Source organism: Silene latifolia, chromosome 7 (genome assembly GCF_048544455.1).
Source record: "Silene latifolia isolate original U9 population chromosome 7, ASM4854445v1, whole genome shotgun sequence".
NCBI classification, from domain to species: Eukaryota; Viridiplantae; Streptophyta; class Magnoliopsida; order Caryophyllales; family Caryophyllaceae; genus Silene; species Silene latifolia.
This window is the reverse complement of record NC_133532.1, coordinates 24,896,724-25,040,902: the sequence shown is the minus strand read 5'-3', so window position 1 is coordinate 25,040,902 and position 144,179 is coordinate 24,896,724. Positions and strand designations below refer to the sequence as shown.

General features: G+C 38.9%; 7 protein-coding genes and 1 non-coding gene across 13 annotated transcripts; 1 reads left to right on the top strand and 7 right to left on the bottom strand.

Annotated features, from left to right (window-relative positions):
* Positions 1-33,031: 33,031 nt before the first annotated feature.
* On the bottom strand, positions 33,032-41,315 carry LOC141590986 (ent-kaurenoic acid oxidase 1-like). Of its 2 annotated transcripts, XM_074411476.1 has the most exons (9): positions 41,029-41,315; positions 40,562-40,886; positions 39,936-40,085; positions 39,515-39,772; positions 39,099-39,183; positions 38,251-38,329; positions 37,118-37,224; positions 35,669-35,787; positions 33,032-33,483 (listed from the first exon to the last, which is right to left on the bottom strand). In XM_074411476.1, the coding sequence occupies exons 1-5, from the start codon at positions 41,265-41,267 to the stop codon at positions 39,142-39,144; spliced, it is 1,014 nt and encodes a 337-aa protein (XP_074267577.1). In that variant the 5' UTR covers positions 41,268-41,315; the 3' UTR covers positions 33,032-33,483; positions 35,669-35,787; positions 37,118-37,224; positions 38,251-38,329; positions 39,099-39,141. The 2 variants fall into 2 exon arrangements, with proteins under 2 accessions (XP_074267577.1, XP_074267578.1); XM_074411477.1 differs by lacking the exons at positions 40,562-40,886; positions 41,029-41,315 and having other exon boundaries at positions 33,032-33,260; positions 33,374-33,483; positions 39,936-40,064.
* Positions 41,316-69,172: 27,857 nt separating this feature from the next.
* Positions 69,173-70,501, bottom strand: LOC141589891 (uncharacterized). Its single transcript, XM_074410511.1, has 2 exons — positions 70,037-70,501; positions 69,173-69,928 (listed from the first exon to the last, which is right to left on the bottom strand). Exons 1-2 carry the CDS (start codon positions 70,499-70,501, stop codon positions 69,173-69,175), a joined length of 1,221 nt encoding a protein of 406 aa, XP_074266612.1.
* A 2,170-nt stretch (positions 70,502-72,671) lies between these two features.
* LOC141591991 (thioredoxin-like fold domain-containing protein MRL7, chloroplastic) lies at positions 72,672-80,322 on the top strand. 3 transcript variants are annotated; one of them, XM_074412524.1, is made up of 6 exons: positions 72,697-72,841; positions 73,532-74,520; positions 74,696-74,780; positions 75,595-75,706; positions 75,797-75,905; positions 80,304-80,322. In XM_074412524.1, the coding sequence occupies exons 2-5, from the start codon at positions 73,697-73,699 to the stop codon at positions 75,898-75,900; spliced, it is 1,125 nt and encodes a 374-aa protein (XP_074268625.1). In that variant the 5' UTR covers positions 72,697-72,841; positions 73,532-73,696; the 3' UTR covers positions 75,901-75,905; positions 80,304-80,322. The 3 variants fall into 3 exon arrangements, with proteins under 3 accessions (XP_074268623.1, XP_074268625.1, XP_074268624.1); XM_074412523.1 differs by lacking the exon at positions 80,304-80,322 and adding an exon at positions 79,825-79,894; XM_074412522.1 differs by lacking the exon at positions 80,304-80,322 and having other exon boundaries at positions 72,672-72,841; positions 75,797-76,199.
* LOC141591990 (beta-glucosidase 12-like) lies at positions 76,395-81,868 on the bottom strand. The gene is made up of 13 exons (XM_074412521.1): positions 81,563-81,868; positions 81,161-81,230; positions 81,019-81,077; positions 80,781-80,856; positions 80,455-80,532; positions 80,261-80,348; positions 78,741-78,993; positions 78,426-78,541; positions 77,790-78,007; positions 77,525-77,556; positions 77,336-77,438; positions 76,840-76,948; positions 76,395-76,734 (listed from the first exon to the last, which is right to left on the bottom strand). Exons 1-13 carry the CDS (start codon positions 81,773-81,775, stop codon positions 76,569-76,571), a joined length of 1,581 nt encoding a protein of 526 aa, XP_074268622.1. The 5' UTR covers positions 81,776-81,868; the 3' UTR covers positions 76,395-76,568.
* Positions 81,869-95,050: 13,182 nt separating this feature from the next.
* LOC141591989 (CRIB domain-containing protein RIC7-like) lies at positions 95,051-97,426 on the bottom strand. The gene is made up of 5 exons (XM_074412520.1): positions 97,148-97,426; positions 96,659-96,797; positions 96,449-96,552; positions 96,270-96,357; positions 95,051-95,731 (listed from the first exon to the last, which is right to left on the bottom strand). Exons 2-5 carry the CDS (start codon positions 96,714-96,716, stop codon positions 95,304-95,306), a joined length of 678 nt encoding a protein of 225 aa, XP_074268621.1. The 5' UTR covers positions 96,717-96,797; positions 97,148-97,426; the 3' UTR covers positions 95,051-95,303.
* Positions 97,427-110,338: 12,912 nt separating this feature from the next.
* Positions 110,339-112,754, bottom strand: LOC141590985 (glycolipid transfer protein 1-like). The gene is made up of 6 exons (XM_074411475.1): positions 112,523-112,754; positions 112,059-112,220; positions 111,310-111,365; positions 111,074-111,204; positions 110,849-110,984; positions 110,339-110,735 (listed from the first exon to the last, which is right to left on the bottom strand). Exons 2-6 carry the CDS (start codon positions 112,174-112,176, stop codon positions 110,568-110,570), a joined length of 609 nt encoding a protein of 202 aa, XP_074267576.1. The 5' UTR covers positions 112,177-112,220; positions 112,523-112,754; the 3' UTR covers positions 110,339-110,567.
* Positions 112,755-112,903: 149 nt separating this feature from the next.
* Positions 112,904-112,977, bottom strand: TRNAI-AAU (transfer RNA isoleucine (anticodon AAU)). Its single transcript has one exon. It is a non-coding gene; the product is annotated as a tRNA-Ile (tRNA).
* Positions 112,978-113,744: 767 nt separating this feature from the next.
* Positions 113,745-120,285, bottom strand: LOC141591988 (uncharacterized). Of its 3 annotated transcripts, XM_074412517.1 has the most exons (12): positions 120,072-120,285; positions 119,362-119,462; positions 118,670-118,765; positions 117,428-117,531; positions 116,444-116,649; positions 115,955-116,077; positions 115,665-115,753; positions 115,200-115,305; positions 115,029-115,126; positions 114,391-114,636; positions 114,116-114,199; positions 113,745-114,016 (listed from the first exon to the last, which is right to left on the bottom strand). In XM_074412517.1, exons 2-12 carry the CDS (start codon positions 119,458-119,460, stop codon positions 113,999-114,001), a joined length of 1,269 nt encoding a protein of 422 aa, XP_074268618.1. In that variant the 5' UTR covers positions 119,461-119,462; positions 120,072-120,285; the 3' UTR covers positions 113,745-113,998. The 3 variants fall into 3 exon arrangements, with proteins under 3 accessions (XP_074268618.1, XP_074268617.1, XP_074268619.1); XM_074412516.1 differs by lacking the exon at positions 113,745-114,016 and having other exon boundaries at positions 114,095-114,199; positions 120,072-120,262; XM_074412518.1 differs by lacking the exons at positions 113,745-114,016; positions 114,116-114,199 and having other exon boundaries at positions 114,457-114,646; positions 120,072-120,262.
* Positions 120,286-144,179: the final 23,894 nt, after the last annotated feature.

Genomic DNA, 144,179 nt, shown 5'->3' with positions numbered 1-144,179 from the left:
TTCTTTATTATCGTTCATTTGCATGCTTTCACATGTAATTAATCTAATCCCTACTTCGACCTAATGAGTGCTAAACTACGTGTTCACCGACTTAGTTAATTCTCACATGTTGGGATTAATCTATTTGTTTGTTGCATTGCATGCATATAATCGACAACATATCAAGTATAGATGATTTTCCCTAATCATTAGTAGAGGCCGCTATCGAGGCGGGCGAGATTAGGTGTTCGATCAAAAGAGCTTCCTAATACGTACCCTCACCCCTTACTTCAGATCTCTGTGAACATCTGTGTTCATTGGCATCCACGAGAGTCATTCTAGACACAGAATGCTAAGGGTAACGAGTTCTTGGTGTTCATGTCACTACTTTGTGTCTTGACATGATACGAGGTATTCAAACGGTTTCCAATTTCCCACAATAAATTGGTGGCGACTCCACAAATGCAAACGCTTGTTTTCCCAAGCGACCCCGTGGGCCCGCGTCCACATTTGGCGACTCCGCTGGGGAGTAATACACTTACGTGTTGCCAATGGTGAAATTTGAACAAGGTTAGGGAATAGTTTATACGAGACAGTTGTCGGTTTTCATTACTCGGTCTTCCTATATCATTTTATTCGGCCTTCCTAGGCCCAACCCAACCCATTCGACCAATGGTCCCGTCTTAATGGTCAAACTTCTTATCTGGGCCTAAGGATGGATAGCGATTGACGTCAACCATACCATGATGCTTACTATTGTTTGTATCAAGGGCTTTCACTACTCGAGGGAATGGACTAGGAATCAGCCTTATTCATGTTTGGTACGAGCCTGTATAAATGCTTGCATCATATGTGATCACCATTTTCTAAACGAAACCATGACGAATTTTGGAAAGTTCAAAACCTCTTTTAAAATGTAAACGTTTTCAAAAATGGCCTAAATTAGCGCAAAATAAGTCGAAACTCTGTCAGAAAATCGAGTCAAAATTTGATCCTCAAAGCCCATTTCAAAACCTCACTTCGAGTCCACTCCTACAACTACACTATAGTTGACTAGGACCAATATTTCAAAACTTTGCCTTCTTTTCAAACCTCACTTGACACAAGTGGCACACTCCCACTTCACGAGTCGAGTCTTTTCTTTGAGTAAGTGTGCTAGAATGGTCGACCATGTTTTGATTCGTCATCGATCTCTTGTCCAACAGTTTTCAAGATGCCTGACACTAGCACCACAAGCAACAGTCAACCTCAGAATGGTAATGATCAAATCCTAGCCGCGCTCGCTTGTCTCCAAGCTAGTCAAGACCAAGCGTATAATCGCCTCAATGAAATCGAAGGCCGAATTGTTGCTGTAGAAACTAGGCTACCTCCTGCAGAAAATGAAGTGCCTCATGAATTTATGAATGAATTTGTGAACGACAACCCTCCACCTTATGTGGGACAACAAGAAGCTAACCCTCCCGTAGGTCTTACTGAAGTTGAAAAGCGACTCCAATACTTGGAGGAGCAACTAATGTACCTCAAGGGAGATGATATCTACAGGGAAAATAATTGCAAGTATGAGGCCGTGAGTGCCAAATTGCCAACCAACTTCAACATGACGGATATCTCAAAATTCAAGGGACATGAAAACCCTTTGAATCATATTTGTGCTTTCAAAGATTACATGTTTATTAAAGGTATCAAACCCGAGATGTTCTTAAGGATCTTTCCTTCATCTCTCAACACCATCCCCAAGCAATAGTTCTATTCCCTAGAGCACAAGAAGATTGCCACCTGGGATGACGCCGCAATTGAGTTCGCTAAACAATATGCGGATAATGCTGAGATCCAAGTCAATATGCGCACTCTAGAGGTTCTTACCCAAAATGAGAAAGAAGGATTCACCGGCTTCCTAAGTAGGTGGAGAAAGACTAGTACCCAACTCGTCGAGCGTCCCGATGAAGCTACCCTTGTGGAAAAATTCGTGGACAATTTGAAGCCCATTTATGCAAATCACTTGAGGTACCAAAACATTAAAACCTTCAAGGATTTAACTGTGCTAGGGACAAGAATTGAAGATGACATCCGCAAAGGACTCTTGTCCAAAACGGTAGGTCGTGGATATCATGGCTGAACAAGTCGTTCCTACGGCATTACTAGCAAGACTTATGAGGTTAACCTTCTCGAATCATCAAAGAAGAATAACCCACAAAGAAAATTCACGAACATTGGTGATACCTACTCCAATGCATTGAAGCGGTTGATGAAACAGGGTAAGATCCAACCCATAGGGCCTACATCTGATCCAGAAAAGAAATCCAAGTACTGAGACGAGAATTCATACTGCGAATATCATGGAGGTAAGGGACACGATACAGAGAAATGTTACAAGTTAAAACATGTCCTTCAAGACATGATTGAAGACGGTCGCCTACCAATACCGCCTGGAGGTAAGACTAACAATACTCAGAATCCTCTTGGGAGTTCTGATGATCACAAGTGAAGAATCTATCTTAGATTGTTCACATTTCATTTCTCCAGTCGAAGATGAGATCCATGCAATAAAAGGTGAGGGGAGTTACTCTACCATTTCCCCTACCATCACCGACTTTATCGCATGGGCAAAAAGTGTGAATAGACAAGTCTCAGAACTAGAAAGTGTAGTGGCATCCCTACGTAATCCAAGAACCATGCCTAAGGAATGTGCACCACTAAACCTCTCTCAAAATTCTACAATGCAAGAAGTGATAGCCGTGGTTGATGAGCTAATCGACCAAATCATCCACTTAGAAGCCGAAATCATAAGCTTGAGAGAACTTGCCACTATCAATGGAGTATGGGCCGATGACGATGTAGACGAATACCTCACCGAACACTACCTAGTCAAAGTCAGTGAGGAGATAGTCAAGAATAGTGAAGACCAAGATATAGACCGCCTTACTCGCTCAGGGCGTCCATATCAAAATATTTCTCAGAATGGTCCCATAGCTAATGGTCCACTCGCCAACACCAACGTCGTCACACCAAATGATGGTGAGGATACATCTACCGACCATTTACTAAAACAACTACAGAAGACAAAGGCTGATTTTTTAGTCTGGCAATTAGTTTCAAACTCATTCCCTCATCGCCAAGCATTACTACAAGCCTTAGCTAAATTAAATGTGGCACATGACCCTACATCTGATGATGTAGTCAACTTGGTCTTCCAAGATTCCACTAAGCTAAGTAACCCAGTTACTTTCTCGGATGAGGACTTGCCACCTTTCGGTGCTAGTCATAACTTGGCTCTATACATTATTGTCATTTGCTTGAAGATGAATGTGCCAATGACTTTGGTAGATGATGGCTGGCGGTCAATATCATACCTGTCTGAAGAAATACCTTTTGCACCTTAAAAAGAAGGAAACTCTCAAAGGATACCTCTGAGATTAGGATACAAACCTACCAAAGCAGAAGCTCTAGAAATGCTCACACAGTTCCAAAACCGCAAGTACGTGGGAATCCAAATGCGACCCTATCTCCCTACCCTAGCTAAATGGATACTTCGTTAAAGAAGGGAGTAAAGAACGCTTTCACGGGTTTCCCGAACCTTGGCACTACATAGAAAAGCGACTAGCTGGAATCGAGATCTTTCACGATTGCTACTTCATTCCTTCGGAAACGGTTCCTACCGCCAAGACTCGTCGAGCACCTTGCTTAGACGAACAAGCTGTTAGCTTATTGTTCGGAGAGGATCGATTCGTTAGAGCCGCGCAGGACGAGATCATTACCATGATACTTCAGGATGACCACTTCAACCCTACCGCATTGATCACAGAAACCAGTTCAAATCAGCAAGAAGGATGGAGAAAGTCAATCAAATAGGCCAACAACCAAGGAAGACTCTTTAAGCTCACCACTGGAGAAGGAGAGATGTTCAATGGAGAACCAGAAGACAACGAATTCGAGTCAGAGTCGGAGTCGGAGTCAGTGTCGGAGTCTAGAGAAGTCCTTAGAGAGTCTCCTCCTGTCGTCACTCCCAATCCCCTTGTTTCTCCTAGCATAGAATCGAGTAGTAACAGTAGTTCGGGAAATGTCCCGACAGCTGTCCCTTTACCGCCACTGACTACTGAACAGATGGCTTCTTTGTTTCAACTCTTTTCAAAATTTAATATGAATAAATCAGATTCTGCTTGCTCTTTGTGTTATTCTGAATGCAATTCTGTTTACGATGATAATGAGGATGACCCAGACCCAAACTCAATCGAACTACCTCTCTATATAGCTAAAGAAATACTACAAGAGGGGGAAGGGGCACCAGTTATAGAAAACACTAAACCCATCAACGTAGGAACCGAACTAGAACCCCAAGAACTTAGGATAGGGACAACCTTGAACCCCACTGAAAGGCCAAGTTTTATAGACCTCCTACACGAATTCAAAGATATTTTCACTTGGTCCTACAAAGACATGCCAGGGATCGACAGGGATATTACCGAACACAGAATTCCTATCAAGCCAGGTTTTAAACCTGTAAAACAGAAGCTTCGTCGAATGAGGACAGAATGGGCTCTTAAAATCAAAGAAGAAGTCGACAAGCAATTCAAAGCCGGGTTCATCAAAGTTTCCGAGGATTCTGACTGGGTAGCCAACATAGTACCCGTACCCAAAAAGGATGGGAGAATCCGTGTTTGTGTTGATTTTAGAGACTTGAACAAAGCGAGTCCCAAAGACGACTTTCCCCTACCACATATCGACATATTGGTAGACAATACAGCAGATCACGCGTTGTTATCATTCATGGATGGGTATGCAGGCTATAATCAGATCAAAATGGTCATAGAAGACATGCATAAGACCGCCTTTGTTACCCAATGGGGCACCTATTGCTACACAGTTATGCCATTTGGGTTAATCAATGCTGGAGCTACATATCAACGCACCGCAACTACACTCCTACATGATATGATGCATAAAGAAGTCGAGGTGTATGTAGACGACATGATCGTCAAGTCCAAAGATATAGAGGGGCACATTGCTAATCTTTGCAAGTTCTTCTCAAGACTACGAAAATACAACATGAAACTCAACCCTCAGAAATGTGCATTTGGGGTGACGTCAGGCAAGCTTCTGGGATATGTAGTCAGTCAACGAGGGATAGAAATTGACCCTTCCAAAATCAAAGCCCTAATCGAAATGCCACAACCACAGACAGAAAAAGAGGTTAGAGGATTTTTGGGCAAGGTGTAGTACATAAGTCGATTCATATCGAAGCTCACCATGATCTGTGAACCCATTTTCAAAAAGCCAAAGAAAACAGATCACACCATGTGGGATGACGACTGTCAAAAGGCGTTCGACAAAATCAAGGAGATACTAGCCAAAACACCAGTGCTCATGCCTCCCCAACGAGATCATCCTCTTGGTTTATATCTCACAGTGACCGAAACAGCCATGGGGGCTATGCTAGCTCAAATCTTTGGGAAAGAAGAAAAAGCTATCTACTACCTTAGTAAGAAGCTCTTGGAGTACGAGTGCAAATACACACCCCTCGAAAAGACATGCCTCATTCTTGTGTGGGCAACAAAGAAGTTACGTCATTACATGCTTAGCTATTCCGTCAAAGTATACTCCAAAATGGATCCTTTCAACTACCTCTTCGAAAAACCCGTTCTTAATGGACGTTTAGCAAGGTGGACCTTGATGCTCTCAGAGTTCGATCTTAAATATGTACCTCTGAAAGTTATAAAAAGACGCGCCGTCGCCGAGTTTTTCCGCAGAAAATCCCATCAATGATGCACAATAAATAAACACATGGTCGTTTCCAGACGAGGATATACTCCAAACCGATGTAGAATCCTGGGACCTTTACTTTGATGGGGCATCAAAACCTAAGAGTATTTGGAATAAGAGTGTTGCCCATTTCTCCAAAAGGTGAGCATACACCAATCTCTGTCAAACTCGACTTCGAGGTGACAAATAACGCAGAAGAATATGAAGCTTGCCTCATTGGGCTACAAGCGGCAGTAGGCTTAGGCATCAAGAATCTTCGGGTACATGGAGATTCATCCTTTATCATCAACCAAGTTACAGGGTCTTGGAAAATTCGAAGTGAAAGTCTAGAACCCTATCAGGCCAGAATAGACCAAGTTGCCCAATTTTTCGATCAAGTGACTTATCTACACCTACCTCGAGAAGAGAATCAATTTGCAGATGCTCTTGAAAAAGTTGTATCTTTGATCAATATGCAAGATAATATGGTAGAAATGCCTTTATGCATTGAACGACGGTCAGAACCGGCTTATATGCACCAAATTACAGATGAAGAGGAAAACCCAGGGGAGCCTTGGTTCCAAGCAATTCTGAACTTCAAGCTCAATGACACCTATCCACCAGATATGGATAAGAGAGGACAACGGGCTATACGCTTACTAGCCTCCCAATACGTCCTCATGCAAGGAGAATTGTATAAAAGAACACCTCTTGGTGTAGTCTTGCGTTGTCTTGATCATTCACAGGCACAGAAAGTGATGGCAGAAGTCCATGATGGAGAATGTGGCCCTCACATGAGTGGACCAATGATGGCAAAGAAAATCACGCGTTTGGGATATTATTGGACCACAATGGAATCCGATTGCATCAAATATGTCAGACATTGCCAAAACTGCCAAATCTTTGGGAATGTACAACATGTCCCTATTTCACTACTCTACACCATGACCTCTCCTTGGCCCTTTTCCGCTTGGGGAATCGACATCATCGGGAAGATTACCCCAGCCGGAACAGGAGTTCACTGTTTCATTTTGGTAGCAATCGATTATTTCACCAAATGGGTAGAAGCGGCTTCTTACACTAGTCTCACGGCCAAGAATGTGGCAAGGTTCATACAAACCAATATCATCTGTCGATATGGTTGCCCACATGAGATCAGCAGTGACAATGAATCACATTTCCAGGCTGAGACCGATCAATTGCTAGCCAAGTACAAGATCAAACACCACCATTCCTCGCTATATAGACCACAAACTAATGGCGCGGTAGAGGCAGCCAACAAGAACGTTGTCACAATCCTCAAGATAATGATTGACAATTATCGAGATTGGCCACGTAAGATACCATTTGCCTTGTGGGGATATCGCACATCTGTTACGACACCCACAGGGGCCACTCCTTTCTATTTGACTTACGGCATCGAAGCTGTGCAACCAGTTGAGCTAGAGATTCCATCCTTGCGTATTTTACTTGAAAGTCAAATCCCAGAAGCTGATTGGAAGAGAGATAGATATGAAGAACTCATCCTCTTCGATGAACGAAGGTTGCGCGCATTACACAATGTGCAAATATATCAAGCACGTATCAAACGAGCCTTCAACAAAATGGTTAGGCCTAGAAATAACAAAGAAGGAGACTTAGCCCTCAAATCAGTTAGAGCTCTCTTACCTGTTGATCCACGAGGAAAGTTCAAACCCAACTGGGCCGGACCATTCTTGGTCAAGTCCATACTCCCGGGGGGTGCGGTTAGAATCACAGACCTAGATGGGAATGAATTTGCCAACCCGACTAACCTTGACCAACTGAAACGATATTATGCCTAGAATAGGACAAAAATGCGCCTCGCGTAATACCACGTGTCGCTCATGTGGCACGAAACAAAAACGGCCCCTTGGCCTGCTGAAAAAGCTTATGTCACTTTGCTCTTGCATCTTTGACAATTTGTCATCCTCATATCATCAAATAAATTGAATTGTGCTTTAGGAGTAAGTAAAGCTCATGCTTATTTTCTAGTTCATTACAAGCTCTTGCTTAGAACAATTATTCTTTTACATTTAATGGAACTACGCGCAAGGGTTTGATTTCATTTTTAAAATGAATACGTAGGCAATTCTTCACGGGATACAACCCATTATTTTAAATGTAAATAGAAGGACATTTGCATGTGCATTTTGAATTCGACAAGAATAATAAAAGAAAATCACTTTGGTTTCATAACTAATAAATCTTTTATTCATTTTTCTTCCATAAATAATAATAGTACGCCACATAATAAATTGGCTAGATTCTAAAAACCCTACCATTTCATTACAAATAATAATAATACTAAATAATACTACGACTTAGGCTATTTTTCCATTTTTCCCTTGCCTTTGTCATGCTTGTCATATTTCTTATCTCGACCACGAGTCGGGCGCTCCTGCGCTATCTCAGACCTAATCACCAACGGTATCTCTCGCGGTCTCGACTTACCATTTCGATCAACCACTATTTAGACAGCAGGAGAAGTCTTCGGTTTCTTCAACGGATGAACAACTAGGAATCCGGCTTCCTCCTCTCCCTCAGTCAAATACTTCTCCTTCTCTTCGCTACATCCCGGATCTTGTAGTCAACAGGCTCGCGCTTCCTTAACTTCTCACGCTCCTCAGGAGTAGTAGCCTTCCTCCACTGCAAATAGGAATCCGACACCCATAGTGAACTAACTGAAGAGTTTAGGAACCACATGTTTCTCTGAGCCCATTTGAGAGCCCACTCTCTATGACTCTCGGAGGTAAGTGCCACTGCGGTCTGAGGAACAATATCGAGCTTAGGAATCCTCTGTTTTAAGCCAACGTGCCTCATCAGTCTCTCTGGGAAGATGCATATCATGAATTCCAATCCAGGAATGCGCACCGATCGAGTAGGATCCAAGGACGATACTCCAGTAACTGACTTAAGATGCCACCATGGCACAATCCATCTGATCAAGGGACCATCCTCATTTCTCAGCTTGTTCTCCCAATAGTTGCAAACCCGAGAGAAGTCAACCATATACACCCTGGTCCTCATCGCAATCGAACGAGCATGGTACACAGGGACATTAACTGGGGGCTCGATCAGCCGCAGACGCTCCATGAGCCATAACTACCAAGACAGGAGTTAATATCCAATCAAAAAGTCCAACCGAAAAAAAAAGAGGTTGCATTTTTTTTATCTGCAGAATGATGGGACTTCCTAAATAAGGAAGCTCACGGTTGGCTTTCCTGTTATCCAATCCCAGTATAATCTCTCCTAGACATAGACGAGCTGGGCTCCTGCGCAGCTCCATTTTCTCAACCAAGCTCAGATAACGAGGGTCACCCCTCGTCTCTTTATCAACATGCCCTTGGAGGACATAACCATGAAGAAGGCAAAACCCGAATACCCTATGCCTCGCAACATAAGAAATGGAAGGGTCAGCTCTGTTTATGAATCGGTCAATAAAATCGAGCATACGGACTCCCTTCGAGGTCACAAGACGGTCGACATCCGCCTTAGTTAGTCCATGCAAGTCTCTAAACTTGTTCTTATACCCTTGAGAGCTAGTAGGTATAACATGCATGTTTTCAGGGTCTCATCCACCAATGGCAGCAATTTCTTCAGGGAAAGGACAGATATCACCTCATGGGAAGGCAAACACGTGGTAATTAGGGTCCCAGTACTCGAGACAAGCATCCAAGAACGGTTTCACAACCTTCACCAATTTCAAGCTCAAAATCGACCCCAAGTTGAAAGCACCCATATCATGCTTCTCCATGTTTGTGAATTCGTTTGTCCATTCTTTGAGACGGATTTCTAAAGCATCCATGTTGTATGAATTTTATATGTAATTAGAAGAGTTGTGTAATAGACGAAAGAAAGACGGAAGAGAATTGTGTGAATAAAGACTCCATCGACGTCTATATTTATACTAAAAGCTGTTTCCTAAAATCTGTCAGAACAGACACACTGGGGGAAATGGCGCAGCACTTGCTGCGCCTCTTCCTCAGCAGGTTTCTGTGATTTTCCGCGATTGGATCTTTCCTAATTCCGCAGAGTATAAGTTCCTATTCGTATGGGTTATTATTTTTGGTAGTTCCGTCGAATTACCATATTCCGAGTTTCCTAATCTTGTGGGCATGCTTTTCAAGGCGAAATCGACATTTTCGTCAAACAAGCACACTTACCCATTTCTTTTTTATTTTTCTTTTGGGGGAATCATTTCACTCCTATTTCCCATTTTGTTTCAAACTTTCCCATTTCTTTTTTAGTTTTTTTAGGGGGTAGCCCCCCTACCGTCTGGTCATTTCCGGCAAATTTTTTTTGCATTTTCGAGTCATCTCTTTGTGTTGTGCTAGTTAGGCCATATGTACAAATACTTGTTTTCCATGTGCAATTTCTATGTAGATTTCGGCAGCATGACGGCGTAAACCGTCATCTACAAAACCTGTTCAAAGCTAACCTGCAGGTACAAACAACACAACCCAACAACAAAGGCACTCAGGCCGTCGTATATACACCAAACTCCAAAATAAAAAGTCATATGTACATCAAACTGGGGACTCGAGCCCGAAACAAAGTCCACAAAGTCCAAAATAAAAGTCCTAAAATGTACAAAATGTATGTGGTACAACACAAGGCAACAAAAAAACAAAAACAACTACTATTGGTCGCCACCTAGCTCAGTTAACTCTCGCCTCGAGAGCAGCAATCTCGGCATCGCGGACCTCCAACTCCCTCAACAGGCGAGCCGTCTCCTCCTGGGACCATGCTAGCTCACGCTCCAAGTCGCGCTCCCTCTGCAAGTGACAAACAAATGGCTCATGTCAATCATTTCAAATGCAAAGAAAGAAGAAAACTAAAAAATGAAGCAAACAAAAGGTTCATACCTGACGTCCTCGACCACCAGCAAGTGCCTCGATGGCGGTAGCCCATAGCCGGTTGGCTACCCTCCATAAAGCCACAAACCGAGATGGCGCCACCTACATTTCAACAAAGATTCTCAACAAATGGACAAAATGGACAAATGTATTCTTATACAAAAGCTAACTGAATTGAGGAACTTACCCTCCGAATCAGATGCTGCCACTCGTCCAGGCCAGCATCTGTCACTGCCTCGCCAAAGTCGCGAAGCTCGGAGATCGTCGTCATCCCCGCCGCGTTAGTGTACTAGAGGGTCTCGGGGTACGCTGGGGGCTCGATGCCCAACCGCCTCAACCTCCTGCAAAATCCAAAAGGTTTATTTTATAGATGATCATTCATCATTTTTTTGAATTAACTCGGAAAGAAAAGTAAGCACTTACCACGACCGGCGAGTACGCCAACCTCCGGTAGAGGAATGCAGAGTAGTCCTCACCAGGAAGAAGGAGAGCGTCATCACCGACGTCTGCCAAGTCAGCCTCCCTCTCAGCATCGGAAGGCTCCCTAAACATCGTCTGAGGAGGCTGGATGGAAACCGTGAAGACGTCTCGAGAGCACTGGCGAGTCAAACGCTCACCAAAGTACCACACTGGACCCATCGACGTCCTCAGCAGCAATCGGCTCGAGCTCCTAGGTCGAAGGACCTCAGCCACAAAAGGAGGGATGTCACCGTAGTCTGCCCAAGGCCTGGGCACCCACTAAGATAAGCAAACAAGAGGTTATTCTTATAAGCGTTTCTAAAAGAAAGTGCTGAGTAAGCAAATAAAGGAAAGTGATACTCACGCCACTCAGCTGCAGGGCGTTCACATCCCGTCGACAGACATTGTGAGAAGAGCTCTGGCTCTTCCTACAACACATCACCCAATCCTTCACAACGGGATAAGCTCTCGCCCCCGGCTCCATCCTCTTGGGCGCGAAGCTCGGAAAGTAGGAGTACACCCACGCCTGCAAAACAAGATAGTTAATGGCGATCTTGCACGATTCGATAAAGAAAAGAAATGATCTTTCATGATAGAAGATGAAGGTTCATACCTCCAATAGCAGTCCAGGGCCGACAGTGGCAGGAGAAGTCCCCTTCTCGACCAGCTCAGGACGAACCATGGCCCTCATGTAGCGAGTGAGGACCGCAAAGCCAGGAGTGACCCAGTCCCAACGACCTAGGTCACTCAAGTCGGAAAGGAAAGGAAGAAGCTTCGTCGATAGCCTCTCCCCCTAGTCTCCAAGGTAGAGTGAAGACAAGAACCACAAAAGCCACAGACGAGCTCTCTGCTCCGCAGTGCAAGGAGGAGGAGCCTCCTCCCTCTCGTCAATCATCACCATCGTCGAGGTCTTGCCAGCAAAATAATCCCTGACGTAGGATTTCGGTACTAACCCAGGAACCGCAGCAGCTTTCGCCGATAGGTTCCAACCGATCAAACTCATGGCCTCAGCCGAGTCAACTCTCATGGCCATCGACGGCTACACCACAGCCTCTGCTCCACACGGCAAACCATAAATCATGCCGTAGTCGTCCAAGGTGACCCCGACCTCGCCGAAAGGCATATAAAAGGTCGAGGTCGTGTCCCAGAACCGATCAAGAATGGCTCGAATCAGGCTAAGGTTAGCCCGAATCTTCCTCCCCTTGATCTCCCTCCATGCTCCCACCAAGGCTCCAAAGGCTCCCTGCTCGATGATGGTCCGCTCCTCCGCCAACAGTCTCCCGTAAGCCTCCATCATCGTCGTGTAGCCAAAAAAGGACCTGATGTTCCCAGCCTCCTATTTTAATTTAATGTAAAGCTATCTTTAGCTCGAATGAAGAGAAAAAAGGGAATGATAAATGAATGACAAAAGAAGGAAGGTAAGAGAATGATGTATTCGAGATTTACCAAGCTCTTCACCGTCCTGTAGGACAGGTTACTTTCCGCAGCCCAGATGAGATGTCGGCTATCCCAACTCTCAGCCCACTCGGGTGCTCCTCTCAGCTGACGACCGCCTCGTCCGACGTTGGCCCGCCTTGGGACCTCCTCCTCGACGGCCTCCTTCTCGGCGACCTCCTCCTCGGTCGCCATCGCAGCAAAAGCCTCCTCAAACGCCTCCTCAAGCGTAAGAGAATGGTCGAAACCGGTATCCACGTCCATGGGACCCCTCCCTGACATAGAAGCCTCGTCACCTGCAAAATTAGAGTAAATTAGGCCGCGTCAAGTGACGGCGAGCCTTAGTTAAAGGATTTTCGAGATTTCCAAGCCCCAAAATCGCTCTTTTCTCGCCATATTTGGCAATTTATCCCAAAACCCGACCGCTCATGTGGTAATATTGGTCAAGTCAAGTCTAAGTTCAAGCCTAGTCGTGGGTTTGAGTCGAAATTTCGACAGCATTTCGTTATTACGACGATTATGCCCTAGAAAAGTGTCTTGAAAAAGCCATCACAAATCAAAATTTCAATATGGTAGGAATTTTAACCATCACTCAAGGATTCCAAATATCAAGTTTCGTCGCAAATGGGCAATCCTAAGGCTATTTTTGAAGCAGTTTACGATTTAGCTGTGAAACCTTCACAATTTCACTCAAATGCTCAATACTCAATGAAAATTCGAAAGGAACACATGGTTATGATCCTTATACTGCCAATTATCCATTTCTAAAGTCAATTTTACAAGGCAAGATTATTTGGGGGGAAATCCCCAAATTTTCGACAATTTGGGTCGAAAACCCTAATTTTGTCGGCTCAAATTACACAAATACGGAAGTTTAATGCAAAGATAAGACACGTACCTCTATTAGTCATGGCAAATGCAAGCTTTTGATCAAATTTTGACGAAAAATGGTTGGAATTTGAGAGATTTTTGAGGATTTTTGTTTTGCGGAAATGAATAGAACACGGCCTCTGTCGAGTTTTTACTCGGACAGAGACAAACCCAGGAAAGGACGCACCAGGTGCTGCGCCTCTTCCAATAGTCGCAGCTCTTGCTGCGCCTCTTCCTCGGCTTCCCTCCAAATCAACTTTAAAAAGCTCGTTACCAGTTCGTTATTTGTGGGGCCATCTTTGGTGCGCCTCATCCTCAATACCATATATCGTATATTTGGTCCATTTGATGTTTATTCTTCATCCAGACCGTATCTTCAAGCAGACTGTGAATTGTCACAGTACTTTATCAAGAGTTCGCTTGCAACAACGAGCGGATTCCTATGACGGTGTTTTGACACACCTCAGTTATCTTCCCCAGCGAGAGTACATGATAGCCGATTGTTCCTCTCGAGACATGGATTTCAACTTCAACTTCAACTTCAACCTCAACCTCAAAGTTCGTCGACATGATTCTTCAGTAACCTTCAGAGTACCTGTGATACCTCCTGCCTTCAGACTTCAAAGAGTTTTTGCCGAACCATCTTCAGTCCCGTTTCGTCAAGAAATCTCAGGTATGGTCTTTTCTTATGGCTGGCGAATCTTCTTACGTAGTCTAATGGATTTTAAACGACCCTCCCCGAAAGTCGACAGACTCTAAAATGTTACCGACAACGAGTCCTTGGCTCAGACCCCTTGAGCCGCCTCGCGTCGCCATAGTCGTTGGGCTGTAATCTTCGATTGACCTGATAGATATACTTTGACTTTCGCCTTATCCAAGCCTCAGTCAAAGTGGGGGCTCTGTAGATACCTTGCTTCTGCACCTCCCGCAAGCTACCCGGTGATGATTGGGCCGCATGTTTGGTACACGGAACGATTTATGACAATTCGTAAGTTTATCATCAAGTGATAGCTCAAATACTTGTGTCTACCCCTTGGTCGTCATCTACGCACCGTTACAGTCGTTTTGACAGTAATTAGAGTACATTTAGAGTCCGGGTCAAAAAACCGTCTTCATTTTCTAATAACCGTTTAAAATGCCGAGTCAGAATATTCTGGAATGTTCCGAATATTTCTATTCCATATTTTAATCTTTTTAATCTTTTGGTAAAGTATTTTCCGGAATTATACTTTAAATAATAAGGAAATTGAGATCAACCGCAATTCCATAATAGAAACGCGGAAAATCTTTGTTCCGCATGAGGAAACCCTTGGGGAAAGGACGCAGCACCTGCAGCACCTCTTCCAAGAGCCGTAGTGGTTTCTCCGCCTCTTCCCCAGCTCCTTTCTGCGTATTTTGAGATCTTTTCGAGATTTACTTCCAAATTTTTACCGAAACCCTAATTCCTCCGTGTGATTAGTATAAATAGGGACCTTCGTTCCTCATATTTCTCACGTGAGTGTCCGCCATTCTCTTCTCCCTTTGCATTCTAAAACCGTGCTCTTTTCTTATTGGCCCCTACGTGCTTGAACTTTCGACCACGTAAGCTCGGATCCTTCTGAGTACCAGCCTCGTTTTGCATGACCGGCCAATTTGACCAACTCCACTCAATCAACTTAATCAATTTAGTTTAATTTCCTCTTACGAGGGCACTTTCGTCGTACATTCGAATCGAGCAAACGCTAAACGTTAACTTAGTTAATCTCGTTTCGTCAAACATGTAAGTTTGAGGGTGTAAATCCCATCTTTTATTAGTGTACTTTATTTTTGTATTAATCATTGTAAGGTTTACGTCGAAAGCATGTTCAAAACCGATTTATAAACCTTTTATTCAAACCTTTTTTATGGATTAACTGGAGATTGATGTCGAGAAGGAACGCAGCAACTGTTGCGCCTCTTCGAAGGGCCGCAGCATCTGTTGCGCCCCTTCCTGAGGCTGCCGCAGTTCCTGCTTTCCTTCTTCTTCCTTCGTCTTTTGTCAATGCGTTTATTTTACTTCGTCTTTTCTTGTTTGTTTCTTATTTTGTTCGTATACTAAATTTAATACATATTCATGAATAATTCATCATTCTTAATTCCCGACTTAGATCTCAAGTAATCAATATTTGCGGGTTTTCTTCATTAAATCAAATTCGGGTTTTAGAGACTCCATTCATCCATATCTAGTCTCTGAAATTCGACCTTTGTATATTTTTCATCTGTTTATCGTCATCACTATCATTAGTTTGTCATTAATAAACCTAATTAATGTTTTAATAAACTTAATTCGTCATTAGTTTTGTAATTAATATTTAATTCGTCCTAATTTGAGTCCTTTTATCGCTTTTATGACCCATTCATATGTAAATAATCTGTTAAATCTTTTTTACTTGAGCCGAATGTCAATAATTGATCATTAATTCACCAACGAACATTAACGATATGCAATTCCGGCTTCACAGCCAGAACTCACCTCAGGAACAGACGCAGTAACCACTGCAACTCTTCCAAGGGACGCAGCTCTGCTGCGCCTGTTCCGGGTTGAGTTCTGCCTCTGAACTTCCGTTGTTGGTTTGACCTAGTTTATTAGTTTACGTATTAATTAACTATTAATTGTATTATCACCCCTAATCTGTTTATTTTCTAACCTAATTTATTTTCCTTTCTTTTTCTTAAATTATCCGTTTTAAATATATTTTCGACGTAGATCAATCATCAAACCCATGTAATTATTGTAATTTTAAATTATTGTATTTTGTTTTATTCTTTATTATCGTTCATTTTCATGCTATCACATGTAATTAATCTAATCCCTACTTCGACCTAATGAGTGCTAAACTACGTGTTCACCGACTTAGTTAATTCTCACATGTTAGGATTAATCTATTTGTTTGTTGCATTGCATGCATATAATCGACAACATATCAAGTATAGATGATTTTCCCTAATCATTAGTAGAGGCCGCTATCGAGGCGGGCGGGATAGGTATTCGATCAAAAGAGATTCCTAATACGTACCCTCACCCCTTACTCCAGATCTCTGTGAACATCCGTGTTCATTGGCATCCACGAGAGTCATTCTAAACATAGAATGCTAAGGGTAACGAGTTCTTGGTGTTCATGTCACTACTTTGTGTCTTGACATGACACGAGGTATTCGAACGGTTTCCAATTTCCCACAATAAGTTGGTGGCGACTCCACAAATGCAAACTATTGTTTTCCCAAGCAAGCCCGTTGGCCTGCGTCCACACCAACCCCGAATGGATCACCACAGTTTTCAAAATATTTAAACGGGGTCAGTTACTACATAAACGATATAAGACAAAACAACAGACAATTACACAATCACAATCACCGTCACATCACCAATCATCTGACTACACACTAAGGTGTGTAGCCCTGCCAAAATATCTATCGCAACAGATATTCCACACCCCCAGTGGGGTACCGCAGCCGTTCCCACCTAAGCTCCGCTCATCTCCAACGAGCGAATAACCCATGTTCCTTAATGTGCACATCCCCCTTGTGACGGGAACCACAAGGGGGAAATCAAGGGCGTAAAGCCACTCCCGCAAGTGACTCCACTTAGCCGATGGTGCACCTCGCGAACCACAAACAAACAACAACCAATCACAATACCAATGTAAACATTGCCAAAAAAACCAAATACGATATAATGAACATGCCAATCAATCAACAGCCATCTTATAACATTTACACAATAACTGAGTAGGGAAACGCTACCTGAAAGGAAATCACCAATTATCAAACATAAGGAGCAGATCAAATGCCTTCTTCTACGAAATCACCTCCTATAATCAAATAGTCATATAATTACAATCTATAATGATCAACAATCCTAATAACCCCCAAATCATCAAATTAGGGTTTAAACAATAGTAATGAATTGATATAAAAACAATACAAGGATCTTACCCACAATACGACGATCTCAACGGTATAAAGAACTCCGAAATCCGACAACCCTAGCCCTTTTATTTGATAGCAATGCGAGAAGAGAAACTGACGTTGTTTTTTTTCATTTGTAAAAAGTTTAGAAATAAGAGTAAAAGGTAAAAGAACTGACGAATTCACTTTATATAACTTTTCACGCGTTGTTATCAGATCCGGCTGAAAACTCATATAACCCGACATACTCGATCGAGTAACTAAGGTACTCAATCGAGTACTGCCTACTCGATCGAGTTGCCCTTACTCGATCGAGTACCCATCATGCAGAACATACTCCTGAATGCAAAACTAACTTACTTAACAGAGTAAGCTCTACTCGATAGAGTACCCAACAACTCATAAATCTGAGGTATTACAGTCTTCCCTCCTTAAAAATGAACTTCATCCCCGAAGTTCAAACCCATACTGAAACACGAACTTGCTAACTTAACTATAGCATAACGACACAACTAAAACTTAAAAACAAAACTCAAACATAAATCATTATGACTCAAAACAAACACTAACTTTACCAAAACTGACATAAAATCGTACCAAAACCTTATTCGATCATCTTCTACCCCCTAAAAGAAACATGGTTACGTCTCCGTAATCACACATACCAGATCAAAAAGAGATGGGTAGCATTCCTTCATAGCTTCCTCCGCCTCCCAAGTTGCTTCCTCAACGTTGTGATTGGACCATAAAACCTTTAGCAACACTGTTTTCCCAGTTCTAGTCTTGCAAACCTTGCGATTTAGGATCTCTTTTGGCACTTCAAGGTAAGGCAAGGATTCATCCAACTCAATGTTCTCAACCTCTAGCACATGTGAAGGGTCACTCACATACTTCCGTAGTTGAGACACATGAAACTTATTATGTACACGATCCAAAGCTGGTGGCAAAGCTAACCGATAAGCAACCTATCCCACACGATCCAAAATCTCATAATGGCCAATGAACTTTTGGTTTAGCTTCCCCTTCTTACCAAATCGAATCACCCCACGCATAGGTGACACTTTCAAAAGAACCTTGTCCCCAACTTGGAACTCAATGTCCCATGTAAGTCCGCATAACACTTTTGTCGATCTTATGCTGCTTTTATCTTTTGCCGAATCAACTTCACATGTTCAACCATATCCTGTACCATCTTTGGACCTAAAACCACTGCCTCAACGCTATCATCCTAGCAAATCGGACTCCTGCATCCCATCCCATACAAAGCCTCAAACGGAGCCATCCTAATACTCGTATGGTAGCTATTGTTATAAGAAAACTCTATCAGATCCTACCTATCTTCCCAGCTACCACCAAACTCCATCACACAATCCCGTAACATGTCTTCCAAGGTCTTGATTATCCTCTATGTCTGCCCATCTGTCGCAGAATGAAATGCAATACTCATCTTCAAGGTAGTCCCTATCAATTTCTGCAACTCTTGCCAAAACCGAGAAATAAACCTCGTACCTCGATCTGACACGATGTCCTTTGGCACTCCATGTAACCTCACTACATTCTTCTTGTAGCCATTTGCCAATTGCACCTTACTGTACGTATCTTTCGTGGGAATAAAATGAGTTGGCTTGGTCAAACAATCAACGATCACCCATATCATGTTATTACCTTGCTGGCACCTTGGTAGCCCCACAATGAAATCAATGGAGATAGATTTCCATTTCCACTCAGGTACCTCAAGACACTGAATCTTACCTTGCGGTCTTCGTTGTTCCCCCTTGACTCTCTGGCAAGTCAAACATCTAGCCACAAACTTAGATGTCTCCCTCTTCATCCCAGGCCACCAAAACGTGTTCTTAAGATCCCTATAAAGCTTGTCACCACCTAGATGCACTGAATACGTGTGAAAGAAGCCTCTGTAATGATTATCTTTTTCAACACCTCATCCTTAGGTACACACCATCTCCCATCAAACCGAACACTCCCATTAGAATGAATAGAGAACCGAGAGACTGTCCCCTTCTTTACATCAGCTTTCCACTCCTGAATCTTCGGATCAAGAGTCTGTTTCCCGCGAATATCATCATAAAGATCCAGTTGAACTGTCAAATCACCTCAAGCATCCCCCTTCTGGATCACATGTATCCCCATCTTGATTACTTCATCTTTTAGCCTCATCAGTGACATAGCTGTACATAGAGAATGCACACTATTCCTACTCAACGCATCGGCCACCACATTACCCTTCCCTTCAAGGTATATAATATCAATGTCATAATCGCCTATGAGCTCCATCCACCTCCTTTGTCTCATGTTCAACTCTTTCTGAGTAAAGATGTACTTTAGACTCTTCTGATCAGAAAACAGTTTAAAGGTCGCCCCATATAGATAATGTCTCCATATCTTGAGATCAAACACAACTGCACCCAACTCAAAATCATGCGTCGGATAGTTCTTCTCATAAGACTTCAATTGCCTAGAAGCATAGGCAATGACTTTCCCGTTTTGCATCAACACACAACCAAACCCGTTCTTCGAAGCATCTGTATACCCCTCGAAACTATCACTCCCTTCAGGTAAAGCTAAGACTGTAGTTGTGGTCAAACGCTCCTTCAATGTTTGAAACGCCATCTCACAACTTTCATCCCAACGAAACCTCTTCTCTTTCCTCGTCAAAGTTGTCATAGGTCTGGCAATCTTTGAAAATTCTTTCACGAAGCGTCGATAGTACCCTGCCAAACTAAAAAAACTCCTGATCTTGGCCACATTCTTTGGTGCCTCCCAGTTAGACACCGCCTCAATCGTGAAAGGATCCAAAGCTACATCCTCTTTAGAGATCACATGGCCTAGAAAAGCCACTTTCTCTAACCAGAACTCACACTTAGACAACTTAACATAAAATTGGTTATCACGGAGAGTTTGCAACACCAATCGTAAATGCTCCTCGTGCTTTTCCTTAGTCTTGGAATAGACTAAGATGTCATCTATAAACACCAATACAAACTGATCCAAGTACTTGCTGAAACCCGGTTCATCAGATCCATTAACACTACTGTCGCATTAGTTAACCCAAACGGCATCATCACATACTCATAGTGACCATACCTCGATCGAAAAGCTGTCTTTGGTATATCTTCATCCCGAATCCTCACCTGATGGTACCTGGACCTTATATCAATCTTCGAAAAGACACCTGCTCCACTCAATTGGTAAAAAAGATCATCTATTCTTGGCAAAGGATACCTGTTCTTCACTGTGATACGGTTCAGCTCCCATTAGTCTATGCATAACCTTTAACTCTCGTCTTTCTTCTTCACAAACAATACTGGTGCACCCCAGGACGATACACTAGTTCTAATGTATCCCTTGTCCACCAAATCATTCAACTGTTTCTTCAGCTCCTCTAATTCTTTAGGATCCATACGGTACGGGACCTTAGAGATCGATCTCGTCCCTACTTTCAACTCCACACTGAAATTGATCTCTCTCTTCGGTGGTAAACCCGGTATCTCATCTGGAAAAACATTTGGAAACGATCTCTTCTAGTGAGTTAGTGACACGGCTGTCGCAACCCTATCAAAAATAAAACCAACAGGCTCTAACTAATGCAGTAGAGGTAAGTCGAGTATCGTATCCACACGGAGGCGGTCATTATCTACTCGTTATTCAGTCTGTCTATGGTCACAGAACGAGGGGTTTGAGTTGTTTAAACTAAACTAATAAAAAAAAATTAAATAGCAAGGAATGACATAAGAGATTAATCAAATAGGGAGAAATATGTCAGGATGTCAGTTCACCATGATATTACACAATTCAGATAAAGGTAGGTCAATCAGTCTGATGTGAGAAGGGTAAAGGAAAGGTCCTCTCGGTCGGCTATCCGCCCTACAATACTACTAACTTATCTTTCACCCTCATTAGTGTAGTATATTGTCCATAACAAGTCTATTCATTCCAATCTCTTGATCTAGGTCTAAATTTAACCGGATTAATTGATTTAGTTGCATGCATTCAACCTAACAATTACAGTTATATTGCTATCAAACAATTCTCACAATAAAACCTCCTAACCAATTAAAGCATCATCGATTTACTATCATGACTCCCCTAATCCTACCATTAAGGGATTAGCTACGCATAATAACTAATAAAACAATAACGAAAAATAAAGTAACAATAGACATGGTGAGAGATATGGAAATGAAGGAGCAATTACCACAATAATAAGCATCGTGTAGACCAATCAGAGGAAGGCAACAATCATCAAGTATGTAAAATCAATCAATCAATAGCTACTAAATTATGCAAAAACATGAGATGAATCAAATCAAATGAATAGAATCTTACCGTTTTATTAACCTTGACCGTAACACAATATCAAGGTCATAAGTCGGATTCCTTCAAAGTGTTGTAGATGCTGATCCCTGGTTTTACGGGAAGAGGGTATGTTATCAATATGCATAGAAACCGTCGAATAAATTGAGGGGAAGATAAAGAGTAAAAATATACTTTGAAGAGTAATAATATACAAATTATGTGAGACAATTGAATTGCATATTAATGTTTGGAGCGTTTCTTTAGAGATGAAGATGATGAGTACTCAATTAAGGTTGCCGTCTAAATTGACTTCCCGCAGCTTGTGGACACGGGGGCCCACGGGGGCGCTTGGGAAACAAGCGTTTGCATTTGTGGAGTCGCCACCAATTTATTGTGGAAAATTGGAAACCGTTCGAATACTTCGCGTCATGTCAAGACACAAAGTAATGACATAGACACTAAGAACTCGTTACCTTTAGCATTCTATGTCTAGAATGACTCTCGTGGATGCCAATGAACACGGATGTTAACAGAGATCTGGAGTAAGGGGTGAGGGTACGTATTAGGAAGCTCTTTTGATCGAACACCTAATCCCGCCCGCCTCGATAGCGGCCTCTACTAGTGATTAGGGAAATTATCTATACTCGATATGCTGTCGATTATATGCATACAATGCAACAAACCATAAATTAATCCTAGTGATGCGTGCATTTTATATAGGCTTTTTGCATCATATTTGCACGCATCTCTATGCATTTTGTGTAGTGTTTAGCTACAAATGTCCCCCGAATTGTCTACTTTGGTTTCTCTTGTCTTATTTGCAGGAATGAACCAAAGAGAAGCGGAATCGAGTTTAAAACATGTCCCTATGCATGAATTCAGGAGATGAGTTGAGTCGGAGCTTGGAGGCTACTATTTTGAGATGCGTAAAGAAGTAAGATAGCTAGGCGGGCAAAGGAAGAACTTCGAATTGCTAGTGCCTAATTTGAAGAGACATATCTCTAGTTCTATAACATATTTTCAAGTTATTCAAATTGGGGATGAACGCTTGTCCTCTTACCTTTCCAACGCCACCAGAAACACTCTGTTTGCCCAAGTAACGAAGAAATGGCAGCCGTTTGAAGTTCAGTGCGCGAAGCAGGAATTGTGCGCTGGAAAGTACTCGATCGAGTACAATCTTGTTCGATCGAGTCCTTTTTCTACTCCATCGAATGGCTTATTTTTGATAGTGTTCGATCGAGTACCTACATTACTTGATCGAGAGGTTTTAGATTATATTTGTTCGATCGAGTGATATAAAGTTGTTCGATCGATTGACTAGCTTATATACTCGGGATTTTTATCCCGTGTTAGGTTTATTTTATGTTAATAATCACTTCCCTATATAAAGGAAGTCGGGGATTAGGTTAAAAAAATCTCATATACATCTTATCATACTGTTTTTACTCTTAATCTCTGCTGGTACTTGTTCTTTTGCCGGATTCTAAACTTCTGTAACCTTTCTTCTCTCTCTTTTATATTAATTCTCTTTTTCTTATTTCTTCATTATGTTTGTTCTTGCTTCATCTTTATCTTTTGCTTTATTCATTATTATGTTTAGCTAATTCTCCTGCTAGGATTTAGGGAATTCAATGAGTTGATGATAGTTACTAATTAGGTTTGCAGATCTGTTGCTAAAATCATGTCTTTGTTGTTAATCACTGCAATTAACTGTAATTAGCTGCTTGGGTCGACGCATTTAGCTAATTGAATTGGTAAGCCTTGACCTAGACCAGAAAGTTGGAATGGGTAAGACCTGCAGTGAACATTAGGATGCTTTAGTGAGGGAAGAACCTAAGCTAATAGTGTTTTAGGGTGAATTGAGACCGGAAGGAGATATTCGTTACCCCTTAGACCGATACAAGCGACCGATTTGTGACCTTAGCTGCAATTATCTGACATTCATTGATGACCCGACAATCCTAGTTCTCTTTCTTTATTGTTAATCCATTTATTTTTATCGCTCAATTTCTCTTGCCACCTCTCTTAGTTTAGAAATCATACTCAAACCACCGTTACTCTTAGACTAATTTAAAACAGATAAATCTCATTTTTGCCTCCCTGTGGAGATCGACCCTACTTACCGCTAGCTTCTGTTAGTAGTACTTAGGTATTTATTTTTGGTACCTGACGACGGTATCAAATTTTGGCGTCGTTTCCGGGGAGGCAACGTAGTTTTATCCGTTTTTATTTAGCCTATTTCTTGTCTCAAGGAACCTCGGTTCCTTGAGACCATTCTCATGTCTCTCGTTCTTGACTTTCCGCAGAGAGAGAACAAAAGTTTTGATTCTTATATAGACAGGTGGGAGGAGTGGCTCGAACCAAGACGAGGAATACTTTCGGGACTCCAAATATGCATGTCTATCATCCGAGGAATTAATGCCCCTACGCGAGCATACCTCGAGGCTAATGGTAAGTGGGATTTCGAAGGAATCCCCGTAAAAGAGGTACTAGAATTTTTTGAATGGTTTGCTACTGAAACTCTTAAACCCAATTTATCTCTTCATGTTGACTCAGATGCGGGGGTGGGTAAGACCTTGGAAATCGTTTTAGGAAATACTGACGGAGAAATAGAGGAGACCATTAGGGTGGTTGATAATCCTTTTTATAAGGATAATTTAGAACCCCTCTATGATTCTTGCACAGATAGTGAGGAAGAATGGGAAGGTCTCTTTGAAAACTTCCCTACTGACGAGTCTAGCCATAAGGAGAGTGAGGAGAAAAGTCTTGACAGTCTTGGTGTTAAATGGGATAGTTATGACGATATTATGGATGAACCTATTATTGAGGACCCAGTTGACCCAATTGACTTTACTGTCCCTTGCATTTGGGATGAATACCCACCTTCTCCTTTAGCAAACCAGATTCCTCCACTTCACAATACAAACCCGTCAGTGCATCTAGATTATACTCGCGTTATTTTTGAGTCAAATGCTCATGAGCTCTCTTATTTTCCACTCGCGGTTAATTTGAGCTTTTATATTCCGCCCGTAGCTGGAGGGCAGAATTATTTTGTGGATAAATTTGGGAGCTGTCATAGGAAATTCGTTAGGCTTAAACAGATGCACATTTCAATTTCCTATATTATTATTATATTATGGTGCTACTTACAGTTTTATGTAGCACATGCACAGATTTATGATCTTATACTAAGAGCTTTGAGTTGCTTTGATTGTGACCAACTGGAGCGGATTGATGAAGAAAAGAAGGTCGAGCTGGGACCTGCCTGAAACTAACGCTACCCGGGAGGCAACCCGGAGTTTAAATTTTTAGCTATTTTATATTTCAGTTTTGTGTATGTAATAAATGGTTTTTGCAACCATATACTCTGAACGATCTAGGCTTGGCTTTTGGTCGTATTTGTAGTTGCTATTTGCGTCTTTGCAGGTGTTTCCTTAACGCCTAAGAGTTGCGCAATAAGGAGTTCTCGATCCAGCAATCTTCTACCTGATCGAGTGACTTACTCCCTTGATCGAATGCTTTCCATCTTCAATCAAGCATCCACAGACACGAACATTTTGATCGAGCATTTCCCTTTTCTCGATCGAGCACTTCCACAGCCCATTTCACTCGATCGAGTAATCCACTCTCTCGATCGAGTTGGCTTGCTTTGATTCGCTTCCTGTGACGTTGTTCTGGGGCTATTAGTGACTTCCCATGTTGCTGGCTGGTTTGGGGAGGTCCCTACTTTGCGTATTCTTTTGAGTTTTCCGCATCTTCACTCTCTCCTATTCAGTTTGCATTTCTTTTCCCTATTTTTGAGTACAATGAGGGCATTGTACGGTTTGGTTTGGGGAGGTTATGCATCCATATCTGTGTCTCCATTTATGTTCTTATTGCATTTCTGTCATCACATTTAATTTCTGTATGCATTGTTGTTTATTTTTTTTTTTAAATTCAAAAATCCCATAAAAAATAGAAATTTCGAAAAATTCAAAAATATTTCACGTTTCCTTTTGCATATAGGTCGAGTCGGAACAGTGGATTTCAATGATGAAATTGCACTATTATTTGTCTTTTTGCTTAAGCCATGCATAAACTAAATTACCTTTAGCATTGTCTTATCGCATATCTACGAGTTAATGTTAAAATTCAGCTGAACAAATAGACTTGACTTGAAATTTTGGCAACCTACTTATAACTTCTAAGATTTAGAGCCTTATAAATTGGTGTCATTTGTAGCCAGTTTCATGTAGGAATTGAGAGTAATATACTCCTTGCATAACATGTTCACTAATTTGTATGAAATTCAATTGCTGTTTGCCTACATACATTCTGGTTAGTGGTTGGTGTCACATGCAGGGAGGTGCTTACATTCCCCTTTTTCTTTCATTTTTACCCATTAAACTCCACATTTAGCCAAATTTGTCTTTTGACCCTTAACTACATCCAAAATTTAGCCTGCCTTGTCAAGCTAGTTTAGTGTATGTTTTTGCAGTATATAATTTATCGTGCCGAATTTGGTTTGTATTGTTTTGTTTTGGAGTTGGTAAAAGAGAAAGAAAGAAGGAGGATGTGTTGAGAAAAAAAAAAGAATTTGAAAAAAAAAACAGAAAAAGAAAAGAAAAAAGCCGTAAAAAAAGGAAGAAAGAAAAAGAATGAAAAAATGATGAAAAAGAGTTTATATTGATGAGACGGTTTTACTCCTTTGCTTTATCACTATTTTTTGAGGAGTTGTGGTTTTGGTTAGTGAGTTTTTGTGCCAAATGAAGGGCACATGTTCTTAATTCTATAATTGAGTAAGAATCAGATGTTGATTAGTATGGTTTCGTTAGGTAGCTAGCTTGACTATTACCTTACATATCCCATAAATGTTTTGCCTTTTCTTACCAATTGCCTCACTTTACCATATTTTTGTAAGCCCTCGGCTGTAACAGACATTGATTGGTTAGAATGTATGTGTGGTGATTAGAATTGTCTATCGTTTTAGTTGCATGCATGTTTATGTGGGTCGTAGTTTAGTTGAGCGACTATTTTTCTTTTTCTCTTACATTCATATGTTTACCCTTTGCTTCATGAGAGAAGAGTGACCTGTGAGAGTCCATAATTAAAGGTCTTGCAAGGTCGATGGTTTAGCTTTATTATAAACATCCTACAACTCGTTTGCATTTGACATTTTTGCTATAAGTGTTAGTTTGCTGCATTAAATTGGTTTAAGTGGACAATTTGTAGCTAGCTCTGAGCTTTCTTTTTCCGTTCCATTAGTTTGCATTTAGTTTGCTTAGGGACAAGCAAATGTTTGGTCTGGGAAAGTTAAACATGTGAGAATTAACTAAGTCGGTGAACATGTAATTTAGCACTCATTAATGTCGAATTAGGGTTTAAGATTGATTACATGTGAAAACAAGCAAACAAACGATACAAAATGATAAAGTACAATAATTACAATGGTTTAATGATTTACGTCAAAAATACATTTAAGACGGATAATTTGAGAAAAGAAAAGGAAAATAATTAGGTTAGAAAACGGACAGATTAAGAGGTGATATTAGGGTTACTAGTCGATTAATACGAAAACTAACAAGCTAGGTCAAAGCAAGAACGGAAGTTCAGAGACAGAACTCACCCCGGAACAGGCGCAGCAATGTTGCGTCCCTTGGAAGAGGCGCAGTGGTCACTGCGTCTGTTCTTGAGGTCAGTTCTGGCTGTGAAGCCGGGACTGCATGTTGTTAATGTTCGTTGGTGATTTAATGATCGATTATTGATATTTAACTTGAGTAGAAGTGATTTAACATATTATTTACATGTGAATTGGTCATAAAAGCGATAAAGAATGAACTAAAATGGACTAGAACTAATAAGAGGTTAATATAACTAATTGATACAAATTAATACAAATTAGTTAGGTTTATTTAGATTGAACTATTAAGAAATGTGTGATAAACAGATGAAAATATATACCAAAGGTCGAATCCCAGAGACTTGATATGAACAAATCGAATCTCCAAAACCCGAATTTGATTTTAATGACGAAAACCCGCAAATATTGATTATAACGGATTTAAGTCGAATTTGAAGATGATAAACTATTATGAATTATGTATTATAATTATTAGGTGAATGGAACATAAAGAAAATAAGAGAAGACAGAACAATAGAGACGAATTAACAAAGAACAAAAGAAGAAGAAGAAAGGCAGAAACTGCGGCAGCCTCAGGAAGAGGCACAGCACCTGAGGCGCAGCAAATGCTGCGACCCTTCGAAGAGGCGCAACAGTTGCTGCAATTCTTCTCGACGTCTGTCTTCTGTTAATCCGTAAAAATAGGTTTGACAAAGGGTTTTATAAATCGGTTTTAAACATGTTCTTGACGTAAACCTTACATTAATTGATACAATAATAAAATACAATAATGAAAAATAGGATTTACACCCTCAGACATACATGTTTGACGAAACGAGATTAATTAAGTTAACGATTAGTGATTGCTCGACTCGAATGTATGATGAAAGTACCCTCGTTAGAAGATTTAAATTAAATTGATTTGATTAATTGAAGTGGAATTGATCAAATTGGTCGGTCATGCAACGAGACTGGTACTCAGAAGGATGCGAGCTTACGTGGTCGATTGATCAAGCACGTAGACATCAATAACCTTAGAGCACGGTCTTAGAATGCAAAGGGATCAGAGAAGGGCGGACACTTGCGTGAGAAATATGAGGAACGAAGGTCCCTATTTATACTAATCACACGGAGGAATTATGGTATGATTGAAACTTTGGAAACAAATCTCAAAAAGATCAGAAAATACGCAGAAAAGGGATGGGGAAGAGGCGCAGCGGCCATTGTGACTCTTGGAAGAGGCGCAGCAGGTGCTGCGTCCTTTCCCCAGAGGTTTCCTCCTGCGGAAGAAAGATTTCCGCGTTTCTGTTATGGAATTGCGGTAGATCTCAATTTCTTTATCGTTTAAAATAAGATTTTGGGATATATTTTGCCAAAACATGAAAATATTAAAATTATGGAATAGAAATACCCGGAATATTCCAGAACATTCCGACTCGGCATTTTAAACGGTTTATTAGAAAATGAAGACGGTTTTTGACCCGGACTCCAAATGAACTCTAATTACAGTCAAAACGACCGTAATGGCGCGTAAATGACGACCAAGGGGTAGACACAAGTATTTGAGCTATCACTTGACGATAAATGATGCGTGTCATTTATATGATGTTTTACACCTCATTTTACACGCATTTCAGAGCTCAAATGTGTAGTTTAGACTATTATTTTTCCCATTTCGTCTACTTTCGTATTTTTATGTAATATTGCAGATTTATGTGGAAATGAGTAGATATTGAGCTAAATCCGTCCCTGAGTACTTAGCATAGCATTTGACATGAAGGGAAAGCTTGAGGAATTAAACTTGGCGCGTATTTTGAAGCCTAAAAGATGGAGTTGCGGAGAATTCAGAGGCATATTTCCAGCTACAGTGGTCTATAGACTGACCTACGTGGTCTATAGACTTTTAGAATGCTGAACAGAAGTCTGCAGGAAAGAGGGGCAGTCGATCGACTGGTCCCAGTGGTCGATCGACCACCCCACGATCTGACGGAAACTAGAAGACGTGACAAAGCCCATTATAATTAGGTTATGAGGATTAGGTTACGTGATAATTCCTTTATAATATGATTCAACTCCTCTGTATTGATTATCTAGTTCTTATCATACATATCTTTAGTTTACATACAATCAAATACATTAGCTATTCGTAGTTTAGAATTCTCAATAAAGCTCGTACCTTACTTTCGGATTCATCGTTTGTTCCTTTGCTTCGGTAATTCTAGTCCTTTAATTTCAGTATTGTTTTATTCGTTTCGTTAGTATTAGTTCTTGCTAGATAGAATCCAAAGCCCTAGTTACAGTTTTATGCAAATTTATTCATTTAATTATTTCAATTATGCAATCCATTATGCTTATTATCAAATTAGTTCTCGCTATTTACGTAAATATGTCTAGCTAAACACCCCGTGCTAAGATGTAGGGGATCTATAGCGTAGATGGCGTAGAATAGGTGACCCCGAATTAGGGCATGGTCGATCGACTGGCTTAACTAGTCGATCGACTATGCCGTGTGGTCGGTCGACTGAGGTAGTTGGTCGATCGACCAGACCCGTGTCTGATTAGCATCGTTTGATTCGTTAAGTGCAATATTTAACAATGAGACCGAGATGAGACTTGTTAGATGCTTAGTTTTGACCAACCCGTAGATCGAGAGATGGGGAAGAGCATTAATTAATGAATTAAGACGACTAAATTGCTGAGATCGAGAGATAATGTAATTTAGGCTTTAGGAATCACTAATCGGGGCGAGAGCTAGCATTAGTGAGACTTAGGGGCTAGTAGCATAGGCCGAAAGGAGCTACTAGTTAACTTGGACCGAGAGGACATGTTATACCCATCCTACACGACTATATTTCGGACTTACCTAGGATTATATGCCATCGCAGCTATAGTGAACCGACCGTCTTAGCATTTCTTTTATCATTGTTTACATCCTTTATTACTTTTATTTGCTTATTTAGTTTATGTTATTAGATTTAGATTTAATTCATATCAAAACCCCCCTCAAACTGTTACCTTTAGACTAAAATTAAAAGCAACTATTATCTCCCTACCTCCCTGCGGATCGACCCGTACTATCACTAGCTATAGTAGTAGTTCGGAAATTATAAATATTATTTTTGATACTCACTTCGACAGGTATCAATAAACTTACAAACTGTCATAAATCGTTCCGTGTACCAAACATGTGGCCCAATCATCACCGAGTGGTTTACGGGAGGTGTAGAAATGAGATATCTACAAGCTGCTTGAAATTCCAATACCTAGAAGCTATACGTGATGGCTAGGAGTAGGATGTATTTTAGACGTTGACACGTGGCATTCAAGTTTACCCTTTTTATATTATTTTATAGATTTGTTGCTAATTATTTATTCATTCCTATCAAATCGTCCATATTTATTCACACTTTTATTCATAAAAAAAAACCCTATTGTGCTCCCAAAACTGTGTGGAATCCTTCATCCATCACCATCTAATCATCATTACTTTTGTACTCATATTCATCTCCTTTCATCCTAATTCTACGGGTAATTAATTGCTCTTATCGATCTAGTATTAGTTTTCATTTTATATTAATTATCATGTGGTTTATTCATATAATCGATATGTTTTTGTAGGGTCCAAGAGGATTCATTTGAAGACTAGTATCTTATTGATTCAGATCCAGAATAAGGTAACTTCGACATTACTCGATATCGCAAGATGTATTTGTTATAGTTGCATGTATTAGGAAATCTGGGGATAATTATGAAAATTATATTTATGGCCTACATATTATATTTTAGGAATGTCGTGAATTTTTGTGAATTTTATTTTGGTCAAAAAGTATTTATTTCGGGTTTTATAGTGTTGATACGGTTTTTGTGATTATAGTGATGCTGAACTGTTTTAATTGGATTTAAAATACTAATTGAAATGATTAATTCAAAAAAAAAATTAGTATGTGCCAGAGACATGGAGTATTAAGCTGTGTGTAAAATTTTAGGTCCTGAAACCTTCATTTCTGAAGTTGGTTATAAAATGAAAGTTAAAGATAAGAGCTACATGAAACAATAAAAATTGGCCTTGTATCATTTAGATTTTTCTATATTTAATTATGAGTTTTACAGTACTGTTGTTCTATTTTATAAACTGTTTTAAGACTCCGTCTCATTAAGGCCTAAATAATTATATCTTTACTAAAGTATTTTGACTCAATTGTTGGTTTTAGATTTTTAATACAGTGATTAATCAAATTATAATCCTTGAATTTATTTTATACTTTTGGAAGTGAAGTTTAAGCTTCCTGTTTTGAAGATATAAAAGTGTAGTTCACTTACAAACCTTTGAAATAATATACTTTGGATAATATACTATCTTTAAGAATATTTTTAAGTTTGGAATAATTAAAGGAAGGGCAAATGAATAATGAATTAAGGCATACGGGTTCTTATACAGCTATATGATTGGGTACCCTAGTGGGAGGTACAGATTGTCGTAAAGTCATGTACATGTACTTAGACTGGGACTATGGACTGCGTAGTAAGACGATTCTTGTTATAGTTTGTTGTCTAGTGAGTGGATTTGGAGTTGGTCATCTCTGCATGACAATGGGTTCCCGAAACTAGTGTAAGATGCTGCGATGTCAAGGAGTATAGCTAAAGTTACTTTCTGGCCTGAACTATGTTATTTCCATTCTGTCATTTGAAGAATTTTGCTTTAAAGCATGCCGCACGTTTATTCTAAGCGTGAGTTTAGCAACTTATTTTAGTTACATAAGTTTGATATTTCAATCTATTTTTGACATACTATTGCTTCTGTAACATTTATATCATGTGATATGGCAGAGTGAACGTCGAGTTACTCCCCGCTGATTAGGGGGTGTGATGTTAATAACATGGCAGGTATTTGATTTGTTTTGACTGGGGGTATCAGTGTGAGCTAGCGAGTAATTTGCAGATCTTGCTCTATTTTTCTAGTTTCTTTTATGGATTTAGTTTGAACACTTTTGAGAAATTTTATTTTCGCCCTTTTTATAAAAGTGGCAACTGTTTAGACTAAACCATTTGATTTTACTCTTGAGAATTTCCATATTCTCGATTTAATAATGTTAGAATTTTCTTTATCATTGTGTTTATTTAATCTCATGTCAACAATAATTCGCCATTGTTTTGCACTAGATTTCATAGGGGATTACACCAAAAAAGCAGCTTGTTGCACCTTTCATGTTCTAAAAGCTAGCTATGTTATTCTACAACTTTCGTTCTCCAATATTGTTGAGGCGAAGTCCTTGGTTATACTTCGATTCTTTGCCATATTATTTAGTAGTAGTATATTGAAGAAACATGTCTATATTTTGTTAGTAATATTTAGAGTGTTGAGAAGATCATCTCAATTAAAACCGTAAAGTGATGATTGAGGTCTAATCAATATTTAATATCCTAATATACTCCCTCACTCAAAAGTCCTTTGGGCTTGAAGAGTGGTTAGTGCACAAGCTCCTTATACCATGTCTTGAAATTCCACTTCACGCTGTCTTTGATAACATGTTGAGATGACCATCGCAACCAAAACCCTAAGGTGATGGTTGAGATCGAATCAATATTTAATAACCTAATAGAGAGAATGATAGAAATGTTTTATATTGAATGTGTGTATCTTACAGTAAGAATCTTTAAAACTTTGATACGATACCCATTACTAAAGCTTGGGAATTCCACATTTGACATAGTTACTGGTATAACGACGGTACAAATAAAAAAATATATTTCTTAATTGGATCTCATTAATACAGCTTGGGAGTTAATCATAGAAATTTTCAAAAATCTCTACATAAATTTCACAGGGGAGAAATTAAAATAATGCAAAAGATAAGAATATTTTTCATAATGTTTAAATCATCTTTACAATAGTGTAAATGAGTTTATTTTTAAAATTTACCTACTAGAAACATAAGTGAAAGGGTACAATATTTGGTAAAAAACAATACATTGTTTTGTCCAAAGCAAACTAATTTAGTCTTAATGCGGCGAAATGGAGATCCCCTGCGTGCAGTTGGTAATTTAGGAACATCGTGAAGAAGTAGCTTCATGGCATGTCATCATAGGCACGTATACATACATGCATGCAACACAAATTAAATATGGATATATACATAATAGTAAATTAATATATAATAAAGAGAAGATATTGATATACTTCGTGCTTATTATCAGCTTTAGATCTTGCTAAAGGAAACTTCAACACCGTCGGTTGGTACAGGATGTGAAAGATATATTATTGGCATGTCCGGATTAGTTAATTCCCACCTGTTTATTTAGACAATAATATATCAAAACCTTATTTATAAACAAAAAAATCTCAAAGTTATTCTAGGTGTAACAATTTTTTTTTGCAAAATGTTAGAAAATAAGAACATATCTATATTACTGTTACAGCTACGTAACTAATAAGAATATTTACTTCACATAATCATGATCTAAACAATATAAAATGTATTAACTAATTATACATTTTCAGTTTTGTTTGATAAGAAACATTTCTTTTATGAGCTAATGTGTGTTAACTGTTGATTGTTCCTTTAATAGTATCGTTTGATGACATGATATGTCGCCTTTTAAATGATGGTCAAGCATAAAGATAAAAATGATGTTAGGAATGGTGTGTATGTCATGTACCTAGTATTGTTGCGTGATGGTGGATGAACATGTCTGATAGTGGGATTGTCACATGGTGAACGTGATAGTGGTGCATGACTGGAGAAGTCTTATCAAAGGAGATATTTGTAATCTTATACGAGTATATTTTTAATAATTTCGATACATGATAAGTTTTGAATGAGTATTTAACAAACTCTTTTATCTTAGTAAGTAGACTATACAACAAGTTGTATTGGCTGTACATAAAAGAATCTAAGCTTTATAATGAATTATTTGAACTTAGACTTATACATTACGAGTTTTTTTGAAAGAATCTGAGCTTCATTATAAAATATTGCTTTTAAAAAATTGTAATGAAATTCAAGAATAGTATATATAAGCTCAATTAGATTTTAATTTTGACATCAAGAATTTTAAATATAAATTAAAATTTATAAAAGCTCGAAAAAAATAAACATAAGCTCGGTTAGATTTGTTATGGTTGTACAATACTCTTATATAACAAGTTGTATAGTAGAATTTGGGCTTTTATATTATGTACTATTTGATGCATTTGATTTACCTAAAATTTTCTCAAGAAATATTCTATCAACCGGTTCATTCATTTGAAAATTGAAGGGTTACAAAATTGAATTATTGTTAGGAATGGTGTATATATGTGTGAGATTTTATTCTCCATGACATGATTATAAGAGACGTGGATTAGGCATTTTCTCTTAATCAACTTGAAGATAATAAAGCACATCTTCTTTGCATTGTTAACATAAGTTATTTTAGTGTATATTGTCCATATTAGTTTGGATTATTCAAATCGGATAGGATCAGAAGGTGGCAAAACTTTCCTCATTAGTTTTAACACTACTTATCATTATCATAAACTTTTCATGAGCATCATACCAGTCTGATTTTTTTTTTTGCTAAGCATTTAAAAAAAAATCTAACAAGTCGATTTTCATTCCTTTAATTTAGTATAATTGTAAGTCTTTTATCCATTTTGCATTTATTAGAGAATATATTGTTTGAAGTGTTGTATAAGTTAGCATGATAGTAGAGTTATTGTCACGTCCTTTTGTTAATTATATTGGTGCTTTTATTTAGTTAGGAGAATGAGTTACATAAAATAATTTGAATTTAGGAATGAAATCAGTCCTTGAATTTGAGGTTGAACCTCAAAAATATGGTAAATAGGATTACACCACCTGTTGTACAAAAGTATTGTACAACCATTGCAAATCTAATTGAGTTTATGTGTATTTCTTTTAGTCTATGAAAGTTTTTAATTTATATATTAATATTTTTACACTAAAACTAAACCTAATTGAGTTTATATGTATTATTTTTAAGTTTCATTATAATTATCATATAATGTTTTGAGATCCCTAGTTTTACGAGAGGAATTTGTCCTTTGGCTTCTATTAGATTTGTTGTTTTCGATTATGCCTATTATTAGAAAATATATTATCATATAGGAAAGATATTAGTATGGGTATCATAATAATATTCTATAGAATATTAGGAATATTCTTGGATACCCATAATAATATCTTTCCTATATGATAATATATTCTCTAATACCTATCTCTTGTAAGTGCCGTTTGGCGATTTATTAATGAATTGATGGTTCCAAATTTTTTTCCGGCTTGTATCATAAGTTTTTACGTACCATTATCTCTTATTTTTATTGTTTAAGTTTGTCTTGAAATTAGAGTGTATGCAACATATGTAGATGACATTTATCAAAATATAATTAAGAACCAGCGTAACTTTATAAAATCGATAAAACAAAACTAAAATCTATTTTTTATGTCATGATCAAATGAGCGGAAAATGTTACCTATATCCAAGAGCCAAGTGATGGAGAAAAAGAATAGTAATGAGACGAGCCATCGTACTTCCGGGACAAGCTCTTACTCCTCCTCCGAAAGGGAGGTATGTTCCATGTTTTGGAAGAGACTGCCAAGTACAATTTATAGTATTTTTACAATTAAATAATACTCTTTATTTTTTTATATATATAACCACTATAAATTTTGGAGAAAATTAATTTTAATCCTTAAAAGTTATAGTTTACAGGTAAATACTATCACATTAAAGTAAGAATATAGATATCGTAAATTCCTTTTTTTTATTATAAAATTAAAGTTAAAAATTTGTATTTAAAACAATAACTTACTCTATTTGTCCCGGTCGTTCTTTATCTATCTTTACTTTGGCACAAAATTAAGAAAGATGGAGAAATTATAGTAGTCATTAAAACATTTTTTAAAAATAAATGTAAACAAATATCTATAATAGAACAAATAGATCAAAAATTATAACAAAGAGAGTATAATAAAGCATTAAACAAATTTATTAAAAACATTGGAAAAATGAACGTTAACATTATTATAGTCTCATTAGAATACGTCCAGTCGTTTATCACTAAGTGTTTATTATCGAATCACCATTTTTGTAATGGAAAATAATAGACTTATAAACCATATTATGAGAGTAAAATTGTAAAAAACTAATATATATATATATATATATATATATATATATATATATATATATAGAATTAGGATCACATGAATCCACCCTATCTTTTTGAGTCCGTGAGTCCATGATATAATATCACACGTTATATTAAAAAATATCACAGCTTACAATATCACACGTTATACTAAACAATATCACACTATCACAGCTGGGAAAAAAACTTTTTCAAAAAAAAAAAATTGAAAAAAATATCGTGATATTGTTTTGTAATACAATATCACACGTTATGCTAAACAATATCACACGTTATACTAAACAATACCACAGATTTCACGAAAAAAAATTTGTTAAAAAAAATTATCGAAAAAAAAATTTTGAAAAAAAAAAATTCGTGATATTGTTTTGTAATACAATATCACAAGTTATGCTAAACAATATCACACGTTATACTAAACAATATCACAGCTTACACGAAAAAAAAAATTTGTTAAAAAAAATTTTCGAAAAAAAAATTCGAAAAAAAAATTGAAAAAAAAAATTTCGAAAAAAAAAATCGAAAAAAATTTTTTATTTTGAAAAAAAAATAATTTTGAAAAAAAAATATTTCGTGATATTATTTTGTATAGTGCGTGATATTGTTTTATGGACTTATGGACTCAAATATTTAGGTGGACTCACCGATCCCACCTCTATATATATATATATATATATATATATATATATATATATATATATATATATATATATATATATATATATATATATATATATATATATAACTATTTGATGAGTAAGAGTGACGTACATCCCATCTGGCTGGATTGAAAGTCAAAGGTTCTTCAAAATTTGATGGATCGATGTGAAGCTGCCTTAGCCACACTAGTACATTCCACCCTTTTGGTATCAAATAACCTACACATATTGATCAATTTTTTTTTAGCCATTTCTTTAGTACTACCATTTTTTTGAAAATATCTTTTGCATTAGTTGCTCTATCCTCGTCAATTATTTAACTTTATTTCTTTTTTTAAAAAGAATTTCTTTTTATATAAAATAAAAAAAATGAGTACAAAATGAAATCGCAATAACAAAGGCGTAATTAAGTATGATGTATTGAACTTCATCTCCTAAACATAAGACTTTCTTCATTGTGTCACTACGTCAAGACTACCTTAATAAGTAGTAATTTTTTTATATGTTTTTTTTAATTGGTATGTTTGCCTCTAATAGAAATAAAATTTCATTTCAGTTTTGGAACGAAAAATTCCTGTACAAGCAAATTCAGAGAACATTGGGCATATACTTTGAGTGAGTTTAGATTTTTTTTTTTCATTTCTTTTCTTTCCATTATCTTCAGTTTTCTTTCATATATAACTATTTTAAATTACTCCTTATTATTTATTTCTAAACACATTAATATTAAAAATAATTAATACCGTGGCTTAAACTTTTTATATCGTGGTGTTAGGGGAGCGTCAACTCCCAAGTAATATGAGTTCACTCTTAAAACCCTCCCTTAGAAGTCAGAATCACTTATTTGTTTGTAAAGTTCATTCACTTAGTTAAATTTTGACTTCAAGATGGTCCTACGTTATTTCTCAGGAATATGACCAAATCCATAACGCAATAGATCTTCATGATATTGCTTAACAAAGCAAGTTGATAAAATTTTATGGAAAAAGACCCTAAATGAACAAAACTTAAAAGGTAACAATAATTTGTAAATAGCAACTTTATCAAGTGTTATATCTAGTAAAAAGTAACGTTATGGAAAATTAAAACTCACATATTACAAATGAAATATATTTAATATTTTAGGTTTGACATATAAACTTAGCTTGAGTATTGAGCTTTAGCTATAATCTACTTATTGTATTTTTTTATATGTGGTTGAAGTGTGGCACGTTGCCATATTTTAGCTAAATATTATGGACGTACCTTCAAATTTGATGTCTTCAGTAGCTTTCTTGATTATAAAGCCGGAAAGGCTAGCTATTCTAATAGTTTCATCCACAACCTGCATGCAAATTGTTACATTATTTTTTTTTATATAAAGTTTTATTTCCCTACAATCAAGGAACTAATTATTCAGATCTAATTAAGTGAGAGTAAATATATATAAATCCCTACTCCGCAACTCTTAAGTTAACATAAAATATTTGTTGGTAATTTAGGTAAGCTAGAAACTACTCCTTTATTCGGACATCTGATCTCTTGAACTTTAGTTTTTGCCACGGAAATAAAAAAGGAACAATGAGTCGAACTCTGCTATTGTGGATGAATAAGAAGTTATTCTAAAAGTGAGTGAATAATAAATTTACTTATGTATGCAAAACATTATCAAAACAGAAAGGTCAACAATTAATTAAAACACCCGTAAGAAAACAAATGATTAAACAAATGATAGGAGTGTGTATGAGTTAGATAAGTATAATTTATGTTTTAATGAATATATTTCATTTGATTTATTCCTTATCAGTAAAAAAAATGTCAATGAAACCTATGGCCAAAATGTAGGGAATGTGATCATTACAAATTCTCATACTAAAGTACGAAGAATTGATTTAAGAAGTTAAAATATGTCCTCAATTAATTATAAGTCTCACATTCATATTTTGTCGTTGGTAATTTGAATGAGATTATAATATCATGGTTTGAAGGCAAAAACATTGCAATTTGGATCCAAATATTAAGAATTACCGGTACCTAAAATAGAAAAAAAAAAAACCATAGATATATAACAATTACAAAATAACAATGGCAAGGATAGCTTGTATATTACGCACCTTGTTTGTGTATTTCAGCCCCAGGAAATCTTTGTATGTCAATTCAAAGACCATTTTTCTCCCTAGCCATTTCCATATTCTCTTCCTATATTTTGACATTTAATATCATCAATATCACAATATGAATATATTATTAAATGTCGATGGTCTAGGTTTTGAACTAATTAATGAATATAGAAATACAATAATTCTAAGAGTCTTATATGCAATAATCATCCACATCATAGTTTAAGAAAATTATTAAAAACAGGTTCAGAATGCCATAGGTTTTTAGGTAAATTAGAAAGTGTTTTATCACAATACTTATAAAGAAGCTAATACGAGTATTTGTGTTGTTTATAATGCAAATAATAAGCAATTTTAAACTTTATACCAATGCAAGTAATAAGAAATTATTAAGTAAATGTATAAATTACCCGGAGTTTTTGAAGAACATGGGGATTCTTGGCTAGATAATACATGGCCCAAGTAACAGGATATGCAATACCAATATAAGCTATGGCAATGTTACTCAAAATATTATCTACCACCTCCTCATCGCTTAAATGTCTCCCTTCTTTATCCTTACTTTGCATCAATCTATCCATCATATCACTTTTTGCACCAATATTCTTACCCTCCTTTTTCTTCTTCATCAATTGCAACGTCAGTTTCTCGGTAAGCTTCTTTCGACACTATATTTAACAAAGCAATGACCGTTAGTTTTAGTGTAATAATAAAGGCGGAGAAATCATAAACAGTTTGGTCGGAGTATTTACTACTCTTATATTTTTCTAGTAATTACTCCATCAATCCTATTTATGTCGCAATATTTTAATAATATTTGCGGAAAGAAACCTGGAGGGCATGACGAAAAGGCATTCCAGGAAAGTTCCATGGCTGGGCTCTGACTCCTTCATTCACGGCTGAGAATAACTTATCAAGAGCATCTATCTCGGAACCTAATTCCAAACCACCCATGTACCTTCCCATAAACTCCAGCGCTACCTATTTAATTTCATTCATGTACAAGGGCAAATTAAAACGCCGCCATGTCAACTTATAAATTATGTTCTATAATTATATACGGAGTATAATTTGATAGAGGAACCACGTTCGTTGTAGTGTCGTCATTAAGAAAGCATCTATTTTATTCGTATATGATTAAGACCGTAACTCTAACTCTCTAAATATACACACAATTTAAAAGATGAATCTTGCGTGCACATAATAATTATGTCCTGATCAATTCTCCTCACCCTCTTCTTATTTGGTGTCTCAAACATTTCTTTACCTTTTCATTTTAAGTATGTATAAGTTTTCAATATTTCACACGTACCAATTAGAAGTATTTCTTTAAGCAAGTCATTTCTCATAAGTCATATAATTGATTCTTGTGATTAAAACAAATTAAACATAAAGAATTGTTCAAGAGGAATGAAGAGAGCGAGAGTGTTATACGAGACATTAATTACTTAGCTTACCCTTTTTACTTGATAGAAGGTATTCATTCGGCCCATTTGAAACCATGATTGAAAAGCATCTACGATACAAGGCTGTAATTGTCTCGCAACTCGAGTAAGGGTGTCACGGTGGTTGAACTCACTTGTGAGGAGCCCCTTGATGTGTTGATGACGTGATCCATGAATAGTTATTACTGAATGAATTCCTAATACTTCACTTGAGGGCCAACCTTGTTTAAATCCCGTTGTTGCTGTTAATATGCTTTTGCAAAGTGATGGTGCGCATGCTATTATGGCTGGAGATCCGTACAAAAACGTTGTGTATGCCCCTACATTCTTCCCATACCTGTATTTGTCAAAGTGATGATGAGCATGCTATTATTGGGTAAATTTCAAACATAAATTGTATACTCTCTCATTTACTGGAATTATACTTTAATTAGATATATGTGAGTAATATTTTACAAGAGTAGTATATAGCAACTTACTTCTGCATCTTGTTCGTGATATAACGGTCGGGACGAAGGCGGAAATTAAAGTACCATGCAAAAGAGAAGTAATCCCCAAAGATAGGGATCCCCAAGTGACCTGGTGGTAATTTAGCATTCAATAACTTGCACCTAGCCCTAACCGAGGTTCCATACCAAATCTCATTCCACCTCCAAAAGAGAAATGCTATAAGTGGCCAGACCAATGCATGAATCACGTACACCATATTAATCTCCATTTATTTTATTATTATTTATTCGTTGCTAATTGCTCTTAATTTGCCTTCTCATGAAAGTTTTATATACACATATATATATATGCTCATTGATACACATGCATACAAAATATAGTACGTAGCCTCAATACGTCATCTTAATTAGGTCCTGCCCAAAAAATTAGATAAACGCACATTTTTTTTGTCATTCATTCATGGTTATAAGCTTAACTGCCCAAAATCTCCCGCACTCAATCAAAACCAATACACGTAACTTTAAAACATGGATGAAAGCATTTGAATCCCATAATTAGAGGTGGCAATCGGGTCAGTTGGGTCGGGTTTGGCTCGAGTCACATCGGGTCGGGTCATATCGGGTCAGCATACCCTTTCGGGTCGAGTCGGGTTCGAGTTTGGGTCGTTATCAGATCGGTCATTATCCGGTCCGGTAACATAATCGCATTACTATAATTTTTTACCATTGAATTTACTTTTTAACCTATTATTTGGTTTAACAAAATATCACTTTCATTTTGATCAAAATTATGCTTAATAATTGTCGGGTCATCAATTTAATCGGGTCAGCATCGGATCGGGTCAATATCGGGTCGGGTTTGGGTCGGGTTCGGGTCATTGATAATTGGGTCGTGTTGGGTTAGGGGTCGTCATCGGGCCGGGTCGCAATTTTTCGGGTCCTACCGGGTCGGGTCGGGTCAGGCTTGCCCGCTCTACCCATAATGCATGGGCCATTAAGGTATATAGCTGAAATTTGAACCCGTACTTTGCTAAGTTTTTGTTGAACAGATTATATTTAATTTTATGAGTTTGTTTTAATTCTTCAAATTAATACTTCGTATTTGGTTAATTAATATTCCCTCCAATCCATTAATCTTACTGATGATGGATTTTAATCGTTTTTTCGTTGTCGTTGTCGTTGTCGTTGTCGTTGTGGTTTCGATTGTCGCTGATATTATATGGGTTTCGATCATTATTCATTACCAGCGCCTTTGCCGAACAAGAGGTCCACTTATGCTAATATCAATAGAAAATAGAAAGAAATAATGGAAACAGTTTGACGTGTTGAACAAAACAACATCCATTTTTAGGGCATTATTGATATTTTATTACCATGCATGATATTTCCAACTACTTGCGGAAATCTGCAGAAATCATCTAGCTAGATTTTAGAGGATGAAAGGTGCAACAACCTGCTTGTAGCTCTAATCCCTAAAGATCGTCCAATGAAAACGCTATTGTATAAGATCATCCTACAAGAAAAGCTTACACTGCCAATACAGGATCGAGAAAAAGTTTTACGTTCCAAGGAGTCCGGGATAGGTACTGGGATGGTTCGAGAAATGCATATCTGACATGTAATAGCATAGCATTTAACGCCGGAACTTAGAAATAGCTCAACTCGTAAAGAATCACAAACGGTTCAAGCGTATTCTATCATGGCACTTGTTTAAAATACACACTATTAAAAGAGTATCAAGTAACATACTCCGTATATGGCATATTACCTTCGATTTATTCAACAAATTCCGGAACATTATAGTGACTGGGAGGGAGTATGTTGTAGCCAGGAGTCGAACCTGGAATCTCTAAACTCGAGGATTTGCCAATGTGCTACTACAACTTTGTTGTTTAATATAAGGAAATATTGTCTTATAACCTAACATGAAACACGCAATTATAGAAGGCCCTACAAAAGTATTTAATACACGACAATCAATATAATTATTTCATTTTAATAATTTAATATTTTTAATTGATAATATGCATATTTAAATATGAAAGCATTCATTATCAGGCCCGTCTAGCCCATAGCGCACTATGTGCATTTCCAAGACTGGCCTCAAAAATTTTTACCCAATTCTTAAAGAATCCATATAATTGAAAAAAAAAAAAAAAAAAAAAAAAAGTCAAACAAAAGTCACGGTATCTTGTGACTATCCAAATTTCCAATCCTCTCTTTATGATCTTCTTCAATCTATACTATATAATTAAAAGGTTAGACAAAAGCAATTAATTTTATTCCATATGTCACTAGCAATTAATTTAATTCCACATAAGATTAGTAATCAATTTACATTCTATACATTTTAATTATTTATTTAATTTATTTATTAACTACCAAGCCAACAAAAAAAAGAGCAGAAAAAGGAGTAGCAAAGAAATGGAAAAACAAAAAAAATGACAAAAAAAAAAACAGTAGTTTATTATTCACATTACACCCAGCCTCATCCAATTTCACTTCCAATTCCACCGACACTAAAATATCAACTTTACTCCCTTACTATTATCTATCTATACAATTTACTTAAAAGACTACATAAACCATTTAATTTTATTTCACATGGCATTTCAATCCACATGACAGATTTTTAATCGATTAATCCATAAAATATTATATTATTATTAATTATAATTAAAAGGGTAAAGTTAAACAAACGCCACCTAAAATATCTTTAAAATCTATTTAAAAGGGTATCTAAATTTATAAAGTGTGTTAAATTGTCATCTAGTGAGGATCGAACCCATGACCTCTTGGCTTGTGTACCCTCACTATTACCACTATGACACATTCAACTTGTGACATAACAAATTAATGTGACATGGCAAATTAAAAGTGACGTGACAAATTAAATGTGACATAACAAATTAAAATTAACTCAACTATTTCTAAGTATATTTAAATTATTCCCTTTAAAAATGAAACCATTCATCTACCAATTTATGTGTTAACTCTTGATGACATTAACTTGGAGTGATAAGTACATGTTCATAAATTACACTAAATGTATGTACCAAAAAAAAAAAAAAAAATTACACTAAATGTATATAATTGAAGAAGTTATTTGGTAATCACTCCCATGTTTTGGGTTTCTAATCCCAACAATCCATCTTTATATATATATATATATACATCATCTAACACTCTACACAACCATCAACTATATTATGTGTATGGATTTTCAATCACTTCTTTTAAATGGTATTATGTATCCACAAGTCATAAATCTTTATATTGATCCAATAATTTTTCTTTTTAGCCACCATATTCGACGAGAAGCTCGTAATCCCTCACCCATCTCTAAATTCTACGCTAACATTAGGTGAATGAGCTTTAACCTTAATTTTTGTCTTTTGTCTCTTTTAATTGTAATTTTTATTATTAATACATTGTATTTGTAATGGTTATAGCATTTTTCAAAGGTTATGTAATTGAAATTTTAGGAGACAATGATATTTAAGTATGACAATCTAAAGAACATATCAATTACGTGGGGTTTGCGATGGGTGGCAAGTACCCGAAGTACTTCATATTTTGAAGTATATGGCTAAAGGTGAAAATTTTTGGAGAGATGACATACAATTTTGTATAATATTGTTTTAATATATAAAGTATTATGCCTTAATGATGTAATTGTTGTACGAGTTTCTCCTTTGGAATTCTTAGTTTCGCAATTTATTATTTTATTAGCAACAATATTACGGGTGGTGTGAAATGTTAGTTTTGTCATAACAATTCTAATCGTGTGTGTTACGTTATTTCCTGAATTGTTGATACAATTTTAATATCTAATAATTAGCGAGGGTTCTCATTGACAATATTATAGTTTTGTGTAACAATTAAACTGTTGTACAAAAGATTAACGGACTTTATACAACCCTAAGAAGTTTTAACTTAAAACATGAAAATCGTAAGTTGAGTTGATCGTAGTATGTTATGATATTAAATCACTCAAAACATTACGGTAGAAACAAAACATCCCGTGAATTTCACGGGCCACAAAACTAGTTCCTTCCTCAAATAGGGAGTAATTAATTCTCTTGCCAAAAAAATTGAAATTGCCTTTTTAATTTTCCCTAATTTATCATTACTTTTATAATCCTTAAATATTATTCCAAATCAATTCCTCACAAATTATTTCAAATTCACAGTTAGAGTGATTGGAATCAAACTTTGCAATATTAGTCGGTTTCAATTGTCTATAAAAATCCGACATTTACAATCGAATTAGGTAATATTTCTTCTTAATTTTAATTAATTGTTCTCTTATGAGTGATAATGTCTTATTTTTCTTTCATATTATTGTCTTATGGTTCAATTATTTGCTTTAAGAATTCTCATTATTGTTCTGTAGCTATTGGAGGAATTACAAAGAGTCAAAGATTAGAGGACTTTCTTTTATCGGTTTTTAATTCACGTAGCGTCGCGACAACAGTACTGAAATTCGCTTAAAAAACTAAAATCCTTAAATACTTGTAGTTTGTATTGATATTTTATGGAAAAGTTATTTGATTTTGTAAATTTATCTCATATTTTTTTTTGTAAATTTATCTCATATTTTTTTTTTTGAAATTCGCTTAAAAAACTAAAATTCGCTTACGGCCCTGTTCATTATATTCTATATAATAAGATACTCCCTCCTATTCTTCTTTTTCTTCCCCTTTGGATGGGGCACAATATTTAAGGAAGAGAATAAAATATGAATTGTGAATTGGGTGGGGTTTGGTGATAGGAGAGAGGAATGAATAAAATAAGGAATTGTGAGTTGGGTGGGGTTTGGTGATAGGAGAGAGAAATGAATAATTATGAATTAAATAAGGAATTGTGAGTTGGGTGGGGTTTGGTGATAGGAGAGAGGAATGAATAAAATAAGATTAAAAGTTTCCAAAAAAGGAAAGGGGAAGAAAACCTGAATAATCCGTTTTAGGAAATAGGGAAGAAAATAGAGAATAGGAGGGAGTATAAGATATGAGGTTATTAAAATAAAATCAAAAGTTTCATATTTTATAATGTTAAGTTTGGGCTTTTATTTTTTTGGAATCTCTCGATAAAGGACTATCTAACGGTATTAAAAGAGAGTTAATTTTTGTAAATACACGTATCCGTCGAGATACTCGTATTTGGTGGTGACTCCAATTATCTTAATTTGATTCTAAAATCTTACATTGAGTCGAAGCATCGAAGTAAAGAGCCACATAAATGTAAGATTTTACCTAGTACGTATCAGCCTTGATACCTCGGGTCCAGGGGTGGATTCGGGATCCAAATGTTCGGTGGGCTAGAAAATTCATTGATAGTTTTTTCTTTCTAAAATGATAGAAGATTTGGAGTTGGTAATCACACGCGTTTTACCCTAAACTGCTACATTTTAGCGTATTTTCCGTGATATTTGAATCAAGAATAATTTTAAATTATGAATTATGAGATTTTAGAGACGTTATACTACGAATTACTTTAGTATTTGTGTCAATAAATAAGTTTATATCCGGTCCGTCCATGTCAATTGTTTACCTTTGGTTTTGCCATAAAGAGAAGAGAGTCAGCTATTAGATGACAAGTGCACCAAGTTTAGTGTGAAAGATCAAATTGCTCATCAAAGACATTTCTAAAAAAGAAAGAAGGACAATTGACTAAGACACCTCAAAATAGAATAGGTAAACAATTGATCGGGACGGAGGGAACATAAAACTATTTCGAAATATTTCACCGATGAACCATTAAAGATATATTGTCTCGAGATTGTATTCTATGTAAGTATGTATCACTTTTTCGTGATATTTGAGTCAAGTCATATAAGTATATTTTAGGTAAAAAGGTCTCGACAAAGTATAAATATACACTCCAAAATAATTTTTTATTTGGTAAATAGACAAGTATGGGGTATTGGGGTAGACAGCTTTGTATAAAACGTATAAAAGCCTATAGGCCACGTAAAAATAAGATAGTGGACAAGGATACAAACAAACAAAGTTTACAAAATGTCTCCGTTGGGTTTCGAACTCACGGACAAAAGGTAAGTGCTCAAGTATTCTACCACTAGGCCAAGTGTAGTTTCATAATCTCCCAGTCAGTGATACCAGCGGCAGCACGGTCAAGATCAGTCAGCCACTCACGGGTTGCGTCAGTCAGTGAAAAAGGAAATAGCACTTCTTTTATCTTGTCTTGTGTCACTCCCTTAGTAGCGGGAATAGTAGAGCAGTAGTCAGTAAAGACTTCCATATGCTTTCGCGGATCTTCACCCACTACACCTCGATACAGGTTCCGTTCTACCAGATTTATATAAGACAGACGAATATCAAAACTGTTACCGTCATCCGTCGCGAGCTGGAAACCTTTGGGAATCGAGGCAGCCGTGGGCTCTGAGTAACGCTATGTTAGGCATCTTTGCTGGTCTGATAGCAGAAATGAGATTGTCTTCTTTAAAAGACGGGTTTTCTGCGAAAAGAAAATGTTGTTATCTCGGGTTCAAAAGTACTCAAGTCTTCCTTTCGAATCTTTCTTTGCAGACGAAGTCTATGCCGAAGAGATCTCTCTGGCTCGGGATCAACTGGGACTAATTCCGACCTGTTTGACCTGGGCATACACAACACTGAAAGAAATAAGTGAGAACTGTCTCAAGGAATAAAAATTCCCTAAGACGGATAGAAATAAACGAAACAAAAAAACAGATAGGGCTATTGTCTCCCCGGCAACGGCGCCAAAATTTGATACTGTCGTTCGTGTACCAAAAATAAACCTAAATAAAACTAACAAAGTAGCTAGTGATAAGCAGGGCCGATCTCCACAGGGAGGCAAGATATCTGTCTAAGGTCCGTCTATTTGAGTCACAAAATGGGGAGTTTTGATTTTGATTTCTAAACTACTAAAAGATTAAGAAAAAGAGAAATTAAGCAAGAGCAATAAAGGTAGAAAATGTGATAAAGATGATCAAATAAGAGAAAGTATGCCATGATTTCGGTTCACCATGGTAGTCTATCGACTCAGCTGCAAATAGCCTAGACAATCTAAGAGAAATTTGTTTCATGGTCTTAAGCTTGATGCTCCATATCTTACTGACGAGTGGAGTGATACGGTGGTCCTCTTTGAAATCTCGGATGCGCATTTTGATAAGATTTATCCTACTTTATCTTTGATCTTTCAAGCTAATATCTTATCAATTGCGTATATATGCTTTTGTATTGCCCATGCACAGGTATATGATTTACTTCTAAGGGCATTGACGTGCTTTTTAGAGGACGATGGATGATCCATTAGAAAAAAAAACTACTTTGTTTTTGTTTTATTTCAATTTTTACGCAATTTCATGTTTTATTAGAATTAGGAATAAAATACTAAACTTGACGATGTTTGTTTTGTGATTTATAGGTGAACAATGAAGAAAAGGAGGCTTAAAGGAGAAAATTCACGCTTTCCCATGCATGCAACCCCGTTCGGGGTCGTGACTTTCAACAACCGGAGAAGCTGAAAGAAATGCGGAAAAGGTCAAAATATGGGTAGGCCCCGATCGGGGACGCAGTTTTTTCCGAAAAAAAAAAAATTGCCCAATCACTTGCAAACATAATTCTTTCATCCAACTTTCAATTTTTGGCCTTTTCTTGAATTATTGATGAATGGAATAGTCCCTCGTATACATGTTAGCTTGGGGGAGGATAGCATGTCTAGTAAGTGTTCTTTCCTTTGCATTTTAGTTTATTTCTCGCAACCCATTAAATATGACCTCTTGTCCTTCTTTTTTATGTGTTTTGAGCCATTTTTATGGTTTAATTGAGTAATTTCATTGTTGGCACATTGAGGACAATGTTGTGTTTAGCTTGGGGGGAGATTGCATTCGCATATTAGTTAGTTTGCATTTAGTTAGTGTAGATTTAGTGAGAATTTTTGAAAAATTTGTGTGAATTTTTGCTTCTAATTCTTTGCTTGTCCTACTATGCCCTCTTGCATATCCTAATGATTGCTTAAGCTAATGATTTATTCTTATTTGATGGATTTTGTATACATGGGGATGTCTTGACATAGTAGGTGGGAGATGGAAAATGAACCGAATAGGCTTGATCTTGACTATTGGCAAGCTACAAATTAGTAAGGTAGAGCCTCCTTAGACCGACGCATCCATATCCGGTCTCTCTTAGGTGAGTGTAGGTGTCTCCTTATGATGTGTGTTTCATCAAAATGCACAAGTATGGTCTTCATTTCATCTCTTTATAAGCATGCATTCATATGTTGTTAGCATTTTGGAGCCATTCACATGATTAAATTTGCCTTTTTGAACCCTTCACAAAATTGATCCCTAGCTACATATAAAATTGCCTAACTTGTTGAGCTAGTAGCTTTGATTAGTTGTGTTTGGGTGCCATTTGGGATTTGTTTTATTTTGAAACATCATTGTGAGCTTGGTCTTAATGCTCTTGAAGAAGAAATGAGAAAAAGAGGAAAAAATGAAACAAAAAAATGGAAAATAATAAAAAATGATGAAAATAAAGAAAACAAAAAAATGATGAGAAAAAAGGAAAATGAAAAAAAGAAGCATGAAATGAAAATAAAGAAGTGCGATTTGAATTGGAAAAAAGAAGAAGTTAATGTAAGAAATTCTCATATTTTATTATCATCTTTTGGAGAATTTTCTTATGGTTTGCATTACAATATTGGGTTAGTTTCGGGATTGAGCATCCTTACATTTTGGACAGTTGCTAGCTTAACTTAAGCTCCACATTTCCATAATTCATTTGTTCCCCTTTCTACCCATGTCTTTTATCCTTCTTCTTACCCATTTGGCTTCTTTATCATGCTTGCATTTGAATGTTTTGGCTTGTAGTTTTGAAATGATTACCATATTAGATTGCGGGCACATTCTCATAAATCGAGGATAAGTGAGTGTTTTCACACAAAAATGTCCTTTCACAAACAAATGAGTTTGAGTGCATCGTGAGAGTCCATTAGTCAAAAGATCATGCAAGAGCTTAAAGGTTCATTCAAAGTCTTTCGTGCTACGCCGTCATGTAAATCTCATCCATGTTTTTGCATTATTCCTTATGCCCATGTTGTCTCGGGTTTTGAATCGTTTTGCTTAGCTTGTTTTAGGATATTGCAATTGATGGGGTATGCTTTCTTGCTTGGGGACAAGCAAGAGTTTAGCTTGGGGGAGTTTGATAAGTCCATTTTATATAGACTTTATCTCCTTCATTTAGCTCTAATATATTTGACATTATGCACTAACCCTAGTGATTTTGAGCTAATATTGTATTTCTAGTTGCATTTGCATGTTCTATCATATTTTGTAGGTACTTAAGCTTTAAGGAGCTTAATTTCACATATTTACAAGCACTAGGATACAAAGCTAAGTTGAAGAGAAGAATGGACCAACAATGAAGTAAAGCATGGACTTGCATGATGAGCAAACGTGGTGGATTAATTTGAGAAATGCACAACACAAGTCAAGAAATGTTAAGCCCATTTAATAAGTCCACACAACCTCAACATGGGATGCTCAACTTTGGATGCTAAATTGTGTGAATAACCAAAGGCTTAAAGATGGGATTAATGGCTTACATGAGATTCTATAGGCAATTACTCAAGCAATTAAGAAAAAATATTTGGGGTTGACCCCTTGTATTTGCTCTAAGTTTCACCCTCATTTCCTATATAAAGGGTGTAGACTTCACCAATTGACACACCATCTTTCTACACACTTTTACATATAAATTCTCTCTAAATTTAGTAGTTAGTTTAGGTTAGCTCTTAGTTTAGTTTAGTTTAGATTTACTTTATGTTATTTACATTTGCTATTTACATTTCAAGTTATAAAACAATTTACATTTACAAGTTATTTATATTACAAGTATTGTTCTTCCATTTCCATTTCCATTTCCAATTGCAAGGTAATTTCTTATTCATATTTTCATTATGTTTTCATTTATCATTAGTTTAATTTACATTTCCACCATGTTAGAGTAGTTTCTTTTGTCTAGGGAAAAAGGGAGCCATGCATAAAAAGTATTTGTAAAATGTTAAATTAGGTTGATATAATATTGTCTAATTGTTTCTATCACATGTTTGCACCTTAATGTTTAATCTTTGTTTAAAGGCCTTATTCATTGATTAAGTTTGTTCATTCGTTCTAAAGTCGAGAGGCACGGAATTGAATTAGACTAAGCATGTGTAGTAGGACGACCTAGTCATGGACGAGAGTTTCTCTAGGACCCGGTCTATGGTTGACACTAATATCGTAAGGTGGGTGTCTCTAAGCCTAAACAATTAATGATTTATCAACTCCTATGTTTAATTTGAGCATTTACATAATTTGCATGTGTGACCCGACCTCCCTAGATTATTTCTTTATCATTATTGTTTTCTTCCATAATCCAACCACCCAATCAATCAATCGATAATCTACCAAGGTAAAATTCAATCCATAACAACTAAATTATAAACTCTCGTCTCCTTTGGGTTCGACCCCTAAGTACTACATTAACTAAATACCTAGGGTATAAATATTATCTTTGCATAGATGTGCGATAGCCTATCAAAAGCCCGCATAGAATAGCAAATCACTCGATCGAGTGATTTAAGACCATGCGATCGAGATCTTCTCCAGCATTTCTTCTCGATCGAGTAAATAGAGCTCTCGATCGAGGAACTCTCCAAATCAGCAGTTTGATCGAGCATATAAAGTTACTCGATCGACTTATCGTGTCAGCCAAACCACTCGATCGAACCATAAATCTTCTCGATCGAACCATAAATCTTCTCGATCGAGTGCTTTTCTTCAAAGTCAGCCTCTTACTCGTCTTTGATCGCTTTCTTGACCATCCTTCATGCACTCCAAGGCATATCACTTGCTCTAACATTTCCGTCTCCTCATTATGCATGCTAAATAGGACGAATAGAGCACAGTTCCACCACTTTCAGGTTCATTTCTGCAAATTAGACAAAACAAACCAAAGTAGCCAATTCGGGGCATATTGCAATACATAACAGTATAAAAATGCATAGAAATACGTGCAATAAAAGACTAAAAAGACTATATAAATTGCACGTATCAAAATGCAAGCAAAAAGGACGATAAAAGGCTTAATTCCGCTACTTTCGGGTCCATTCCTGTAAATAAAGCAAAACAAACCAAAGTAGAATATTCGGGGCATTTCGTAGCATAAAACCACGAGAATCGCATAGAAATACGTGCCTAAAAGGCTTATAAAGACTATATAAAATGCACGTATCAAACATAGTAGTAAATATTTCCATAACTTTAAAAAAGTAAAGTTTTTTGGTTTGATTTGAAATTGACAAGATTTCTTTTTAAAGTCAATTAAATTAAATTGTTATAGTGTGCATTATGTATGATAATATAATATTTTAATTACATATGATGATTTAATATTTTAAATGACACATGACAGAGTATTAGGTTAATGACACATGGCATAGGCTACTAGTTTTAGCTTAACTAGTATTGGTGCCCGGTTTCGCCCGGGCTACCTCTATTTAACATTAATATTTGTTTTCATTAAATAAAATTACTTAAAGTTGCATAACCCATACATTTATCATTAATATATTTTTCTATGACATATCCTAAAATTACGATGAAATAAATTTTGAGAAAAGTTCACTACTCCCGCTATTAATATTTTACTCTTAGTAATGAAACAATAGTAATAACATTTCACTACTTGCCCGTAATCATTGTTACTTTCACTACTCCCGCCGTAATTATTGCTACTGTCACTACTGTCGCATTAATATTGATAATTTATCTACTCCCGCCGTAATTATTGTCCTTTCACTATTGCCGCATTAATATTGATTATTTCACTACTCCCTTTGTTGTTTCTACCACTTTCACTAATCTCGCTGATAATATTGTTACTTTTTACTATCATATAATTGTATCCAATTTTACTACAAGTCTTTTCTTTACTGACGAAATTTACTTTTACTACTTAGTATGCAATCTTAAGAGGATTATATATTTATATAAATATATTATTACATATATGCATTAAAGCAAATCGAAAGAATTATGCAATATTATATATCATGGAATCTAACTTGAATTATTTATAACCTACTTATTATATTTTTGTATGTTAAATAATTAACATCTCTATACATCTAATAAACTATAAAGTTTAATAAAATTGCATAGACTTTAAATTAATATATAATTTTATGATGATAATAATTAATACCATAAGTGTGCATGCTTAACTAATTAATTATTTTATTTTAAGGAAATTGATCATTTTCTAATCTTCTATAAATATTTAGGAAACTTATCAAGCATCTTCTTTCTTTTAGTCTCCTTGAAATTGACCATCTTAATTAAATATTTTATTTTAAGGAAATTGACCATCTTAATTAATTATTTTATTTTAAGGAATTTGACCATGATTTAGTCTCTTAAAAATGTTTAGGAAAATTACCAAGCTTCTATATAATTTAATTTTAACCCAAAATATATAATATTTGCACTGAGATCCCTTAATCGGGTCCATCGCATGGTGCTATTGATTTAAAACTATACAGTATAATTTATTTTTATAACTTTCTTTAATTACATTGAAGTCTCTTGGTTTCTGGAATTAATATATAGTATTGATATAATATATAATGTTATTAAAAAAAATTGTACAACTATATTAACTATTTTAATTAAGTTGACCCCTCCCATGTTTGGTTTTTTCATTCGCAAGAGTCAGAAATTGGCAAATCTTCGGAAATAATGAGATAATATAAGATTGTAGTAGGATAATAAGATAATATAACTATTTTTCTTCTAAAATAAAATATAACTATTTTTCTTCTAAAATAACATAATAAGATTGTGTTTGTCTTCTAAAATAACATAATAAGATAATGGATTAATTAACAGGAATAATCCAAACTATGGGGTGCCTTCCTATATTAATCCACACTTTGATTTAACCTACTATAATCCTCACAATAACACTCTCTTTCCCATATCACACTTAGTCATTTTTTTGACCTGTTGAAACCGGTCACTCTTAATTTCCTATTAAACCCCCCTTTTTCTTCGATACTCTCTCTCTCTCTCTCTCTCTCTCTCTCTCTCTCTCTCTCTCTCTCTCTCCCTTTATTCTTCTACCTTTTTTTCGATACTAAGCTCTTCATCCCTCTTTCTATCTCTATAAAAGCAATGAAGAAGAAGTTATCATATGCAAGTTCAAGTAATTCAAAAGTGAATGATGGTTTTTTTGCAAGCATAATTTAAGGGCAGTGTTGAAGACGATTAAGAATGGTTCACATGTAGGCAGGAATTTTTATGGGTGTCCTCTTTGGCCAGTAAGAAATTTAATTTGTTTGTATTTAATTTTAGTAATTAAATTGATTTTGAATTGATTTTGAAGATCTTAGTTTCCCTCATCATGTAGGATAATGATTGTGGGCTATTTCAATTTGAGGATGATTACTTATTTGGGAAAACTTCTGGCGCAAGAGGATTTGAATCTGACGATTTGGAGAAGATGATTTTGAAAGAGAAAGTGAAGAAGTTGGAGGATAAGAAGGAGAATTTGAAGAAGCTTGTAGTGGAATCAAGGAATGAAGTTAGGAAACAAAGTAAAGGGGAGAAGATTGTTTTGATTGTGTTAACTGTTTCATGGATTTTTTTTTTGCAATTTGTCTTTGTGTCAGTAGGATATGAACTAAGTAATGCTATTTCAGTTAGTAGAATTAAGGATTGAAGTTCAATATAATAGCTAGAATTAAGGATTGAAGTTCAATGTAATAGCTTTTGAGGTTGTAATGAAAAGTTTGACATTGATTTGAAAATAATGCCATTGTTCACTGACATTCATTACAAGCGAAAACCGTAAGTTTGCAAATACCTCATAAACGACATGCCAAAAGCCAACATACTGCCATAACTGCTAGAAGTTTTCTTAGCATTCTTAGCATACTGCCATAACTGACAGGCTAAAACCTAACATATTGCCATAACTAGAAGTGTTCTTAGCATACTAACTTTTATACATAACTACAACCAACTCTTTAGGGCTTGTTGATGGATGCTTGAGTGGGCTGACTTGAACGTGAAGTTGGAGCTTCCTGTATCATTCTTGGTCCCCTCCTATTTCCTGGTGGGTTAGTGAAGGCATTTCCCTGGCCATCTATTAGGACTCCAACACCTTAGAGTGCCTGAAAGGAAAACAATATAATTATGTTACAGATAGCAATCCTTATTGTTAAAGCAAAAGAAAGACAAAGAGATTTGAGCATCAATGTTACTTGTCCTCTGCCACCTTTGTTCCCTCTCCCACCACCTCTACCACCTCCTCTTCCTTCCCTACTTGTTCTTATACTTCTTCCACCCCTCCCCAATCTTGTTGGCTGAGCAGTTGCCCCATGGTGAGATGTTGAAGCAGTGTTCATCAGAACATCTGACCTGGCAGTGGCAGTCACAGTACTCCTAGGTATATCCCTACCTCTTTTTGGTGGTGGTGGCAGTACCTTGTCCTTATCTGGGCATTTTCTTTTGTTATGGGATTTGGACTTGCAAACAGAACAAGTGTGGACATGGGCCACGACTTGGTCTGCGGATTTGGGCCACCTACCGGTCCGTAGTCACGGGCCACCTGCACGCCAAGCCAAATTGAGGACATGCAGTAGTCTAGAAAGCCACGCTCGGTGGCGTTGAAATAGTTTCGACCGAATCGCTTTAGATCGGTCAGTTTCGTCTCAGTAAAGGTCTCGAAACGATTAGAGATGTTCGGAGTCGCCACCAAGCATTTGTGGGATGCCTGGAACCCGTTCGAAATCCACTTTATACCTATGTCAATCAAGGTAAAAAGCGGTGTATGACATAGGTACTAAAGATAAGGACTCGTCCCCCTTTTAGCATTCTATGCCTAAAATGACTCTCGTACGCCCTGGATAAGGCCATCCACTATCCAAAGGTTCTGAGTAAGGGGTGAGGGTACGTATTAGGAAGCCCTTTAATCGGACACCCAATCCCGCCCGCGTTAGCGGCCTCTACTGATCGATCGTGGTTGTTTAAGTGCAAAAGTTGATAAAACGGCGTAAATGCATGAATGCACATCCAAAGTTTAACCTAACATGTGAGAGCTTTCCTAAGTCGGTTTTTAATCCAAATATCAAGCATAAAATGTCAAGTTGGATTTAGATTTATTTGCATGTGAAAACGGAAATTAAACATCCATTTACCAAGTTCGGGTTACGATGCTTAACACGATCCATTTATTGAAAAATGGTGTCAAATGACAAAGTGTAAAAACGTGATCTTGTCAATCTGATCCGTCATGTATTCGGAGTAACCGTAATCGGGATCGTCCTAGACAAGTGCTAAAAACGAGGCAGAACAGTGCCAGGCAGCCCCATAGGGGCGCGAGCCTATTGGCGAGGGAAGGGGATCTGCCCAGGTTTTGAAAGATGGAAATAGGCGGCCTCTTAGGGCGCGAGCCATGAGCCGACCCAAGGGGGCGTCTCCTAGTTCTTGAAAAGGTTAATTAAAACCGTATTTGTGATTAAATAATTTGCAAGTATTGTTTGCATGACTCGGAATAATTACTATTATGTTAGTAATATTCGTTGTCGGATTTGCAAGTTTGAAAAGCATAATAAAATGTATAAAAGGAAAATGTTTTGATTTGAACTAATTATGTTAAGTTCAATTCTTTTGTAATTAGTCAAGTTTGTCATCGTACTCGGATTAAACCGACATGGTATAAAGAACCAAGGATGATTATGAATTATGACTAATATATTTACAAATGTAAACAAATGAGAAAAATGGTAACTAAAAGAAAAGGGTGTAAAAATACCCATTAAAATGTAATTAACCAATAATATCACCGAGTCACGGAATAAACCGTCATGGTATAAAGAACCAAGGATGATTTTTGTAATGGTCAAAATATGTTTAACATAAAAATGAATTAAAATGGTAAATAAAAGAAAATGATTTCTTTTAAAATGTAATTAACCAATTAATATCACCGAGACACGGATTAAACCGTCATGGTATAAAGAACCAAGGGTGATTATGATTTATGGTTAAAAAGTTTATCATAAAAATGACTTGAAACATGTGAAACGGTAAAAACCGATTACAAATAAAAAATGAAATAAAGAGGAAAGACGAGAACAATCACGGATGAGTCTGACCCGAGACCCACAAGAGGCGCGAGCCACTTTGCATAGCATAGGGCTTTTGTCTCAGTCCAAAACTCGGTTTTGGCTCGTCTAACCTATATTTGAATCGTGTTATGCATTGTTCATGCTTATAGACTCATAAAAACAGTAAAGACATGAAATAAAGTGAGTTGTTTACACCCTCAAACTTACGTGTATTGATGTTTGCAAACTAGACGACTTTAGAGATAGTTTTCTCGTTGTGACTAATCGCGATCAAAGAAGTTTAAAAAGGTGCCTTAAAAAAGGATTTTGTTTTGAAAATGAGTTGAAAATATGTTAATTAAAACATGTTGATTGATTAGTTGAGTTGGTCGAATGGGTCGGTCGAATGCACGGCGACGGTACCAAACAATATGTGTAAGGCTTGTGTTTACGCTCGGTAGGTCGTAAACACGTGTCGATTTTGTTACTTAGGAAGTCGGGTCTAGAAGTTTAAGAGAGAGGTGAAGGGGCGGACGCTCGCGTAAAGATTGTGTTGTGTGATGGTGGGTATTTATAGAGAAATGTGTTGAGGTAGGTCGGTTAAGTTTGCTTAGAGGCTAAGCAGACACCCCATTGAGGCGCGAGCTACCTCGTGATGCAATGGGGTGTACTGTCCCTTTCGCAAATTTGGATTTAGCATTTGTTCTAACCAATGTTTTGTTGGTTGTGATTTGTGGTCTTTGATAGTTGCTTAGCCGTGTAAGCTTCCTCTTGGGTGATATTTGGGGTAAGTATTTTGTGTCTTTGACTCGGGTTAGACCCGTGTGAGTCGGGATTTGAATTTCGAGTCGGATTTTGGCTCGGTGTCGGTTTAGACTCTAAATAGGGTCATTTTAATGGAAATGACATGATGAAGACATTCATGGCATTATTTTTGGCATTCGAGATTTGGGTTGACTCAGGTTGACTCGAGTTACGGGTTTTTGAGTCGGTTTTGGATTCGAAGACGGTTTTAACTCTAAATAGGGTTATTTTAATGCAAATGAAGTTAGAAAACTTTTGAAATCATTTTTCATATCCGAGTAGTGCATTAAACCGTCTCATATATAGCCAATCCACGCACGCATATCAAAAACACGTTATAGTCCGATCATCATCGAGTGGTTTTTTGGAAGGTGCAGAGCCCCACTTTGACTGAGGGTTGGACAGGGCGAAAGTCAAAGTATGATCTCCAGGTCAATCGAAGATTACAACCTGCAGACCATTGCGACGTTGAGGCGACTCAAAAGGGTTTGAGCCAAGGACCTGCCGTCGGGAAGGGCAACGTCGAGGCGACTCGGGGATTCGAGTCATGGACCTGCCGTCGGGAACAGTTTAGAGTCTGTCGACTTTCGCTTCGGTTCGTTTAAAGTCCATTAGACCACGTATAAAGGCTCGCCAGCCATAAGAAGGAATCATACCTGAGGCATCTTCGGGATATGTCCTTGCGCGTTTGCGGACAAAGACTCGCCAGCTGTGATAAGGAGTCGTACCTGAGGCATCTTCGGGATACGTCCTTGAGTTGTATCTTGTTTGCGGACAAAGGCTCGCCAGCTTGTGAAAAGGAGTCGTACCCGAGGCATCTTCGGGATACGTCCTTGAGTTGTATCTTGTTTGCGGACGAAGGCTCGCCGGCTTGATGCGAATGTGAAGGGGCTCGCCCTCCGCGGTGCATTGTAAGGCTCGCCAGCCATAGGAAGGAGTCATACCTAAGGCATCTTCAAGATATGTCCTTGGATTGCTTCTTGTGTGCGTGCAAAGGCTCGCCAGCTATGTTGAAGGTGTGTTTTGAGGCTCGTCAGCCATGTTGAATGGGATGCGTTGGCTCGCCAGCCATGTAATCGATGGGGCTAAAGCCCTTGGACTTGATAGGTCGTCGTTTGTTGGGAAGAATCCAGTACTCAGTTGGAGTGCGTTTGTCTTCTCAAGATTACCTGCATGGTTAGTGACCACACAAATTCGCAGTCGTATAGACAAGCATGTAGCATGCCAGCACATAAGCATGTGAGCAGTTAGCATATAAGCAACTAGCATGTAAGCATATAAGCACATAAGCATGTGAGCAGTTAGCATATAAGCAACTAGCATGTAATATCTCACGCGAGGGGAGATAGATGTTTTGAATGTTGTGAAGCTTAAAGGTGAGTCTTGTTACTCGTAGATCTGTGATTTGACAGATTGGAGACACGTGACTGTTGCGATATAGACGCACACGGACGCATACTGACAGACTGACAAACAGACGATCATAAACGTGATACAAATTCAGTATCGACACGACACGGGGGTGACTCTGACAGACTTTGCACATGTAAGTGCAACTCCTAGCCAAGAAAGGGTGACAACGAGTATCAAATCCCTGGAGTAGAAGGTTTGCTCGGCTGGGGAACATGAATTGATTATCTTCTCCAGACATCTTTTCCCCCGTTTGCTTGTTTAAGATCCCTTCTCGAGAAATGATGATTCGGAGAGCGGAACCAAGACCTTATCATCGTCCGGACCGAACACTAGGCTTAAGGTGGTTTTAATTTAGACTATAGTTGAGACTCAAAAGATTTTTGAGGATAAAAGACAGGTGGCATCTTGAAAGAGAAGCCCCCAGAGTGAAAAGGTGGGAATTTGACAAAGTAAGGAATGGGCGACGTCTTAAGGAAGAAGCCCCCAGTAAAGAGATATAAGATTAAATTTTGCAGTTGGATGGGCTACTTTTGAGGATTGACGTTGATGGTTGAGATTGAAAGGGGTATGCAGTTATGAAAGGGGTGTGCGGTTGTGTCCTTGTAATAGGACTGCCTACGTATTCGCGTGTTTGCGAAATCAAACCAGATCGTAGTTCTGAGTGTGTATGTGTGTGCCTAAGCGAGATGTTAGGACCTTTAAGTGATTTTGAGGTGTATGGTTGTGTCCTTGAAGGACTGCCTACGTATTCACGTGATGTGAAATCAAACCAGATCGTAGTTCTTAGCTGTGTGTGCCTAAGCGAGATGTTAGGACCTTAAAGCGTGGAGGTCACGACGGTAAACTCCGTTTGGTGACTCGAAAAATTGATTTGAGAGAATTCCCCTCGATCATGAATCGAAGAGGTCTAATTTGTAAAAATGTTCCTTATCATGTGAGCACACTAAAAAGTGGACCCTAAAGGTAGATTGGGTACGCCCCATTCTCGGTAGCAAAGCATTCGAGGACTCTGTATCTGGGTCAGGGTGAAAATGGCTTCGACATTAGGGAATGTGGAGCTTCGTAATAATAGGTTTGTTTGACAGATAAAAATCTGGAGTTGAGGGTCACGACGCTGAATTCCGTTTGGTGACTCGAAAGTTGATTGGAGAGAAATACCTCTTGATCATGAATCGAAAAGGCATGGCTTGAAAAATGTTTCTTGTTGTGTGAGCACACTAAAAAGTGGACCCTAAGAAAGCAATGTTTTTTTGAAGACTCTGAAGCTGAGTCAAGGTGAAAATGGCTTCGGCATTTTGAAATGTGAAGCTTGGTAATAAAAGGTTTGTCTGACAGATAAAAATCCGGAGTTTGCATTTTGTGGTGTTTAGGCCGGTGGGTTACGGCTTGTAATGTGGTGCGGAATGGGGTCTCAAGCTTGATGTGGCCTGAGCACGAAATGGTTGGTAAATAATGTGGGATCAGTTTCCCATGTCTGGACCTTAAAGGTTAAGGTGTGATATTACGAGCTTGAGGGAAGTCCTCAGAAGCCTAGATAGTTCTCCTTATAACAGTTCTAGAAGGACTTAAGGGTCAAGCAGTGTTGGTTATGATCTTGAGGGAAATGCCCAGGATCCGAGATAGGTCTCCTTGTAACAGTCTCTACAAGGACTTAGGGATTAAGCACTGTTGGGTTTGTTGTTAGTTGACGAGTCTTGAGCTCTTGTTTTAGCTCTTTGACATTAGGTTTTGGTATTTTTGTGTTTTGTACTTGATGATCCCGGAGTTTGGAGGGAAGAAACATTGGTCATGGGCTTTGGACTTGTTGGTCCTAGACTTGGTGTTTTGGGACTGACTTGTCCAGGATTTTGTGTGTTGGATGCTTTCTTTGGATTTTGGCCTTTTTGAGAAAAGGGTTTCAATCTTGTTTTGTTTTGATTTTGGCTTGGGTCTTGGCCTTGATGTTGGGTGAGTAGCCTTTGGCTTTGGTTTTTTTTCCTTTGAGCGAATTGATTTCGGCTCTGGCTTTTGCTTTGGCCTTGAACTTTGGCTTTGGGGTGAATGGATATTGGCTTGGGACTTTGACTTTGGCCTTTCGCTTTGACTTTGGGTGAATGGCTATTAGCTTGGGCCTTTGATTTTGGCCTTTCGCTTTGGCATTGGGTGAATGGCTATTGGCTTGGGCCTTGGATTTTGGCCTTGAGTGAATGGATGTTGGCTTGGACCTTTGATTTTGGCCTTTCGCTTTGGCTTCGGGTGAATGGCTATTGGCTTGGGCCTTTGATTTTGGCCTTTCACTTTCGCTTTGGGTGAATGGCTATTGGCTTGGGCCTTTGATTTTGGCCTTTCGCTTTGGGTATTGGTTTTTTGCCGTCCTTCGTTCGAGGAAGGTAGAGGTGCACACGGGGATGTACCCGTTGGTGAGAGGTTGCAACTTGGTGATGGGATGTTTTTTTTTGTGAGGAATGGGCTTGCCTTCCGTCATTGATTATGAACAAGGAGATGTTCTTTTTTTTCATCTAGGTTCGTCGTAGAATCCCTTTGATAAAAGCTCGTTCTAAATTGGGTGTTGATGAAAGGTTTCTATTGCCAAACATGGAATAGATAAAGAGAATGGACACGGAGTTTCGAGTCCTTTGCTTACTCGGTACGGAACGTCACTCGAGTGTACTCACATTGAATTGGAACATACCGTTTGTTTTAAATCAATTCTCAAATCAATTCTCGTTGTCAACGGGAAATGGTAAAGGGGAGAATATATGATAGTTGGAAATTGTGCTTTTATTTAGATAAATAAGATGTTAGCACAGACTCGATGAATATATGTGACTCATGGGGACAGCCCCCGGTTTGTCACTTAGGAATAAAAGGACAGACGCTAGGATAGATATGAGAAAGCCTAAGACTCGGACTCGGACTCAGACTCAATCGTAAATACGGACTCCTAATCATCACTTTTCCCCTCGAAGGTGTCCTTCACAGCATCCAGCGGCTTGAATGTATGGTCTTGAGCGTTGACCCACTTGAGCACTTCACTCTCGTTGTTTGGGACGTCGGAAGGATAAGATCCTAGAAGGTTGTCCTGTTTTTGAGGAGTCTGACGCCCAAGGGGACCATTCTTTTCCAGTAAATAATCCAGGGTTGATAGAGACAACCTGCCACAATCGAGCATGTTTTGGATGATATGTTTGAGCTTCCAGCACATCTCTATGTCGTGCCCGTTACCCCTATGGAATGGGCAATATTGGGAATGGTCCCAAAAGCGGCCTCTTTTCTTGGGTGCAAGATATGGAGTGGGGCCAATCGGTTGGATTAGTCCTTCAGAGACGAGCACTCTAAAAGCAATGGCATAAGGCATGCCCAAGTCTGAAAATTGTCTTTGCGGGTGTGTGGCTCTTTCTGGCGAAGGCTCCACATATTTTACTTCGGTAATGCGGAAGGTTTTATTTTCGGGAGGGGTCGCAGATGTTGAGCCTCCTTTAATGATTTCATCGATGCGAGAAATTTTTGTTGATAGATCCTCGACGCTTTTGATGTTACAACCCTTCAAACGGGATGCATAATTTGGGTGAAGGCAGTTAATGACATGTTTAACTAAAGCCTCGTCTCCATAGGGTGGTGTTGGGCCTACTTTTCTCCTTTTTATCAAATGATTGGTAGAATACTCATCTTCTCGATCACCCAAATCGATGAATTTCCTATAAGGCCGCCCAGTTTCTTTGTCTGGAGGGGTTAGGAGTAAGGAGGAAAACCTGTCATCCTCAATTCCATCTTGTATGACGTGTTTGAGCTCGTAGCACGCTTCAGTTTTATGCCCCTTGCCTCTGTGATATCGACAATATGCGTAGCCATTCCAAAATTGGGTTATGTTTTCTGGTTTTGGATCCGGAGTGGGACCAATAGGTTGCAGTAATCCTTCTGAAGAAAGTATCCCCAGAGCGGTGCCATATGTCATTCCCAAATCTGTGAATTCCCTTTGATGTTTTCCCCTGATTCCAACATTGGTGTTTTTTGGGATGTCTTTGTGAGTTTTGTTTTTGTCAATCCTAGGCGGAAGTAGGATTTGGTTGTTGTCAATGGGAAGTTTTGGGGATGTTGTTTGATATTTTGAAGGGTATTTTGGTGAGGCAATTTCATGTTCTTTGTTGGTGGGTTTTTGGGTGTGGGAACCATCAGACGGTTCCTCATTTTCCGCATTTGTTTGTTGGGGAATTGAGTGTTCGTCTTCTCCTTGGTGGTCAGGTCTGTTTTCGGCATTACCATTCCTTTTCCCCAAATTAGCTACCTGAGCGTTCAAATCATTGATAGCCACTTGCAGCTTTGAGAATATGTTGTTGATGGAGACGGAGATCATAGGTATACCGCTTTGTAGTTCGTCTTCACCAATTGCACGAACTTTCTCATCGTAGGGAGGGACGAGATGAGAGCAACCCAAGGAAAGTTCCTGATTGTGTTCGATATGGTTTTCTGGAGGGTTGTTTCTGTTGTTGGCAAGTAGTCGGCTTTCAAGGAGCTTAACTCTTTGCTCAATATCAGAAGAGGGAAGATTCCCGGTTATCATTTTGTCCTCAACTTGGGAGATACGAGTGCTCAAGTCTTCCACGGTAGCTAGGAGTCGAAGGACCATGTTGTTGGTTTCAGCAGAAGTCATGGTGGATGCAGATTGATCAACTTCTTGAGTTCCTGGTTGACGACTGATGGCACCCAAGGGATTCCTATATGACATAACGATAGGCGTTATAACTTGTCTTGGCAAGGTATTGCACAAACAAAGGCAAGTGCGACACCTATGTATGAAAGGCAGTTATGTTGTGAAGACGCGACGATGTCACTAGGTTATGAGTTCATTAAAGATCGTGAATGACCTCTTGTATTTGAACTCTTGGTGCAAGACGTTGAACTTTGACTCGAGTGTCGACTTTGGCATAGTAATGCCTAGACAGACGACTTCTGACTCAGTTTGGATGTGCGTCACTGGCGTGACGCCATTGGACCAGACATGTACACAAACTTGACCTTTGACCCGTAATGTAGGGGAAAGATGGGTTTAATACCCGAGAGGTTTTGACTCTCCTAACGCCATAATTGGAGATGTCTTGACAATTAGGCGACACGACCTAGACCAAAAGGTAGGTACTAACTTTGGCGGAGATTGAACGTTATCTAGACGACTCGACTTGAGATCGACTGGACTCTAATCGACTCGAGGCTGAATCGGAAAGGTGGACTGAAATTTTCGAAAATAGAAATTTTCAAAAAGATTCATTTGTCACTTTATGGACGGCTTCCAAAGACTAGGGATCTTTAGAAGATCGGCCAATTGAAAGGGTTGTCTTAAGTTTGTTTTCAGAAGACGGTTTGAGTTGAGATTGCGGCGGCTCTGAAAACAATATGCTGTTTCCAAAGACGTTTTTTTGAAATTCCGAATCACGGATTTGAAAGTCGAGAATAGAAGAATTTGGAATTGTCATCACAATGGCCATGAAAACGGTTAAATTTTTTCAAAGGATTTGAAATTGGATTTGAAATCTGAAAATGGTTAAATTTGTTTTCCAATGGTTTGATTTTGAATTGAAATTTGATAACGGTTAGATTTGTTTCCAAATGATTTAAAATTGGGTTGAAAATTTGAAAACGGTTAAATTTGTTTTCAAAGATTGAATTTTGATTTGAAATCTGAAAATGGTCAAATTTGCTTTCAAATGGTTTGATTTTGAATTTGAAATTTGAAAACGGTCAGATTTGTTTTCAAATGATTTGATTTTGAATCGAATTTTGAAAACGGTTAGATTTGTTTTCAAATGATTTGATTTTTGATTGGAATTTGAAAGCGGTTAAATTGGCCTTCAAATGATTTGATTTTTGATTGGAATTTGAAAACGGTTAAATTCGTTTTCAAATGATCTGATTTTGAATTGGAAATTGAAAACGGTTAAATTCGCTTTCAAATGATCTGATTTTGGATTGGAATTTGAAAACAGTTAAATTCGCTTTCAAATGATTTGATTTTTGATTTGGCATTTGAAAACAGTTTAATTTGTTTTCAAATGATTTGATTTTGAATTGGAATTTGTGAGGATTGAATTCGTCATTACGACGGGTTAGAAAACCGTTTTTGTTTGAAAATTGATTTTGAATTTTGAAAATTCGAGGGTAGAATTCGTCATTACGACGGCGTAAAAAGTGATTTGAAACGGTTGTGAAAAACCAAGATTTGAAATCGTCATTATGACGGCATAAAAAGGTGCACAACGGTCGGTGAAAGACCGAGGTTTGAAATGGCCATTATGACGACGTAAAAGTGTATTTTGAAAATGGTTGTAGAAAACCGAGCTAGAAAATCGTCATTACGACGGCCTAGAAAGGCGTGTTGAAATGGTTATAAAAACCGGGTTTGAAAATCGTCATTACGACGGCCTAGAAAGGCGTGCAACGGTCGGCGGAAGACCGATGTTTGAAACGGCCATTATAACGGCGCAAAAAGGGTGTTTTTGAAAGTTTAAAAATGATACGGAAGGACTTATGATCACATAACACATAAGCACTCACAGTTCATTATATTATGCATAATGCTGACACGGGTTTTGGCTTAAAAGGGTGGGTTACACACCAAGCAATCAAACCCCGATTTTTGAGAGGGATACCAATCCAAACAAAATATGTAAGGAGGGTGTCCTAGCCTCGTGCTCGAAGGTGATGAAAGCTCTTTGACGAAACAGAAATGTGTAACGTCAATAGCGTGCTTGACTCAATCGGGATTCGAAACGCAGGGATGAGAAAACTCACGCCGACGGGACAAACCAATTGGTCGATAAAGGTTAAGTTATGGGCCCGGGCAAGGAACCCGACTTATGACCGTAATATCAATTAATGCACTTTAACCACGACCTCGTTCGAGTTTCACCTCTAAGGATCACAAAGACACAAGTGTCCTAGTTTTCCCCAGCGGAGTCGCCAATCTGTGGACATACGCCACATCCCGGTCTGTGGTTTTGGGCCACCTACCGGTCCGTAGTCACGGGCCACCTGCACGCCAAGCCAAATTGAGGACATGGAGCGGTCTAGAAAGCCACGCTCGGTGGCGTTGAAATGCTTTCGACCGGATTGCTTTAGATCGGTCGGTTTCGTCTCGGTAAAGATCTCGAAACGATTAGAGATGTTCGGAGTCGCCACCAAGCATTTGTGGGATGCCTGGAACCCATTCGAAATCCACTTTATACCTATGTCAATCAAGGCAAAAAGCGGTGTATGACATAGGTACTAAAGATAAGGACTCGTCCCCCTTTTAGCATTCTATGCCTAAAATGACTCTCGTACGCCCTGGATAAGGCCATCCACTATCCAAAGGTTCTGAGTAAGGGGTGAGGGTACGTATTGGGAAGCCCTTTAATCGGACACCCAATCACGCCCGCGTTAGCGGCCTCTACTAATCGATCGTGGTTGTTTAAGTGCAAAAGTTGATAAAACGGCGTAAATGCATGAATGCACATCCAAAAGTTTAACCTAACATGTGAGAGCTTTCCTAATTCGGTTTGTTAATCCAAATATCAAGCATAAGATGTCAAGTTGGATTTAGATTTATTTACATGTGAAAACGGAAATTAAACATCCATTTACCAAGTTCGGGTTACGATGCTTAACACGATCCATTTATTGAAAAAGGGTGTCAAATGACAAAGTGTAAAAACGTGAGCTTGTCAATCTGATCCGTCATGTATTCGGAGTAACCGTAATCGGGATCGTCCTAGACAAGTGCTAAAAACGAGGCAGAACAGTGTCAGGCAGCCCCATAGGGGCGCGAGCCTATTGGCGAGGGAAGGGGCTCTGCCCAGGTTTTGAAAGATGGAAATAGGCGGCCTCTTGGGGCGCGAGCCATGAGCCGACCCAAGAAGGCGTCTCCTAGTTCTTGAAAAGGTTAATTAAAACCGTATTTGTGATTAAATAATTTGCAAGTATTGTTTGCATGACTCGGAATAATTACTATTATGTTAGTAATATTCGTTGTCGGATTTGCAAGTTTGAAAAGCAAAATAAAATGTATAAAAGGAAAATGTTTTGATTTGAACTAATTATGTTAAGTTCAATTCTTTTGTAATTAGTCAAGTTTGTCATCGTACTCGGATTAAACCGACATGGTATAAAGAACCAAGGATGATTATGAATTATGACTAATATATTTACAAATGTAAACAAATGAGAAAAATGGTAACTAAAAGAAAAGGGTGTTAAAATACCCATTAAAATGTAATTAACCAATAATATCATCGAGTCACGGAATAAACCGTCATGATATAAAGAACCAAGGATGATTTTTGTAATGGTCAAAATATGTTTAACATAAAAATGAATTAAAATGGTAAATAAAAGAAAATGATTTCTTTTAAAATGTAATTAACCAATTAATATCACCGAGACACGGATTAAACCGTCATGGTATAAAGAACCAAGGGTGATTATGATTTATGGTTAAAAAGTTTATCATAAAAATGACTTGAAACATGTGAAACGGTAAAAACCGATTACAAATAAAAAATGAAATAAAGAGGAAAGACGAGAACAATCACGGATGAGTCTGACCCGAGACCCACAAGAGGCGCGAGCCACTTTGCATAGCAAAGGGCTTCTGTCTCGGTCCAAAACTCGGTTTTGGCTCGTCTAACCTATATTTGAATCGTGTTATGCATTGTTCATGCTTATAGACTCATAAAAATAGTAAAGACATGAAATAAAGTGAGTTGTTTACACCCTCAAACTTACGTGTATTGATGTTTGCAAACTAGACGACTTTAGAGACGGTTTTCTCGTTGTGACTAATCGCGATCAAAGAAGTTTAGAAAGGTGCCTTAAAAAAGGATTTTGTTTTGAAAATGAGTTGAAAATATGTTAATTAAAACATGTTGATTGATTAGTTGAGTTGGTCGAATGGGTCGGTCGAATGCACAGCGACGGTACCAAACAATATGTGTAAGGCTTGTGTTTACGATCGGTAGGTCGTAAACACGTGTCGATTTTGTGACTTAGGAAGTCGGGTCTAGAAGTTTAAGAGAGAGGTGAAGGGGCGGACGCTCGCGTAAAGATTGTGTTGTGTGATGGTGGATATTTATAGATAAATGTGGGGAGGTAGGTCGGTTAAGTTTGCTTAGAGGCTAGGCAGACACCCCATTGAGGCGCGAGCTACCTCGTGATGCAATGGGGTGTACTGTCCCTTTCGCAAATTTGGATTTTGCATTTGTTCTAACCAATATTTTGTTGGTTGTGATTTGTGGTCTTTGATAGTTGCTTAGCCATGTAAGCTTCCTCTTGGGTGATATTTGGGGTAGGTATTTTGTGTCTTTGACTCGGGTTTGACCCGTGTGAGTCGGGATTTGAATTTCGAGTCGGTTTTTGGCTCGGTGTCGGTTTAGACTCTAAATAGGGTCATTTTAATGGAAATGACATGATGAAGACATTCATGGCATTATTTTTGGCATTCGAGATTTGGGTTGACTCAGGTTGACTCGAGTTGCGGGTTTCTGAGTCGGTTTTGGATCCGAAGACGGTTTTAACTCTAAATAGGGTTATTTTAATGCAAATGAAGTTAGAAAACTTTTGAAATCATTTTTCATATCCGAGTAGTGCATTAAACCGTCTCATATATAGCCAATCCACGCACGCATATCAAAAACACGTTATAGTCCGATCATCATCGGGTGGTTTTTTGAAGGTGCAGATACTGGGTATCTACAACAAGTCATCTCAATCCCATGCTTAGTCAACCTCCCACTTTTTTTTGGATCCTCATGAGGATCCCTTCTTCTCTTCTTCCTTGGCCCGCCAGGGCCAACTTTGATGGGAGGGGGATTTAAAGGTAGGTCAATCTTTGGCCAATATTTTTGACCTGGACAAGGGGCAATGCCGCAATGGGCTCACTATAAGCTTTAAGATATGCATCTTTTTTGTACAGGTCAATCACATAGTCTTCTGGCTGACCATGGATGTCAAAAATGGCTGCAGCAACATGATTACATGGGATCCCAGTCAAGTCCCATTTTTTACAAGTGCAGGTTCTCTTCTCTAAGTTCACACTTACCTCATCTATGCCAATTTTCACTTGGAAAACAGTAGCTGATGATGGTAACACATAATAATCTACAGATTTCTCTTTCTCCTCTTCTAGTTTTTGCTGAACTCTTGGACATACAGTGATGGCTTTCCTCTCCATTTCAGCTTTCTTAACTGCTAATCTTTTCATCATGGCTGACCTTATGTCTTCAAGCATATAGATCAAATGCTTAGACCTAGCTTCTATGATGTAAGCGTTGAATGTTTCAGCCATATTACTAACAATGACATCACACTTGGTTGTGGTATCCACAAAAGCCCTACAGAACAAAGATGGATCACAAGCAACAAAAGCATCTGCTGCTTTAGGATCAACCTCCCTCAACTCATCCAAAGCCAAGTTGTAGTCAGACATATTGTATGCTTTGGCACAACTCCAAAACAATAGCTTCATTTCATCACCTTTATAGGATTTGTGCCACTTGGCAAATATGTGCCTAGCAAAAATCCTATGTTCAGCCTTTGGAAATTCCTGAGCAACCATGGTAACTATGCTCTACACATGATGAAACATATTTTATAATCAGCAATGTTAAATGAAACAGAAATTAACATTAGAGAACATGATACATAATGGTTCAATAGTTAGAGGATATGGTCTTACCTTATGCTGATCTGAAATGATAGTCCAACCTTCACCATTTGCCTCTCCTAGGGTGTTCTTCAATTGTTGAAAGAACCACTCGTAGCTATCATTGTTTTCTCCTTCTACTATAGCCCAGACAAGAGGATACATTTGTTCATTTGCATCTCTTCCAGTGGCAGCTATCAATTGCCCTCCCAAGAAAGTTTTCAGGAAGCAGGCATCCACACACAACACCTTCCTACAACCCCTTACCCAACCTTGCTTCAATGCATCAAAGCATACAAAAAACCTATGAAAAACTGGATTTTTACCTGGAATTGTAGACAAGATAAACACACTGTTTGGCTCTTCATCTCTGAGAGCCTGAATATAACTCCCAAGTTTGCTGTAATGCTCTTTCATAGAGCCATGTAACATCTTATGAGCAAAGTACTTAACCTTATATGCAAACCCTTTTTTGATGATGATTTTACAAGCTCTCATCACTATCTCAATTATTTCAGAAGCTAGCCAATGTGGCCTAGCTTTGAAAACTTCAAGAAACTGCTTAGCTAATCAACTTGACTTCAATTGCCTATTTCTTTCCATATTTTTATGACAAGTGTGGTGAGGATCAACAGATTTCACAAGTATATATACAAGCACTTGCATTATCCCAACTTCCATATAATTTGAAGGGACAACCAGGGATACACTTAACTCCTAGCCTTTGACCCCTTGCCTTATGACTCTTATTAAAAGTTAGATTTCTACCCTGAGCTATAGCATACCTTGTAACACATTCCCTGAAAACCTCCCTATTTGGAAATCTAGTGCCAATAGACCATCTAAGTTTACTGAAATCAGATTTCTCATCAACTACAGGAACACAAGACTTTTTCCTCTTACCTGGAACAGGTTCATCATCACGTTCATTAGGAGTATGGATTTCATCTCCACTGTTGTCATAATCACTCACCCTCCCTTCATTTTCAGCAGCTTTATTTGTAACAGTGACATTCTTCTCTTGACTGGCCAAAGCTATAGATGATGCTTCCAACTGAATTTGCTTTGCAATTCTCAAAGCATTAGCATTCCACTTTTTAACCTTTTCCCTTGCTAGGACCACCTCCTCATCTAAGTTCCCATCCGATAACACTTCATTCTCAATTAAATTCTCAACAACCTCATTGAACTCATCAAATTCATTCACCTCACCATATTCATTCGCCTCGTCAGATTCATTAAACTCATCATCACTTACAGCATCATCCTTATCACTGTTACTTTCATCATCTGTGAAATCATCATCTTCATTACCAGGCTCATATCCAGGGTCATCACTCTCACTCAAGTCATCCCACTCAAAGTCTTCAATGAGATTAATCCCAGCTTGATCTGCTTCTTCCTCATAAGTATCAAAGAAATATGTTATTCTAAGATCATTGAAATCATATGAGGTTTCACCATAATATAAACATCTGGTTTGTTTGGTTGGATTAGCTAGATTTGGAACTTCAGGAGTGTTTTTAGGAGTGTGTTTAGTAGATTTTTTAGGAAGAAGTTCAGTTTGTGTAGTGTGAGAGAGGGCATTATCTTTTTGAGAGCATCTTTTTATAGATTCTTTTAGGGTTTCAGAAGTTGGAATTGAATATTGTGGTCCTTTTTTGTCCTTTACAGTATTCTTCCTCTTAGGGGTCAACTTTTGGCGGGGACATTTGACCACAGTTGTTGTAGTGTGAGAGGGAGCAGAATCATTCATTAGGTTCATTAACTGAGGAAGGTCCTTGTCAACAACAATGTAACACTCAACCATCCTACTACTTACCGCCTCTTTACAAATCACTCCTGCATCCTTATCATCCTCAGCTTTTTGCAACCCAACCCCAGGTTTCATGTAAAATATACCATCAATATTTCTCCTAAACCCATCACACTTTTCAGCCTCCTCAAGAAGGCTAAACTAACATAACTCGTCTGGGTCAACACTCACTGTCCTAAACTGCCTACCAGTATACCCAAAACCCTTTTCAGTTTTCTTAAAAGTACCACCATAAAACAACTTCAAAATAACATATTGCCGTTGATTAACCTAAATTAACATGAAAAATGAATCTATCAATGACCATAAACAATCAATCAATTAATTGGATAATATGAAATTACAACTAAATCAATGAAATTAAAGCTAAATAAACACAAATTATTGCTCTCAGTAATCAAATTAAGCAGATACAAAAATACAACAAATTAATTATGTTTTCATGAGATAATATACTTACAGTTGTCATCTATGAGATCCAGATTATGTTGTAGATGGCAAATAACGTTCTACTGCAGCGATTGAAAGATTGGTGACGAAGATCGCATGAAATTAGGTTAAGAAAGGGGATGAGTGTTAGAGAAGATTGTTGATGAGATTTTGTGACGAAATAAGAAAATGAAGAGTCAAAGGTGAAGGTTAACAAAGGTTACCTGTTTAACAGGTAGCCTGATGACTAAGTGTGATATGGGAAAGAGGGTGTTATTGTGAGGATTATAGTAGGTTAATCAAAGTGTGGATTAATATAGGAAGGCATTCCATAGTTTGGATTATTCCTGTTAATTAATCCTAAGATATAACTATTTTTCTTCTAAAATAATATAACTATTTCTTTTTCTAAAATAACATAATAAGATAATATAACTATTTTTCTTCTAAAATAAAATAAAAAAGTTGTAGTAGGACATTGATAAATCTTCGGAGATTTCAGGTTCAACTTCTATCTATAACAATCCATTTGTGAGAAGAAGAAGATTGTGTTTTGCGAAGAAACAGCACACGCCATTTGTTCAATTCAAAAGGTTTGTTCAATTCCTTATTTATAACCCTTTTAATTTGTTCTTCTTATCAAATTTATCATAAAATTGTACGGAGTATACGATGAACAATTTGCACTTGGGTTTCATCCATTTAGGATAATTCATGTGTTATTTTTCAATGGACGCAAACTGTTCGACGAAATGTCCAACTGAGTTTTTATCTACTTATGTCTTCCCATGTTCCAGTCAATTGTTTATGTTTATATTTTATCTTATTATGTGACTCTAATTTAATTAATAGTAAACAAATTCTTGAGACGGAGGGAGTTATTGTTTCTATACGATACTCCATAGTCGATACGCTCTTAAAGTGTCTGTTGAAGAAAATGCCATGTCATATCATACGCTCAAAACCGTTCGTTGTTCGTTTGAAGTTGAGAGATTACGGTAACCCATCTTAGTAGTTAGTACTCTTTATATTTAGTAAACAAAATCTCGTGCTGCTAATCTGCTATGCTATTACATGTCAAATATGCATTTTTCGGGCTGCCCGAGTACCTGTCCAGTCCTCTACTCTGTGGAACATAGCTTAGTAAAACTTTCGACCAGTTATGTAATTGCGTTTTCCTTGTCTGCGCTTTTCTTTTAGGACGATTTTAAAGTGTAATCCAGTTATGTAATTGCGTTTTCCTTTTGAATTTTCATTCGTTTTACCCTTTATTTATGCTGCAGGCTGGCGTTCGAGAGAAAATTAGGGAGGTAGTAGGCTTCTAGTCGAAGGATTTGACCTACAAGCAGCTTGTTGCACCTTTCGCGCTCTAAAATCTCTATGATTCTGCAGATTCCTTATACTTCGATCCTTTGCCATATTGTTTAATAATATATCACTGAAGGAACATGTCTATCTTTATGTCTAATGTTGTTCCTCGAGATTGTCTTTCTTTTTCTGCTACAAATTCCATCAGTCAAACTCCTCGGCCATATTTCTCTTTACTTCCCGGAATCCCTTTATCTACTGTAAATAGTTACAGTGCATGGGCTCGTTCATGTTTTCCCACGTCAACTTTTATTGCTTGGAAGGGCATCCGACATGTTCAGCACTGTGTGGCGGCAGCACACAACTCTGATGCAGACGGGGAGTCTGATTCCAAGTCCAAACCCAAAACACAAGGAAAAGGAAAATCAAAGAAAAACAACTCTCCTCAAACTGAGACTAATAATGTTGCAGAAAAACAACCAACAACGATCCCAAGAAAGCCAAGACGTGGACGTAGGAGTGAAGCTGTTGCTGTCGAGGATTTTGTACGTGGCTCACTTGAAAAGACTTTTGCTTCTATCCGAGAGAAGAACCCTGATGTCTTTGCAAGGAAAGAGCAACTTTTTAAGAAAGTGAGGGAAAAGGCTGAAGATGACGATAGTGATGATGAAGATGATGACGATGATGATGATGATTATGATGATAATCAAACTAAGAAGCAGATGGTAGTTGAAGATGATGATCCCGATTGGCCATTAGACGCCGATGTGGGATGGGGTATCAGGGCATCAGATTATTTTGAGAAGAATGCTATCAAAAATGTGGTTGGAGATGATGGTCTTGAAATTGACTGGGAAGGTGAATTGGACAATAGCTGGATACGGGAAATCAACAGCCTTGAGTGGGAAACCTTTGCTTTTCATCCAAGCCCATTGATTGTTCTAGTCTTCGAAAGATACAACAGGTATTTGCAGACAATTTTCTTGTTACACGTTTGTTGTTGGAGATATCTCTATTCTGTTGTTTGATCATGTATTTTGTGTATGAAGCGTGAGCTACTTACTGTTTTTTCTTTGAAGTTACAACTTTGAGAATATTTCGAAGTAACACCTCAAAATAACCACTGTTTAATATTGCAGGCCAGCTGATAACTGGAAGCTTTTGAAGGAGCTAGAGAAGGCTTTCCTGGTTTATTGGAATGCTAAGGATCGACTCCCCCCTCGTGTATGCTCCCTGATTATTTTGTTTTGCATACCTATATAATCATTAGCCTTCTAATTCACTTCTGATGTACGATAGAGACTATTTAAGTGGTCGGGTCAACAATTATCCTGTATCTCACACTGCACTCACTAAAAACTTAGGCTATTTTATCACCTTTTAATTCACTCAGTAATAGCTGATGACTGCTTTAGTATAAAATGTAACCAGTGTCATATTTATTTTACCCTGGGAAAATTGGACTAACTGTAATATATGAGTGTCTTCCCAATTGTCTTAGACAAGCAAATAGTTGGACCCATCATGGTTCCTAGTTTGTGATGCACACAATAAGGTGGATAAAGTTATATCTTGTGTTTTGATATCATGTGGCCGCTTTCTAAGTGCTAATTGAATTGAGCTAGATAAACTCCGAAGTTAATAGTGAAATTGATTTTCAGCTTATGCAGGACTGCCACTATTAAACCAAGCTATAGGCTCCTTTCAGATCACATCTTTAGTTGATCTGTTTCAATTTTGCTATTGGAGTGATTACTATTGTTATTCGGACTCTTCATATTAACTACATGCCTATATCCGGCTTTCAATATTTGCACACGTCTATGACATTAGGACACTTCATTTTCAATGAAGAACATTTGGAGCCGTTATAAAACAGTCGATTTGACACTTGGACAGGCTCACATAGTCACATGTTAGATACTTTCAGTCAAGTCTAACTTAAATGGCCGATTAGTGAGTAGGATTACTACTTTGCAGAGAAATAGAAACATTTGATTAAATGAAAACTACATGACCATGGAATTCCTTGAAACAGGCTGTTAAATTGGACATCAAGATAGAGAGAGATTTAGCTTATGCTCTTAAAGTCAAACAATGTCCGCAGTTATTATTTCTAAGCGGACAGAGGATTCTGTACCGTGAAAAGGGTAAGACTTGGATTCCTTTTTTTAAAACTTTTTTTTGTAATCTCTAGGATTTCACTGAACTTGATTTGCTGATGTAACTGACGTCTGCAGAGCTCAGAACAGCAGATGAATTGGTCCAAATGATTGCATATTTCTACTACAGAGCCAAGAAGCCTTCGTGGATTGATGACACCGCTCTTACACGCAAAAGTTAATGCAGGTTTATCTTAAACTAACACCATATATGTTAAATTAGTTGTACCTTGTAAGTGTTGCAGTGAATGCTAGATGAAATCTGAGTAAGACACACTCAGTGACTTACTGTAATACTGTGTGGCTTATACTAAATCCAGAAAGAGCGAACGCGGGATGGGGGGTGGGGTTGTTAAATTATCATGTATGTTTGCATTATGTACTCTTAGTGTCTTACTCATGTGGTAGACAACACTGGTCGAGATTTGCACTGATCAAAAGCTACTTCACGTAAATGAAGCATGTATATTTTGGTGAGCCATTTTCCGATGTGCATCCTCAACGAGGATTATATGGTTAGTAACGATTGTAGTTTTATCCTTAGACTTATTTTCTAGCCTTTTTATTTGCAGTTTTGGGTTTTGAAACACATTGAACTCAACTAAAAATCTAAAATATTAATCTTTCAACTCAACTAAAGAAATCTGAAATTAAATAAATCGTTTGAACTGGCGTATTTAGCATGTACCTGTATTAAAAATGTGCAAAGACAGACAGTACAAGATAATTAAATACTAGTGCATAAAATGTCACCATATCCTTACTCCTTGGTATTCCAAGAATAGTTTAGAGTAATAAGAGTACTGCATTTCAATGGTTGTATAATGTATATGAACATACATGTAATCCTTTAGGTGTTAAGGAAATTCTTGAACCACTTTGCTGAACTCTTCGGGTATCTTTGCCCGTCTCTGTAGTCAACATAATAGATGCCAAATCGAACTGTGTAACCCGAGTTCCACTCGAAATTATCCAACAACGACCAAGCAAAGTATCCTTTCATATTAACGCCATCCCTACACTCAGCAGTTTATTTACTGAGTTATGGTAAAGGTCTAAAGAGCAGCACAATGCTTAAAGGGTAAAGCTCAATTAAATGAACTCAACAAGCTCCAACTTACTTAATAGCATGTTGGATGAAAGATAGATGGCTATGGTAGTAATCTATCCTCGTGCTATCAACCAATGCTTCCTCTACTGGTAGTCCGGGAACGTTGAACTCGTCGATTCCTGTAGTATAGAAGAATTATTGAAGTTTTATTAGTTACATTATATAAAAAGGGATTAATAGGGGATGCAACTCATTGTTTCGTGAAGGATAACTAAGAGAACACAAATAAAATAAAATAAAATAAAATAAAGTTAAGCATAAGCATAAAAAACATTGGTCCAATTCTTCATATACATTATACTCTAGCCTATGACTGGATAAAGTTGTGTCTGATACAGACAACCTAAAAACAAAGATAATTTACAGAAAATCTGTACCGAAATCTGCATCAATCTACGTCGACTGAAGTGCATTTTCTCGTCGACTAAAGTACTATTTCACAGTATAAGAAGCAGAACAAATATTTGCACCATTCAACCTCTTATCATCTAACCCAAGCTACATACCATTTTCTGTGATATAAATGGATGGGTTATTGTACTTTGCTTTTATATAAAGTAGGAGATCATGAATTCCTCTTGGATAAACATAAAGCCAATCCGAAGCTGCCTGCAGAGAGTAAGTAGTAGGTTATCGTAAAATATACCCCTCAATTCTTAGATTTACATGAAATGGGCTAGAGTTCATGGACAAACCCTTGGACCAATCGGAATCCCTTCCCGCACAACTGTACATGAAAACAATATCGAGTCATACATTACTTATACTTGATTAGAAGTATTTGACCACTAGCACACATCCACGTGTTGGACTCGGCTATTTTATCAAAATTTCTCATGTATTTAGTGTCGAAGTGTCATTTCCATGTCAGATTAGACACGGATAGGACACAGCACCATTGTCCTAAAATAATTTGGGATCGGCAAATAAAGAGACATGAGTGAATTGCGATGAACTTACATGTGAGGTTGACCAGGGAATCAGTTTTATAGCTGGGAGGCACATTTTTATTATTAGGAGCATATGCTGCATATGTGCTTGTGTAATAGTTTACGCCTAGGAAATCATAAGATCCTTTTAGCAAAGCAGACTGATTTCTTGTGAACTTTGGTAAGCGGCTTCCTACTAAAGAGCGCATTGTGTGAGGGTAGTCTCCGTGTGTTACTGGGTCCATGTACCTGTTATATTGGAATGAATGTATAACATATTCTCAAGATGTAGAATTATGTTTTTCTTTTGGCAGAAACCATAAGGTCAATGTATGATTATTATAGGTTTCGAGCCAAAATTTGCTTCATTTGGAATAAGAAGCTATGCAAATAGGTATTTAAGTCACTATCCTCCCCTTTTACTCCAAACCTAAGAATAGGAAAACAATGAACAAAATTCTATCTAGACTGGTGAAGACGTACTAAAGTAAACGTTCTGACGCCTAACAATATGTCTATCCGGTAAGGCTCATGTAAGACGTTTAACAATGTCAATGAGATACCGATTGTCCAACAATTATCATTTTCTTCATAAATTTATAAGTAAATTACTTTAACCATAAAATTACTTTTCAACAGTCTTAATAACAAAAAAAATATACCATACCAGCCGAACATGAAATCTAGAGCTCTAAGTGCTGAGTTGCGGTTATGCTTTGCTTGAGAATATGGAATGAACCAATTTGAATTCAGAACAATGCCAATTACACCTTTCTGGGATTCCTGTATCCAAGTATAAAAAAGGCCAGCAGGAAGCAAACGTCAACTTACTTAACCAGTAACATCATTAAGACGTGTTTGGGTTCAAAACCTGTCAGCATGAAAAATGCCTATATGATGCCCTTTATTATACACAAAGATAGGGCAGCATGAAAAAAAAAAGAGGGATATATGAGATTACGAGAGCATCGATGACATGAACCTGATAATTGTGTCTATAGACTTGGACTGCAGCTGCATGAGAAAGAAGCTGGTAATGGCCTGTCAAGTAAGGTTGTGTGCCATAGTCTACTTTGCAGGCATCTGGTTTGGACATGGAACATTGGCTGGATGAAAATACGGCGACTCTTAAGTTGCCTGTACTGTAACTCCATGGTTCATTTAGTGTCATCCAATGCTTCACCTTGTCTCCATATTCTCTAAAGCAAAGGTCTGCATAGTCCTTAAAGTCGTCCCTATCCAATTCCAAATTTCTATTACATTGATGAATACGAGCAAGAGTTTTATATGAGACGGTCTCACGTGTAAGATCAACTCAAACCCTTGTGTCCTTTGTATAATTACAAGGTTAATCAGTTGGTCTGACATGTAAGACCGTGTTTTATGCCTTTATGGTACAGTTTTTCCTTTTTGTTTCTATAATTTTTTTTTTTTTTTTTTTTTTTTTTTTTGTGTGTTTTTATAATGTGACATTGAGATATTTGTCAATTGGTTTACTCAATTCGATGATCCCTAAGACCCTAATGAGTTGAAACTAAGTTAGTTTCCGTGCATTATGCGTGTGAAGTTTAATATTTTAATGAAATTATTTTTATAATATTGGTACCTTACAATTATTTACATTTCTCATCATTGTATTTTGCTTTGATAAATAAAAGTTAGAACTGAAAATTAGTTAAGAGCAGACTAATGAGTTGAAATATATTTTAATGAAAATATAATATGATCAATAAAAGATTTAGCGATTTATATTTTTCTATCAATTTTATTTTATTTTAGTTAAAATATTATAGTTTAGAGTTTAATGAAAATAATATTATTTGATGAAAATGTTACTTTTAATGAAAATATAATAGATAAATTAAATTGTAAATTGTTAGTTCCTTATTTAGTGAATGAACATAATTATCATTAGTTTCCTTTTTTGAGAAGATGCTTTTTGGCGGGAAAATGATAGAGATCACTTATTCTTTTAGTAGATAGGGGATTGGTGGTCTTGTATATCGGATCGAATTATGAATTTATGTTTTGGGGTTTGTTTACATATTCGTGTTTCGTGTATTTAGAGATGGAAGTGGGCACGCAGGCTGTTGGGTTGGCATGCCTCAGCACAAAGCACGACCCATTTTAGCACGACACAGGATTGGCACGGCTAGTACGGTACGACCTGACACGCCATTGGCGGTGAGCCATGCCGGAGCTGAATTTTAAGAAAGAAGACCGTACCTAGCCCAGGCACGACACGCTTAGGCTCGCCCAAAATATAAAGAAATAAGACAGAAGGAGAGGAATTGGTCGGGCACGCCGAAACACGATCGTGCCTGAGCCGCCATTTCCATTTTACCGGCATGAGACAAAGCCCACCTTTCCGTGCCTGAGCTGTGCCATTTTACGAAGCACGGCTGTCACGGCCCACTTTCATCTCTACGCGTACTACTCATTTAGGCAACCTTGCTCTTATATGAAATTACTCCTTAATCTTCACCATGTGATTTGACTTACACAATAAGTGGGCTAAGAAATCCACCATATTCATCTTGTAAAGGTTGAGGAAGATCCCAATGGAAAAGAGTGATGAATGGTTGTATGCCTGCATGATGCATGACAGAAAAATGTGAATATATTGCAGATACATACATATATCAAGTAGATTGAAGAAAGGCAAAAACAGACAGGATTTGTAATAAGAAATTTACCATTTGCCAAGAGTTCATCAATAAGATTGTGGTAGTACATTATTCCTTTGTTGTTCACACCCTTGCTCACTTTCCCATCTAAATGTAAACAAGAAACAAACATTTTAATGCCGAACAACATTACTCCTTTGCCTCAAACCCGCCAATGGAGGGATAAAAGAGGTCGGATGGGAGCAATGTAACCATAGTCCTAACAACGTGCTCAAATAGCATCTTTTAAATGACCCATAACAAAATTACGCTGAGAATTTCATCAAATGACTCTTATCGCGCAACAAAAATCAAGAAGGGGGAGTGCAATGAAATGTAAGGGTACATGCACATACAAGGCAATATTCTTGACCATGAAATGGAGAATCTGTAAGCATCTAGTCCCATTTCCTTCAAGATCTTCACATCATCCTACAACATGATTGACAATTTTCAAGCAACATAAAGATAATTAGTGTAGAAGACCGTCATTTTTCGTAACAGACAAATAACCGGGACGGAGGGAATATAAACCACATGATTCCATTGTAAAATAAACATTTTAGGAGAATAGTTAATCAAGCATGAAAGAACCTTGTAACGATGGTATGAATCATCTGCCACATCTCCATTGTTCCCGTCTGCTATATTACCTGCTCACAAATTGAATCCAGAACTAAACAAATACGGATAAATATCAATGGTTTGAATCCGAAAAAATCAAACATAAACTTACCTGGGAATTTATGAGTGTAAGTATCCCATATGTTTGCTCCTTTCCCATCTTCACTTGCTCCCCCTTCAAACTATGCCCCCCATTAAAGGGAACAAAATAAAAATCAAAACTTCCTAAACAATCCCAAAACACATATTACTCGAAAACAAGACCGTCTTAGCCATATACTCATTGACTCGCAAAATGAAATGGACCGGTCTCACTTAACATGACCATATATATTTTGATTCTTAAAACAATATTTTGAGTATCAATGGACCGGTCTCGTTTAAGTATCATGTTTTGATTCTCGTATGAGATAGTCTCATTTATTCATAGCGCAAAATGTAATACTTGGTAACAATTAACCAAGGAGGAGCATTCGCATTCTCGAGACTTGAATCTGATGAAAAATGAAGTTACCTGATAAGCAGAAGAAGCAGAGCCAAAAATAAAATCAGGAAAACTGCTACGATTTAAGAAACTAATGCCATAATCGGGACCAATTGTATCGTTATTGCCGTTGGAAATTTTAACAGTATTATTGATATTACTGTAAATAGCAGATGCAGTGAAAATTTGAAGTGTGAAAAAGATTAGTAATATGAGAAAGCGCGCCATTTTTTGAAGTTGCATTTTCTTGAAGTATGACTGTATGAATGTTGAGATTATTGAGTTGGTTTAAATTAACTGTTTAACTATCAAAATGTGATTGTACTGTAAACAATTAAACAGCATTTAAATAGAAGATTAGAAGGTCCAGGTTTGTGTTTGATGATTCATTGTTAACCTACTACAGTACTACATTGTCATGCTTTTATGCTCACTTGCCCACCACCTCCCCCTCATTTTTTTTTTTTCAAATAGTTAGGCTTCCGTGAGTCGGTTTTATGCTAAAATCGTGTAAAACGGACTAACGTATTGGTTTAAAAGAAAAACAAACTCGTAAAAAACGGTTACAAAAAAATCCATTTTACACAAATTCTTTAAACAAGAATTCTCTACATGGAAATATTAAACGTGAATAACACACTAATCACAGTCATTCCTCAAAAGGGTTTCGTTTAAAATTGATGATGCAAATGTAGTTGTAATAAATCATAAATAGAACAAAATACACCTAACATCAAGTTCAAAATGGAAATCTACTCCAACAAGAATACTTCGTAATAATCTTGTTATGCTGACGCATTTGCTGCATTCGTGTTGCACTGACTCGAATAACATTCTACCAAAGATATTGCAGCAGTGACGAGTTTGGACCGATGCTTTGCCTCTACTACTGGCCGCTAATGCTGTAGCGATGGATTAACAATCAATGAATTAGTACCTCGTTGGGTTTCTTTTTGTTCCGGGTGTAATTTCGGAGCAGTGTTTTGTGACCACGTAAGCTTGTGGAAAGATGTCGTTGCTTGTCTTTTCCTTTCACTCTTTCCTGTTTAAGATGAACAAACTGAGGGCTCGGCTTGGTACCAAGCGTACTCACTCCGACGCTCAAGTCAGTAAACTTAAAGAGATAAGTTGTATGTTACTTGGCAAAGTATATTGTAGAGAGATAAGGGAGTATACCAATTTATGAGATGTTTAGGTTATATTTCGGATCCTTTTCTTAATGAGAGAAGTGGAGTATTTATAGACTTTCACCTTTTGTCACGTAGTGGCCAAGTGGCAGAGCATGTGGAAAGACTGTTCTACCCTCGGCCGAGGGACCCATGGCAGGCCGGCTGGCCTGGTTGATTCCATGCCGAGGGGACTGGATGTGAGTACGCGGATATGCCTCCCGGCTGGCTAGTTGCCTAGCCGAGACCCAGTGACAGCCGACAGTCGCGTCGGTTAGGGTTGTCTAATACGTTGACTTGTCATCTTTTGGCTTTGACCTTGCTCGCATGTTGACTCGGTCGGCGGGTGCAGAATATGCCCCATCAATTTGCCCCAGCGTAGTCTATGCCGTGGTATGGACCTTCGATGAGTGTTGAGCGTATTCTGCGCAAGTTGAACTTCTTTCCCGGCTTCTTCTTCCTCGGCTTGGGTCTGTTCAGGCCGTACCATATCCCCCCTCCACATGGATGTGTAATGGACATCAAATGTGGAAAAGAAAATGGCGCTGGCCGAGACCAAGGTTGAGCGCCGTGTGCTTTTGATTGCCCCCGGCCGGTGCTGCCAAGCTTGGTTGATCAGCTGGCCGTTGGCAAGTAGATACCAGGAAGCGTGTCAAAGAAGAGTAGTTACTGTGTGTCGATTGACATTCCGTGGCTGCATGCTTGACACGTGGCTTGGCATTGATTGGTGGACGTTTCATGGGCTTTGCTCTGATTGGTCCGCTTCATGGGCTTTGCTCTATAAATAGAGCAGTGTGCCCCGTAATTTTCCGCATAACTTTCATTTTCTCAAAAAATTTCTTCTCTCTAGTTTTTCGAAGAGTTTCTTTCTTTCTCTAATTTCTCGAAGCGTTACTCGGTGTAACATTTTCTTCCAAGGTAAACAAACAAATTTTTTCCAACTCTTTACTTGTTGATTAATTGTTGTCACCATGTCTTCTGCTGATGCTCAACCCAGTACCTCTGCGCCGGGGGGCGAACCATCGCATCCTTATGAAGAGGAGCCACTGGTTGTCACCCCGATAGGGTTTGGGGGTCCTAAGTCGCCTTCTCCTGAGATTGATCCAAAATTTTTGGAGGGTTTTGGTGATGATGATGATGATGATGATGAGGCGACTCAATCTGATTCGGAGAGGCCGCATCTCTTGGATCACGGCGACGCCTGTTCGATCAGTCCTGATCGTGCTTGGACGAATAAGTTCGCTAGTTGTTCCGGTCCTGATCTTTTTGAAGACCATTACTCCTTCGGCAGGGGGTATAAAATTGTTATCCCTGAGGATGGTCGCGGTCTGTTGCCCTCCCCGAGGGTCAGACGGCGTGTACATCGACACCTGGAGTATGGGCTCCGGTTTCCTCTTAATGTACACGTTGCTGCCATAATTAAAGCTATGAACGTCGCCGTGGCACAACTGCATCCGTTGGCCATCAGGACGATTATCTGCTTCGTGTGGCTTTGTCTTTTTAAGGGGGAGGCCCCAACGGTTAACCTGTTCCGCCGGCTTCATCATCTTCGGCAGTCTACGCTCGGTGGCACGGGGTGGTACAGCATACAGACCGAGGCGGGTTATGTTACCGTTTCGAAGCTGACATCTTGCAAGGACTGGAAGGGGCGGTGGGTATACGTCGAGGTTCCGGAGGACTATCCGCTGCCCCGGTCCTTCCAAAGCCGCGTCAATTTGCGGTGCGAGAGTAAGGGGGAGCATGATAGATATGTCTCCCGTAGTAAGATTAAGATGGACGCCCAGAAGGTCTATCTTAATGAGGATGAAAAGCGGGCAATGAGGTCAAGTTTGAGGTCGAGAAGGATGGCACGCCGAAGGGATGGATGCCCCGACGCGATCATTCTTCGGATGAGCCGTCTTACTGCCGCGTCGGCCTCATACCGCCCCTCGGCCCAGGGTGAGTGGGGTCGGTATGAGGCCCATCTTTGCTTTTTATGTTTCGTATTTGAGCCTTGGTTTATTTCTTTGCTTAACTCCCGCTTCGTTTCTTTTGCGACCGATTTGGCCCGGAACTGCCTGTTTCCGTCCTCAAGAGGTTGGGACTTGACGAGAACGGGAGAGTTGTTGAGTTGCATCCTAAGGCCGCGCCACGTGATCGCAGACCGGCCCCTCACGATCTTATGGAGCAGCAGTTGAAGGCACTAGATGTGACGGCGGCTCAAGCGCAGATTGCTGGTAACGTGCCGCGCCGGAGACCAAAGACAATGTCTACGGCGGCAACGGCGTCAACTCCAGCTCAATCTTCAATCCCCGCAGTCCAAAAGGAGACGGTGGTCGTGGATGTTGAAGAGGAGGTCACCGTTGTGGAGGCTCCTCCTTCTTCGAATAAGAGAAAAGAGGCAATGCCTGCCGCCGCTGCTGTTACCGAGGCCCGGAAAGAAAAGGGGCCAGTCGGCCCTCTGTCTAAGAAGGCCAGGACCGGTACGGATCTAACCCGGGGCTCGGAATTAGCGGGCTCTTTAGGCATTCCTGATGACAAAGCTCTCGATATGTCAATGAATGTTGACATGGATGCTTTGTCCGAATTTTTTGTAGATCAACCGCCGCCGCCGTCGGTCCCACTCGAACGGCAATTGGAGAAGCGGCTTTGTGCGACGGGCAATCAAAATGTCACCGTCGACTCCTCATCCCCCGAAGGTTTCCCGCTCGGCTTGTGGCGGAGGGCGCAAGGTTGTCCAAGAGGTCGGCGAAGTGGATCGAACTAGCCGGCGCTCACATTACGAGCAAGAAAAGCTCATGGTCGAGGCGGCTCCTGCGCTCGAACGGCTTAGGCTTGAGCTTGTCGCTTCTAAGAAGGAGGCCGAGAAGGCGAAGAAGGACTTCGTCGCCACCATGGAGAACTTCCTCACTCAAATAAAGCTTAAGGAGGAAGCGAGAAGCGGGTCCCGGCCGAGAGAGCCAAGGTTGAGGTCACGTTGGGCGATGCCGCTAAGTCATGGGGGAGGAGAAAGAGAAGCTTCGGGCGGTTATGATGCCATGGTTGAGCGAGAGGAAAATGGAAGTCCCCGCATCCGACCGAGGCGAAGGAGCACAGAACACAAAGGCTATCCTTGCTCGTAGGGAGAAGGACATTGAGACGCTCCAAACCGTCATCATCCTCGATGTGTGCCCGATCGGGACCAGTCAAGATGCCACCAGGGATGTAATTAAAGAGCTCTTTCCTGAAGGCTCCTTCCCGTGGCAAGATTTTAACCGTCTTCTTGATGAGAAGGCGGCTGCTGCGGAGGCAAAGGCCGCGGAGAAGGCAAAGGCGGCGAAGGCCGCTGAGGAAGCTAAGGCCAAGGCGGCCCATGCTGAAAAGGTGAAGGCGGTCAGGGAGGAAGCTGAGAGGGCAAAGGCAGGTGAAGCTGCCAAGTCGGCTTCTGGGCCGCCCACTGATGGTGATGCTTGCTCACTCGCCGCCGGGTGGCGAGCGTAAACAAGCATAGGGAGACGGGCGGTCGTCACCGATTCACCCGCCCTTCGATACGCCTTCACTGTTCGGGGCCAACTATTGAGCCTTTTCTCCCTGCCATCCTTTTGGCGCTTCAAGTCTTATGTCTGTAACCTTTTGTTGTAATTTTTGTTTTTGTTAAACTTTTGGTAGGTTGTGTTTAAGCTATCCCTATGGGGACGGCCGTCGACTTTGTTTTGCCTCATCCTGTAAACATTTTTCAATAAAGTTTGTTTATTTTGCCTCCATTAAGTTGTCTTCTTACGTTTCAACATATTGAGTGCTTTTTCGTTTTACTTTCGGCTTGGCGAGGCGCTTAGAAGGCGCATCTCAATTGTACTTAAACGTTTAAACATGTTGGCATGTCGACCGCTTCCTCCACCACCCCCGGTCTTAGCCGAGGCGGTCCGATTTGCGCTTCCCAACCACCGTTGTGAACATGTTAGCGTATCGGTCGTTATGTCCCCGTCGGCCCCGGCTTTGGCCGAGGTAAAACGAGGTTACGGCTCGACAGCGTCAGATCTGTAGACATATTGATCGCTTCCTCTGCCGGGCCTTCGGTTGGCCGAGGCGGCTAGATTTGCATCTCAACTGTACTTATACGTTCCTATTAGCGTATCGGTTGTTGTGTCCCCGTCACTCCCGGTTTTGGCCGAGGCAATCGAGGTTACGGCTCGACAGCGTTCGTATCAGAGACATATTGATCGCTTCCTCCGCCCGGCCTTCGGTTGGCCGAGGCGGCTAGATTTGCGTCTCAACTGTACTTATACGTTCCTAAGCATGTTGGTCGCTTTCGCGAGTATCAACCGCATTTGGCGTGATCGCCTTTGGCTTTGGCCGTGGCGTCCATTCTGGCATGACTATGGAGGGGACAAGTATTTTGATGGAAAACTTGGATTATTCTTCATAAGGTATAATCATGCGTTGGGGTGTCCACAACGGTCTCGGACACCTCCGCCGCTATACAAAATATTTCCTTAAGTTGTCCGTGTTCCAGTGGCTCATCAAAGGAACACCCTCCATGTCTGTCACCGCAGATGTCCCCGCCTCATTTCTTCAACCACCTTGTAGGGTCCTTCCCAGTTGGCCGTCATTTTTCCATGGACGTTTCCTTTGTTTGTGGCGGCCGACTTTCTTAGGACTAGATCTCCTACTCTTAAGTCCCTTTTGTGGACCCTACGGTTGTATGCTCTTCTCATTCGGTTTTGATAAACTGCCAAGTTGAGCCGTGCCGTGTCTCGACTTTCTTCGACCAGTGTCTAGGAGGCTCTCGTGCCTTCCTCATTTTCGACGGGTCAAAAGTTTGCGTTACGAATGCCGGCACCGCCGCTTCAATCGCGGACGGCCTCGGACCCATAGACTAGGTGGAATGGACTGTACCCCGTTGCTTCTTTCTCCGTGGTTCTAAGGGATCACAGGACGCGGGTAGTTTATCACCCACCTTCCCTTTAGATCTTCAACCTTCTTTTTCACCCGTTCGGATTGTTTTATTAGTTGCTTCCGCCGCCTTGCTCTTAGGGTGGCAGACGGAGGAGTATGCAAATTTGATACCGAGCTCCTCCAACCAATTCATCACCATGTCACTCCAAAACTCTCGGCCGTGGTCAAATACCATGACTTGGGGTAGCCCAAAACGAGTTATGACGTTCTCCCAAATCACTTTTCTTACGGCCGTGGTCTTGGCAGTCACCGCGACCTCGACCCATTTGGTGAAGTAGTCAACGGCGACAATTAGGTACTTTCTTCCTCCGGAGGCCGTCGAAAATGGCCCTAGTAAATCCATCCCCCACTCGTGCAAAAGGAAGGGGACTAAGCACCTTTGCGGGTCTCGGGAAGGAGCATGTATCACCGGAGCATGCATCTGACAATTTTTGCACTTCTTGGTCTTTGCTCTGGAATCCTCAAGCATGGTAGGCCAGAAGTAGCCGGCTCGGAAAGCTTTGTGGGCTAGCGTTCTTGCCCCCATTTGATGTCCACGGATGCCTTCGTGAATCTCTCGAAGATAGCTCCGCGTCGGCTGGGCCGACACATTTCAAGAGTGGCCTTATTACGGACCTTCCGTATAATTCTCCTTCGAATCATCGAGTACCTTGCGGCGATCCTTCTTATCTTCTCGAGAGACTCATGGTCCTCCCAAGAACTCATTTGTCGGTTGTATTTCATTATCGGAGTCATCCACGTCGTCTCGGCTTCGATGTCGCCCACCATGCCGACGGTCTCGGTGATGCTTTTAGCATTCCCGATATCCACCAAAGACGGTTCGACCGACATTCTTGATACTTGAACTCAAGTTTTGAGAGAGCGTCGGCTCGGTTGTTCTCGGACTGGAATGCACTCGTATCGAAAAGATTTCAATTTTGAGGTGTCAGCTTTTACCCTCTCCAGATACCTTATCATCCCATCGTCTCGAGTCTCATACTCTCCTCTGATTTGATTAGCCACTAAGAGTGAATCTGTCTTCAACACAACATGCTCCGCCCCGGCAGCTCTAGCTAACTCGACTCCAGTTATCACCGCCTCATATTCGGATTCGTTATTTGAGGCCGAGAAGGTAAACTTCATGGCGTACTCAAACTCGTCCCCGTTAGGGTGATGATAAGGATGCTTGGCTCTGAGCTGTTCGCCGTGGAGGACCCGTCGGTATATACTTCCCACACACCGGGATTTGATTCTTCTTGATAAGTGCACTCGGCCAGGAAGTCTGCAAGTGCTTGCCCCTTTATCGAGGGCCTCGGTTTGTACTGAATGCCGAAGTCGGAGAGCTCCACTGCCCATTTGATAAGTCTGCCTGATTTTTCGAATTTTTCTAAGGCTTTCTCCAATGGCTGGTCGGTTAAGACCGTCACGGGATGTGCGTCGAAGTAGGGTTTTAACTTCCTTGTGGCAACGACGACGGCGAGGGTCGCTTTTCAATCGCTGGGTAATTCCTTTCGGCGTCCGGCAGTGTATGGTCGATAAAGTAAATCGGGTATTGCTTTGCTTGTTTTCTTCCCGACGATTACGACCGACCGTGGCCGAGGTAATCGCTAAGTATAGATATAGCGTCTCCCCAAAGATCGGCCTGGACAGGGTCGGCAGTGTCAGAAGGTGAGCTTTCAGTTGTCTGAAAGCTGTGCTCTGTTGCTCCCCCCAGGCGAAGTTTTTATTCCCTTTCAGCACTTAAAAGAACGGTGTGCTCTTGTCGGCCGATCGAGAGATGAAGCGGGCAAGAGCCGCCATTCTCCCGGTCAGCGTCATAACCTCTTTTCGATTCCTCGGCTCCGTAGGTCCAAAGATTGCTTGGACTTTCTCCGATTGGCATCAATTCCCCCGCACCGACAAGTACGCCGAGGAACTTGCCGGCCCGGACACCGAAGTTGTATTTCTTTGGGTTGAGCTTCATTCTATATTTCCTTAGTTAACAAAATGTCTCGCTCAAGTCGGCCAAGTGCTCGCTGTCAGACTTGCTTTTTACAATAGCATCGTCGACGTAAGCCTCGATGTTTCGCCCTTTTTGATCTTGAAACACTTTGTCCACCAGCCTAGTGTAAGTTGCGCCAAATATTTTTTTCAAACCGAGCGGCATCATTTTATACATGTATGTGCCGTGTATGGTGATGAATGCGCACTTAGGCATGTCTTCGTCGGCCATGAATACCTGATGGTACCCTGAGAAGGCGTCTAGCAGGCTCAGCATAGTGTAGCCTGCCGTTGCGTCAATTAAACTATCTATTCGAGGCAAAGGATAGCAATCTTTAGGGCACGCTTTATTAAGATTTGTAAAATCAACACACATCCTCCACGCCCCTGATGACTTCCTCACCATTACAACATTTTCTAGCCACTCAAGATAAGTACAAGGCATGATAAAGCCCGCCTCTAATAGTTTATCTACTTCGGCTTTGATGGCCTCATCCTTCTCGGCCGAGGAGTTCCTCATCTTCTGCTTGACAGGGCGAGCGGTGGAGAGTACGTTCAGCTTGTGAACGATCACCTCCCGGCTCACGCCTGGCATCTCGGGCCGCCGAGTATGCGAAGACATCTTTGTTCTTCCTCGGCAGTCCAGGAGATCGGCTGGAATTTTGGCTCCCGTGTCGGCACCGATAGTTACGGTGCGCCCTGGGTCAATTTCCACTTCCTCGGTCTGGGCTCCTTCGACCATGCCGACATTGGTATCCATCCGTTCGCCCTCCTGCTGTAAGGATGGGCTCTTCCCCTTCTCTGACTTCTTCGCCACTTTGAGGGATTGCATGTTGCACCCTCTGGCAGATACTTGGATGTTGACGATTTCATCTCTCTCGTCCTTTGAGACGAGCTTTTGTGCTTCCCCCCGGTCCGAGACATACATCAATGTCAGGGCCCGGATGGACATCACAGCATCGGCCTCGCTCAAAGTGACCCGACCTATAAGAACATTGTAGGCAGACGAACCGTCGATCACCACAAACTCAGATAGAACATTTTTAGCCGCATCGGCTTGGCCGAACATCACCGGCAGTCTGATTGACCCAAGGGGTACCAGGCCGGCCCCATAGAAGCTGTACAGCGGGTTAGTGCAGGGGCTCAGGTCTTCAATCTTCAGACCGAGATTGAGAAAGCACTCCCTGAACATGATGTTCGTGTAGGCGCCTGTATCAATTAGGCACCTCTTGACCAAGTGGTTGGCTATGTCCAAGTGGACTACCAGTGGGTCGCTGTGCGGGGCAACGACTCCTTCGTAGTCCTTCTTTCCGATGGTTATATCGGGGACGGTGGAAGCGGGGATCGCTGTGGTGGGCACAAAGTTGATGGCTTGATAAAGCTCATTTAGGTGCCGTTTGTGCCCATTAGCTGACCCACCGTTCTCGTTTCCTCCGATGACAACCTGGATCACTCCCATCCTTTGGAATACTGATTTTTTGTTCGCCCCGTCGGAGCTTGTTTCTGGGCCTCCAGCTATATACTTGCTGAGGGCCCCCTTTCGGATCAGCTCCTCGATGGCGTTCCTCAGATGCCGACAGTTGTCGGTCTTATGGCCGGGTTGGCCGTGGTAGTCGCAGAACTGGCTAAGGTCGCCGTCCCCCCTCGCCTTGGGGGGCCTAGCCCATTTCTGCCCTTCGTTCTTGCTTAGGGCAAAGACTTCGGCCGGTGATTTGACCAGGGGGGTGAGACCGTTGTACCGCTTCGGGGTGTATGGTCTCGAACTCCCCCCGGCGCCCGCCGAGTTCTGTTTCCTATTAAATCTCTCAGGCCGTGACCTATTAATGTCACGGCGTCCTTCGTCTACGTTGTCCGGCGGCTCCTCCTTTCTCGGGTGCCCACTTCACCGTGGCCTACCCGGTGTCTTGTGATAGTCCTCCACCTTTATGGCTCGGTCGGCCATCTTTCTCGCGAGTCTAGGTTGAGGTCCTCGCACTTGATGAGCTCATTTTTGAACTCGCCTTTCGGCAGCCTTTCATCGGTCGAAGGCCGACAGCGATTCGGTGTTCGGCTCACGAATCTGCCGAACCTTAGCGTCGAATCTCTTTACGTAGCTCCGAGGGACTCGTCCTCCCCGTCGGATAGTCAGGAGATCTGATGTCTCCACGGCCCTTCGCTTGTTGCAAGCGTACTGGGCTATGAAATTGTCTCTTAGGTCGGCATAACAGTACACCGAGCCATTAGGTAGCCCCTTGTACCAACTCTGAGCCATCCCATGCAGGGTCGTTGGGAAGACTCGGCACCACACCTCATCGGGTTGCTCCCACGCCGACATGTACGACTCGAAAGCCTCGGCATGGTCGGTCGGGTCGCTATCCCCTTTGTATGATATGGGCGGCAGCTTCAGTTTGGTCGGCACCGGGACTTCGAGGACAAAGGCATTGAGGGGCTGTCTGACCACGTGCCGAATGACACGCGGCGATCGGCTCCTCGTAACCCTAGTCCGGCTTCTCTCCCCGTGGCGGGAAGGGCTTCTTGTTGTCCGACTTTGGAGAGTCGGCCTTCTTTCTTCATTTCTTCGGGGGTGGCCTCGTTGTTGCCGCGGCGACGCTGTCCTCCCGCGAGTGGGGGAAGGACTTTGGTCTGCCACTGGCACCACGGGCACCGCCGGCGTCCTTGCATGCCCAGCTCCTTGTAGACCTGGCAAAATCAACCCGACCCGATTGACCCGACCCGAAAAGGATGACCCGAGACCCGAAATCGACCCGAATTGTTGAACCCGAATGACACCCGAAGCCCGAAGTGACCCGACCCGACCCGAAAATGACCCGAGCTTTCATGGACCCGTAACAGACCCGACCCGAAATGACCAATCCGAAACCACTCAACCCGAAAATGACCCGACAAAATATAACTTTAATTGACCCTAATACACTTGAAATGCCTCTCTTCTCTTAATCTTTGACCCGAAAATGGCCTGACCCGAATTAACCCGACCCGCTTGACCCGAAACACACCCGACCAACAAACCCGAAATAGACCAGAACCAAATAAATCGACCCGATCCGAACTAACCCGAAAATTTGAGAAACCCAAAATGTCCCGACCCAAACTGGCCCGACCCGAATCCGACCCGGTTGACCCGTTTGCCAGGTCTAGCTCCTTGTAATACTCCGGTCAATTTGGTCGGAGTCACTTTGTGGGCCCTGGTCACCAGTGGAGGTGCTGCCGCCCCTGTCGCCGTGACAGGGGTAACCGGCGTACCCCCCATCAGGTCCAGGAATAGCTTCAGTTTGGCTGCATCGACCACATGTCCCATGATAGTGACTTGGCCGGTCGGCAACGGTGTTTCTGGCTCTCTTGGCATCCCGTACTTCACCGGCTCAATCACTCGGCCGGTGGGGGACTGCCCGATCTCAGAATTAGGGAATGTCTCATCCCGGTAGAATTCAGTTTCAACACCACAAGTTCTGGCTGTTTTGACATCTTCTTAGCTCTTTGAATGGTTTTTTTTTTTTTTTTGTAAGGTAGGTGACTAGCTTTTAGTATCTAATCCCCACAGACGGCGCCAATTGTTCCGGGTGTAATTTCGGAGCAGTGTTTTGTGACCACGTAAGCTTGTGGAAAGATGTCGTTGCTTGTCTCTTCCTTTCACTCTTTCCTGTTTAAGATGAACAAACTGAGGGCTCGGCTTGGTACCGAGCGTACTCACTCCGACGCTCAAGTCAGTAAACTGAAAGAGATAAGTTGTATGTTACTTGGCAAAGTATATTGTAGAGAGATAAGGGAGTTTATACCAATTTGTGAGATGTTTAGGTTATATTTCGGATCCTTTTCTTAATGAGAGAAGTGGAGTATTTATAGACTTTCACCTTTTGTCACGTAGTGGCCAAGTGGCCAAGTGGCCAAGTGGCAGAGCAGGTGGAAAGACTGTTCTACCCTCGGCCGAGGGACCCATGGCAGGCCGGCTGGCTTGGTTGACTCCATGCCGAGGGGACTGGATGTGAGTACGCGGATATGCCTCCCGGCTGGCTAGTTGCCTAGCCGAGACCCAAGTGACAAGCCGACAGGCTGCATCGGTTAGGCTGTCTAATACGTTGACTTGTTGTCTTTTGGCTTTGACCTTGCTCAGTATGTTGACTCGGTCAGCGGGTGCAGAATATGCCCCATCACTTTTTTTTTTTAAAAAAAAGGAAAATATTACATAACTGCGAACCAGTCGACGTTTTGACATGTTTTTATTATATATTTATTTCTGTTATTTTTGTGTAAATATGATACTGTGAAGTACATTTTGGAAACAAATATAATTACTTGGCTGCTTTATTGGCAGCAAAGAGCAAAAATGTTGCAGAATTTCGGACACGCGAAATACAAGAGAAAGGCCAAGATATTCTGGAGTAGTTTGTACCATTTATTGTCCCACAAGATAAACTATATGTATCTCGGTCATTTGTTTACATTTGCTTTTAACATAAAGATCAAAAAAGGAGGAGAACCATTTGTAACAATTGCTATTGGATGTCAAATGAATCAAAATCTACAAGGATGATCAAAGTACTTACATCAAAAGCATTCTCGAAATAGAAAGGTAAATAAATGACTAAGACACCTAGTAGTAGAAAGCGTTAACAAGTTCCCGAGACGGAGGGAGTAACTATTAATAGGTGTTTGGAAAATCTTTGTTGCATCCTTAATAAATCCAAGTTAATTAACTTCCCAATTTTGATATAGGTATCAATCACAAATTTTTATTCAAGACCGGTATATATGTGTTGAGTTTAAGACGGGTCAAGTAATTAGATTAAAACAAAAGCAGAATGCATAGGAAAAAACAACAGATTTGTCGTATATACACGAATGGGATGATATTTAACCCGCTTTAATGTTAAGATGGATAAGGGTGACTAACTGTTGATCAATTAATGTATTAGAGAATAGAGATGATGCTATTTAACTACGAACATAAAACTAAGCAAAGTTGTGCGGAGTATGTTTTCCTTGTAAACGTTACATCATATGATCAAGGTTTATCTACTGTTTTAGATGCTTATAGTTCTACGGAGCACAAATTCTCATTTAAGACTATATAATCCATCTTAAGTTTAACACGGGTTAAGTATCATACCACTTGTGTAAATATAAGACAAATATATTATTATTTTTCTCTATGCATTCTTATATACACAAGTGTTATTTATGTATTTGACTCGTCTTAAATTTAACACGGATAGTACCATTTTAAAGGAGACTTACCGTCTACAGAGTACATCACAAGTTGGATAGGAAAATGAGTTAGCGCCATCGGATAACGCCCAACCTCAATGCCACCCTCTCACATGTAATAAGTGAGAACCCCATAATAATTGTGGAATAGTACATGCTCTATAATTCAATTTGAAACTCAAATTCAGCTATGTAGCTAGTACTCAATTATTCACTACTAGAACAGACACCGTTCACTTACAGTTAAAATAAACATAACAAGAAGCCAGGATTAAAAAGACATGTTCCTTCCGAAAATTCAACATTGAATTGGATAAATCATACTACGAAAATAAATCCAAATACAGTAAACAAAAAGAAGCCGCAAATTCCTCACTAAGACGCTGATTTTGTTGGCTTTGCTAATCATCTATTAATTACTGACCATGACCTTCATTAACAATCAATCATACATTTGATTGGCATTCAATTTTTTGCTAGTGAGGAACTAAGCTCCGATCCCTCCCCTCGAAAAATGTCGTGTTTGTTCATTCTTCCTTCACCTCGTCTTCCTTTAGAGACGTCAAGGCCGAACTTGGAGCTCCATCATCAATATACTTAGTAATAGACCCGTCATCTGATTTATGTCTAGACCCATGTCTCGAACCTTTCTCTTTTGACTTAGAAGTGGATGATCGAACTGACCCATCCTCGCTATCCTTGGACTTTTTTCTTCGAGATTTTTTAGGTATGTTGGGAAGACTTTGGGAAGACGATTCCCCTCCTCGAGGGCTATTGGTACTTTGATCCTTTTGTTTGGAACGTCTCCTTGATGACCTTGTCTTTTGAGTCGGACTTCCAAGTGGGGAGTCTGTTGATCCTATGCTGTCGACTGATGGTTGTCGTCTTGATGACTTTGGTAAGGATGGTAAGTCTCGGCCTGGAGAGTCTCTTACGCTTTTCTTGGTCGTCGAGTCTGTTATAACAAACCATGGATGATCCAAATAATAGATTACGACAAAAACTTGTGTAAGACGATTTAACTTTAAAAAGCTTGAATCTCTTTGTGCCTTTTTGATTGTTAACTCTCTTACAACAAACAAATGTAATCAAGACAAAATTCCATTTGGAAATTACGTGATGGGATTCAAAATTTAGGGAAAACCCGAAAGGATCAAAATTGGAAAGTCGTCTCAAAATCTTAAAAATTCGTCATGGCCCTATTTGGCATAACTTGTTAATGATGTTTGGTAATCAACCGTTTCAGATTAACAAATTGTTTATTTTTTTATGTAAAATGACTAACATGGACTTGGATTAATTATTGGCAACCGTGATAAAATGTCAATTTAAATATTCTCTAATCTACTGATAGAATATGCTGGTAGGAGCAGCATCCTAACGTAAAACAATCTTATTTAAAACCCGTCATATGATCCCAATTAGAAATGGCATTTATCTAACGAGTAACGAATTTGCATGATTGATCGAGTGAGAGATAGAGAAACACGAACCTTGTGAACCCCAATCGGCCTCTTCGACATTCCTATTGGTGTCTCCATTAGATGAAGCATTTCCTGGAGTTGATTTGAAATCATCCATCTATCAACCAGAAAATATAAATGTTCAATTAATATTGCATTATTTAGACATATAAAATAACAATATCGAAATTCAGTATCACCCAACGTACCCAGCTTGGAGAAGTTACGGATGGACCGTCCCATCCAATATGAGCTACATGCTTTACATCTGTAGGAAACCCTATTTGTATCTCCTTCTCTTCCTCCCCCTCCTCTAGGAACAATAACATAACAATCGTAATTAATTTTACGTACTATTCGAATTTGATTATCTTTTGATAATTAATTAACAATATTACAATGACATTTGTGAGACGTACCAAAAATCTGAGAAATGTATCTAAGCCCCTTCAATAGGCCCTTCATGTTTTTGCTCATAACCTAAATATACTTATATATTCGATTATAGTTTTGTTTGTTTGATGATCTACTCGGTCTTCAATCGCCCACATTCATAACCTAAATTCCAAATGAAGCAAAATTTCATTAACCAGAGAAATTTAAGCTATAATAATTAGTTAACTTGATCGAGTCACATGTATCATAGGCCAGTCTCAATTATAAAACCGCCTCACAATGAAAAATATGATTTTGTCACGATTTTAACCTAGATCATGAAATACAGTCTTTCATGACTTTGATTGCTGAACTAGCTGACATCTGTCATTAATAAAAATATTCATGACATGCAATTTCCGTTGTTTGAGTAGGCTTTTAAACTGTGTTAGCTGAACTAGCTGACATCTGCCATTAATAAAAATATTCACGACTCGAGCTTAATAATAACATAATTCGAAAATAATGCAAACCTTAATGGAAGATGTGAGCATATATCAACCATGATCATGTAACATAGCAATTAATAAAAGGAGGCTTGTTAAAATGAGAGGGCCTATGTTTGGTTCTTGAACAACACTAATTTGGAGGAGGTTGTAGAGAATTAACGAGAAAGGGATTATCGTATCGTAATTAACTTTTTATTAAGCCGAGACGAGGTTAATTAGTTTTAAGCAAAATGGCAATTATTTTGAACAAAAAAAAAATAAAAAGAAAGAGAATTAACGGAGGCCGAAGCTTTCGTTAATTAGATGGGCAAGGCTAATGTGTTCTTGCTAATAAACCCTTAATGGAGGCCATTCAATGGTCGTAATTTTAGCATTGTTTTGAAAATACACACATTTTTTTGACGATCTATTTTAAGGCCACTTTTACCAAGTCGTTGATTGATTTAGATAGTTTAATATTACCCTCTTAATTTGCATAATTTGTGGATAATTTATAGCCAATAATCACATTTTTTAAGAGTTAGTAATACGATAAAATAGAATCGCTTGATTTTCTTATTTTATTCCTAAATTAAAAAAAAATACATAACTTGTAACAAGACTCCATAATTAATGTTTTATACCTAATATTCCGTGTTTATAATTTACGTTGTTTGGTAACATTGGCTAAAAAGTAGCTGAAATTGAAAAGATAGCTAAAACCAGAAAATGTACTTGAAAATTAGAAACTAATAAGGTAGCATTGTTAATTTTGTTTTAAAAAAATATCGTTATTATATACCGATTATTATTTATATCTACTAAAGCTGTAATATAAACGTGAAGGAATGACATTGATAATATAGTAAGATAAGATATGTGTTGTTATAAATAACTTATGTATATGTTAAATTTAAAAAATTTCAAAAAAAAAAAAAAAAACTAACCAAAATTTAAAATGTTTAAATAGTATGAAGCAGAGATAAATCTTAGTTAAACGGTAAGAAAAAAAATATAAATAAATTATTCGTAAGTGAATTTGTCATAAATAAAATGTTTGGATACTAGCTAAAGATATATCTGATTTTTGTATTAAATGACCTAAAAGTACATAATAGGTATTAAATATTGTAAAATAAATGCATAAAAAAGATAAATAAAATAAATAAATATGGTTTTTGATATACCTAACTAGTTTTGTGACCCGTGAAAATCACGGGTTTGACTTTTTTTTGTTGTTTTGTTTTCGGTGTATTGCTCGTGAAAATGTTTTTTGGCTTTTTCTGTACTTTCTTTTTTACTTGGAGATATATTATAGTTAGGGTATTTTGAAATTTTGTGATATGAGTCAAAAGTATGTAATGAGGAATGACACCAAAACTCCTAAATCTGTATGATGGTTTGATTTGTCTTAATGACAACCCTTAAGTTAGTATTCCATTTTAATATTAAACTTACTTAAGCGGAACAAAAATACTTGGTATATTTGAAATAAAAGTTAAAAAGAATAAAATATTAATTGTTTACACCTCGACATTTCACGTTTAGATCCTTGGTAAGTAACTCTGAAAATAAACAAAAATAAATTAGAATCCAATTAAATAGAGTGTAAAAGACTAAACAAAAGTATGCAAATAATAAATTATAGGTGAATGGAAGTCCCCCGCCTTTTTGTGGTCTTATTTATAATCTTGGATTATATGACTTTTACTGATATATCTCTTGAGTTATCGGTTATAATTGATCTAAATAAACCCTCCTAGTGCTAATGATAATGAGAGTTATTGAAATTAAACTTTAATGAATTATAATGAGTTGATGTAAACATCATTTTAATGAGTTAATTTAACCAATTTTTATTTTTTGTCTTTTTAGTTGCCAAGATCATTAACGATAATGGAGTAATGAAAAATTTAATGCATATTTCTTAGAGAGTTTTTTAAGGTTCTTACATAGTAATTTATTTAACCAATTTTTATTTTTTGTCTTTAAAGTTACCAAAATCATTACTCATGTACTTATGAAAATTTTAGTGCATATTTATCTTTATTTTGTCTTTTTAGTTACCAAGATCATTAGTCATAGTTATGAAAAATTTAGTGCATATTTATATTAGAAAATTTATAAAGATTCTTAAATGATCACTTAGTTAGAGTAAGATGATGTCACTTGATACTTAAGGAATTACTCAAAATAGCATTTTTATGTTATTGTATAGATAATAATAATAATAATAATAATAATAATAATAGTAATAGTAATAGTAATAGTAATAGTAATAGTAATAGTAATAGTAATAGTAATAGTAATAGTAATAGTAATAGTAATAGTAATAGTAATAGTAATAGTAATAGTAATAGTAATAATAAAAATAGTAATAGTAATAGTAATAATAAGGATAAAAATTTATGAATGAATGGATTATAAAAATGTCACGTGAATTAAAATTAAATGATTTAGGTAACCTTTTGATTGTATATTCGTTTTGTTACTCGTGCAATGCATGGGATAAACATACATTTTCTTACTAAAATTTACACGTGCTTCTTAATACTCAAAAGTGAATAATAATATTTAATTAAACTAAATGTACAGCAAATTATTGCACAAATCAAGATATATTAGTATAGTAGTACAAGACAATAATTACACATTGTGTTTGAAACATAAATAGTTTGATCTACGAAATTAAATATGAGAAAGTGAAAAAAAATTACCCTAATATGAACAAAATAGTTATCCAAAATCTATTATACAAACTTTACAACTCATTGTCATTTGACATAAAGTACATTTTTTTGTCTTTATCTACTAATAAAATGATACATCAATAATTTATTAGTTTATACCTTAAGTTTTATCTTTAGTTTTCACTTTAGTCTTGTGCCTTTTGATTATCTTCTTTCTTCAAACTACTTGCATAAGACTCTACCATATCTACATTCACGTGCCTTTGATGATGTTGTAGAGTTGATACACATGTTTTATTGATCAAAGAGAAAACATCAACATGACGAACATTTAACAAAAGAATCAAAATATTCTCACATGTAGGCCATTTAAATTAACCCAGATGAAAAGTATAAATTCCAATATAAAGCAAACGATTCATAAGAACGAATAACATAAAAAATTAAAATACTTAATCATACTACAAAACAACAACAATAACAATTTCATATAAGTGATGTAATTCATTTTTATATACCATACATTCATACTCACCATAATCAAATATAATATTCAACCATGAAATATAGTATGTAATTTGAAAATTTATGATCAATGGATATTAAATGGAGGATTAGTGAATGAAAACTATTAGTTTTATACCCATTATACAACCATTACTTTTAAACTTTTCATTTTACTTTTCATTTATTTCGTGAGTTATGAGTATTATTAAATAAGATTATACAACCATTGATTCTCATTTTTCATATTCTTTTTCATTTATTTTGTGAGTTATGAGTATTAATAAATAAGATTAACCTAATTCTAGCCATGCACCCTACACATTCTTGTAAAGAACAAATTGTGCATGCATTGGCCTTCCCTTCCCCTCCTACCCGGTTCTACCTAGAAAAGAACAAGGAGTTCTTTTGCTTATTTTAATTATTATTCACAATATGTATTGGTGTGTAATAATTTTATTCATTCACTTCATTATATAATTTTTAGAGAGATAAAAATTACATTCTTCCTCACCTCTTCTCCTACCCGGTTTTAGGAGCAAAACCAAACAATTTTTTGGTTCAATTTTTCACTAGATTAATATTATACTAGCTCAAATAATATTAATTAGATTAAGAGTTAGCTTTGGGTATTATTCCTAAGGAAAGATCCTACACTTGGATCTTGTTCTTCCATTAAAGGAAAGCTCAAGAACAAAAGAAAAAGGAGATTTCTTTTGTGCCCTCTTTGAACCGAAATTTCAATGTAAGGATATGATTTCTTCTCTATTTTATTATATTGTTTGCATGCATAAAATCCGTATTTAATTTTATGAAAAATTAATTTCGACATATATGAGTATGTTAGAGTGTATATAGATCTTCATTTCCTTCAGGTTGGTCGGTTAAGACCGTCACGGGATGTGCGTCGAAGTAAGGTTTCAGTTTCCTTGCGGCAACGACGACAGCAAAGGCTGCCTTTTCAATCAGCGGGTAATTTCTTTCGGCGGGCAACAATGTATGGCTGACAAAGTAGATTGGGTGTTGCTGTTTGTCTTCTTCTCTGATGATCACGATCGCGACCGTGGCCGAGGTAATCGCTATGTATAGATATAGCGTCTCCCCAAAGATCGGCACAGACGGGGTTGGGAGAGTTTGAAGAGGAGCTTTCAGTTGCCTGAAAGCTGTGCTCTGTTCCTCCCCCCAGCTGAAGTCTTTATTTCCCTTCAACACTTTGAAGAATGGGGTACTCTTGTCGGCTGACCGGGAGATGAAACGGGCGAGAGCCGCCATCCTCCCGGTCAACATCATAACCTCTTTTCGATTCCTCGGCTCCGGCAGGTCCAGTATTGCTTGGACTTTTTCTGGATTGGCATCAATTCCCCTGGCGCTGACAAGCACGCCGAGGAACTTACCTGACCGGACACCGAAGTTGCATTTCATTGGGTTAAGTTTCATCTTGTATTTCCTTAGTGAACAAAATGTCTCGTGTAAATCGGCTAAGTGCTCGCTGTCAGACTTGCTTTTTACAATAGCATCGTCGACGTAAGCCTCAATGTTTCGCCCTTTTTTATTTTGGAACACTTTGTCCACCAGTCTTGTGTAAGTTGCGCCGGCGTTTTTCAAACCGAACGGCATCATTTTATACATGTATGTGCCGTTGCCGATGATGAATGTGCACTTAGGCATGTCTTCTTCGGCCATGAATACCTGATGATACCCTGAGAAGGCGTCCAGCAGGCTCAGCATAGTGTAGCCTGCCGTGGCGTCAATTAAACTATCTATTCGAGGCAAGGGATAGCAATCTTTGGGGCACGCTTTATTAAGATTGGTAAAATCTACACACATCCTCCACGCCCCCGATGATTTCTTCACCATTACAACATTAGCTAACCACTCAGGATAAGTACAAGGCATGATAAAGCCCGCCGCTAGTAATTTATCTACCTCGGCTTTGATGGCCTCATCCTTCTCGGCTGAGGAGTTCCTCATCTTCTGCTTGACAGGGCGAGCGGTGGAGAGTACGTTCAGCTTGTGAACAATTACCTCCCGGCTCACGCCTGGCATCTCGGCTGCTGAGTAAGCGAAGACGTCTTTACTCTTCCTCAGCAGGTCTAGGAGAGCGGCCCTGAATTTTGGCTCCAGGTTGACACCGAAACGATTCACGGTGCGCCCGGGTCAATTTCCACTTCTTCGGTCTCCGCTCCTTCGACCATGCCGACAGTGGCATCCATGAGGTCGCCCTCCTGTTGTAAGGATGGGCTTTTCCCCTTCTTCGACTTCTTCGCCACTTTGAGGGATTGCATGTTGCACCCTCCGCGGATATTTGGACGTTGACTACTTCGTCTTTTTCGTCCTTTGAGACGAGTTTATGCGCTTCCCCCCGGTCCGAGACATACATCAGTGTCAGGGCCCGGATGGACATTACTGCATCGGCCTCGCTCAGAGTGACTCGGCCTATGAGAACGTTGTAGGCGGACGAGCCGTCAATGACCACGAACTCAAATAGGACATTCTTAGCCGCATTCCCCTCGCCGAACATCACCGGCAGTCTGATTGACCCCAGGGGTACCAGGCCGGCCCCGGAAAAACTGTACAATGAATTGGTGCAGGGGCTCAAGTCCTCAATCTTCAGACCGAGATTGAAAAAGCACTCCCTGAACATAATGTTCGTGTAGGCGCCTGTGTCAATCAGGCACCTCTTGACCAGGTGGTTGGCTATGTCCAAGTGGACTACAAGTGGGTCGCTGTGCGGGGCGATGACTCCCTCGTAGTCCTTCTTCCCAATAGTCATATCGGGGATGTTGGAAGCGGGGATCGCTGTTTTGGGCATAAAGTTGATGGCCTGATATAGCTCGTTCAGGTGCCGTTTGTGCCCATGAGCGGACCCACCGTTCTCGTTGCCCCCGATGACAACATGGATTACTCCTATCCGTTCAAAGACGGATTTTTTATTTGAGCCGCCGGTATTAGTCTTTTGGCCTCCGGCAACATATTTGCTGAGGCTCCCCTTCCGGATCAGCTCTTCAATGACATTCTTCAGATGCCGGCAGTTGTCAGTTAAGTGACCGGTGTGGCCGTGGTACTCACAGTACTGGCTCGTGTCACCGTCCCCCCTCGCCTTGGGAGGCCTTTCCCACTTCTGACCCTCGTTCTTGCTCAGGGAGAAGACCTCGGCAGCAGATACGACCAGGGGGGTGTGACCATTGTACCGCTTTTGGTAGTACGATCCCGAACTCCCCTCGGCGCCCGCCGAGTTCTGTTTCCTGGCGGACGTTGTCAGACCGTGACTTATTATTGTCACGGCGTCCTTCATCCGGGTTGTCCTCCCGGCGGCTTTTACTCTCTGAGTGCCCGGCCTCGCTGGGGCCTACCCAGGTTTTGTGATAGTCCTCCACCTTTATGGCTTGGTCGGCCATCTTCCTGGCGGAGTCTAGGTTCAGGCCTCCGCACTTGATGAGCTCGTTTTTTAAGTCTCCTCTCGGGAGGCCTTTCATCAGTGCAAAGGCCGCCAGTTCGCTGTTCAGCTCACGAATCTGCTGAACCTTGGCGTCGAACCTCTTCACATAACTTCGGAGAGACTCGCCTCCCTCCTGTTTGATAGCCAGGAGATCCGATGTCTCGACAGCCCTTCTCTTATTGCAAGAATACTGGGCCAAAAATATGTCCCTTAGGTCGCCATAACAGTATATCGTCCCATTGGGTAGCCCCTTGTACCAACTTTGTGCCATCCCATGCAGGGTCGTTGGGAAGACTCGGCACCAAACCTCATCAGGCTGCTCCCATACCGACATGTAAGACTCGAAAGCCTCGGCATGGTCGGTTGGGTCGCTTTCTCCTTTGTATGATATGGGCGGCAACTTTAGCTTAGTCGGCACCGGGACCTCTATGACATAGGGGTTGAGGGGCTATCTGACCACGTGTCGAATGACACGCGGCGATCGGCTCCTCGCATCCTTAGTCCGGCTCCTCTCCCCGTGGTGGGAAGGGCTTCTTCTCCGACTCTGGTGAGTCGGGCTTCTTCTCCGACTCTGGTGAGTCGGACTTCTTCTCCAACTCTGGTGAGTCGGACTTCTTTCACTCCTCTAGGGCAGGGCTCGTCGGTGTTGCGGCGACACTGTCCTCCCGCGAGTGCGGGAAGGACTCAGGTCTACCACTGGCACTCTGGGCTCCCCTGGCGTCTTGACATGGTCAGCTTCCTCCAATGCTCCGTTCAAGTTTCTCGAGTCACTTTTTGGACCCCGGTCTCCTGGGGGTGCCGCCGCTCTTGTCGTTGTGACAAGATGAGTCGGCGTGCTACCCAAGAGGTCCAGGAGTAGCTTCGGTTAGCTGCATCCACCACATGTCCCATGATAGTGACTTGGTCGGCGGGCAGCGGTGTATCTTGTTCCTTTGGCATCCCGTTCGTCGTATCGGTGATACGGCGGTGGGGATCGCCCGATTTCGTAGTTGTGGAATGTGTCATCTTGGTAGAATTCAGTTTCCACAAGCACCATCTCTGGTTGTTTCGACATCTTCTTAGCTTGTTGGGTGGGTTTTGTTTTGTTTGGGAATGAATGTGACTAGCTTCTAGTATCTTTCCCCACAGACGGCGCCAATTGTTCCGGGTGTAATTTCAGAGCAGTATTGTTTACCACGCAAGCTTGGTGAATGGATGTCTTTCCTTGCCTTGACTCTTCCTCTCGGTCTCTCCTGAAACAATGAACGAACTGAGGGCTCGGCTTTGCACCGAGCGTACTCACTCCGACGCTCAAGTCAGTGAACTTAAATGGATTAAGTTGTGTGTTACTTGACAAAGTATATTGTAGAGAGATAAAGGAGTTTATACCAGATGAATAGTGAGTTTTAGGTTAGATTATGGATCCTTTTCTCGTTGAGAGAAGTGGAGTATTTATAGACTTTCACCTTTTGTCACGTAGTGGTCAAGTGGCCAAGTGGCTAGCATGTGGAAAGACTGTTCTACCCTCGGCCGAGGGACGCATGGCAGGCCGGCTGACTCCATGCCGAGGGGTCTTGAATATGAGTACGCGGATATGTCTCCCGGCTGGCGGTTGCCCAGCCGAGACCCAAAGTGACCGGCCGACAGGCTGCGTCGGTTAGGCGGTCTAACATGTTGACTTGCTGTCTCTTGATCTTTGACCTTGCTCAATATGTTGACTCGGTCAGCGGGTGCAGAATATGCCTCATCAAATAATAATATAATATTTTATGGATTAATAAAATTAAATGGTTTATGTAGTCTTTTAAGTAAATTGTATATATATATATATATATATATATATATATATATATATATATATATATATATATATATATATATATATATATATATATATATATATATATATATATATATATATATATATATATATATATATATAGAGTCAAGTTCAAATGAGTCCACCTAATAAATATTTGAGTCCCTAAGTCCTAATCTAAGCCATTGATCTTCTAAGATTGATGGTTGAGATGTTAAATTTTTAAGATGAAAACTTTAATGTTTTATAAATGAAACTTTAATCTATAAGTGTAACTTTAATCTTTCATAAATGAAACTTTAATATTTAAAGTTATTTTATAAAAAAAAAAATTAATTTATGTTATAAAAATTAATTTTAAATATATAAAATTGATTTTTGAGTGTAATTTTAGTGTTTTCGAGTGAAACTTTAATGCTAAAAATTGAAATTTTAATTTTGTTAGACAATTTCTAATATAAAAATTTGAATTTATTTAATTTTACTAATTTATAAATGTAACTTTAATGTTTTCCGAATGAAACTTTAATAATAAAAATTGAAATTTTATTTTTTTTTAGATAATTTCTAATATAAGATTTTGAATTTATTTAATTTTACAAGTTTATAAATGCAACTTTAATGTTTTACGAGTGAAACTTTAACGGTAAAAATTGAAATTTTAATATTTTTAGACAATTTTAATATAAAAATTTGAATTTATTTAATTTTACTGATTTATAAATTTAACTTTAATGTTTTACGAGTAAAACTTTAATGCTAAAAATTAAAATTTTAATTTTTTTAGACAACTTGTAATATAAAAATTTGAATTTATTTAATTTTAATGATTTATAAATTTTATGTTTTATGTTATTTAAGTCCGAGTATAATTAGTCCATATCAGTAACTTTCTTCCATATAAGCATAACTTTAGCCCATTGACAGTGAAACTTTAATGCTTTGGCTTGTGAATCTTTATTGCTTGCGAGTCATTTTATATAGTCAATCTGCCGCCACCACCAACAACACTAACCACTGCCGCTGCCAACCAATAAAGACAACCTCCTTTAACTCCCACCTGAACCACCACTACCACGCCGGCCACCAGCGCTCACCCACACACGACCCACCACCACCATCATCACGGTCCACCTATGACCAACATCAACAGCCCAAAAAAAAATAAGCAAATCAGAAAAAAAAAAAAAAATACACAACTTCACAGCATCTGCAACAACTCCCACCACCGTCCCATTACACGACCCACCACCACCCATTAAATTTGACTTCACAAAAGAAAAAACAATACAGATCTGAAAAAACAAGTAAGCCAACGCCGACAACACCACCATCGACGACCAAAAACAAGCCAAACGCCGCCATCCCTGATTTCACAAAAAAAAACAAAAAAAAAGCAAATATGAAAAAACGAGTACAACCCACGACTCCTCCATTCATCGACTCGCCTGATGCGAAAGGGAGAAGATGAAACAACAAACATCAAACACTTTTTTTCAGATCTGAAAAACAAAAGCAAAAGGGAGAAGAAGGAGCGGAGTTGGTGGTGCGTGGTGGCCAGTGGAGGAGGCGTTGTTATTGATGGGGTGGCGGCAACAAGTGAGGTGAGAGGCGTGGTGAAGGGCTGTTGCAGTGGTTGTTGTCGAAGGTGTGTGCGGTGTGTGTTGTTGTCTGTGGTGGGGGCTGCCGGTGGTGGTGGTGGTGGTTGTAGTTGGCGGCGGCGGAGTTAGAGAGAGATGAGAGGGAAAGAGTATGAAGAGAGAGAAGTGAGAGATTGGTGAGGAAGTGAAATGAGAGGATGGAAGAGATTAGGGTTTTTCTTGTCTTTTATATCTCAGCCTTTTATTTTGCTCTAATCCTAACCATTCATTTTTTCAGATCTAAGGGCTGAGAATTGGACTTATGGACTCATCTAAGAAAGGTGGACTTAGTTGAACCTAATTCTATATATATATATATATATATATATATATATATATATATATATATATATATATATATATATATATATATATAGATATATATATAGATCATAGAGGTTGGGTGAAATGTGAATAATAAACTACTCTTTTTTTGTCATTTTTTTGCTACTCCTTTGTCTCCTCATCTTTTTGGCTTGTTAATTAGTAATAAATTAAATAGATAATTAAAATGTATAGAAAGTAAATTGATTGCTAAGCTTATGTGGAATTAAATTAATTGCTAGTGACATGTGGAATTAAATTTATTGCTTTTGCCTAACCTTTTAATTATATAGTATAGATTTTTTATGTTTAAGACCTTATTTTTCTCCTTAATCATTTAATATAAATATATTACTCCCTCCATTCCATTTTTATTATCCCCTTTTTTAATTTAGTATGATAAATTAGTAATTAATAAACTACCACTAATATCCCTAAGTTTTTAACTATCATTCACCCTATCAACATTATATTATCCCTCTTGTTCTTAATTAAAGGAATAGGGTAGTAATTTTATGCTATTTATTAAATCATTCTCAAAAAGGAAAGTAGGATAATAAAAGTGGGACGAAGGAAGTACACTAAACTAACCGCTTCTTCATCTTCTCCGACCAATCTTAACACAGTTAATGTATTATACAACTGGTTGTATATACAACTTATTCAATGTAATTGAGCTTTGTTATAAAGTTATTGAGTTCTACTAACAAAATTACCGAGCTATTTAACAAAGTTATTGAGCTTAACAGAATAATTTTTAAGCTCAATAACTTTGTAAAATAGCTCAATAACTTGTAAAATAGCTCAACAACTATGTGTAAGAGTTCAATAACTTTAAGGCGGTTATACAATCCTACTATACAACTGGTTGTAGGATAGTATTTGTGATCTTAACAACCCCCTTTCTATACCTATCTCAACCATCTACTCATCTCTCTTCTCCTCCCTCTCTCCCTCCATAACCACCTTCCATCTCTCCCAACCAAAGTCTCTCCTTCTTTCCCGACTCAACCATCTCTACTCTCTCTATGGCCTCCTCCTATACAGACATATCATATTCTAATTTTATCCACTCTAGATGACCACTTTTGCAATAGGAGTTAACCAAACTAACTCAATTCTATCCGATTTTGGTCCTTCTGCTAATACAAGGTCTAGAACCTCTACAAGCCCCTACGTCAAGAAACCAATGCCTAATCTGAGTACTTTTGAGTCGTTAGAGCAACTTTGTCTGGATCTTTGGAGCCAAATCCCAAAGATTAAAAAGTTAGTTTAAGGAATAACATCGTTGCTCATAAAAGGAAGCCTGTTTAGAGAGTCTAGAATGCCACTTTCATCTTTCCTCTTTTGGCCAAGCAAGCTCAAGGAGACTTATTAGAAGCCTTTTTGGTCTCTTTCTACTTCAGTTGGGGTTTAGATTATGACAGCTAACAAGTCCAACCTTTCATAAATAATCCAAGAGCTTGGCAAATAAGGCATGATGTTTTATGCTTTATGCTTTTCAGTTTTAGGCTTGTTGTTATTCCAGTTTGTGTAAGATATTATAAATGTTTATTTGTACTCTTTTATGAGCCATTTGTGGCCCTTAGATGTTACTTATACGCACAAGGTGTAAATTCTTAGTCTATATAAACCAAGGAGCAAGAAGTTGTAACACAGATTATGTTGAATGAAAATTGAAACCTTTATTTCTCTAAACCCTACTCTTGGTTATGTGCTTGAGTAAACCTTCTTTTATTTACTAAGTGGTGGAGGTTTCAGCAGTTGTCCTTTGCTGTATGTTGGGATAGCCTCTAATCTTAAGTCATTGGTTGTGTGCTTTGGCTAAGATATATATCCTGGTTACATTGTTTAATTCTTGTTCAAACACATTCCTTTGCATTGTTAACCTGTTTTTGCTATAAACATATCAAGCTTTGTATTTTAGGCCAATTTTCTCATCCTCTACATGTTAAAAAAGCCAAGCTGCTACTTGACTTCAATAAATTACTAAATAACGTCGACAATATGTAATGAATTTCCTAATTTACCTCTCATCCCAACCCAAACATTTCAATCAAACTATCGACAAACAATTTAATAGACAAATCAAAACTAACAACTAATATCGAATAACAAACAATTTAAGAACCTTAGATTTGATTCACGAATCCAAAAACATTAAACTCATCGACGGAAAACGAATAGTTTTTTCTAAAATCAAAACAATGAATTACTAAGTGAATGATTATTAAACTTATCGACATAAAATGAATTTATTTTAAAAAAGAAATCAAACGTCGAATTACTAATCATGTCAATGTAACTAATAGACTTAAAACGAAATCAAAGTCAAACGAATCGATATTAAGTAACGGTCAACTTTAAACGGTCATAACTTAAGTTATAGACATGATATTAAAGTAATTGCAAGTGGAGGTGATCTCTTATCCTCTTACCCTTCTAACGGTAGGTCATACGCCCCCTACAGACAAGAAACAAGGGAGATACGGCCGTTTTACAAAAATGCGACGGTGTAGGAAAACTTTCAACATGGAAGTATGGAACGTACATACACATCCAGACCTAGATTTGAACGTGAATAGTCCATCCATGTCCGAGCTTAGAGTTGGACGTGAATGGTTGTCATAACTCGTAAGTAAGAGATTATTTGCCAAACTCTACAGGAGTTGTTATTTGTGTATACCCATATAAGAAGCCCAGTCACGGATTCAAGCAAGCAAGTTAAAGACTCTTTATAAACATATGAAATCTCGGGAATTTTGCTTACCAAGAACTTATGATTATCTTCACGTCCAACTCAGAATTTTGCTTACCAAGAACTTAGCAAGCAATGGAATAAACCTTAAAGAGTAAATTTTCCATAAATATTCAGATGTTAACAATTTACAAATTTTGCAATGTTGCAAATGAAAGGTAATTGACTCGGTAACTCGACCATCTATTGCAAAGATGTTCACAGAATATGTACACGGTACACAAGGTAAGTTATATGCAGGATACATCAGTTATCTTTGGAAATACTGATTGAATTTGTAACTGAAAGTAGTGCCGAGCAACTATCTTCGCTTCAAGGAGCTTTGAAGTCATCAACTCCGACACTTACCAAGAACTTATGATTATCTTCAAGCACTGGTGCAAACATTTTGCATAATTTATCAATCTCAGCATTTACTTCGCTACTCATGCCTACCCACTCCATAAATTTCTTTCTTTCTGGTACTAGCTTAATAAGCACCTGCTTTTTTTAAAAGAAAAACATTGATCCCATTAGTCATATTAACTGGGCTTAAAACTGACCCGTCCCGTTTGACAGGTCTACTTCAGGGTATAATTAGCGCGATTACATACCTTGAACGTAGAGATAGCAATCCAACCATGCCATTTCTTAAGGGTTTTCTTGTAAGAATCTTTACAAGCCTGTGACATTGACCATTCAGGATGCTCTAACAAGTTGCTGAAAAAATGAACCATAAAATCCATAGCCCTGAAACATTGTAATATGATTAGATAAAGGATTAGAGACGGATTATCGACCATTTAATTATTTACATAATATAAATGGTAATAATAAACCTGTTCAACCAGACAAATCCATTTGTACAGCTTGATGTACTCCTAGCTACTTTACTTTGAACCTCCTCTCTTGTTATGGTGTATAATTCACTGTATTTTGACGGGTTTGAAGCAAATTTCGACTCCAATTTCTGAGAAAAAAAAAAGAGAAAAACAAATATGTTATCTATTGTAAAACTCCACCAAGACAAAACAGACTATATCAAGATTCATTAGTGCAAATTGATGATACTTACCAAAATGTGATGCGCAATATCAGCCTTTATGCATGACATCGACGGGCCGAAATGGTCTGAAACATATATCTATTGTAAGACTCCATGAATAGAAATGTAGAGTTAAAGAACAGAAATCAAAACTTGAACTGAGCACAAGTTTTATACACCTTAGATAGACAAAGGCAAAGTTCGAGCTAGATAATGAAGAAAGCAAAATCGTTTATAAGTCGAGTTAACATGTTAATTGATCTCAAATCATATTTAGCCAAAGACTTGTGTTGTTCTTGTTTTGCAACATCTTGCATCATCTACCCTTAACAATTTTCCAAACACCAAATCAAACATTAATTAAGACCTAAGTGATACTCCTATCATATGTAGAGTCGGCAAACAATGACACGATACGAAAATACGACACAAACCTGATTAAAACTAGTCTACCAAATATTTATGTCATTTCACACAATGTCAGCTAATTTCAGTATAATCAACCATTTTTTAACGATGTCGAATTTTCAGCTAACTTTTCAGCTGTCTTTTCATGTACCAAACAAATCATCTAATCATTTGTTTAATTTTAATTGAAATACGCCTCTTAAAAAATAAAAAGCAAAAATATAAATGAATGACACGAAAGGAGTAATTTTTAAAAATGTGGTTTCGAACAAAATCATTGATTATTGGTTTGAATAGTTAAAAGAGTAATAGTAGTATAATACTAGTATTTATTTGTGAAGATTGGTAGTTGAGGAGCATATACGGTATACCTATAAGAGGCAAGAGAAGTTTGCACAAATCTAAGAAAGACTTGGTGAGAATATTCCCCTCTTCAGATTTAATATGCTTTACTGCATCCAATGCATCACTAAACACGTTTCCTTCCATTCTTCCACTTCACTTCATCCAATTCTCTAACAATTAACCTGAATCTAATATACATATTTCAGACTTGCGGTTGATTGTGTGTGTAAATTAAAATTAACAATTAACCTGAATTAAAGTCATCAGGGCACAACAAATAATGCAATAAAGAAAACTCGAAAATTTTATCTACAAATTTCGATATATGAAATTGGTGGAGGGTATATAATCATAAGCCTTGAAGCAAATGCGTGCTTAAACATTAGAAGAATGAGCAGTAAGTATTGAACAATAATCATATTAAACCGGAAAAGCGACTAAAAAACAAATTTGTAACAAACACCACAATCAAGAAATCAAAGAAAAATACCTCAATACTCCCTATATCTTAGATTACCTAAAATGGTTTCGACTGAAATGGTTTCGAGTCGAAATGGTTATTTTGAAGAGTAGATAATAATCATGTAGAGATGAAATATGGATAGATGATAAGTGTGTAGAATAAAAAAAATATGCACGTAATATGTTTACGTGTTATTGAGAAGCCAAAAACAAGTGAGATAGTGATGATGTTAATAATAAGGAGAAGAACAAGTTGAATTACCTGAAGTTGAAAGAAATATACGTAAATACAGAGACAAAAGAGAGAAGGAATTCTGAAAGATAGTTAGGGTGTTATCAACGGCTTTTTCGTCATGCATTTTTATACTGAAACGATGTCGTTTTCATACGGTAGTTGACTTAAAAAAAGTGGCCTATGCAGGTCTCGAACCTGCGACCTTCGCGTTATTAGCACGACGCTCTAACCAACTGAGCTAATAGGCCTGTTGATCTTTTGTTTTGGAAATGTTTATAAGTACTCCCTCCTATTCTCTATAATCTTCCACATTTCTTAAAACGATAAATTTACTAATATCTTCCACTTTTCTTATTTGTCAACCATTTGTGGCTATAATAATTTTTGACCCCACATTCTCTCTCCCACATTCATTTTCATCCACATATTACCATCCCACTAAATTTTTGTCTAAAACTAATGTGGAAGATTATAAGGAATAAGAGGTCGTACCTTTTTCCGTGGAATGTACACACATTTTATAGGTCAAGGAGAGAGCGGTATAGAAGATAAATCCGACGACATTGTAGGAGATGATTGTTTAGCCAAATATTTATGTGATATCAGCTTGTTTAGCCTGATATTAATTTTTCGTCTATCTTTCACGATGATTTTTCGTTTAAATGACGTAGTCGCTAATGTAAAGATCAAAATTAGTAAGGAACAAAAAATACGTAAATAAAAAATGGTGTTGAATAAGCTATAACTCGTGATCTACATTTCAGACTCGTATCATCAAATTATCAAAACTATTCTTTTGCTGCACTTTGAACAAGAAATTTCCTCTTACACACGCTTTCCTCTTACACACGCTTCTGCGTATCCAAGAAGCGGAAGTTTTTTTTAAACAGCGGACTTTGTTTTTAACAAGAAGCATTTTATCAAGGCTAAAAAGCCATAGAGCTGTGGAGGAAAAAAAGGGGGGAAAGAAAAAGCCTAGGATTTATGATATCAAAGCGTCTTGCTTGTGACTATATTTTATGTTCAGATGAAAAATGGAGCCTGTATTTCCCTTGATTATCAGTTGGTAATATCCTTACATACAAATTTAATCATCAAAATTTTCAGAACAAATTTTGTCTTCCTTCCATTGATGGATTCCCTACGAATTTCCGTACCAGGCAGCACAGTCTAGTACTGTTTCTGCAACAAGGCTTGATAACAGAAAGACATGCTTCACAGTGAATCGAGGACTTATTGTCCCGGCAAACTGGAGACATAAATTTGCACTTATGAAGACTGCTGAGCCTGGAAAGAAACCGAATAACAGTGCCATACGATTAATGATTCGTCGAAATATAATTTACTGAATTGACAAAGAGAGAATCAGACAAGGATGAAACTCACCCTTTTAAGAAACTTTTTCTGAATTTCCAATGCTTCTTTACACGCTTTTTTAGCATCTATACTCCCAGTTACATCACCCAGAATCTGTAGGAACACAGGAGACCAAATTTGTAACATTCAGGGAAATTGAACTATCAAAACTTATAATGTTAATTTCCGTGTAAGAATGCCTTGCGTAAATCACAGTAAATCTAAAACAGTAAAACCTCATGAATATAGGTGAGAATAATGTAGCAAAGTTTTTCTTAAACAGAACACTGAGGGAGGAAAATAACCTCGACAACGTCATCTAGACCTTTGGCTTCCTTTAAGATTCGCTTGTGCTTGTTTTCAAGGAGGCTTGCAGCAAGGAATACTGCTAATGCACTTTGATAGTCTTTACACCCAGTTCTTACATTGTACCTTTCAAATTTCCCATAGCGTTTCAGCATCTTCTCATTCAAGTTCGCAGTGGTTGCATCAGCAGCACTCGTCTCGTATAACAAGAAAGTGTTGGGGTTGTACTCCATGGCCCACATTAACTGGAATGGACTTTAAAATTGAAGTTAAACTCCACGGTAGATTATTTAACGAGTACATTTACTAAAACGATCAACCAAGATTAGATCGGTGAAGATCCCACAGTTGGCGATCTCAGCAAACAGCTCGTGTTTGAGCAAAGAAATAACGAATGACATTGGTCTGATAATCTATAAACTGGCACACTTGTAGACATATTAAATCAAACCCTAAAAAAAACGTTGCTCGAACACTTCATTTTAACCTTAAATACCCATGTTAGATTCTGGACACTCGGACCCAATAGCCAATATCAAGGATTCTTTTCGAATATAGTCCAGATAGCCAGGCACATACCACGTCCAATACCCGATCGACATAGCTAAAAAGTTATTGAATCACAATATTTTCTTACCTCCCAAAGATACAAAGCATCAACAAATGAGAACTCTCTTCGAAAAAGCACCATCAGCATGCGAAAGGCAAACAAATACTCCCCTGCATCTAATTCCTCTGCCAAAAATAGCGCAATACAGTCAGGTTCACCCAACAATTATCCCCCTCTTTGAATATAGAACCAACCTACCAAGGTGCTCATGTAATTTAGGGTCGACGACTTTGATTATTGCTGAAAGTGTACTTAGGCGAGCTTGCACCCCTATTGAAGTTGCACTTGTCTTGAAATTGTCCCTCTACCATGTCCATGCATGATCAAAGAACATGTAAGAGAGTCAGCTAAAAGTCACAAGGGGTGTCCATGTAACATAAGCTATTTAGCCATCATAGAATACCCCACAAACATATTCAGATTCCAAATGATAGGCCAAGGCATAAATTAGTTTGTTATTCCATTGAGCAGTTTCAGCACATTGAAGTGTTTACGCTGCATAAAACTAATTGTCTGACTAAATATGAAATATAGAAAAAATTCTAGACAACTCAATGGCAGAATGTCCATCTTAGACCCCACTTCTTTTCAAACAATGGGAAGAAAGACTACAGCAGGTATACAGTTCACTACATACGGAGTACTTGGTTTCAGGTTTCTTACCAATCTACGCATAGCACGCTCAAAACACCAATAGGCATCTGCTTCATTTTCAAGAAGTATAACCATTGGAGAACAAATGTCATTCATCCCTGTCCACAAGTTGAAGTAACAAGTTCAGATTCCATAATCCTACATCAAACTGAACAACAGATTGGTTGAAATTCTTACGTCACATTCAAACCAAGTTGGATTCTGTTTATAAATATTCACACAATAATGCGCTACTCTCGGTGTCTCTCATTCTATAACAGCTAACTTGGGGAACTTGTGTTGAGGAAAACAACAAGTACCTTGAACATAACTGATATCACTATCCAACCAAGCATATACAGCAAGAATATTCCAGAGTTTTGCCTGGTTAATTTCATTTTGATAAAAGACAAGCGCCTGATCTGTTCGTACAACATCCAAACCTGCAACAGGCAAAATCAATCAGCAAAGCAGCATAACAGAAAGACTAGCTCGTGACGTGAAGACCATACAAAAATGTTTTTAGAAAGAAGAGACAAGGGGAAGCTCTTCCTCGACTCTCACAATTGCACAGATTCAAGTTAACAATAGATGTAAATCTATGTAACTATGCCAAAAGTATCTTACAAGTCCTGCGTTGCTTCGGCTCAGTTATGGATGTTGGATACGGTACATATCCCGGCGTCGGACTTGTCACGACTTAAATTTCGTGACAAGCATCATGAACACATACAAACTACTACTTCTGAATCTCATGATTATGTAACAAACAAAACAAAACAAAAAACTTCCAGAAAAGTTACACATACCTATTTGAGGCAAAACCTGCTTCCACTGAATCACTTTCTTCTGTAAAGCAGGATCAAGAGAATCAGGGAATCCTGCACCATTAGCACCCTCGGCATTTTCTATTGGTTGGCCTTCATCAGTTATAATGGGTGTTGTGAGAAACTTTCCACTACCAATAGTGGGTACCATCTTCTGACATTCCGCTTTCCATTCATCATACTGCTCTCTAAGTCCAATATAATATACCAGATCTTGTCAATATACACAGATACAAATGTTTGCACAACCACATGTTCACTCTAATGCAACAATACTATACACAATGACAAATTCTTAGAATATCACACTATTTCAAGCATTGTTTTTTCCCTATATTAAGGAATACTCATATTAGGAAGCACAACAGATATAACAAAACCCTCCAACCTCCAATTGCGAGACTAATCCATTATTCCATCAAATAACCCTGCATATATACCCATTAACCCATTTACTCTAACTTTTAATTATTATATGGGTTAATCTCATGATTAATATCTCTATGAGCCCATCTCATATGAGACCAGGTGTGAGTGTCCACCCTCAAAATAATCATAGTGAATTTGGTAAATAGATCTATAAGGGAAAGTACTGTCGGAAAGACCAGATAATCTGCTATGACACCGACAATGTTAAAAAAAGGACTAACAATATCAAGATTACTATCCCTATATTATTGAGCAAAAACAAAAACGGTGATTTAGATATAGCGAAGTTTCCCAAATGATTTAAAATTGTTAAGAGAAAGCATTAGTAATCTTTGCTCCATGACATGGTAAAGTTTAAAATGCAAGGTTTGTTTGAACCTATTTTATCTCACGATTCTCACCATCAAAACCCCTTATGCTGTAATGAATGCAAAGCGCTCCTATTCCAGAAAGCCAAATGTAAGTTGATTTTTTAAGTTATAGGATCTCTTCGCCACTGCATAAATAATAATTGCATAATTGCACATTTTCCAATACCTGCGCCGTTGCCTGAGCAGACTGCGGTCATCGAACGTGCTATTTGGATCATAACAGCCCAGCAAAAATTCCCACACAGCACCTCGGACTGAGGGGTGAACGCCCTAACAGAGATACAAAATTGAATGGTATAAGTATAACCCAACATCTAGGTGAAAATTATGGGAATTTGTTAAAAATAAAATATATCCCCTCCATCCCAAAATAATATTCTCATTCAGAGTCTTCAAGACGTCACTTTGACACTATTTTTCTCCAGTTATATACGGAGTACTTTTTTTGCTTAGAAGAGATTTTTGTGAAAGACCATTTTTATGATGAATACAAATATTTTATGATCATGTACTCGTAATAATTTTTCACAGAATAAGTATTTGTAAATAGAACAGCAAGTTCGCATATAATGTAACTTGCTAGATGCGTACAGTTCATTTTGATAAGGCTATTGAAACAGGGAGAGAATAAGGAAACGAAAGGCCACCATAAGTTAGCTGTTGGCAATGAAAAGTCGTTCCAATATGTACTAATAAACAATATGGTAACATTTTGAAAGAAAATGGAAGGATTCAAAACGAAGAAGAACGGATTTAGATCTCCTGTTGTTTAGCAAGGTGAAAAATGTCAGAAGTTGCAGAATATTGTCACAAGCTAGACCCGTTGCATAATTTAGTTTCAAAAGTCATTGCCAAGCAAAGGGAGTTTATATCGTCAAAAGGGAATGCTATGACTTTCTAGTCTTACGTCTTTTGGATGCTCTGTCTTAACATTTTAAGTGAAACAATTAACTCGGAAACAAATATTTAGTCCATATTAGATTCAAAATAGGACAAATTCCAATAATCCTGGTTGCTCCTAATATCTGCATCCAGTATGTTCCCCCATAATAACACTCTATCATATCTTTCTATTAGTATGGGATAACTACACAATTATTCGAAAGGCCACAAGACAAGACCCAAGTCCCAAGTGCCTTTCATATCCCATTATCACCAATGACTTCCAATTGAGTTGTCCAAAAACCACTACTTTATATAACTCTCAAACAATGAACCGTCACGACAAAAGACTAAAGTTCATCATGCAACCAAATTCATAGTCACACTCACACGTGACGTTTATCCATGCAAGAACAGCAAAGTAAAAACAGCTTAAATCTACAAGAGATGTTTAACTTTCAGCTATAGAGATAAGGTAAGAATAGATAAATAGAAAATAACTAAGACATAAGCAGAAACAATTTACCCCACGCTGAATCCGTCTTAGCGCACTTGCAATGTCCAAATTACCGTCTTGGGAGAATGAAGCAAGCCACCTTCTTTCACTAAGAGTTTTCCCTGCCTGCAAAAAAAGGGGAACGAAAACATACCATACAGGGAAAATTAATTACCAGATATCTATTCATATTCCACAGTTATGAAATAGAGAAACATTGATCACAGTTTCGTAATTAACCATCACTTTGCACAACTGTAAGGTTTTTAGCACAAGTTTGCGATGATAACGTGCAAAGGCAATAACGACACAGTAATGATGAATATACAATAATGAATAGATAGACTTACAGAGTTACAGCAACCAAATGATAAGAAGAGCTATAATCAATAGGTGTCAAATACAGAAATGACAACATTACTCAAAAGTCTAAAGAGCTCTTGCTGGTGGCGACATACGGGGTAGGGACTTGGATGTCCGTTGCCTTACCCCTGTGAAAACTGACAACGACACAAAGAGGTTCTATTCGGATGACACTGAGTGAAAAAAAGGCATCAAAAAAATACATCCAACGACTCCAACGTTACAATTGAAAAAAATACCGCCAACTGAGTGAGTCATTTCAGTTTATTCTATCAAACATGACCCGTAACTAAAAAACAGCGAGTCATAAGAAAAAACCAAAAACAATACGACGGAGTAAGTCAAAGAAATGTTCTCACCCTGAGCTTGAACCGTGGTTTTGGGACACTGTCTTGGCACTCGGGTCTAATAGGATAAAATGTATCCAGTCCCGTTTGGGTTGATCTTCTTAAAAACATATCTGTCAAAATAAACATTGGTGTCAACAACAACAACAACAACATGCGGGATAGGGGGCGTCGGATGTACACCAAGAAACTAAATTTATCATAATTATCACCACATAATCCAAAGCTGAGAACTTTTTTCCATTCCTTTGCTACAAATACTTCATTTCCTCCCTAAATTCTATACTTTCTTTATGAATAGCAATAATTACACTACTACAACACAATCCATAGGTAAAGCCATATCGGAGGATCTAGGGGGCTAGCAGGGGCACTCGCACCCCATGAATTTTGAAACATTTGAGATTTTTACTTAAAATTTCGAACTTTTTCCTAGTTTACCTTATTTCATTAGTAATTCGCAACCTAACGTGAAATTCTGGCTCCGCCACTTGGTAATGGGAAACAAAATGTATCACAATATTAAAGATAACATCATTCAAGAATGAATAGATTAAAAAAAATGCACAACCCCCAATTCAAAACATGCCATCTTAAACATTATGAAATTCCTAATCATATAATATATGATAAACAAACAATTGGGTAAATGAAATCAACCAAAAAAATGCAATTAATCAATATAACGATGAACATAACATAAGATAAATGATGGGTGTCACCTCTAATTTTGAGCTGCGATATGAATTAGCATGACATTATTCTCTTAATGCTCCTATTTATATAAACAAGATTAATAATCATAAAAAAGGGTTTTTTGTGATTTGGGGAAGAAATTGATGAGAAAGAGAAGCTGAAGGAAATGCAGAAGGGTGGAAATGAGGTGGTTATTATTGTTATAACGGTTATGTTCCATTTATTGGAGAATTCCACCATGCCTGATTTCTTGTATTTTACAGCTTATATACGGAGTACTTCTCAATGACAATGAGGGATAAACCCGACAAATTCGTCTTTACAGGTACATTTAAAAATATTTAACGCGTAAAACTCGCGTTGGCAAACGTGAAAATGGAAAGCGGTAGGGTGGAGTTGAATGGCGGAAGTATTTGAGAACATTGACAAGGGAAAATAATGTAAAATGCATGTTTAGTTGGTTATACGTGACAAAACTCTAATTACGTCTCAATCATTTGTTTAACTTTGATAAGAATACGTCAATTAAAAAAACCCTAGCCTCCATCATATTATACAAGGGGCTCCCATCGATTATCAATCGATCGATGGTAAGCCCCAAAATTATTTTAAATTTTAATCAATAGTATGCATATCTATTTTCTATTCAATAAAAGTCTCCCTTTTGGTGAGAATCGTTTTTCCGTCCCTTATTTCGGGGTTTTTCCATTTATTCGTGTGGTTAGTTTCATCGGTAATATAGTCAAGAGTAGTTCGTTGATGGTTTGCAGCGTGTTCTTTCAAAGGGTAAAAGTAATTTGTCAACGATCTTTGGAACCGGTCAGAGGTAAATTTTATCTCATCAATCAAACGAAGGATCCCCTCAAAAGCTACATGAATATAGCAATAATAGGACGAGCCGAATTGTCAGATGCTGTTTTGAGATCACTAGTTTATAAGAAAATTATTTTTCTTTGGTTTCCATTAGATTTGTTATCGATTATAATTATTCTTTGTAAGTGCCGTATGACGTTCTATTAATGAATTGTTCTTTTATATAAAAAAAAATAAAAAAATACGTCAATTGAGTGTTTATGATTAAGTAAATCATGTTTAATTGATACTAGTGACGATATTGATTGATGCTAGGTACGATATCGATCGTGACCTTGATACGAAGCTGGAGGTGCTAACTAGGATGAACGCGTTAAGCCGTTAACTATGGATATGATGGTGGAAATCAACCAATTTTATATCACCCTTCAATTTAAATTACCAAAACCAACGTCTCGCTCCTTACATAATATGGAGCTAAACATCCATGATGTGAATGAGTCGAATTACTTGCCTTCAATACTATATATTAAATCCAGAAATCAAGGGACTTCAATGTAATTAAAGAAAGTTATACAAATTAATTATATTATATAGTTTTAAATCACTAGCACCTGTGATGAACCCTATTAAGGGATCTCAATGCAAATATTATATTGTTTGGGTTAAAATTAAATTATATAGAAGCTTGGTAATTTTCCTAAACATTTGTAAGAGACTAAAACATGGTTAATTTCCTTAAAATAAAATAATTAATTAAGATAGTCAATTTCCTTAAAATAAATTAATTAATTAAGATGGTCAATTTCAAAGAGACTAAAAGAAAGAAGATGCTTGATAATTTTCCTAAATATTTATACAAGACTAGAAGATGATCAATTTCCTTAAAATAAAATAATTAATTAGTATAAACATGCACACTTATGGTATTAATTATTATCATCATAAAATTATATATTAAATTTAAAATCTATACAATTTTATTAAACTTTATAGTTTATTAGATATATAGAGATGTTAATTATATAACATATAAAAATATAATATAAGTAGGTTATGAAAAATTCAAGTCAGATTCCATAATATATAAAATTGCATAATTCTTTCGATTTGATTTAATGCATATATGTAATATATTTATATAAATATATAATCCTCTTACAATTGCATGCCTAAGTAGTAAAAGTAATTTCGTCAGTAAAGAAAAGAATTGTAGTAACATTGGATATAATTATATGATAGTAATCACTGATTTGAATAGTAAAAGTAACAATATTATTAGCGAGATTACTGAAAGTGGTAGAAACAATGGTAGTAGTGAAATAATCAATATTAATGCGGCAATAGTGAAAATAACAATAATTACGGTGGGAGTAGTGAAATTATCAATATAATGCGGCAGTAGTGACAGTAACAATAATTATGGCGGGAGTAGTGAAAGTAACAATGATTACAGGCAAGTGAAATGTTATTACTATTGTTTCATTAATAAGAGTAAAATATTAATAGCAGGAGTAGTGAATTTGTCTCAAAATTTATTTAATCGTAATTTTAGGATATGTCATTGAAAAATATATTAATGAGAAATTTAAGGATTATGCAACTTTAATTTTATTTAATGGAAAAAAAATTAATGTTAAGTAGAGGGAGCCCGGGCGAAGTCGGGCACCAATACTAGTTTGTGTGTATAACTGTGATTGTGATTTCAAATTAGTTATTTTAATCTGTTTCGTGTCAATTCAAATTCGGTCATTTTTACCCGTTTTGTATTACGTCCTTGCCAATTTTCGGTCTATAATAGATCGTGTTAGACATGGACTAGTCTCCTCAATTTAGATCCTACGGCATATTTATTTTTGTTGTAATATATGTAATTTTGTTGTAATGAGATTTATTTCGAGTTTAAAAATAAGCTAGTCAATTAATTAGCTTCATAATTTAAAATCCCCCCTACTACTAAGAGAATAAAAATTCTCAAAAGTTTTCCCTCCAAACTCCACCTACTTATATAAGGAAAGAAATAAAATTTTTCCATTAAACTATAATCTTTTTCTTAAAGCATGACTCTTTTTATTAAATTCTAAATTATAATTATATATAATGTTTTAATCAAAATAAAATAAAAGGAGTATAAAATTATAAAATACAAAATCATTATTTTTTCTTCGAAAATGACTTAATGCATACTTAAACTGTATAAAACAATAAAATAATATTATTAGCTACGTGAAAAAACTCATTAAGATAATTTAAGCAAAGTTATAAAAAAAATCATTAACTTTATGTTAAAAAAAAATCATGGCATACTACATTTTTTTTTCTCATATTAAAATACAATTAGGTGAAATATAAAAATTTGAAGGTATAAAATTTGGAATGAATCCTCCTATATACTAAGAGAATAAAATTCTCCCCATTTTTCCTCCAAAAGGTGGTATTAAGCTAAATAAGAAAACAAAAATACTTCTTTCTTTAAATTATTATCATTTCATCAAAATATAACCTTTTAATCAAATAATAGTATTTTCTTTGAAAATCTTAATCATAATATTTTAATTAAAGAAGATAAATTCACTATAATTTTATAAACTGTAAATTTCTAAATTTTTGTTATGTATTATTATATATGAGAGAATGACTTGACACGTTTTGTATAAAACAAAATATTAAACTGATATTATTAGCTTCATCACAAAAAAAAAATAAAAAATCATTAACATAATTTGAGAAAATTTATTATTTGTAAACATTAGTTTTATATTAAAGAAAAAAATCATTAAACATATTTTATAACTTTACTAAATTCTCTTGATTAGTTTATAGTTCATTTTTTTCTCATATCGAAATACGATGAGGTATATGAAAAATATGAAAAATTAATAATGTATCAATTTAAAATATTTAAATAATAACTAAAAACAAAACCTCTATATATACCACAAATGTGCGGTATTTACACTATTAAATACCAATAGTATAATTGTTACATTCTCTAATATCCCTATCTAAAAAACCGCGCATTTGCGCGGGATCTATACTAGTTATAATATCATCAAAATAACTTCTATCACTAAATATATCCAGTAATTTTAAAATAAAATAACTTTACACAAAAAAAGAAGAAATAACTTACTTTCAAATTTTCCTAAGTGGTCGTAGCTACTCAGAAGACTTACCCATACTCCTTACGTTCAGTTAATTATTTATCTATTTTATTTTAGGTGTCTTATCCATTTGTTTTTTTGGGAAATTTTCAGTTGTACCCCTTTGTTATGGGGCTAATCCCACTTTTACCCCCTACTTTTTAGGAAAACCCACTTATACCTTTCAATTTACTAGTTAGTAGTTTGGATGCCCGTGCGTTGCAACGGGGTAATTAACTTAGTAAAAAAAATGGTTATAAGGTCTTAATATTTACATTTTATGTCTAATCATTTATTTAGATATGATCAGAAGTCAAAACATCTTATTTAAGAGACACAAAAGATGTGGGGTTGATACCTAAGTTCCAAGGATGCCTCATATTTATAATCATAAGACTACCACATCTTATGTTAATCTATCGATGTGGGACAATTCTATTATTTTTATATAATCCTACATTATTTTTCAATATAGGACATATAACATAATAAGAACTACACAATTTTATATATGTACAAATTATATGAAATCTATATGCTAATGATAGCATTTTTACCACGAATCAAATTATGTTATTTTCATAATTTTCTTATCGATATTTTTTTGCCAAATGAAATGTAAAAGTTTTTATATAAAAATTAGAAACATCACTTGAATATAATATAGGAAATAAATATTATAATAATTAAAAGATTCTTCACTTTATTTTTTTACATCAAAAAATATTATTTATGATACTTTCCAAAACTAATTTTTAGGATCACCCCATCTTATGATAATTTTCTGATATGGATTCAACTATTTATATGTAGTATATTTACCACACCTACATTATTTTTCAATGTGGGACAAATAACACACGAAAAACAAAAAGTACATCTTTTTTGCACTTATTTCGATATCCAACCTGATTTAATAATGAGAAAATACTATAATATCTATTTAGATTCATACATTTTTTTTTCCATTTTTTGTCATAATTAAAATATGTACAAATGATATGATTTAAATTATATTTTTTTTTCTAGCACGACTTTTAAGATGTAATTGAGGGAGCAATAAAATGTATAAACAAATGCAAAATATTTTCTTTTTCTGGTGGGATTTTGATTAATGGTTATATATTATGATATGTTTTAGTTACTACTCAAATATAATGAGGCATAATAATTACCTATATTTGAAAGTTAAAAAGATTTAATTCTACTATTTATCAAAGTAAAAAAGCTCATTATTGATTTGTTTGTGGATTCAAGATCTTTTTATGCAACACTTGATTGTATCATAATTCATAAATTTTCTATTTTAGTGTAGAGATTATCATTATATATGACACATTAATAACCAATTTATGTATAATTAGCACCCATTTTATTTTTTAGTTATGATTTTGTCTTAAATAAAGTTATTATACTATCAATTGTCTTAAAATAAACATTATAATATCAGTAATATAGTAATATATAATTGCTTTTATAAATATCTACGTGATTAATATTTGCATGGTATCGTTGTAACTAAGGTTTGCCGATAATACAAACTCTTATAAGAACTCTCTAAGTAATATTTAAGCGATTCAAAAGATTTTGGGTTGATACCCTAAGTTTCAAATATGACTTCTATTTATAATCGTACGTGTGATACCTCACCTCGTGATAATCTTTTAATGTGGGACAATTCAACTATTTATATGTAGTATATTTACCACACCTACATTATTTTTCAATGTGAGACAAACAATATACTTAGAAATACACCAACTTTTTTGCACCTAATTCGACATCTAACCCAATTTAATAATAATAAGCAAATATTATACTATTTATTAATATTCGTATAGTACATTTTTTTTAACTTCTTATCATAATTAAAATATGTGCAAATAATATGATACTATATTATAATGTTAGCATTTACTTACCACGAATCTAATTATATAATTTTTCAAAAAAAAAAAATTATGTTACTCTTTTGCTAAATGAGATGTATAAGTTTTTATATAAAAATTATAAACATCACTTGGACTTAATATAAAAAAAATATATATATATCATACCGTGGAGATAATGATATAAACTCTTAAGAGGTCTCCAAGACAATGCTTAAGAGACTCAGAAGGTTTTGAGTTGGTACTTAGATTCTAAAGATGCCTTCTATTTATAATCATATGATTACCCACCTTATGCTAAACTTTCGATGTGGGACAATTCTATTATTTATACGTAATATATTCACCACACCAGCATATTTTTCAATGTGGGACAAATAACATACTTAGAAATACACCATCTTTTTCGCACATAATCCGACATCTAACCCGGGTTAATAATAATGAGCAAATACTATACTCCCTCGATTCAAGACCAAATACAACGTTCTTTTTTTTTACACTATTCATGAACGATTAGAATATTTACGATTCCTTGAAATATACTTAGAAATACACCATCTTTTTTGCACCTAATTCGACATCTAACCCAGTTTAATAATAATAAGCAAATACTATACTATTTATTAATATTCGTATAGTACATTTTTTTTAACTTCTTATCATAATTAAAATATGTGCAAATAATATGATACTATATTATAATGCTAGCATTTATTTACCACGAATCTAATTATATAATTTTTCAAAAAAAAAATTATGTTACTTTTTTGCTAAATGAGATGTATAAGTTTTTATATAAAAATTATAAACATCACTTGGACATAATACTGATGGGGCATATTCTGCACCGCTGACCAAGTCAACATATTGAGCAAGGTCAAAGGTATCCACAGCAAAGTCAACGACTTAGACAGCCTAGCCGATACAATCCATCGGCCTGTCACCTGGGTCTCGGCCAGGCAACTAGCCAGCCGAGACACATATCCGCGTACTCATATCCAAGACCCTCGGCGAGCCTCCCACAGGTCCATCGGCCGAGGGTACAACGGTCTTTCCACCTAATGAGCCACTTGGCCACTTGGCCACTACGTGACAAAAGGTGAATGCCTATAAATACTCCTCAACCTTCATTGAGGAAAGGATCCACAAATTGACCTAATAACCACTATTCATCTGGTAATATCTTCCTTATCTCTCTACAATACACTCTTAGTCAAGTAACAACAACTTACCTCTCTAAGTTTGTTGACTTGAGCGTCGGAGTGAGTACGCTCGGCCAAAGCCGAGCCCTCAGTTTGTTCATCGTTTCAGGAGACCGCAGGAAGGATTCTAGCAAGGACATCATTCTACTAGCTACGAGTGGTATCAAATATCTGCTCTGGATTTACACCCGGAACAATTGGCGCCGTCTGTGGGGAGCCTAGACACTAAAAGCTAGTCACATTCATTCCCAAACAACAAAAACAAAAACACAAGAAAAACCCACCCCAAGAGCTAAGAAGATGTCAAAACAACAAATAGTCGTGACCGACGAAGCCGAACTACACCAGGATGATACATTTCACCATTCTGGAGTATTGCAACCCTCCACCGGAGTAATCCAACCGGAATTCGAATGCCGATAATACAGGACACACCGCCGCCACAACCACGTCACCATCATGGGACAAAGGTTGTTGACGTAGCAAAATTGAAAACGCTCCGGACCTGGTGGGAGTACGCCAACTCAAGCCGTCACGCCGACAGGAGCGGCGGAGACCGTCCAAGAAACCAGGGCCCAAAACGTGACTCCGAGAAACTTGAACGGAGCACTGGGAAAAGCTGACCTCATCAAGACGCCGGAGGAGCCCAAGGTGGTTGTGGTAAACATAAGTCCTTCTCGCACTCTGGAGAGGACAGCGTCGCCGCAACACCTACGAGGCACACCCCGGAGGAACCAAAGAAGCCCGACTCGGAGAGTCGGAGAAGAAGCCCAAGTCGCGAAGAGTCCATCCCGCTACGAGGAGAGGAGCCGGACCATGAATGCAAGGAGTCGGTCGCCGCGTGTCATTCGACACGTGGTCAAGCAGCCACTCAGTGATTATGTCCTTAACACCGCCGTGCCAACCAAGCTGAAATTGCCGGCATTTACATACAAAGGAGATAGCGACCCAACCGACCACGCTGAGGCCTTCGAGTCTTACATGTCGGTGTGGGAACAGCCCGACGAGGTCTGGTGCCGAGTTTTCCCGACAACTCTGCATGGGATGGCTCAGAATTGGTACAAGGGACTCCCCGAGGGTTCGATATACTGTTTCGCCGACCTAAAGGACGCGTTCTTAGCCCAGTACTCTTGCAACAAGAGGAGGGCCGTGGAGACATCGGACCTCTTGACTATCAAGCAGGAAGAGGGCGAGTCTCTGAGGAGCTATGTGAAAAGGTTCGACGGCAGGGTACAGCAGATTCGGGAGATCAACCCCGAATTGGCGGCTTTCGCGCTAATGAAGGGCCTCCCGGAGGGGAATTTAAAAGACGAGCTCATCAAGCACGGGGGCCTGGGCCTAGACGCCGCGAGGAAGATGGCCGATCAGGCCATCAAGGTGGAAGATTACCATAAGACCTGGGTAGGCCCCAGCAAGACCGAGCCCTCAGAGAAGAAAAGCCGCCGGGATGACAGTCCGGATGAGAGACGCCGCGACACCAACAGGTCGCGGTCTGATGAGAAACGCCGTGACAAAAACAGGTCACGGTCCGATAGATCCGCCAAGAAGCAGGACTCGACGGGCGCCGGGGGGGATTCGGGGATGTTTTACCAAAGACATTACCATGACAAGACCCCTCTGGTCGCAACGGCCGCCCAGGTCTTCGCCCTGAGCAGAAGCGAGGGCCAGAAGTGGGACCGGCCTCCCAAGCCAAAAGGCGACGGTGACGCGAACCAGTACTGTGAGTACCACGGTTGCGCCGGCCACCTCACTGACAACTGCCGGCACCTGAAGAATGCCATTGAAGAGCTAATCCGAAAGGGGTGCCTCGACAAGTATGTGGCCAAAGGCGGAAGACGACGCCAGGGCCGGATAAGAAATCCGTTTTTCAACGGATAGGAGTTATCCACGTAGTCATCGGAGGTAACGAGAACGGTGGGTCGGCTCATGGGCACAAAAGGCACCTGAACGAGCTGTATCAGGCCATCAACTTTGTGCCCAACACAGCGACCCCCGCCTCCATCATTCCCGATATGACTATTGGAGGGAAAGACTACGAGGGAATCATCGCCCCTCACAGCGACCCGCTGGTAGTCAACCTGGACATATCCAACCACCTGGTAAAGAGGTGTCTGATTGACACAGGCGCCTACACGAACATCATGTTCAGGGAGTGCTTTAACAGTCTCGGCCTTAGACTCAAGGACTTGAGCCCTTGCACACATCCACTGTACAGCTTCTCCGGGGCTGGCCTGGTACCCCTGGGTTCAATCAGACTCCCGGTGATGTTCGGCGAGGGGAATGCGGCCAAGAATGTCCTAGCCGAGTTCGTCGTCATCAACGGCTCATCCGCCTACAACGCCCTGATAGGCCGAGTTACTCTGAGCGATGCCGACGCAGTGATGTCCATCCGGGCCCTGACACTAATGTATGTCTCGGACCGGGGGAAGCGCATAAGCTCGTCTCCAAAGACGAGAAGGACGAGGTGGTCAACATCCGGATATCTGCCGGAGGATGCAACATGCAATCCCTCAAAGTGGCGAAGCGATCGGAGAAAGGAAAAAAGCTCATCCTCACAACCAAAGGGCGACCTTATGGATGCAACCGACGGCTGACGGGGGAAGAGCGCCTCTAATGAGGCATTAGGAAACTGATAAACCTTTTGTAGCGCCGGAGGTGCCCAAAACAGCTGTGGGCACCCCGACGCATGTTAATATCGAATGTAAAAACGACCAAGTCCTTCATCAAAATGTTCATTCTTTTTCGTGCTGAGACGCCATCAAGAAGCCGACGCCGTCTCATCTGTCGATTAAACAAGAGCGGCGATCGTTGAAAGAAGCCGACGCTGTCTCATCTGTCGATTCGACAAGAGCGGCGATCGTTGAAAGAAGCCGACGCCGTCTCATCTGTCGATTCGACAAGAGCGGATCGTTGAAAAAAGCGACGCGTCTCATCTGTCGATTCGACAAGAGCGGCGATCGTTGAAAAAGCCGACGCCGTCTCATCTTCTGTCGATTCGACAAGAGCGGCGATCGTTGAAAGAAAAGCTGACGCCCGTCTCATCTGTCGATTATTCGACAAGAGCGGCGTCGTTATAAAGAATGAAGCCGACGCCGACTCACACTCGATTGGATAAGAGCGGCGATCGTTGTGAAACGACGACGCCGACTCACACTGTCGATTGGACAAGAGCGGTGGTCCACATGAAGAAATGTAGTCTTTGTGGCATCACCCCAAATAGTAGACGCCCGGCGATCACTTAAAGTGGTAGACGCCGCGTAACACACTATCCGACGCCTTGACTCACATCATGCTCATGACAAGAGCGGTGGTCACCATGAAGAAATGTAGTCTTTGTGGCGGTCACCCCAAATAGTAGACGCCTTGGCGATCACTTAAAGTGGTAGACGCCCGCGTAACACACTATCCAGGCGCCGACTCTCACACGTACCGACAAGAGCGGCGATCTCCATCGAAAGAACACCACGGCGATCGCGGCGGCGCGGTTGATAAGCGATCAAAATTCCTTAAAAACGTTAACAGTTGAGATATACACTCTAGACTGCCTCGGCCAAACCGAAGCGGAAACAAAAAGAGACGCTCAATTAATAACGTAAGGGGGCAACTCAGACAAAAGCGAGAAAAGACCTCGGCTAAGCCAGAGGCAAAGCAAAAAAAAAAAAAAAAAAAAAAAAATTATGGAAAAGACCTCGGCATACCGAAGGCAAAAGAAACGAATTCTTATTAATAATAACAGTTTACAGGCGAAGAGAAAGAAGATGACGGCCGTCCCCATTGGGATAAACCAAAACACAACCTATCAAAGTTGTACAAAATACAAGGAAAGAAGGGCAAAAATTACAATTAAGTCATTTGAAGCGCCAAAGGATGGCAGAGGGAAAAAGCTTGACAATTAGCTCCCGGATAGCTGAAACAGATCTGCTGTAAACTTGTTCTCATCAAGCAGCCCACGATTTAATGAGGAGCTGAAGCTATCTGAGACGCCGGGCAACCCGCCTCCCCATACCTATCGCTGCTCACCATCAGCAGCGGTAGCCGCATCCTCTTCAATGGGCAACCCAAAGACTTTCCTAGCGGCCTCGGCTTGGCCTCGGCCTCATCGGCCCGCCCTCATCCTCTCGCTTCCTCGGTGGCCGCCTTAGCCTTCTCGGCAAGAAGCAACCTTCTCCGCGGCCGCCTCCTTCTCAATCTTCGCCCTCGCCGCCTCCTGGGCCTTCTCCGCCATGGCTTTCTCTTTAGCCGCGAGCCTATCATCAAGCAGCTCGTCATACTTGTCCCACGGAAAGGAACCATCAAGAGGGAAGAGCTCCCCGATCACTTCCCTAGCGGCTCCCTCGGCCAAGTCCCGGAAATCAGCGCACAGGTTGGGAAGCATGACGGTTTGGAGCATCTCAATGTCCACCTCTTGCTGCTTGATGATGGCCTCTCTGCCCCGAATCACCTTCGCCTGGGCCTTAAACAGGTCCCTGGATTCGTCCCTCTGCTGGAGATAGAGGTCGGCACGCCCCTGAACCTTCTCCAGCGGCGGCTTAGCGGCTTCAGGCCGCGCAGCCTCGGCCTTGGCTCTCTCGGAGGACCTCCTTTTCGGCGTCCTCCCCGAGTTTTCTCTCGGCCAAGAGCGCCTTCTCGATCTCCCCTAAGCTTCCGCTCATTGAGGAGATCCAAACTTCGCGACGCAGCCACCTTCTTAGTGGCGTTACGCTCAGAAACAGCCCGAGCTACGGCTCTCTCCTGCTCCACGAGACAAGCACCGGTAATCACGTTCCACCTCGCCAGCTCCCTAATCAGCCTCGTGCCTTCCTCCATAAGCTGGGAGACGGAAGCCTTCTGGGATGAAGGGACGGTGGTGACAATTTGGGATGAAGGGTTGACGGAGGCGCCTTGATCGCCAACCTGCGCAGAGGTCCCCTCCGCCCAGCCTAACGACGAGAGCGAAGCTTGCGGGCGATCTACAAAATTTAACATAGGCATCAGTATCTACATGTATCGATGTGTCGAAAAACAAGTCAGCAGGGGCACCTAATGACCCGACTAGATTTGAGCCACAGGATAGATAGGTACCTTGCTTGGCCTTCTTGGCCGGAGGAGACTTTTCCTTGCCAGCAGCGGAGGCTGCCCCTTTCCTCTTACGGATAAGGGAAGATTCCTCCTCATCGGAGTCCCCATCAAGAATATCAACAACCTCCACCGCCTTCTTCTTAGGAGGAGGGATAGGAGTTGGAGCCAGTGTCGACACGGTCGCCGCCGAAGGTACAGTTCTCCGCGTCCGACGCACTACACCACTAACGACCCTCGCCTGAGCCTCCTCCACGCTCAAGCCCTTCAGCCGTTGTTCCATAAGGTCACTCGGCGACTTCCTGCGGTCGTGGGCTGAAGCCTTGGGATGCAGGTTAGCAACGGTTCCATCTTTGTGCAGCCCCATTCTCCGAAGAAGATCCTCAGACAAGTCCTTTCCAAAGTGATCTGCGGAAGAAACAAACCAAGAGTTAAGTAGAGGAAATAAACCGTAATTCGAGGAGCAAGAGCATTAGGAGCGGCCATGGGCCTCACACCGACCCCACTCACCCTGTGCTAGGGCCGGTATGAGGCCGACATGGCAGAGCGGCTCATCCTGAAGGATGATCTGCGTCGGGGGAATCCATTTTTTCGGCACCCCACTCTTGTCCACCTCAAAGAGCCTCATTGCCAGCCTCTCATCCTCTTGGAGATAGACACTGCTGGCATCCATTTTGAGATTCTTCCGGGAAACCCATCTATCGTGCTCCGCCTGAGTCTCACACCGCAAGTTAACTCGATGCTGAAAAAAGCAGGGCAGCGGATAGTCATCCGGCACCTTAACATACACCCACCGGCCTTGCCAGTCCTTGCAAGAAGGAAGTTTGTTGACAGAAACATAACCCGGCTCCACCTCCACACTGTACCATCCGACGCGGCCAGAAAATGGTTTGAGATGGTGAAGACGGCGGAACAAATTCACCGTTGGGGCCTCTCCTTTAAAGAGACAGAGCCAGACAAAGCCGATTATGGTCCTCATAGCCAACGGGTGCAGTTGTGCAACGGCAACGTTCATGGCTCTAATAATGGCCATAACGTACCCATTCAGCGGAAACCGGAGCCCGTACTCCAAATGGTGCATATACACGCCGGTATGGCCCGGTGGAGGGCAACAGACGGCCTGACCCTCCTCAGGGATAACGATTTCGTATCCCCTACCGAAGAAAAAATGGCCCTCGAAAAATTTGTCGCCTGAACAACTGGCGAGCTTATGAGTCCAAGCACGGTCAAGACGAACCTTACAGGCGTTGCCATGATCCATAACGTACTGCCTACCTTCATCACGACGAGGCCTTTCCACTTCATCACCGAAATCATCACCAAAATCACCATAGGAATCAGAGTCCTCCCATTCCTCAAGAATTTGAGGATCAACTTCAGGAGAAGGAGACCTAGGGCCCCCCGACGCAGGTTTACTAGGTCCGGCATCAGCAGAAGACATTTTCACAACAAATTACTAGCAAGATAAAAAGAATGTGTTTGATTTACCTTGAAGAAACACACTCGCCGGATCGAAGACCGAAGATTTGAAGAAGAGAAAGCCCTTGAAAGTTTAGAGAGATGAAGATTTTGGGAGAAAATTTTCGAAAATTTGAGGAAATGAAAGTAATGGCCAAAATCACGGAATAAACTGCCCTATTTATAGGGAAAAGCCCACAAAGAAGGACCAATCGTGGCCACGACCCATGAAGCGTCAACCAATCGGCGGACACGTGTCGGACATGCAACCACGGAATGTCAATCGTTGCAACAGTTAAATGTCAATCAATACTACAGTGACCAAGCGTATTCAACACGTCCGTTCACATCTATTCGCCTGTTCATCTCCCTCAGCAAATTCCTAAGTACCCGCTCTCCGCCGGCCACATGATCGACCAAGCCAGGAAGCACCGGCCGGGGGCAATCAAAAACAACCGGCACTCTCAGCCCTGGTCTCGGCCGTCATCATCATTCTTTCCCACATCGGATACCCTTTACGCATCCATGTGGAGGGGGGATATGGTAGGCCTACGAATGATCAAGCCGATGCATCAGAGGAAGCCGATCGAGAAATTTTTGCAAAATACTTGCGCGAGAATATCGCTCAACATACATCGGAGCCCGTACCCATGGCATGACTACGGCTGGGGCAAATTGATGGGGCATATTCTGCACCGCTGACCAAGTCAACATATTGAGCAAGGTCAAAGGTATCCACAGCAAAGTCAACGACTTAGACAGCCTAGCCGATACAATCCATCGGCCTGTCACCTGGGTCTCGGCCAGGCAACTAGCCAGCCGAGACACATATCCGCGTACTCATATCCAAGACCCTCGGCGAGCCTCCCACAGGTCCATCGGCCGAGGGTACAACGGTCTTTCCACCTAATGAGCCACTTGGCCACTTGGCCACTACGTGACAAAAGGTGAATGCCTATAAATACTCCTCAACCTTCATTGAGGAAAGGATCCACAAATTGACCTAATAACCACTATTCATCCGGTAATATCTTCCTTATCTCTCTACAATACACTCTTAGTCAAGTAACAACAACTTACCTCTCTAAGTTTGCTTTTGAGCGTCGGAGTGAGTACGCTCGGCCAAAGCCGAGCCCTCGCTTGTTCATCGTTTCAGGAGACCGCAGGAAGGATTCTAGCAAGGACATCATTCTACTAGCTACGAGTGGTATCAAATATCTCGCTCCGGATTTACACCCGAACAAATACAAAATATATATATATATATATATATATATATATATATATATATATATATATATATATATATATATATATATATATATATATATCATACTGTGAAGATAATGATATAAACTCTTAAGAGCTCTCCAAAACAATACTTAAGAGACTCAAAATTTTTTGGCTTGTATATATGTTCCAATGCTGACTCCTATTTATAATCATAGGATTACCCACCTTATGTTAATCTTTCGATGTGGGACAATTCTATAATTTATACGTATTATAATCACCACACTAACATTGTTTTTCAATGTGGGACATATAACATATTAAGAAGTACACCATCTTTAATATGTGCAAATCATATGAAATCTATACTCTAATGAAAGCATTTTTTACCACGAATCTAATTATATTATTTTCATAATTTTTATAACGACATTTTTTTGGCAAATGAAATGTCAAAGTTTTTATATAAAAATTAGAAACTTCTCATGAATATAAAATAGGAAATATAGATATTATAATAATTAAAAAATTCTCCACTTTATTTTTTATGTGGAAAATATTATTTATGAAACTTTCCTAAATTAATTTTTGATGACGTGGACGCTCTAGAATCGCTCGAAAAAACTCTCTTTTATATATATATATATATAGACTAGTTTGAATGCTCGTGCGTTGCAACGGGATAATTAACTTATTTATAATGCAAAAAAAAAAATGTTATAAGGGTTTAATGTTTACATTCTATGTCTAATGATTTGTTTACATATTATTAAAATATCTCTTTAAAAAAAATAGGGTTAACTCTTATTTATAATCATATAATCACCCCACCTTATACTAATTTTTCGATGTGGGACAATTCTACTATTTATAAGTAATATATTCACCAAACTTGGATTTTTTTTCAGATGTGGGACAATTCTACTATTTATACGTAATATATATTCATCAAACCTGCATTGTTTTTCAATGTGGGACAAATAACATACTCAGAATTACACCATCTTTTTTGAACTTAGTTCGACATCCAACCAGATCTCGAATACCGAATACAGACAATTGCTACTCATTATATCTAATAGTTATATTTAAATTTAATAATATGATCAAGTACTCTCCATTAATATTTGTACGTTGTTTTTCTTCAAAAAAAAATTAACATAATTTAGATACGGAAATTTCCGGTGGTACCTCTTAATTTTGTCAGATTTTCTATGTTACCCCTACTTTTAAGAATCTGCCTATGGTACCCTTGAGGTTCCATTTTTTTGCCCATGGTATCCCTAATATAAAGGTTGTTAAATGGACGTTAAGTTTGATGGCGTGACAATAAAATAACAATTAAAAAATAATACCCCCTTTATTGTTTTATTGGTACGGATATCTCTCTCTTTTAAATGAAAATTTAATTAACTATATCATTATAATATTGGAAATTTCTCATGGTAACCTCTTTGATAGATTACACATGCTACCATGGACGTTTTTTTTTTTTTATCATAATTAAAATATGTGCAAATGATAGGAACTTATACTCCAATGATAGAATATTTTTTAACACAATTCTAATTATATTATTTAAACGTGGTATATTTACCACACCTACATTATTTTTCAATATGAGACATATAAAATCTATAGGTAGAAAATATAATGATATGAACTTTTAAGAGTTCTCCAAGACAATACTTAAGAGACTCAAAAGATTTTGGGTTGATGCCTAAGTTCCAAGGATGCCTCCTATTTATAATTATAGAATCACCCACCTTATGCTATATTTCGATGTGGGAAAATTCTATTTTTTATATGTAGTATATTTATCACACCTATATTATTCTTCAATGTGGGACATATAACATACTATGAAATACATCATCTTTAATATGTGCAAATTATATGAAATCTATATATATACTCTAATTATAGCATTTCTTACCATGAATCTAATAATATTATTTTCATAATTTTTTTACCGACATTATTTTGCCAAATGAAATGTAAAAGTTTTTATATAAAAATTAGAAACATCACTTGAATATAAAATAAGAAATACAGAGTATATATTATAATAACTAAAAGATTTTCCAAAGATTAACTTAGGTTAGAAATCATTATTGTAGAGACACTAATACAAACTCTTTTAAGAGCTCTCTCTGACAATACTTAAGAGAATTAAAAGATTTTGGGTTATGACTTCTATTTATAATCATAAGATCACTCTACCTTATGGTAATCTTCCGATGTGGTACAATTCTAATATTTATACATAGTATATTCACCAGACTTACATTACATTTCAATGTAGGGCAAATAATATACTAAGTACACCATTTTTTTTTGCACCTACTTTGACATCAACCTGATTTAATAATGAGAAAATACAATACAATACAATCTACACTCTAATGATAGCATTTTTTTGTCACAATCTAATTATATAATTTTCATACGATACTTTTTTGTCAAATGAAATATAAAGTGTTCCGGGTGTAATTTCGAAGCAGATATTGTTACCACTCGTGGCTTGTAGAATGATGTCTTTGCTTGAATCCTCCTTTGGCCTCTCCTGAAACGATGAACAAACTGAGGGCTCGGCTTTGGCCGATCGTACTCACTCCGACGCTCAAGTCAGTAAACTTAAAGGATTAAGTTATGTGTTACTTGGCTAAGTATGTATTGTAGAGAGATAAGGAAGATATTACCAGATGAATAGTGATTCTTAGGTTAAATTGTGGATCCTTTCCTCAATGAGGGTTGAGGAGTATTTATAGACTTTCACCTTTTGTCACGTAGTGGCCAAGTGGCTAGCAGGTGGAAAGACCGTTCTACCCTCGGCCGATGGACCCATGGCAGGCCGGCGGGCCCTGTTGACTCTCCGCCGAGGGGTCTTGGATATGAGTACGCGGATATGTGCCCCGGCTGGCTAGTTGTCCCAGCCGAGACCCAAGAAACAGGCCGACGGGCCTGCGTCGGTTGGCTGTCTAAGTCGTTGACTTGCTGTGGATATCTTTGACCTTGCTCAATATATTGACTTGGTCAGCGGTGCAGAATATGCCCCATCAATTTGCCCCCAGCGTAGTCTATGCCGTGGTATGGGCTCCGATGTATGTTGAGCGTGTATTCTGCGCAAGTAATTTGTAAAAATTTTCTGCATCGGCTTCTTCTACCTCGGCCTGGTTCTGCTTAGGCCGTACCATATCCCCCCTCCACATGGATGTGTGAAGGGCATCCGATGTGGAAAAGAAAGTGACGCTGGCCGAGACCAGGGTTGAGAGTGCCGGTTGTCTTTGATTGCTACCTAGCTTGGTTGATCATGTGGCCGGCGGAGAGCAGATACTTAGGAATTCGTTAAGGAAGATGAATAGGCAAAGAAATATGAAGGGGCGTGTTGAAGACGCTTGGTCACTGTTGCGTTGATTGACGTTTAACTGTTGCAACGATTGACATTCCGTGGTTGCATGTCTGACACGTGTCTATTCGCTGATTGGCTGACGCTTCATGGGCTGTGCCCTGATTGGTCCTTCTTCATGGGCTTTCCCCTATAAATAGGGCAGTTAGTCCCTGAAATTGGCCACCAATTTCATTTTCTCCAAAATTTTCTTCTCTCTAAACTTTCAAGGGCTTCTTTTTCTTCTGATTTTCAGAGTTGTCACCTCGGCTAGTGCTTTTCTTCAAGGTAAACAAACAAATTTTTCTCAATCTCTTATTTTGTTACGTAATTATTGCTACCATGTCTGCTACTGACGCGGGACTAGCACTTCTGCGCCGGGGGGTTCCCCGTCGCGTCTTGATAAGGAGGAGATACTAGACGCCATCCCGATAAGGTCTGGGGGCCCTAGGTCACCTTCTCTTGAAGTTGATCCAAAAGCTTTGGAGGATTGGGATGATGATGATGATGATGATGATGATGACGACGGTGACGATAGGACTCCTTCTGATGGTGAGAGGCCGCATATCCTGGATCACGGCGAGGCCTGCATGACTGGTCTTGACCGTGCCTGGACCAATAAATTCGCCAGTTGTTCCAGTGGAACTCTTTTCGAGGGTCATTTCTCCTTCGGTGAGGGGTACAAAATTGTTATCCCTGAGGAGGGTCAGGCGGTCTGTTGCCCTCCCCCGGGTCATATCGGCGTATATATCAGGCACCTGGAGTATGAGCTCCGGTTTCCTTTGAATGAATACGTCATGGCCATCATCAAAGCTATGAACGTCGCTGTGGCTCAACTGCATCCGTTGGCCATTAGGACGATAGTTGGCTTCGTGTGGCTCTGTCTCTTTAGGGAGGAGGTCCCTACAGTTAACCTTTTTCCCCGGCTTCATCATCTTCGACCATCGACCTCTCGGTAAAGTGGGGTGGTACAGCGTGCGGATGGAGCGGCCTCGTCTCCGTTGATAAGCTCTCTTCCCGTAAGGACCGGAAGGGCGATGGGTGTATGTCGAAGTCTTAGGATGACTATCCGCTGCCCCGGTCCTTCCGGCACCAAGTTAATTTGCGGTGCGAGAGTAAGGCGAGCATGACAAATGGGTCACCGGGGTAAGTCAAGATGGACGCTTCAAGGTCTATCTTAATGCGGATGAGAAGCGGGCGTCACGGTGTTTGATGCTTGAGAAGGGATGGGTGCCCCGACTCAGATTATTCTTCAGGATGAGCTGCTTTGCCGCGTCGGCCTCATACCGGCCCTCAACCAGGGGTGAGTAGGGTCGGTGTGAGGCCCATCCTTACTGTTATGCTCTGTTTTAGAGCTTTGTTTTACTTCTTTTATGTAACTCTTGTTTGGTTCCTTGCGGACCGGTTTGGCCAGGATCATGCGAGAGGACCTTGAAGAGGTTAGGGCTTGATAAGGACGGAAAGGTCGTTCAGCGACATCCTACGACTGACGCGCGTGATCGTAGACTGGCTCCCAACGAACTCATGGACAAACAGCTGAAGGTACTGGATCCAGTGGCGGCTCAAGCACGGGTTCTCGGAGGCGTGCCGAAGAGAAAAAAGAAGGCAGCGTCCAGGTCGGCGACGGCGTCAGTGCCAACTCCCTCTTCAACCCCGGCGGTACAGCAGGAGCATGTTGAGGTCGTTGATATCACCGAGGAGGCGGTGACCGTTGCGAAGGTCCCTCCTCCTCCAAAGAAGAGAAAAGAGCCACCGTCTGCTCCCACCGTTGCCGGGGAGAAGAATGACTCAGCCGGCCCTCCATTTAAGAGGGTCCAGACTGGTACGGATCTAACTTGCGGTTCAGACTTAGCCGGTTCATTGGACATTCCCGATGACAGACTTTCTGACGTGTCAATGAATGTTGACGTGGATGCTCTGTGTAAATTTTTTTGTAGATCCGCCGTCGGCAGTCGCCGTTCTCACTGAGCGGCAACTAGAGAAGCAGCCTGAGAAGGCGGGTGATAGAAATGTCACCGTTGACTCCTCACTTCAGAAGGTTCCCCCCACCGAGCTTGTGGCAGAGGGTACGAGAATCTACAAGAGGCTGGCGAAGTGGACTCAACTAGCCGGCTCCCACATTATGGAGCAAGAAAAGGCCATGGCCCAAACTGGGCCATTGATCGAACGGCTTAAGCTTGATCTTTCCGCTGCAAAGGGGGAAGCTGGGAAGGCTAAGCTGGACCTCCTTGCTTCCCGAAAGCGTGAGGAGGAAGCTGAGAAGCGGCTATTGGCCGAGAGGGCCAAAGTTGAGGCTGCTGATGCCGCCACCGCCAAGTTGATGGAGGAGCGGGACAGGTATAAGGGCGCTTATGATGCCGTGGTTGCCAAGAGGGAGGAGTGGAAGGATCTGTACCATGCCCAGTCGGAGGCGCACAGGGACACAAGGGCTATCCTTGCTCAAAAGGAGAAGGATATTGAGATGCTTCAAACTGAGCTTATCCCAAAGATGTGCACCCAATTCCGGGACCAAGCCGAGGAAGCGACCAGGGAGGCAATCAAGAGGCTCGTTCCTGAAGGCTCCTTCCCGTGGGACAAATTTGACCAGCTTCTGGATGAGATGGGCGATGCTGCGGAAACAGCGGCTGCGGAGAAGGCAGAGGCGGCGAAGATGGCTCAGATAGCTGAGGCCAAGGCGGCCTATGATGCAAAGGTGAAGGAGGCCAAAGAGGAGGCTGAGAGGCTAAAGGCATTTGAAAATGACGAGCCTTCTCCTGGGCCGGCCATCAAAGATGATGTTGCTGCTGCCGATGGAGGGCAGCGACAGGCATAGGGAGACGGTCGGTCGTCACCAGACTCACCCGGCATCTCGGATAGCTTTAGTTGTTCGGGGGCCAACTATTGAGCCTTTCCTCCCTGCCATCTTTTGGCGCTTCAAATGATATGTTTGTAATCTTTTGCTTTTCTTTTCCTTGTATTTTGTACAACTTTGGTAGGTTGTGTTTTGGCTTATCCCTATGGGGACGGCCGTCGTCTGTATTCTTCTCATTTGTAACCTGTTTATCATTTTTAATAAGAGTTTGCTTTATTTGCCCCCGGCGTGGCCGGGGTTTTGATCACAGTTCTTCACTTGTCTTCTTGCGTTATTAATTGAGTGCCTTCGTTTTTACCTTCGGCCTGGCCGAGTCAGTTAGAATGCGTATCTCAACTGTGTTTAACGTATTTTAAAACATGTTGGCATGTTGGTCGCTTCCTCTTTCACTCTCGGTATGGCCGAGGCGTCAGATTTGCGCTTCCCAACCGCCGCTGTGAACATGTTAGCGTATCGTTCGTTGTGTCCCCGTCGCTCCCGGCTTTGGCCGAGGTAATCGGGGTTACGGCCCGATAGCGTTCGTATCTGTAGACATATTGATCGCTTCCTCTGCCGGGCCTTTGGTTGGCCGAGGCGGCTAGATTCGCGTCTCAACTGTACTGAGTATACGTTTCTTCTAGCGTATCGGTCGTTGTGTCCCCGTCGCTCCTGGCTTTGGCCGAGGTAATCGGGGTTACGGCTCGATAGCGTTCGTATCTGTAGACATATTGATCGCTTCCTCTGCCAGGCCTTCAGTTGGCCGAGGCGGCTAGAATTGCGTCTCAACTGTACTGAGTATACGTTTCTTCTAGCGTATCGGTCGTTGTGTCCCCGTCGCTCCCGGCTTTGGCCGAGGTAATCGGGGTTACGGCTCGATAGCGTTCGTATCTGTAGACATATTGATCGCTTCCCAATTGTTCCGGGTGTAATTCCAAAGCAGATATTGTTACCACTCGTGGCTTGTAGAATGATGTCTTTGCTTGAATCCTCCTTTGGCCTCTCCTGAAACGATGAACAAACTGAGGGCTCGGCTTTGGCCGATCGTACTCACTCCGACGCTCAAGTCAGTAAACTTAAAGGATTAAGTTATGTGTTACTTGGCTAAGTATGTATTGTAGAGAGATAAGGAAGATATTACCAGATGAATAGTGATTCTTAGGTTAAATTGTGGATCCTTTCCTCAATGAGGGTTGAGGAGTATTTATAGACTTTCACCTTTTGTCACGTAGTGGCCAAGTGGCTAGCAGGTGGAAAGACCGTTCTACCCTCGGCCGATGGACCCATGGCAGGCCGGCGGGCCCTGTTGACTCTCCGCCGAGGGGTCTTGGATATGAGTACGCGGATATGTGCCCCTACCGCTAGTTGTCCCAATGAGACCCAAGAGACAGTAGCCGAGGCTTGCGTCGGTTAGGCTGTCTAAGTCGTTGACTTGCTGTGGATATCTTTGACCTTGCTCAATATGTTGACTTGGTCAGCGGTGCAGAATATGCCCCATCATAAAGTTTTTATATCAAAATTATAAATATCACTTTAATATAATATAGAAAATGTATATATATATATATATATATATATATATATATATATAGAGAGAGAGAGAGAGAGAGAGAGAGAGGAGATCAACTAAGGCCAACATATATATTGAGTCCATAAGTTCTATTATGAGCCATTGGATGGAGGGAGATGGAGGGATTAGATCAACCCCAAAAAAGTGTGTTTATAAGCTAATCTCATCATCTCTCTCCTCCTTCACTAATCCACTCTAATTAATCACTAATTTACTATATATTTGTTTTCCACTCATCCATTTCTCTTTCATCTTACACATTTCATTTCTCTCTTCTCTCAAACTCTAAAAAAAAAACCAAATAAATAAAAAAAATCCAAATAAATAAAAAACCCAAAAAATCCAAATAAATCAAAAAACTCAAATAAATCATTCATTCCTCTCTTCCTCATTCACCACCACCCACCACCACCCCACCCGACACCAACTAACCACCCACCACCCCCGCCGCCGCCACCCCACTGCCGCCGCCCCACCGCCGCTGATGCGTTTTTTTTTTTTTTCGTTTTGTGTTAATTTGTATGTTTTGAGTTGTTTTTTCCATTCATTATTTTTTTTGTCTTTTATTTTATTTTAGTTGTCTTTTATTTTGTTAGTTCTCATTTATTATTCATTTTCTTAAATCTCTTCTTGTTATACGTTTTTTTTAAGATTTCGTATTTTAAATCTCGTTTTTTTTTGTGAGATACTTTTTTTTCATCTAAGACAAAAATGGACTAAAGTTATACAAAAATGAACCAAAGTTATACAAAAATAGACCAAAGTTATACAAAAAAAGACTAAAGTTATACAAAAATTGGACTAAAGTTATACAAAAAATTGGACTAAAGTTATACAAAAATGAACCAAAGTTATACAAAAATGAACCAAAGTTATACAAAAATGAACCAAAGTTATACAAAAATGGACTAAAGTTATACAAATATGGATTAAAGTTATACAAATATGGGCTAAAGTTATACAAATAAGCTAAAGTTATACAAAAATGAACCAAAGTTATACAAAAATGAACCAAAGTTATACAAAAATGAACCAAAGTTATACAAAAATGAACCAAAGTTATACAGAAATGAACTAAAGTTATACAAATATGGATTAAAGTTATACAAATATGGGCTAAAGTTATACAAATAAGGACTAAAGTTATACAAAAATGGACAAAGTTATACAAAAATGAACCAAAGTTATACAAAAATGGACTAAAGTTATACAAAAATGGACTAAAGTTATACAAAAATGGACTAAAGTTATACAAACATGAACCAAAGTTATACAAACATGAACCAAAGTTATACAAAAAAAGACTAAAGTATAACAAAAATTGGACTAAAGTTATACGAAAAATTGGACTAAAGTTATACAAAAATGAACCAAAGTTATACAAAAATGAACCAAAGTTATACAAAAATGGACTAAAGTTATACAAATATGGATTAAAGTTATACAAATATGGACTAACTTTAGTCAATTTTTGTATAACTTTGGTTCATTTTTGTATAACTTTGGTTCATTTTTGTATAACTTTAGTCCAATTTTTGTATAACTTTAGTCCA

Excerpts from the sequence above, each read along its gene's own strand:
- LOC141590986 (XM_074411476.1), bottom strand. The coding sequence starts at position 41,267 with ATGGAGATTAATATGGTGTACGTGATTCATGCATTGGTCTGGCCACTT. Across the intron at positions 40,887-41,028 it reads ATCACGAACAAGATGCAGAA|GTATGGGAAGAATGTAGGGG; the intron begins GTAAGTTGCTAT and ends TGACAAATACAG. Across the intron at positions 40,086-40,561 it reads CCTTCTATCAAGTAAAAAGG|GTAGCGCTGGAGTTTATGGG; the intron begins GTAAGCTAAGTA and ends GAAATTAAATAG.
- LOC141589891 (XM_074410511.1), bottom strand. The coding sequence starts at position 70,501 with ATGAGAGCTTGTAAAATCATCATCAAAAAAGGGTTTGCATATAAGGTT. Across the intron at positions 69,929-70,036 it reads TCATTTCAGATCAGCATAAG|AGCATAGTTACCATGGTTGC; the intron begins GTAAGACCATAT and ends CATCATGTGTAG.
- LOC141591991 (XM_074412524.1), top strand. The coding sequence starts at position 73,697 with ATGTCTATCTTTATGTCTAATGTTGTTCCTCGAGATTGTCTTTCTTTT. Across the intron at positions 74,521-74,695 it reads GTCTTCGAAAGATACAACAG|GCCAGCTGATAACTGGAAGC; the intron begins GTATTTGCAGAC and ends TTAATATTGCAG. Across the intron at positions 74,781-75,594 it reads AGGATCGACTCCCCCCTCGT|GCTGTTAAATTGGACATCAA; the intron begins GTATGCTCCCTG and ends TCCTTGAAACAG.
- LOC141591990 (XM_074412521.1), bottom strand. The coding sequence starts at position 81,775 with ATGCAACTTCAAAAAATGGCGCGCTTTCTCATATTACTAATCTTTTTC. Across the intron at positions 80,857-81,018 it reads ATTCATACCATCGTTACAAG|GATGATGTGAAGATCTTGAA; the intron begins GTTCTTTCATGC and ends ATCATGTTGTAG. Across the intron at positions 77,439-77,524 it reads GGATTCCGATTGGTCCAAGG|GCAGCTTCGGATTGGCTTTA; the intron begins GTTTGTCCATGA and ends TACTCTCTGCAG.
- LOC141591989 (XM_074412520.1), bottom strand. The coding sequence starts at position 96,716 with ATGAGCAAAAACATGAAGGGCCTATTGAAGGGGCTTAGATACATTTCT. Across the intron at positions 96,553-96,658 it reads ATACATTTCTCAGATTTTTG|AGGAGGGGGAGGAAGAGAAG; the intron begins GTACGTCTCACA and ends TATTGTTCCTAG. Across the intron at positions 96,358-96,448 it reads CCGTAACTTCTCCAAGCTGG|ATGGATGATTTCAAATCAAC; the intron begins GTACGTTGGGTG and ends TCTGGTTGATAG.
- LOC141590985 (XM_074411475.1), bottom strand. The coding sequence starts at position 112,176 with ATGGAAGGAAACGTGTTTAGTGATGCATTGGATGCAGTAAAGCATATT. Across the intron at positions 110,985-111,073 it reads GGATTTGTCTGGTTGAACAG|GGCTATGGATTTTATGGTTC; the intron begins GTTTATTATTAC and ends ACAATGTTTCAG. Across the intron at positions 110,736-110,848 it reads TTGCTATCTCTACGTTCAAG|GTGCTTATTAAGCTAGTACC; the intron begins GTATGTAATCGC and ends TAAAAAAAGCAG.
- LOC141591988 (XM_074412516.1), bottom strand. The coding sequence starts at position 119,460 with ATGTTTTTAAGAAGATCAACCCAAACGGGACTGGATACATTTTATCCT. Across the intron at positions 118,766-119,361 it reads AACCACGGTTCAAGCTCAGG|GCAGGGAAAACTCTTAGTGA; the intron begins GTGAGAACATTT and ends CTTTTTTTGCAG. Across the intron at positions 115,127-115,199 it reads TAAATTACATGAGCACCTTG|AGGAATTAGATGCAGGGGAG; the intron begins GTAGGTTGGTTC and ends TATTTTTGGCAG.